Source organism: Lepidochelys kempii, chromosome 4, assembly GCF_965140285.1.
Source record: "Lepidochelys kempii isolate rLepKem1 chromosome 4, rLepKem1.hap1, whole genome shotgun sequence".
Lineage (NCBI taxonomy): Eukaryota > Metazoa > Chordata > Testudines > Cheloniidae > Lepidochelys > Lepidochelys kempii.
The window spans coordinates 122,313,920-122,448,917 of record NC_136383.1 but is presented as its reverse complement, the minus strand read 5'-3'; the positions used below and the strand labels follow the sequence as shown (position 1 = coordinate 122,448,917).

At 41.2% G+C, this 134,998-nt stretch overlaps 1 protein-coding gene across 5 annotated transcripts; it reads left to right on the top strand.

The window, feature by feature from the left end:
- Positions 1-14,189: 14,189 nt before the first annotated feature.
- Positions 14,190-117,951, top strand: FAM193A (family with sequence similarity 193 member A). 5 transcript variants are annotated; one of them, XR_012158742.2, is made up of 23 exons: positions 14,190-14,697; positions 46,866-46,931; positions 51,944-52,189; positions 62,717-62,883; positions 63,132-63,299; positions 65,824-66,058; positions 69,721-69,845; positions 74,039-74,183; positions 79,171-79,248; positions 79,915-80,027; positions 80,209-80,451; positions 89,980-90,133; positions 90,239-90,418; positions 91,581-91,832; positions 96,760-96,958; positions 98,582-98,854; positions 99,557-99,839; positions 102,102-102,288; positions 103,785-104,015; positions 106,574-107,420; positions 113,384-113,465; positions 115,404-116,344; positions 117,600-117,938. XR_012158742.2 is itself a non-coding variant. In XM_073342713.2 (22 exons), exons 1-22 carry the CDS (start codon positions 14,419-14,421, stop codon positions 115,495-115,497), a joined length of 4,647 nt encoding a protein of 1,548 aa, XP_073198814.1. In that variant the 5' UTR covers positions 14,190-14,418; the 3' UTR covers positions 115,498-117,951. The 5 variants fall into 5 exon arrangements, 4 of the variants coding, with proteins under 4 accessions (XP_073198814.1, XP_078708718.1, XP_078708719.1 ...); XM_073342713.2 differs by having other exon boundaries at positions 115,404-117,951; XM_078852592.1 differs by having other exon boundaries at positions 14,193-14,697; positions 98,792-98,854; positions 115,404-117,947.
- Positions 117,952-134,998: the final 17,047 nt, after the last annotated feature.

Genomic DNA, 134,998 nt, shown 5'->3' with positions numbered 1-134,998 from the left:
TCAATCACACTTGACTCTGTGCTTACTCACCATTTTGGGGCTCCCGTGGTGTATGTGTGCTCGCTTTGGGATGGGCAAATTATGCTATTGTGTAGACTCTGCTTGCCCTTAAGTACAGAGGAATCATTGCTCTGTCTTGTGTGAACAATGCTGCCTCTGTTAAGTGCTGCATTTTTGCCTTTACAGATGCAACCTTGAGATCTCAGCCATCCATGTTATCACTGGTTGAGAGGCTGTAAAGAATCAGGAGGCCACGAAGAAGCAAAGAGGACATGCTGCATAAAGTCATGAGGCACTCCCTTAATGAAAATTAAAAAGTGCAGGAGTGGCGGGAGAGTGAAAGGAGGGTCTGCCAGCAGAATGTGGGTCGCTAGCATCAAAGCACAGAGCGGCTGATAAGCATCATGGAGTGCCAAGCGGACTCGATCCAGGAGCTCGTAGCCATGCAGGTGGAGCACTATCGTGTTTCCCAAGCAGTTGTGTTTCTTTTCATTAAATGGATTTTTTTTTGCTTTGAAAATGTTCTTTATTATTGCATAATGTAAAAGATACCTTGGCCTAGGAAAGCAACAGGCACTGCAAGTCAGTGTATCATACGTAGCAAACACAGATTCCTACTAACATTGGAACCACTACACTACACTTCACTCCCGTGCAGGGCACCAGACATTACTGGTGGCTTTCAGCCTCAAATTGCTCCCTCAAGGCATCCCTAATCCTTGCAGCCCCGTGCTGAGCCCCTGTAATAACCCTGCTCTCTGGCTGTTCAAATTTAGCCTCCTGGTGTTGAACCTCCGAGTTCCATGCCTGAGTGAATCTTTCACCCTTCCCTTCACAAATGTTATGGAGGGTACAGCACATGGATATAACCGCGGGGATGCTGTTATTGGCCAGGTCCAGCTTTCCATACAGAGAATGCCAGCGGCCCTTTAAATGGCCCAAAGCACACTCCACAGTCATTCTGCACCGGCTCAGCCTGTTGTTGAACCGGTCCTTGCTGCTGTCAAGGCTCCCTGTGTAGGGTTTCATGAGCCACCGCATTAAAGGGTAAGCGGGATCTCCAAGGATCACAATAGGCATTTCGATTTCCCTACGGCGATCTTCTGGTTTGGGGAAAAAAGTCCCGGCTTGCAGCTTCCTTGCAGTGTTCCGAAAGATGCATGCGTCATGCACCTTTCCAGACCAGCCTGCATTAATGTCAATGAAACGCCCACGGTGATCCACAAGCTCCTGGAGAACCATAGAGAAATACCCCTTCCGATTAACGTACTCAGAGGCGAGGTGGGCTGGTGCCAGAATTGGAATATGCGTTCCATCTATCACCCCTCCGCAGTTAAGGAAACCCATTTGTGCAAAGCCGGCCACAATGTCATGCACGTTACCCGGAGTCACGGTTCTTCTGAGCAGGATGCGATTAATAGCCCTGCAAACTTGCATCAACACAATTCCAATGGTCAACTTCCCCCCCTCCAAACTGGTTAGCAACCGATCGGTAGCTGTCTGGAGTTCCCAGCTTCCAGATTGCAATAGCCACCCGCTTTTCCACCATCAGGGCAGCTCTTAATCTCGTGTCCTTACACCACAGGGTGGGGGCGAGCTCTTCACACAGTCCTGTGAAAGTGGCTTTTCTCATCCGAAAGTTCTGCAGCCACTGCTCGTCATCCCAGACTTCCATGATGATGTGATCCCACCACTCAGTACTTGTTTCCCAAGCCCAAAAGTGCCGTTCCACGGTGGTGAGCAGGTCCATGAATGCCACAAGCAATCTCGTGTCGTATGCGTTACTCGTGTCGATATCATTGGAGTCCTCACTGTCACTTTGGATCTTAAGGAGTAACTCGACTGACAAATGTGATGTGCTGGCGAGACTTGTCAGCATATTCCTCAGCAGTTTGAGCTCCATTCCTGCGGACCCAAAGGGAAGACAGCGCGCGCAATACAAAAAACGTTGAAAGATGGCGCCAATTGTGGACGGAAGCAGAGGGATTGCTGGGATGCAAACCGATGTATCACAGGGCATTGGAACAGGACCCAGAATGTCCCATTACCCTTGCATCCTCCCCACAAGCCACAGTGCCAGAATGGGAAGAGGTGCTCTGTGGAATAGCTGCCCACAATGCACCGCTCCCAATGCCACTGCAAGTGCTGCAAATGTGGACATGCCAGTGCGCTTGCAGCTGTCAGTGTGGACAGACTGCAGCGCTTTCCCTACTGCGCTCTACGAAGGCTGGTTTAACTCAAAGCGCTCTACATTCTCAAGTGGAGACATGCCCTGAGTAAGTGACTTGCCCAAAATCACACAGAAGACTGTGGCAAAGCAGGGACTTCAAACCAGGTCTAACAAATCCTTGGCTAGCATGCTAACAACTGAAGCATCCTTCCTCTCTATTCTAGGTTTCCTCTGTTAGGGAATGGAATTCTCAGTGGAGGAACAGAATGAGTTTCCTGCATGAGATCAGCCACCAGGCTTAATAGCTTTCCTAGCAAAGTGTGCATTAACTGAGGTCCATCTGGCATCCACTTCCCGATTTCTGAGTTGTACACTATGGTTTTTATCAGTGGTGCACCCAACTGCCCAAGCAATAATGTAGATTATTAAAAATGCCTCTCTTTTTCTAAATGTGATTGCTTGGTTTGTACACTTGGAGCCATTGATTCCCACTTTGACAAGAAAAGTGGCATTTTCATGTAAATGTTCAGTGTACTGTATTTCACATAGTAGCAAGTTACATTATTGAAGCACATTTTATGGTATACATTGCAAACAGTGTGTACATCTGCAGTGATTTAATGACATGCCATTTATTTAAAATGAGGTGGGAACAATTCGTTGCCATAGAATAAATGAATGTTGAAGATAACACATTTTCTTTTCTGGTAAATCTGCACTGCAGACTTAAGTTTTGAAGGAGAACACAAAAATCACTTCAATAGATATATCATAAATTATAAAGGGAAGGGTAAACACCTTTAAAATCCCTCCTGGCCAGAGGAAAAACCCTTTCACGTGTAAAGGGTTAAGAAGCTAGGATAACGTCGCTGGCATCTGACCAAAATGACCAATGAGGAGACAAGATACTTTCAAAAGCTGGGGGGAGGGAGAAACAAAGCCTCTCTCTCTGTCTGTGTGATGCCTTTGCTGGGGACAGAACAGGAATGGGGTCTTAGAACTTAGTAAATAATCTAGCTAGAGATGTGTTAGATTCTGTTTGTTTAAATGGCTGAGGAAATAAGCTGTGCTGAATGGAATGGATATTCCTGTTTTTGTGTCTTTTTGTAACTTAAGGTTTTGCCTAGAGGGATTCTCTATATTTTGAATCTAATTACCCTCTAAGGTATTGACCGTCCTGATTTTACAGAGGTGATTCTTTTTACTTTTTCTTCTATTAAAATTCTTCTTTTAAGAAACTGAATGCTTTTGCATTGTTCTTAAGATCCAAGGGTTTGGGTCTGTCTTCACCTATGCAAATTGGTGAGGATTTTTGTCAAACCTTCCCCAGGAAAGGGGGTGTAAGATTTGGGGGGGAGAGCCGTTTCCAAACCGACTCTTTCCTAATAATATAATACCGGTTAGACATTTGATGGTGGCAGTGAAAGTCCAAGGGCAAAAGGTAAAATAGTTTGTACCTTGGGGAAGTTTTAACCTAAGCTGGTAAAAATAAGTTTTGGAGGTTTTCATGCAGGTTCCCACATCTGTACGCTAGAGTTCAGAGTGGGGAAGGAACCCTGACAAGATACAAAGGTAACATGGTTATAGTTCAGTGTGAAAAACTGTAATGTAATACAGTATTATTCTTAGAGAGAGAAATGAAAAGTGTCCATTAACTTACTGGGCCAAATCCATCCAGCCTTCGGTTCTGTTGACTTCAGCAGGGCTGCATTTGCCACAACAGTGTCATTGCTGCTTTTTTTTTTTTTTTTCTTCAGGGGCGGGGAGGTGATGATGTTTATTTCAGAGAATTATTAGAGCAGCTTTTTAAAATCAAGTAAATGATCTTCCCTTTTTTTCAATTAACCTTGACAAACTGCTGGGCTTCAAGTCGTGCTGTGAAATCTCTTCATTGAAGTAGGAAACACAATTTGGGATTATTTCTTAAATTTCCACAGTGCCTGACTGCTGTTCAAAGGCGCTCAGATACCATGATGGTAAGTACAGTGAGAAGTCTAAGATATGAGAACTGAGAAAGTCAGGAGTCCTTGTCCTAAGGAGCTTCCAATCTGACGGCCAGATCCTTCAAACGCTTAAACAGGTGAGCAGTTACTCGATGGGTAGACCCACTCAAATCAATGGAGCTATTTACATGAGTAGAGTGACTCGTAACTATGTACAGGATCATGTCCTAGGTGCTCAAATATTGTATTTGTTAATATACTGTACAAATTTTGCCACATGTTGCATTTCTCTCTCACACACCCACCATCCTTTCCAATCAAAGAGCTACTCAGCTGGATGGGTATGTTGGCTCTATGATATTCTGATTTTTAAAAACAAACTACACCCCACAACGGTGCCATGATTTCTCTGTGGGGTTTTGCCAATGGTATATTTGACGGTGGGTGCTAAATATGACCAGAGGGATTAAGCTCCTTTTTATCTATACAAGCAAACAGTGCAGTGCACATGGTGTTTTGCTACTTAAAAAAAAAAAAAAAAAAAAAAAAAAGCAGCCCTCTACACAGGAACTGCCTGGATTAATTAGCCTGCCTCTGCCAATGCTCTTGATACTGCTGTTGCAAGTGAAGACTCAGACACTGAAGCTACTCAGGAAATGTCTCTGCCTGCTTCATTAATGCACAGACTGCCTTCTTGCCATTCTATAACTGCCTCTTAAAAGCACACAGTGTGCCAGCATGTCGGTGTTTGTTCAGCCTGCACCTGAGGTGCTGAGCAACCTCAACTCATGTGTAAGCCAAGGAGGTTGATGCTCAGCACCATGCAGGATCAAGCCTCTTACTTTTAAATAATGCTACGTTCTCCTCCTTCATAAGACAAGTCACACATAAAAAGGCAGTCTCACATTCTTGGATTTGTGCCAGTCTCTGCCAAATGTGACCTGGCCTAAGGGGGATTCCCTTGAATGTTTTCTACCGTGGGAATAAGAGAAGCGCTAAGCTATGCTCCCCTGTATCAATACACTGAAACTCAGAGTTGGCTATAATGTAACTTTTAACTGACTATAAATGTGCCAAAAAAATCCCACTTCACAACTGACATTAAGCAAGCAGGACTCTGAGCGGCTTTTAAAGTATTTTGGGCATGATCAGGAGAGTGCTTAAGTCCTACCACCCCTATTATGAAATTTGGGATGTACAATATCTCCCAGGAGTGTATCATTACAAACTAAACCATGCCAAAGTTCTCTGAGGATTATCCAAATAAAATTAAAATATGCTCTGGATTTTAGGAGACATTATAAAAATGGTTCTACACTCTAGTCCATTCAATATCAATAATCTCATCAAATAAGCTAAATATTTAACTAGATGCAAAAAGACTTATCTAGTGGGGAGTTTCCATCTGGGTCTGAAATTCACAGCTGTCTCATTGCTCTGGCTTGGGCCTGGACCAAAACCCAGCTCCAAACAACCTAAAATGTTGGGAAAGTTCACATCATAGTCCAGTCTTGGCCCATCTTTACAAAGCAAAGTCAATATCATTGGTTTGTAGGAATAAGCTTCTCTCACTCCAACTGGCAGTTTCTTTGTAATACATTATGAAGTCCTAATTCAAGGTGTGTCCAAGAACTTCACTCCACTCGTTGGGACTTGCATCTTGCCTGGTTATATTTATCAACAATTTAGAAGGTGAATTGAAAGGGGCTACTTCCCAACCTCTTCTGCGCAGGGGGAAGATAAAAAGGGAGAAAAGCAGATTCCAGAAAAATCAGAGAAGAGGAAGAATATTAAAATACCCAGGGTTAAATCCTGGCTCTGTTGAGGTCCAGAACAAAATTCTCATTGACTTTAATGGAGCCAGGATGTCCCCAAAGTAAAGGATTGTTACAGCCATGTCAGTCAGAACTTCCTTACAGAACATATGACTCCAGAGGAAGTTACCAACTCACAGGTCTCTAGTTGCATCTCATCCAGCTAGGGGGCTAGTTGTTGAAATTTGAAATGGAGGAAGAACACATACTGGCCAGATGTGAAATGGGCACTGAGGCCCAGATCCTCAAAGGTATTTTAGACACCTAACTCCCACAAACCAAGAACAATAGGTATTCAGCTGCCCAAGTGGCATGCTGGGGTCCAGGCTGTAGATGGTCTTTGAAAACATCTACAGCATCCGGCCCCTCAGGCAAGTTCGCACAAAACAGCCAGTGGGGAGGAGGATACCCTCCCTCATGATATTTAGCCTAGTCGTTAGGGAACTCACCTGGGATGTGAGAGACCCCTCAAGTCCTTTCTCCTCCTGATATTAACATTAGTGAGACCTCATAGTGAAAACATGAGACTAAGGCTATGTCTAAACTACAGAGTTAAGTCGACTTTAGTTACACCACCATTCATCTGCTGCTGTAATTAAACCACATTTGCATGTCCACACAACATGCCTTGTGACGGCAGAGTGCATCCACAGTCGGTGCTCATGCATCGACAGAGAGAGCAGTGCACTGTGGACAGCTATTCCCCTGTGCAACTCACCCCCTCCCCCCATCTGCCACTGGTGTTGTGGGAAGGGATTGCAGTCCCTCACGGGGGTGGGCTCAATGTCCCAGTTTTCTCCATCGGATCATTCCATGGGCTTCCAACAACGTTTCATGCTGCTTTTCAACAGCCTCTGTAACCTGTTCACCCGCCATCTCTGTCTGAAAGCATGGATCCTGCACTGCTCTCCAGTCTTGTGATAAGCATTATGAACACAACCAGGCTGATCTTGTGGTATTTCATGAGCTGACAATCTGATAATGACATCATGGTGTCTGCCCTGCTGTGTGCCATGGACAGAAACAATTCAAGATTGCTGTTGACATTCACGGAGCAGCTGCCCATGGTGGACTGTCATTACTGGGCTCGGGAAACAAGCACTGTGTGGTGGGATGACATCATGCTGCAGGTATAGGATGATGAGCAGTGGCTGCAGAACTTTCCTGGGACTGTGTGAGGAGCTTGCCCTTGCACTCCAGCTCAAGAACACCAAAATGAGAGCTGCCATAACAGTGGAGAAGCAAGTGGCAAATGCTGTATGGAAGCTGGCAATTCCAGACTGCTACCGATTGATCCTGCAGTGGAGCAATAGATGGCATGCATATCCCCGTTTTGGCCCCAGACCACTTTGTGATGGAGTACATCAACAGAAAGGACTACTTTTCTATGGTATTGCAAGCTCTGGTGGAGCACCAGGGTTGTTTCACTGACATCAACACAGGGTGGTCTGGGAAGGTACATGATGCATGCATCTTCAGGAACACTGCCCTATACAGAAAGTTGCAAGCAGGGACTTTCTCTCCAGACCAGAAGATTCCAATTGGGGATGTGGAAATGCCAATAGGGATCCTTGGAGACCCAGCCTACCCCTTGCTCCCATGGCTCATGAAGCCTTATACAGGCAACTTTAACTGCAGCAAGGAGCACTTCAACAACAGCCTGAGCAGGTGCAGAATGATTTTTAAATGTGCCTTTAGATGCTTAAAGGGTTGCTGGCACTGCCTTTTTGCAGGTTAGATCTCAATGAGGAAAATATTCCCATGGTCATAGCAGACTGCTGTGCTCTGCATAACATTTGTGAATCTGAGGGGGAGAAGTTTCCACAGGGGTGAAGCATTGAGGTGGATCAGCTGGCTGCTGCCTTTGAGCAGCCAGATACCAGGGCTGTTAGAGGGGCTTAACAGGTTGTTATTCAAATCAGGGAGACTTTAAAGGAGTATTTTGACAATGAGCCCCAGTAATATGGGTTTATGTAATTAATTGAGCCCGGCATTGTTTTCTTGCACTGTAGTATAAACCTTGTAATGATTGCTGTCTGTGCTTTAATTTTACAATGTAAATGTCCCCATTGCCATTGTGTATGTATGTCAGCAGCAACCACTGTATGTAGGGGACAAATAAAGATTCCTTCTCTTTCTATAAGTACATTTTTATTCAACATTGCTGCAAACATTTGTGTGTTCTGCAAGAAACATTTAAACTATGAGCAGATTTTCAAATGAGGCTCTCACAGCTGGGTGTATGTCCAGCTGTCGTGAAATATATCCCTCAGGGTGGAGTGCCTGGGCTACTATTACACAAGGCTCCCACCACCTGCTGCTCCCTGTATCCCTCCTCTCCTCCTTTCCCCACCCCGAAATCCCCCACTGCTCACCCTCTCAGCATCCCTCCTCTCTTCTATCCCCCTCCATGCGGGGGCGTAGAGGTGAGGAGCGACGCAGCAAGTGGTGGGTGAGGGGTCTCACGGGGGTCGGGGGGGTGAAGAGGGATGCAGCGAACGGCAGGCGACCTTGCAGGGGGGAAGGGACACGGTGGGCAGGCAGGGTCTTGTGGAGACGGGGGTGGAGGAGAGGAGGGACGCAGCAAGTGGTGGGGACCTCCATAGACGGGGGCTGGAGTGGAGGAGAGGAGGGACTCGCCTGGCAGCAGCGGGCTATGCGGGCCTCGGGAAGGGGCAGAACAGGGAGGGGAAGAGGCAGAGCGCAGGTGGGGCCACTACAGCCCAGCTGTCTGGCAGTGGGGTGGCAGCGGCTGCACCGGGGCAGGCTTAGCCTTCTCTGCCCTGTTATAGGAAAAGACCCCATATTTTCAATGAGACCCTTAAACCTATCTGCTAGGCAAGGGGAAAAGAAAAACAGAGCCCAGAAATAACTTGGGAAATATAAATAAAGCCATTACATAATGTACAAAAAAGTGGAGAAAAAATTACAGCTTTAAAATCCCATCAAGATGCCTCTGTTGCTCTACACAGCTGTGAACTCTTGGACATCGGAGTAGTCCCATTGACTTCAATGGAAATACTTCTGCCTGTGTTTGCAGGACTGGGCTGAAGGGCGGGATCCAAAGCCCACTGCATTCAAATCTCACTGGGGCAGATGCTGTACTGTAACAGACTCACACAGCTGCTACTCTGAAACCTGTAACTTCTATATATCTGTACAGCACCTAGCACACTTTGGGTTGCTATGGACCAATTATTTATTATTAATTATGTAGATATTAAGATCTTTGGGGGCAGAAACTGTCTTTTTGTTCAGTGTTTGACTGATGCCTAGCCCAACTGGATCATGATCTATGGCTAGGGTACCTAAGAGCTACAATAATACATGATTGATTAATAACAATAAGCAGTAGGAGATCTCTCTTTACTTTTTGTGATGGACACATTGAGTGGTACATTTCTACAGATCATTGTCAGATGCATGACAGGACACTGCCACAAACCTTCCAGTTAAACTGTAAAAGCTACATTGTGCTTTCCTGTGCTCATGTGAATTTTGAAGACCGAATCTGACCCTAATTGAGCCCTGTGGAACTCTGCACACAGCTTTTTATAGACCATATGCCTCAAAGACTAAGCTACAATACTGTGGAAGACTGACCTGTTCAGGTGGCAAAACATTGGAATGCACGACAATAGTCTTACAAACATTCGGTTCATCAGTCCTACTGTTTGTGACCATTTTGGGTGCCAGTCTGAGCAGTTTTGAAATTATTAGCAGTCTAAATAATATCATTTTGCACACTAATTCAAAGTGTGAGGCTCTGGCGAAAAGAAAGAGTGAGGCAAATTAAAGTAAATTCTCTCAAATGTTTTAGCGGAATGGTTTTATTTTCTTAGTGATGACGAGGAGCACTACACTTGAGCTGATTCAAGTAAGGGCAAGAAACGAAGGTGTAGGTCTTTTGAGCAGTCACAGCCACATGAGTTTGGTCACATCATCTCCCCACCCCCTTCCACGCTATACATATTTCAAATTTGCCATTAAACTGGCAAAGTGATTTCTAAAACAACCCAGGCCTGCAGCAGCTAAGATTGGACTGCAAGTTAAAAATGAGGTATAGCGGCAGAGCTGTGTAGGAAACCACACAAGTCTCTCATTTTCGTGGGCAGTAAATTCACTCAGATTTTCAAAAAACCCAAAACCACAGCTCTGCTTTTCACAGTTTATAAATATTCACAACCCCATTCAGGCATGGGACCTGTTTTTAATTTTGAAAACTGAATTAAAAAAGATGACTTGCTGGTCCTTTATGGTCTGAAGAGTAAAAACAACATGGTGATGCTTCTGTAACAAGGTAAACATGTAAACATGGTGAGAACAGAGTATTATTACTCTTATTGCTGCAGTGTTGACTGCTTTTTATTATAATAGTTCCCAGATTAATGCATCTTATCTGCAACACGTGGGGAATATACAAACTGGCAGAGCTGTAATAATTTCTTTTGAAAGCCCAGGGTTGGGTGAATGGGCACAAGTGTAAATAAAATAACTCGGAAAAAATAAAGCTGGCTCTGGATCAGACTTAAATAATAGCATGCCAAAACATCAAATGAAAGATAGGAGCTCTCTACATTAAAAATAATACCCTACGTAAAAATGATGCTTTATGAAGTAAAATCAGAATTTCTGCTATTATGCATATTTTTTGCTTGAAATAAAATGCTGTTTGTGAAGGTAGGACAAGGTGGATGAGGTAATATCTTTTATTGGACCAACTTCTGTTGGTGAGAGAGACATGCTTTCGAACTTACACAGAGCTCTTCCTCAGGTTTGTGAGGGTGTGCATTTTGTATAACACTTATTTGTTTGTATAACACTAACATTCCACTAGGACAGGGTGAGCAAACTATGGGCTGTGGGCTAGATCCGGCCTGCTAGCCCTTTTAAGACGGTCCTTGAGCTCCTGGAGCTTGCCCCCCTGCAGCGCTGCGGCGCTCCAGCCGGGAAGCAGGGTCAGGTGCTGCTCCACGTGGCTCCCGGAAGCCGCAGCATGATCCCCCATCTCCAGGGTCAAGCAGGGTCATGGCCACGCAACGCAGCTCCTAGAAGCCGCGGCATGGTCCCCCTCCAGCTCCTACGTGTTCCAATGGCCCTGCTCCAATGGCCCCCTCCGGCTCTCCAATGGGAGCTGCAGGGGTGGTGCCTGTGGACAGGGCAGCTTGGAGAGCCGCCCGGCCGTGCCTCCACGTAGGAGCCAGAGAAGGGACATGCTGCTGCTTCCGGGAGCCGGAGAAGGGACGTGCTGCTGTTTGAGGTAAGCGCTGCCCAGAGCCTGCATCTCTGAGTCTCCCCCCGCACCCCAACCCCCTGCCCCAGCCATGATCCCTCTCCCACCCTCTGAACCCCTCGATCCCAGCCCGGAGCACCTTCCTACACCCCAAACCCCTCAGCCCCACCTGAGCCCACACGCTCAGCCGGAGCCCTCACCCCCCCCCTGCACCCCACTTCCCAGCCCAGAGACCCCTCCCACACCCTGAACTCCTCATTTCTGGCCCCAGCCCAGAGCCCGCACCTCCAATCAGAGCCCTCACTCCCTCCTGCACCCCAACCCCAATTTTGTGAGCATTCATGGCCCACCATACAATTTCTATTCTCAGATGTGGTCCTTGGGCCAAAAAGTTTGCCCACCCCTGCACTAGGAGCATAACCGGCAGATATGAAGACAAAGGCCAAGCTCCAAAGAACTCACAATCTAACCCGCCATCGTACAGAACAAGGTGGGAAGGGGATATGATCAGCAGTGAGATTCAAGGGTGAAGTAAAGCACATGTCTTTCTACTTCCATAATTGCATGTGTGTACATAGAAATATCTTTTTCAGTCGACTGAGAAAGACTAGTCATAGAATAATTTCACTGTAGGCAGAAGGTTTGCTAGAACGGAAACACCACTTTGCTCATTACAAGACAATGAAACAACTGTGCACTTTCAATCCACAGCACTGTAACCTAGAGTTGCCCTTTTTGTGAGTAGGAGAGGCCCAGTGTAGTCATTGTGCCAGTGGGGTCAAAAATATTAGTAAACTATGTTGCAAGATTGCTTAGAGTGAAAAACAATCTGCTTTCAACACTCATCTTCATACTATCATATATTGTCATCTTGAATTGCATCAAAATATAATGCTACGGTAATCTGCCACTGGCTACAATAAAATATGATAAAGCATCAATATATCGTCTGGTCCTATCGATCTATTTGCATGCTGCAATGCTACTTCATCATATTGTGTCAACATACAGTGATGCAGTGTCACATGATTCATGGGCCTTTGTCATGCCAAAAACATAGCTAATCCCAGAAAATTATGCCAACCTACTAAGTGGTTCCTGATTTAGAAATCCACTGATAGAGTATTAGATAGAGGGATGGGTTTGTGGCGTGTGTACCACTGCCCTCTACTGGATGGAATTAGAACTTCTCAACTGTGTGTAATAACTTTGGATGGGCTATTACCAGCAGGAGAGTGAGTTTGTGGGGGGGGCGGAGGGTGAGAAAACCTGGATTTGTGCTGGAAATGGCCCAACTTGATGATCACTTTAGATAAGCTATTACCAGCAGGACAGTGGGGTGGGAGGAGGTATTGTTTCATGATCTCTGTGTGTATATAATGTCTGCTGCAGTTTCCATGGTATGCATCTGATGAAGTGAGCTGTAGCTCACGAAAGCTCATGCTCAAATAAATTGGTTAGTCGCTAAGGTGCCACAAGTACTCCTTTTCTTTTTGCGAAGACAGACTAACACGGCTGTTACTCTGAAACCTGTAATAAACCTGTTACTACAAAGAATTAATGGAGATTTTCCACTAGCACAAGTGCTACGGGCCTGTACTTTTGGATCAGGAACCAGCCGGAATTTACCCTTGTGTTAGAAAAAGTGTAGAAAGTCAGTGTTGGAAGCACAGTGATGAGTAGGGAGACCCAGATCCACAAAGGTACTTAGACGGCTGAGTCCAAATTTTAGGCTTCACTGCCATCCACAAAATTCCTTCTTGGCTGCCACCTAACCCTGTAGGTGCCTAAACTTATTTGGCACCTGAATTCCTCCCTCTGGGCATGTGCACTGCTGCCTCATATGCTCAGACACCTATGTCCTGCCTAAGTCCCAGACGGGGGAAAATAGGTGTTTGCCTGCCTATCCAGTAGGCAGCCTCTGAGCACTCCTACAGGATCAGGTCCCATTCAAAATCTGGCAAAGGGAGGAGGTGGCACTGGTGCCCACCTTGTAACTGTGAAGATGCTGTAATAAAAAGTAACTATTGAAATGGTTTGCTATTGTGTACTTAACAGTTTAAAATACTTAATTTAAAAAAATTGTTTGTTTTGTATTATACAATGTATTTGCAGGAGGCTCCTAGTAGTGTGTTTGAGATACTGATACAAAACTGATACATGCAGTTTCACTGAAAGACTCTACCTGTGTAAGTTCCAAAGGGTCAGACCTCAAGTTAATAAATATATATTTCTGGAAAACAAGCCCTATATTTAAAGGTGTAACAAATCCAGGACAACTGTGATGAGGTTAAAAGCTGTCATCATCCAATGGATGTTTGATGGGCCATATTTGCGATGACTGTGGTTGGTTTTAGCTCCCCTATTCCAAACTCACCACTGTGCTTTGCACTAATTGGAAGACTCAGTAGAGGTCAAAACCTGCACGGACCATGGAGACTGAACTACATTGAACCGAGATGCATTCCAATCATGTTCCCTGCATGGGGGTTCCACTCTGGTGAAAAACACTGCTGCAGCTCAGCTACCTCAGACTTCACATCTGGAAATTGCAGTGCCATTAGACCCCCCTGTATTCGGTGCACAGCTGGGAAACGACATTGCACCTAATAAAGTAGCTACACTGTATTCTACACAGGACTGTCCTGACATACCCTCTTTCTGTGCAATGGACTCTTGGAGGGCTGCCTAAGGACTCTACCCCTTTAAAAGCTCCTGTAGCCAACAATCACGCGGTGCTGTTAGACTCCTCCACCGCTACTCCTTCTTTGCGGCTCTGTAGTCCCCTGACAAGGGTGGCAACGTTGGTCAACCAGGCTAACGGCTGCGAAGAAAACTACAAATCCCATCGAAAGCTGCGAAACGAGATGACATAACCGACCGCTCCCGGCTGGGCCGCGCAATGCACGCCGGGAGTTGTAGTCCTATCCCCTCCTGCTGATAGGATGCGGTGCCGAAGTGGCGGCGGATTACGACTGCATTTCCCGGTGTGCTGCGCGGCGCGGGTTCCCGTCAGCGCAAGGGGGAGCCCCCCGACGTAAAGGGGGATCACTTTCCCCTTGTGTCCGCCATATTGGACGGTAACTCTGGTCAGCGGCGCTGGGGCCAAGGGAGTCCCCGTTACAGTGACAGTTCGTGCCCCCCTGCTCCTCGGTGCCCGGGGCGGCCTGTGCCCCGCCCTTACCCGCTCCCCCCTCCGGGCGCTGACGGCGGCTCCGACCTCCTCGCTGCCCCCTCGCTGCCCGGGTGTCAGACACGATGAGTCCGGCCGACGCCAAGCGAGGAGCCAAGCGCAGAAAGAACAAGCGGGGCGGCGGCCTCGGCAGTACCGGCGGCCCCGGACCCGGCGGCGGCGGCGGGGCGGGAGGCCTGAGCAAGAGCGGGGCCGCCTCGGCATCGGCCGCCCTGCGGGCTCCAGCCCAGGCGGTGGCTGCCACGCCGAGCGTGGTGGGCGGCCTGCTGACAGCGCCGGCAACGGCCACCGGCAACGGAGCCCTGAGCGGCGGCGCTGGAGGGGCCGGGGCGGGACATGGCGAGGTGAGGGGGGGGGGCGCGCTGCGTGGGGAGGCCTGGCCGCACCCACCCCCTCTCCGGGAGCAGGGGCCGCCGCCCCTGGGTGGGGAGGCGGGGAGCCTGTAGCGGGGTCCGCTCTGCGGCCGCAGTGACAGGCGTCCCGCGGCAGCGGAGCCCCGCGCACGCCCGCCCGCCCGCGGGAGGAAGCCTGGGGGAGCTGGGCAGTCATCCGCGGTGGCGGGGAGAGCCCCCTTTTGGCCCGTTCGCAGCCCCCCAGCAGCAGGGAGGCCCGGGGTGTTGCCTGCCCCCCCACCCTTGCAGCGGGGATGCAGGGCTGGGCACTGTTCCCCCCCCTTCCCCCCACAGGGGCAGGGCGCTGCAGCCTGATCCAGGCAGCGTGGTGGTGGGGAGTCTCGGGGAGCATCCCGTGCCAGGCATCCCATCTTTCTGCGCCCCCAGGGCTTGTGCTGAACCTTGTGGGAGGAGGAGTGAAAGAAGAGGTTTGAGCCTTTGACCCCTAGGGCACAGGCTCTCTCCTTAAAGTGACGTTCCCTTTTCTCCGAAAATATTTTCATTGAAAAGTTGCATGTTTGTTAGTAGTGGGTTTGCAGGCTTGTCTGTTGAGCTGTTGAAACCGTTTGGGCATGTTTGCTCAGTTTTACTAGTTGCACTTCAGTGAGGTTTATGGTAAGCATCTCATATTGTGCAGTGATACTTGTCTTAGGTGACTGACTGAGGTTCAAGCAAAAATCAGTTACAGTATTGATTTTTTTTTTTTTAGAGATGCTCTGTTGTCATAACTAGCAAGACAGCAACTGAGGTTGACCTTTTTTCACCACTTTTTCTTTAAAGGTTGAACAGATTTTTGTTGAGAAGTGCACTAAGGTTAGATTTAGGTGCTCCACTTACAGGGTGGTTAACTGTTGGCAATGTCCTTACTTGCAAGTTTCAGTGTATACCTCATTTGGCACCTTCATCTTCCTTCTCCATAAGGAAATTGTCAGATACCTGGGGGAAGAAAGAAGAAATGGTTTCTGTGGTGTGAGAGGGATCCAAAATACTTAATGATGTAACCAACTGGATTTTAGTTCTGTGTGTGGTCTTATCTCCTGTTTGTTTTGCTAGGGCAATGAGAATTCATCAGTGATAAATATAAACTTGTTTTATTTATAAATACAGTAACCTGGCCTTCCCTCCTCAAAGCCCCCCACCCAGCATCAGCTGCAACTTAGTTATGACAACCACGAAGCTATCCTGCTAATGCAGTATTTATGTCAAACATAATTTCCATTTGGGACAATAGGTGCTAACATAACTTGTTAGTCTCTAAGGTGCCACAAGTACTCCTTTTTTTTTTTTAAACATAACTTGTGAATATCTAGAAGAGGTATGGATTTTACTGCTACATTGGGAGGAGGCCGTAAAACTCTACTGTTATCCCAGAAAATATCTAGTGAGAGGCTGAAGTTCAAGTTAAAAATCTGTATAACACTTTAATAGAATGCAGGTGCTTTGGGGACAGGGTCTGCCTACTACAATGTCTAGTGCAATGGCGCCCCAATGTTGGTTGATTCCTAAGCACTGTGGTAATACATGTGATTGACATGCCAGGGGAAAATGGAGCGAACATAATACACAATATGGTAGATGGAAGTGATTCAGCCAGTGAAGGGGTTTACTGTCCCTGATAACTTGGGTTGTCTATAGATTGTGTGTCCGCGATAAGCAGAGTCCAGAAAAATATTCTGCGAGTGGCTTTCTTAAGATGGTTACTGACTAGCAGATCTCTTGCAAAAGCTCATCCACGAGGACAGAATGGGCTGGTAAACATTCCACTTAAGCGCTGCCTTTAGATTTTAGACTTAGCAGTTGTCATTTATCTGTCTCACTTCTAAGATAGACCACCATCTCTTTGAAATTTATACAGTATTTAAATAATTGTGAAAACACTTTCAGGTGTTACTGTTTGCCCTTGTTCATAGTAGAGAACTTAAAAAAAAATTTTCTGCCCTTAAATGAGAGAGTACTGTATTATACAAGTCATTATTTTGTAAGTCAGTTCCACATATAACAATTTATTTTACTTTTATACTTTTAAATATACTCACAGGTTATCAACTGTTTCCATGTTTTCACAACATTTGATGAACAGTATGTTACGAACGATTCTGCAAGCTGGTTGGCAAATATCAATTGGACCAACTAGTTAAGTTGGAAGTAAATTCATGAGACTGGATTTATATATACAAGGTAGCAAACATTACAATTGGTTTTATAATGGGAGTAAACAGATAATCCACTATGCCATGTTACTGAAAGCCACATATACTTAATACTACATTTGAACACTGATAGATGTGGATTGGCTCACTTGCCTCATGTCATATACACTGATGTTTTTCTTGACACGATAAATATTTTTTGATTGTGGTAATGCAACAAAATTGCCAATACTTTGTCATTTAATGCCACAGTTGTTTCAAGCATATAAGCTCAAATAATTTGTCATTTTCTAAATGTTGCTTGTGCTCCAGAATGTAATACTCTAAATAGTTAACCACTCTGACAGTCAATAGTACAGGTTCAAGACAAGATTTGTGATCTTCATTCACTGGGGTGATGGCTTACCATGTGTTTGCTTTCCTTCTCCTCACAACCCAGAAGCTCTGTGTACTTTTCACGAATGACCTGTAAAAATCAGGTGCATTATTTATGTTGGCTGCATGAAAAGAAAATGGCATGCTAGTATCTCTACTGTCATAATCAGATTTGCGTTACTTTCATCTTGTACAAAATGTTGCTAAGTGTCTGTGAGGTGGTATGAAAAATCAAAAGCCATTGTTCTAATTTACAAACTTTAATGGCTTCTGATCGCTCATAATATATATTTTAAAATCCTGTTACTGTTGACTGCTTAGCTGGGACTGCACCCCAGAATATAATGTAGTCAAGTTGCTAGCCCACTAATACTGCTCTGTGTCAGTTGTATCCCCCTCATGTTGGAAAGACTGTTTTTATGTTGCTGAACTATGGCACTCCCTCCCATTAGAGTTCTATTAGCGTGAACTCCCATTAGAACACATCATTAAATTTAACCTACACTTTAGAAATTTTTTTTAAGGAATGACCTCTTGTATCCTACATATTTGTTACGTGCAAATCAGTTGCTAATTATCTGGTGATATATTGATAAAAGATGTTTTATAAGCAAAGTTGGATTGAGTTTTAAAATACATAAAATTTTATACTTCCAATTAAAAAGCCCTTTTCTTAATTTTCAAATTCTAGCTATGATTTTCATAGCTAATGAACATCATAATTAAATTGAGATTTTTATGGTTCTTAGCCTAAGATTCTCATTTCCCTGAGTTTCTGCATTAAATATATGCTAAATCTTGTCCTGTGATGCAAGCAATTCTTTTTTAAAAAAAGATCATGTTGGAGGTTACTCTTTTGGCCCTATGTACGTACTTGAAAACATCAGAATTCCTGTTTTACAAATAATATTGTGCAAGTGTTCTACAGAAACTAAAGATGCTTTCCTTGGTGTTCCTCTAGTAAGGAAACTTGTTGGTGACACTAGTTTAACTGGAATTGGAAGCTACACAATTTAGGCTTGTGGGGTAGGATCATAAGACTTTACATATATCTTTGTAATGATAAAATAATGGCTACTGGGAATAGTGTTGTGGGATGGAGAATCAAGTGTCACATTAAAAATAGAATAATTTATGATCTGAAGTTTGAGCATATAGACCAGACATTTTTAAATTAAATATCTCATTTATCAGTGAAAAGAAAAGTGAGCGTTTTTAAAAAAGTGTGATTATACTGTGTTCTGTGATGATGAAATATTAAGATTTCGATTAATGGTTGAAATTTTGATTGAATCTGTGGGATATATTTGGAGTTGCTTTTTATTGTTCACTGCATAATACAGGATTCTGTGGTGCAGAAAAAAGTTGTAAAGTTGGCTTTGTGTGATAGCTTGCCTAGGTAGTTGGGTGTGAAGAACTGCTTGTCTATGACTGACCTGTTCCAGTAGACCTTACTACAGGTCTGAGTGAATTTGTGTGCTTTAACTAGAATGAACAATTTAGTAAGCCAAAGAGGGGAGAAATTGCTATCTATCTTAGAATTATTGTCTGTAGATAACGTGTACTAATGTGATCAATCTTTGTACAATTAAAAACCTTCTGACACAGACTAACTTAAAATATTTTACCAAAACTCTGTTAGATGTACTTCATTTACCTTTCTCTCATTATCAAAGGTATTGATGGATCCCCCTCCAGAATAGGCTGGTTCCTCTAATTTGATTCATTCAGCAACTGCAATCCAGTGCCCATGACATGATTACTTTCATGGTAGTGATATTGCATGCATTGGATTGTGGCATTACTGAATGATTCAAACAGGCAGAGGAAACTGATTACAGAAGAGGCAGTTTCTATTCTTATTGAAATCTAAATTTTAGCTAACACTTTTCCTTTTGTTCTGTCACTTTTTTCTTTTCTTTGTGTAAGGGTATATATTATTTTTGACCAACTTTATCTCGTATAAAGTAGACACTTTCCTATTAAAACATATAAGTATATTGGGTATTGAGACACTTCTGTAGTAGTTCACTTGTGCGCTTAACTGCAGGCACTACATTTTTATTTTGTTATTTAAATGCAGACTGTCCCTGCCCTAAAGATCTGACAGTCTGATAATAGTAGATACATTAAACAGAGTGGAATCATTAGAGTGGGTTTTTATAGCTTACATAGTTAAATAGACTTGTGAAGTTAGAAACAAAATCCGCTGTAGTTTAAATTATTTTTAACTCTCCGATCACTTAAAATTTCAAAACAAACTTAATGTCCCCTTTATACTGACATAAGAACAAAGACCAAAGGTCCATCTAGCCCAGTATCATGTCTTCCAACAGTGGTCAATGTCAGGTGCCCCAGAGGGAATGAACAGAACAGGTAATCATCAAGTGATCCATTCCCTGTCTGTCGTTCCCAGCTTCTGGCAAAAGTAGCTTTTGCTTTATTTGTTCCTTGGGCTAATTGAGATACACTCTTCCCGTGTCTCAGATTTATCTGATAAAAGGGTATGTATATATGACGTTGATGGATCTCAAATCCAGGTCTGTTGGCTGCATTTTTTCCTATTATACATGTGTTAATGTGAGCAGATATCCAGAGTAATCAGACTTGAACTGCTACATTAAACATCCAAACAGCTTGTCTAGAACAAATATTAATACGGTTGAAGTTTCACATGCGTCAGATTCTGGCTTAGCTATATCATCAGATATTTCATATAACTAAGGTATCCTATGGCTTGAAACATACAGTCAGAGGGAACATTTGTCTTTCCTTGTTGGACTTAAAAATTTTGAGAGAAAACTTAAAAACCTAATTTTAGCTACCTTCAAATATACAATGCAGCTGCCCCCAAAACTCCATTGTTTGCAAAAACTTAAATCCTATTGTAGGTCACTACATAATGATTAGATGCAAATTCACGTGAAAAAATAGTTTCTGAAAAATGAATGGGTGCAGATAGAGAGCAAGGTAAGGTATTATCCAAATCTCAGTCTAATCACAGTATAAACTAATAAGGTTGAATTTTGAACCTTTATTTTTGTTTGTGATTTTTTTTTTTGATTGATGCACTCTTTTACCTTTCCTTTGGTAACTTGGAGGAGGAATTGGGCCCTCTTATCTTTTCAATCTACAGGTAGAAGCAACCCATAGCAGTTTACAAGGAAAATGTTGGGTCCCTAAGGTAGGGGTTCTCAAACTTCATTGCACCACAACCCCCTTCTGACAACAAAAGTTACTACACGACCCCAGGAGCGGGGACCGAAGCCTGAGCTAATTTGATTCATTCCGAAGATAGTTTTAAGAGAAATGGCTTAAAAAGTTTGTTTCTACCTCATTAGAAAGACTGAAATGTAACAGAATGGGCATTTCCACACTATCATGAGGCCCAATTCAATACAGAACACTAGTGCTTTTATTTTTTAAAAAACATTGGTCCCTAAATTAGTGGTCAGTCTAAAGTAATATTCGTATCAGTTTCAGAGTAACAGCTGTGTTAGTCTGTATTCACAAAAAGAAAAGGAGTACTTGTGGCACCTTAGAGACTAACCAATTTATTAGAGCATAAGCTTTCGTGAGCTACAGCTCACTTCCTCAGATGCCTGATGACTGATAGAATAATGTTTTGAATTTTATGTATCTCGTTTACTCTAAATATTTAACCAATTTCAGACTCAGTATATTGGTCAAATATATATGTAACAGGACTGTTTGTCCTGTACTGAAACTTAGTGCGTTCTTTTTTGGTTGAAGAGAAATCAGGATCCTGAGACTCCCAGTGCCCAAGGCAAATGGGAAGAGGCCAATGCTCCAAGTCAGCAAGATTGACAGGCAGGCAGGCCAGTGGGGGAGTCGAGCCCGGGACCCATCCCCCATGTGAGCTGGGACTGCCAGTGGCAAAGTAGAGCAGAGCTAAGGAGAGTTAAGCAGCCAGAGTTGAGCTGGGGGCAAAGCAGCAACAGTAGCACTGAGGCAGAGCTGGAGCAGCACAGATCAGTTGCTCCGATGGTGAGCCAGGGTTGAGCTACAGCAGGGAGATGCAGGGCCAGAGCAGGGGAGCAGATGCCAGCTATGCCACAAGTAACACTGGAGTGAAGCACAGTGAGTGGCAGGAGGGAGCGAGGTGGGGCCTTTATCAGAGAGGGCTGAGCAGAGGGAGACCTGTCAGACATGAGGGCCTTGCAGACTGGACTGGGGGACGGGACATGAAACTGACAGCAGGGCCAATACTGGGGAGAAGGGTCCTGCCACCTGGAGCCTCAGGGCGTGCCGCCACCACCAGAGCCAGTACCGGGTTTACAATGGCACTGGGACCACACTGAAAAGGGGTCCCAGTGGGTCAACAGTGTGTCATGTGAGTCAACAGTATGCCTTGTTGCCAAGAAGGCTAACGGCATTTTGGGGTGTAAAAGTAGGAGCATTGCCAGCAGATGGAGCGATGTGATCGTTCCCCTCTATTCGGCATTGGTGGGGCCTCCTCTGGAGTGCTGTGTCCAGTTTGGGACCCCACCCTACAAGAAGGATATGGAAAGTTTGAAAAGTTGCGGAGGGCAACAAAAATGATTAGGGGGCTGGAGCACATGATTTATGAGGAGAGGCTGAGGGAACTGGGATTGTTTAGCCTGCAGAAGAGAAAAATGAGGGGCTGCTTTCAACTACCTGAAAGGGGGTTCCAAAGAGGATGGATCTAGACTGTTCTCAGTGGTAGCAGATGACAGAACGAGGAGTAATGGTCTCAAGTTGCAGTGGGGGAGGTTTAGGTTGGATATTAGGAAAAATTTTTCACTAGGAGGGTGGTGAAACACTGGAATGCATTACCTAGGGAGGTGGTGGAATCTCCTTCCTTAGATATTTTTAAGGTCAGGCTTGACAAAGCCCTGGCTGGGATGATTTAGTTGGGGATTGGTCTTTCGTCAACTTATCCAAAAAGTGTACTCATGGCATCTTTGTAAGACATGTAGCATGCATTTGTTTTTTGTTTTTTTTTTAAAGTGGAGAATGATAATTCTGGGTCCACTTTAAAACTAAAATTCCATTGATATCTTTTTTAAAATTTTGAAATAAAAAGTTTGCTAACTTAGTTCACTCCTTGTAAAAAGCCTCCAATTTTACTCTATTTTTCTGAAGTTAAGTTATGATAGTACAATCATGGGCACTTCCATGAAATCTTGCTGTTGCTAAAATCTTTTTCCTGAAGCCAGTGAAATAAGATGGGGAGGGAGTATAGATGAAGAGGTAACATGGAGTATGATTGAACTTCAAGAACTGTCTTCAAGTGCAGTATTCTGCACAATAGAGGTCCTTTAATATATAATGATCCATTGAACTAAGCTGTGATAGCTTTGTAAAACAGTTAATTTTAAAATACTTCAGAATAGTAAAGAACAAAGAAAACAAACATTTGTTAGATAATTCTATTCATTCACAAGGTACGAAATTCATAGTATTTCAGAACTGAGATCTTTGTTCTTCATTACATTTCAGATCCCTTTGGAGGGAAGGAAGGGGCATTACTCGTCTAAATTATTGAAATGTTAAATAAATAACTTGTTGCTTGTCACAGTGTGTCAGTTTTGTTCAGTTTTTCATTTTTAGAATCAATAACCATTATTTTTCACTGGAGATTAGTACTGAAATTCATATTCTTCTAAGAAGTGTACCTGATTTAGAAGGATGAAGTAAACTATTCATTACAAGTACTTTAAGCTGACTTATCTGAACAGCCCTTGTCTACAGAAAGTGAAATTTTGTCTTTTTCTGCTAGATTAATGAGATCTAATGGCCGGACCTGCAGAAGCTAGAGAAAGTCACAGTAGAAATAAGTGTCAGGTTTTTTTAAAAGTGAGGATAATAACCATTAGTATAAAGTTTTCCTGGGTCATCGCTTCTGCAGAATCAGTGTTTTTATATATATATACACACACACACACACTATCAGCAGCATGGGATGTTAAAATTAAATATTATATATACATATTAAATACACATACCCTTAATACTGTATGATTGCTAAATGTGACTAGAATGTAAATGGATCCAATTGTGGTCTGCCAGAGTTTGCAGACAGATGGCTCTAGTGTTGTGGTAGCTGGCGGTAGCTTTCCAAGCTATAACAGACTGAGAACTGACACAATTGTTTTCACTGCTTCTCTTGAAAACCCTGGGGTGGCTGCCTTTAAATTAGTTCTAAGTCAACTCAGATTTTTGGAAAATCTGTAAGCAACAGCAGATGCGAGCACACTGAAACTGTTCATTGGAAAGCATAACTCACAAACAGGTTGGGGAAAGGATTGAATGTTGGGCACATCACTCCACAGCATCCATAAGTGGGTTGTGGAGGGGGGTATTGTAGCAGAAACCCCACTCACAGTTGCAATACATAGGAGACTTCACGGAGGGGGGAACACAGAATGCTCTTGTGTTCTGGCAACCCGGGGTAGTGGGAGGGGCTTCAAAGGCAAGATGGAGCCACTGATCAGGTTCCAGGGACAGCACCCTGGCAGGAATTAATTGTAACAGAGTCCCTTTTCCCAGCAGCTGATTACTTTTCCCTGGATGAATGGGGCAGGGGGAGAGGTTACATCTTCTGTATATTATGTTTGATTTAGTCTCCTGGCTGTTTGGAGTCCGGTAAAATTTCCAAGCCCCGTCTGAGGGACTGTGTAGGTGACTGAGTATGGGGGTGGAATGGGCAGGTGAGGAAGGAGTGATGGACTAAATTGAAGAGACTCTGGGGGCAGACTAAATAGGCTATGTACCTTGATGTAGGGAGAGAGATAATTGGAGAGGGGGATGAGAATGAAAAGAGGAAACACTAACAAACCAGGAAAAGATGGATAATAATCAAAGATGATGAGATGATAGAGAGTTGATGAAACAGGAAGGGAAAGAATCTAAACAAAAGTAAAGTTTTTTTAAAAAAAATTTATATTGAAATGTGACTGACAGTATTATACAGTTAAATACTTGATTCCTTTATTACTGGGGATATGACCTGAGGGACAAGGGTGCATGTGTCATGGCATTACAGGTATTCTTTTACCTTGGCTAGTAAGATTAGCCTTTGGGTTCATAGGTGTTAAATGTTTTAAACCCTGTTATTATCTACCTCTCAGTGCCTCTGTATTATAACTAATCACAGCCATTCACTTGATAAAACTAATACAGATCCAAAATGGGTGGACGGAGTCTATTATATCATAGTCTCTGAAGAATTTTCTTTTAGTGTGAATTATGAGTTTTCATAATCTGTGCATTTCATTATTGGGATTTAGCATTCCATTACAAATAACTATTTTTTTATTTATTTGAAAATATTCAGTGTTAATGTGACATTCTGCAAAGTGTTCTGAGTCTACATTGACTTATGTTCCATTTAAAACCTCATCCTGTCAGAATGCATCTATGGCAGCACAGTGCAAATGAGAAGAGGTGGCATTGCCAGCTTTGGAATGCATACTGTCTTCAACCACTTGTTATCTTTGATGCTTTTTTGAGGCGAGGAAACTGGTGTCAAGTAGCTTTATGCTGAGGTGGTTTCTGAGCCAATAAATAAACTATAGCTGTTGTGAACTTTCACTTCTCTTACACATCAAGAACTAAGTGTTATTGCACTTAAATGGGGCACTAGTTTTTATTTGAAAATTAGATCTGCTTCATTTCCTACTTAACCAGTATGCAGAAGTAGTAGTTTTAACTCCCAAAGGTAAGCACATAAAAAGCTCTGAGGATGGCGCTAGAATCAGACAGTTGTGTGAAAACATAAACTATTTAAAAACTATCGTTTTTCTCCAGTTTTTAATTATCTTGATCCAAAAAATTAAGTGTGGATAGCCCCACCTGACTAAAATGCTTTGAGTAAATGATCTTTTTTGAGCATTTTTTATGCCTTTTATGGCTGTTAAGACAAAATATGGAAACAGAATTTTGGCACAGTAGTGTAGGTATTTAAATACTAAACTGAACAATTTAAATGACTCAAACTTTTTAGAGCTGGGGTTAGAAGGATGTGTGAAGCTTTGTGATTTTAATTAGAATGCTACCATTAAGTGTGAATTTCTGGACTTCTGTCACTGATGGAAAATTGTTATACTTAATTTTCTTTAAGAATGTATTATCATGGCATGCGTATGTGTGTAGTACATACTCTTCTGTATTCATGTAAATTTTCATTTTTGGGGTAGGAAATCACTGAAATAAAATACATTTGAGTTCTTATTAAGCAAAGGTTATGAAGTGGCTACCTGAAGCTAATGTAGTTCCTTGCTAGTCTTGCTCATTCAGTTTCATTTGTAGTATTTAGCAGCCTTTGGAAACAGAATACTTGCCTTATACAACATCCATCTTGCCACCAGCTTTTTAACCATGTCTGGACTACCATACTGCTTTGTCAGCCTTTAGTATTTATAACTTCTGTAAAGTTCGCATCCAAGTGATTGCTTAGCTTTTCTGAACTGAACTACTCCAGGCTGTTGATCCTCAGTAAGCTGCTGCCACATCAGGTCATAAGTTAATGGTTTTGTTTGGAGTTCATTGTAAGTGCTCCATGATCTTGTTGTAAGATAGCAGCGACTTGTGTAGATATAGGTAGATTGCTGCAGAAGAAAGATGTCTCATGGTGGAAGCACAAGTCTTCTTCAATTTGACTTACTGTAATATAAATCAGTTTTGAAGTTTTATTGTGTGGATGTGTGGGAAATAAAGGACTTCTTCACTTCTGAATGGGTGACGGGATGGATCACTTAATGATTCCCTGTTCTGTTCATTCCCTATGGGGCATCTGGCATTGGCCACTGTTGGAAGACAGGATACTGGGCAGATGGACCTTTGGTCTGACCTAGTATGGTCGTTCTTATGTTCTTAGAAGCTTAGGCGCCGATTCCTTGGGTGCTCTGGGGCTGGATCACCTGTGGGGAAAATTTAGTGAGCGCTCTGCACCCACAGTCAGCCAATCTCCCCTCCCCTCACCGCCGCCCTCTCCTCCCCTGAGCATGCCGTGTCCCCTCTCCTCCGCTTACCTCCCAGCGCTTCCCACCCGGCTGCCACCAGACAGTTGTTTGGCAGCTCTGGGATGGGGTGGAAGAGAAGCAGGAACATGGCGTGCTCAGGGTGGGGATTTGGGGAAGGGGTTGGAATGGGGGCAGGGCTTCATGGAAGGAGTGGAGTCAGGGCGGGGCTGGGGGCAGATGGGGTTGAGCACCCACTGGTGGGAGCAGAAGGTGGTGTCTATGCTTAGAAGATGCATTCTCTCTTCCCAGTCCCCAAGATTCTCCTTGTTGCTGCGGTTGTATGTGTGGTTGTCTTTATTCTGTGTTCTCCTCTCCCCTGGGCTGTTGTGCAGGTTTATCTCCATTACCCTATCCCTTTCCCTAACTTCAGTTTGAGGAGTCCTCTTAGTGAAGTAGCATTCATGTCTTCCTCTACTTCTGCTCATAACTATTCCAAGCAAGAGTAGAGGGAAACGGACTGATTTTTGTCGGTTTCATTGTTATCCACAGGGTTTTGAATAGCTGTGGTGAAAATGAACCTACTGATTATTACCCTACTGATACTCAAAACTTTCCCAAGTTATATTAGGCACTGGAGCTGTCTGCAGACTTAGGAAAACAAAAATATATCAGGTATACTTAGCTTTCCAAATGTGAACCATCAGCACAATCATAAGAGTTGGAAATTTTTAAAAAATGAAAACTTAGATTCTGCAGAAGTTGGTGACACTCTCAAGGAGACGTATCACTTTTTTGGGGGTAGAGAGGGTTTTTTCAAACCATGAATTTTGATTCAGTATTGAGAACTGGCTACCATACTTATTTCAAGTTCATGACTACAGAATATTATAAACTTTCTGTGGTGCAACTGTTACACCTCTTTCTCCCCCTGCCCCCAGGTAACCTAGTCCCAAAAGAATAGGTAACATAAACAAAGATGAGTTATCTATTGTATTACATATTTATATTTTGGGGGACACAGTTTCATTGGTTGCATAGTTCAGAGTTTTGTGATCCGCTGAGATGATAAACAGTAATATTCCAGGATTTCAAAATTCTAACCTTTTACTTTAGTGACAACTATGGAATAGGTTTTTAGGTCTCTTCCATCTTATCACGACTTTTTAACATGGCTGAAATTGCCTCATAGCAGTAGTGAATAGGAGCGTTCTTGGTTTATGCTTCCAGACCTATTTCTTTTTCGTCAGAGGAAAATATTAGATCACCTGTTCTTCAGCAGCTTGTTGAAACACAACTGGTAACCACCCAGTGAAGATGTGTTCCTGAAATACCTCTGGGTGCAGGTTCCCAAGAAGAAGGGGAAAAAATAAAACCCCGCATTTTTTAAAAAAGCGGTTGTCACAATTACAAGAAATCTACCCCTACCCCACCCAAAAGACTCACAACTCAGAGTGATTGGTTTGGCAATGTTCATGCTTCATCACGTGAAGCAGCCACATTTACATTCATGTAACTTCTGATTCAGTGGAGATCCACTGTCTTAGACGGCAGAGTCACATGTTAGAGACTTCAAATTCAGTAGCACAAAGCCTTAAACATCCAAAAATTGAGAGCTAAAATTATTTTGCAGCTAGACTGAGTAGATCTGTGGAGAAGGGAAAAGGAGAGGGAAGTAGAGCTGCCCAGTGAGATGTCTTGCTGCTGATCCCAGTTTCCCAATCCAATGTCTAGCCTGCTTGCCTCATTCCTTTTCCTGTGTTCACTAACAATTAAGCCTTTGTTTGGGAACAAGGAACTGGGATATGTAATTGGCGTGGGAACGACAACGTAGTGGGGGGCCATGGAGACAGCAGCGATTCTACTGCCCAGACCTGTTTCCTCCTTTGCCCTTCCTGACATAGATTAGAATGAACCCATGGCCCCCAGCTCCCTGCCCATTTCTCTCTCTCTAATATTGATAATGTCAGTGTGGTTAAATATCTGCTTTGACACCTATTTAGTAAAAACCTAGAAAATTCTCCTGCAAGATGTCACTAATTTGTACTATAGTATATTTACCTGACAGTAAATTTGACTCGTAACTGCACATTCTTTAGTGCAGTCACCAGAACTGCCAGTTCTGTCAACATTCACAACTACACTAATCTCAACTTGCATACCTTGCTATTTGAACCACATAATAGCCAAGCAGTCAAACTCAATTGTAGTCTAAAATAACCACCCACAAGCAGAATTCGCCACAATTACATTTAAATGCCCAACCTTAACTCTGGCCTTGGATAGAGTAAGATAGAGATGTTGTGGTAAAAACTTAATATTCTCTGTACATAAACGTCTATTCTGAGGTTTCACTGATTCATAGCTTAAGGTCAAACGGGACAATCATGTCTGACTTGTGTATCATAGGCCATTAATTTTCACTCTTTTCCCCTGGTATTATAGCATCATAGAAATGCAGGGCTGGAAGGGATCTCATCTAGTCTCATTCTCCCCTGCCTCCCAATGCTGAGGCAGGATAAAGTATACCTAGACCATTCCTGATGTGGGTTTGTCTAACCCAGGGCTCCCCGTCTGCCCTGGCCCTGTGCCCCGCCTCTCCTGGAAGCAGCTGCAACATGTCCCTGCGACCCCTGGGGGAGGGAGGCAGAGGGCTCCATGCACTGCCCTTGCCTGTGGGTACCTCCCCCGAACCTCCCATTGGCCACGGTTCCCTGTTCCCAGCCAATTGGGACTGAGGGGGGGCAGAGCCTGCAGGCAAGGGCAGCGCACGGAGCCCTCTGTCCCACCTCTCCCCCAGGGGCTGCAGGGATGTGGTGCTGGCTGCTTCTGGGAGTGGCGCGGGGCCGATGGTGCCATTGGGGGTGGCAATCCCATGGGCCAGATCCAAAGCCCTGTTGGGCTGGATCCGGCCCTTGGGTCGTAATTTGCCCACCCCTGGTCTAACCTGGTCTTAACTTTCAGTGATGGGGATTCCACAGCCGCCTTTGCAAGTTTATTCCAGTACTATAGCTAGATTTTCGGGGAAAAAATTTAATCTAAATCTCGCTTGCTGCAGATTAAGCCCATTACTACTTTTCCTACCTTCAGTAGACCTGGAGAGCAGTTGATCACTGTCCTCTTTATAAGAGCCCTTAACATACCTGAAGACTTATCAGATCTCCCCTTCAGTCTACTTTTTCAAGACTAAACATGCCCAGTTTTAAGCTTTCCTCATACCTCTGGGTTTCTTAACCTTTTGTCATATTGGTTGCTTTTCTCTGGACTCTCTCCAATTTGTCCACATCTTTTTAAGTATTATGCCCAGAACTGGACACAGTACTCCAGCGGAGGCCTCACCAGTGCATAGCAGAGAGAGACAGTTCTCTCCCATGTCTTATATATGATGTTCCTATTAAAACACCCTACAATATTATTTTTGCAGCTGCTTCACCTTGTAGATGTAATCAACTTATGATTAACTATAACCCCCAGCTCCTTTTCTACAGTACTACCACCTAGCCAGTTATTCCCCATTTTGTAGTTGTGCTTTTGATTTTTTTCCCTCTTCCTAATTGTAGTACATTGCACTTTACTGAATTTCATTTTGTTGATTTCAGACCAATTATCCAATTTGTCAGTCATTTTGAAGGTAATCATTTTGACTGGTAATCCCGTCTTCCAGAGTGCTTGCAACCCCTCTTAACTTGATGTAATCACAGATTTTATAACCACACTCTTCACTCCTATTATCCAAGTGATTGATTAAAACATTGAATGGTACTGGTCCCAGGACAGACTCCTGTGTGATCTGACTAGATACATCATCCCAATTTGACAGCAAACCATTGATACCTTTTCTTTGAATATGGTCTTTTAACTGGTTGTGCATCCACTTTGGAGTAATTTCATCTAGTCTGTATCTCCATAGTTTGCTTTTGAGAATGTCATGTGGGACTGGATCAAAAGGCTTTCTAAAATCAAGATCACATCTCCTGCTTTCCCCAGCCACTAGGCCAGTAACTCTGTCAAAGAAAGAAATTGGGTTGGTCTGGCATGATTTGTTTTTGACAAATAAATGTTTACTATGCCTTATAACGCTATTATTCTCTAGACTGTGGTAAATTGTTTATAATTTGTTCCAGTATCTTTCCAGATATCAAAGTTAGACAGACTGGTCTGTAATTCCCCAGGTCTTCTTTGTTCCCATTTTTAAAGATAGATGCTATGTTTGCCCTTCTTCATGTGTTCTTGAAAATAATCTCAGATGGTTCAGAGATCGCTTCTGCTAGTTTAAGTACCCTAGGATGAATTTTATTAGGCCCGTCTTGCTTGATTGCATCTAACTTGTCTAAATATTCTTTAACCTGTTCTTTTCCTATTCTGGCTTGTATTCCTTCCCCCTTGTCATTAATAGTAATTAGTGAAGACTGAAACAAAGTAGACATTGAACATCTCAGCCTTATTAATGTCATTTGCGGTTACCTCACATTACCCAATAAGTAGTGAATCTACACTTTTCTTTGTCTTTTGCTGATAATGTATTTATGGAACCTCTTCTGTACATAGGGGTTTCCCTATGTACATAACCAAAGTGCTCTCCATACCTCCCTCCATCCCCGCCTAACCCATGAATGAATGAAAAGCAGATGCCAGCTCTACCTCTGTTTGTTTGTAGCTGTAATTCTTCTTATACCAGTAAAACAATGAACTAGATACCTTTGTCTTGTTAAATTGGGGGTGGGTCAGGTGCCGTCTCTAAACGTTGTAAAGGAAAATGCATGCAGAAACGTACTTAAGTTCCCTTCCCCTTCATCAGGCTCATCTGCACTCGTTTGGCAGGACTGGCTAGACACTGGTGGAGTCTCAATCACGTCCTGGCTCATAGCCTGGCTAGAGTCCCCTGGTGCACTCCTTGCATGCACCTTCCCCCGCCATTTCCTTGTCACTGTTCATGGCAAGGGTCTCTGTCTTGGGCTCCTCCAAGATGTCCACATTGGTCTGTGGGTTGCTGGTGGGATCTTCGTCAACTATGGCAGAGCGGCACCAGATCTATTATTGACCTCCTTCATGCAGTACTGATTCCCATCATATCTCTTTGCCTGCATGCCTCCTGTGCAATTTTCTTGTAGATGCTGATTTTTCTACAGCTGGTCTGTAGCTGTGGTTGCACAGCCTGTCCTGTGCCTGTGGGGAAAGAGATCCAGTATATCCTGTCTCCTCCAGGCAGGAGTATGTCTAGTGCATGAAGCCAGCATGGTCAGTTGCTCACAACATGGGTGAGCTGCTAGATGTGGTTGCCAAGATGGACAATCAGGAAAAGGCATTTCAAAAAACATGTGAAGAGCTTCAAAAGGGGTGGTGGCTTCCAGTCTCTGTAACCCCTGGGTGGTGAAGTTTAAAACTGACCAGAGTGGTCACAATTGCAGGGAGTGTGGGGCCTTGTGGGACTGCTGCTGGAGGACTGTTGATACACAGGTCAACATGCAATCCAAGTGTCTACGCATGCCGTCCAAGTGTCTATACTTGGACTGTATAAACCTCAGTAGGTCGACCATGATTCTGTGCCATTTGGAGAGGTGCTTTTACTGCGTAGCTATAACGGGGAGTCTTACGTCAGCTGGAGACAAACTTAGGTGTGGATACACATACACAAATAAGTCAATGCAAGGTGATTTGTGGGACCTAACTTTGTAGGGTAGTCCCTTAAATTGTCATTGGGCATCTGAGTTGACATCTTAGAGCTATTTTTAGGCTTGCCGCAGACTTGCATAGACAACTGTACATCAGTTACTCTGTGCTCCCATTTTTTTTAGGTTTTCTTCAAACTGCTAGAGACTTCCTTTCTTTGTGGATGGTTTTTATTGTTTATTATTTTTTATTTTTTTATTTAAATGAAAGCATGCTGGCTTTTCCAAGGTAACAAATCAGTTTAGCCAGCCAATAGATTAAAGAAACAGAAAAGCACTTTCATTCTCAAGGAACATATCTCAACCCTCCCTGAAAACTCTTATCAAACACATAAAATAATTAACTTGATTACTTACTGATCTGTCTACTTTTGTAAGTAAAATACCTCCTTCTGTTTTTATGGCTTCATAATTTTAACTCCTGGTTCCACTTTGGGAGACCTCAGACATGTAGCTTCTTATTTCATATGTCTCACCATAACTTCTGGCAAAAATCTTCTTTTCTTGGAAGAGGGACTTAGGGATCTGCCTTAGTCTGAGATCCCTTAGTCAGAGAGTTTTCAATTACCCCATTCTCTAATAACTGTAGCCTACATTTTCTCCTACCTCAGCATCTGAAAATTAGGCAGAATGGAATACTTTCCTTTTGTCTTGCCTTATACTCTGTTACACAAGTCCTTTACGTGCTCTTCAAGTCTTGGTGGGAACTTTGTGATTTGGATGGGTTTTTTTATATTCAGGCAACTCAAGTTACAATCCAACGCACTTATCTCCCTAGTGGTTAAAATGGTTTGGCGGGCAGGGTCTTTTCTGCAGCTTATTATAATTAATATTTGGAGTTCTGTCTCAGTAGTTTAAAAAGTCTGTTTTGAGCTGTCTTATCTGGCTTTGTCTAAGGTGGGTAAGTGGGTCAATATATTTAGTTGGAGTAGGCCTTTTTTTTTTTTTTAAACTAGTGGATTTCTCTTATTACAGGGATGTTATGTATGTGTACAAGCTATTAAATTGAGAATAGTACAGTTCCATAGTTAAGTATTTGAGTCAGAAAGTGATACTTTAAAGTTGTATACATAATTTTTCTTCCTCTTATGCTGCATATGCATTGTTAATTCATATAATTTTTTCTTCTAGTGGAGATACCTAGTATCTTGTAACTTCATTTTTGCTCACTTACGTTATTTTCATTGTAAGTACAGTAGAATCTCAAAGATATGAACACCAGAGTTACGGACTGACCGATCAACTGGACACCTGGTAAAACTGGAAGTAACCAATCAGCCATAGCAGAGCCAAAATTTAAAAAAAAAAAAAGCAAATACTGTACTGTGCCTACATTGCATCTTAAAAGTAGGCACGTCTGGGCTGCTTGTCCCCACCCACTGACTAGGGAGCTTAGATGCTACTGAAGCCTGGCCTGGAGTGTCAGCTGCTGGCTCTGGAGCCTGAACTGCACTTTGTTTAGAGTTACAAACATTTCAGAGTTATGGACAACCTCCATTCCCGAGGTGTCCGTAACTGAGGTTCTACTGTACATCTGACAGACTTTGTATAGAAGTCACCTTCTTTAATGAATGTATTTTTATAATTTTAGTCCCTTGGTCTGTAAAACACATAGGAAAATATTTAAAGCACATGCCTGAATAGGGACACTTACCTGAACTGGATGTCTGTTAGCAGCCATGTAACATTTACTTACTTTTTCCTGGCAGTGCAGTCTGTCTTCACTCTTAGCCACAAGTTAAGGAAGCCTATATGCTATAAGATTTAAATTATTCTATTACTCTATGTATTATCAAATCAGTATAAGTGTAGGTCAGTATTTCATACACATGACTGTTGTGCAGTAATGCACAGTACTATAAGATGCGGCAGATGTGTTTAAGGTTGTGTGTGTGGGAAAGGGGGGAATATTGAATTGCTTAGCTAGACCAATGCATGTTCACAAGAAGGCATAATTAAGGTTGTTTAGTTAACTTTCTAACTCAGTTAGTTCTTGGCTTTTGAATTCTTTTTTAAGCTTTCCTCACTCTCTTAATGTAGTTTAATGTGATTTCCTAGACTTAAAAAATACCCTTAGAAGCTGTCCACCTGTGCTGTTTATAATATTTTACATAATCTATTCTCGGAATGATTTTTAGTTTTGCTAAACTATACTGGTACAATTTTTCGTATTTATTTAAAATTCAGCCTGAACTGAAAACATTAACAAAAATCATCTTCATCTGCATCTAATGTGCAGACACTAACAAGGCTCCCGTTCCCCAACCCACAAAGCATTAATTTCACAGGTTAGTGAAGTTTTCAAATGGCATTGCTGCAGCAGTGGTAGTGAGAGAATAAAATGTTGCAGGATGAAGTGTTTCAATCATTACAAAAATTAAACAGTAAATTTGGAATCAAAATTTCATTTAAAGTTCATGAAGTCTTAATTTATACAGGATTAAAAAACTTTCAGTAACTTTCTAAATATGATTAGACTACTGGTGTAACAGCTCTGAAGCAGTTTTGTTAGAGAACTAGCAAGGTTGGGAGCACACTAATGAGATGGTTTGGGGTCTTTTTGTAACCGACATACTTGTTTAAATATCTCTGGGGAAATATCTGTTTTTTTAACTAGATGTAAAATCTGCCCCAGTGAAGGTAAAAATGTGATCTGTAAATGTATTAGTGGCTACATACTGCTAATAGACTGCTGCTAGGTGACATCTGACTACTTCCCAAAGGGCTTAAGTGAGTTACCTCCTCAGCACTCCCAGGCCCCACCACCTCATATCTGTGTAACTGAGAGGCTCTCTCTCCCTGGCATTTTCCTTCTTTTACTTTCAGGTTAGGTAATCCTTCATTGCCTGGTGCCAGAGTTTGCGTTTTCTTGAGGCAACATTTCCTCTGTCACCAATGAACATGTATTTCCTGCAGGCTAAACATGCTGGAGAGAGTATGGCCATGTATACTGTTTACACTACAATAGATGGAGTGTGCACTGGCATGACAGCCCTGATCCTGGCATATTCAAATACGTCACACAAGGTATACATTTATATAGTAGCCGTGTCAGCATCTTGCTACAGTTACCGTAGTTGTTTCACTGGATGGTCCAGTGGTAAGAACACTAGCCTGAGCCCTGTGAGATCTGGATTCAATTCCTGGTCTCCCACAAACATCCTGTGAGACCTGGGGAAAGTCACACTGGATGTTTGAGGCAGAGCAGGAATTGCATATGACTCCATTCCCCATCTGTAAAATAGATATAATGGAACTTCCTGACCTTACGGGGTTGGTATGAGGATAAGTACATTAAAGATTGTAGAGCACTCAGATGCTATTGTGAGGGGGTGGCCATAAAAGCACCATCGATAGCTATCCTAGATGTAGAAAATAACTGCTGTATATTGGTTATCATTGTGATAACCAAAAGTGAATTTTTAGTGGCAATTGATGGAGCCATGTTTAACACTTTTTCTGACATCCAGAAGTGCGATTAAATTCTTCACTAATTTTCATTTGTCCCTTTCACCCACTGAACTTCCTTTCGTTATTTCAAACAAAGTCAGATTGGCTGCTTTTGAAAGTAATGTAGTTGTGGATGATGATGGTTTGGCTGGTAGGTGGTTAAGATAGACTTTCCACTGGTCTTCTCTAGATACAAGGGTATAATTTCCCGACAAGAGCCCTCATCTTTCCTGAACTCTGTGCTGCCTTTTTTTTAGCAAAGAATTAGAGAGCTGCTGTTGTTTCAGATCACTCTCCATAGGATAGGTCGTCTCTTTTTGTTCAGGCTTTATATTTTCATTTTCTCTGTTCAGAAGCTTAGGGTTTCGTGTATGTGATTGTTTTTTTTTAAATTGTTGGAACTTTCTCTTTCCACACACCATATGGAGTAGGTGGGTCATTACAAAACCTAAACTTAATTTCCCCAATACTAATTTCTCCCTACTGTTGTTCTCACTTTCTTGTCAACTGTCTGTAATGGGCCACTCTCTTATCACTTCAAAAGAGATTTCTCCTCCCTTGGTATCCTGCTGTTAATTGATTTAGCTCATTAGACTGACCTAACACTTGGTAAAGCAACCCATATCCTTTCATGTATTTATACCTGCTCCTGTATCTTTTACTCCATACATCTGATGAAGTGGGTTCTAGCTCATGAAAGCTTATGCCCAAATAAATTTGTTACTCTCTCTAAGGTGCCACAAGGACTCCTCGTTTTTTTGCTGATACAGACTAACACAGCTACCACTGAAACCTTTATCAATTTTTGCTGCTCAGGCTATTGAGCTAATGACCTAAATTATTTCCTTGAATCATAGTTGTGGGAACCTGGGAGGCAGTGACCATGAGATGGTCGAGTTCAGGATCCTGACACAAGGAAGAAAGGAGAGCAGCAGAATACAGACCCTGGACTTCAGAAAAGCAGACTTTGACAAACTCAGGGAACTGATGGGCAGGATCCCCTGGGAGAATAACATGAGGGGGAAAGGAGTCCAGGAGAGCTGGCTGTATTTTAAAGAATCCTTATGGAGGTTACAGGGACAAACCATCCCGATGTGTAGAAAGAATAGTAAATATGGCAGGCGACCAGCTTGGCTTAACAGTGAAATCCTTGCTGATCTTAAACACAAAAAAGAAGCTTACAAGAAGTGGAAGATTAGACAAATGACCAGGGATGAGTATAAAAATATTGCTCGGGCATGCAGGAGTGAAATCAGGAAGGCCAAATCACACCTGGAGTTGCAGCTAGCAAGAGATGTTAAGAGTAACAAGAAGGGTTTCTTCAGGTATGTTAGCAAGAAGAAGAAAGTCAAGGAAAATGTGGGCCCCTTACTAAATGAGGGAAGCAACCTAGTGACAGAGGATGTGGAAAAAGCTAATGTACTCAATGCTTTTTTTGCCTCTGTCTTCACGAACAAGGTCAGCTCCCAGACTACTGCACTGGACAGCACAGCATGGGGAGGAGGTGGCCAGCCCTCTGTGGAGAAAGAAGTTGTTTGGGACTATTTAGAAAAGCTGGACGACCACAAGTCCATGGGGCCGGATGTGCTGCATTGGAGAGTGCTAAAGGAATTGGCAGATGTGATTGCAGAGTTATTGGCCATTATCTTTGAAAACTCATGGCGATCTGGGGAGGTCCTGGATGACTGGAAAAAGGCTAATGTAGTGCCCATCTTTAAAAAAGGGAAGGAGGATGATCCTGGGAACTACAGGCCAGTCAGCCTCCCGTCAGTCCCTGGAAAAAGTCATGAAGCAGGTCCTCAAGGAATCAATTCTGAAGCACTTAGAGGAGAGGAAAGTGATCAGGAAAAGTCAGCATGGATTCACCAAGGGAAAGTCATGCCTGACTAATCTAATTGCCTTCTATGACGAGATAACTGGCTCTATGGATGAGGGGAAAGCAGTGGACGTGGTGTTCCTTGACTTTAGCAAAGCTTTTGACACAGTCTCCCACAGTATTCTTGCCAGCAAGTTATGGAAGTATGGGCTGGATGAATGGACGATAAGGTGGATAGGAAGCTGGCTAGATTGTCAGGCTCAATGGGTAGTGATCAATGGCTCCATGTCTAGTTGGCAGCCGGTATCAAGTGGAGTGCCCCAAGGGTCGGTCCTGGGGCCGCTTTTGTTCAATATCTTCATAAATGATATGGAGGATGGTGTGGATTGCACCCTCAGCAAGTTTTGCAGATGACACTAAACAGGGAGGAGAGGTAGATACGCTGGAGGGTAGGGATAGGATACAGAGGGCCCTAGACAAATTGGACGATTGGGCCAAAAGAAATCGGAGGTTAAACAAGGACAAGTGCAGGGTCCTGCACTTAGGATGGAAGAATCCCATGCACCGCTACAGACTAGGGACCGAATGGCTAGGCAGCAGTTCTGCAGAAAAGGACCTAGGGGTTACAATGGGCGAGAAGCTGGATATGAGTCAACAGTGTGCCGTTGTTGCCAAGAAGGCCAATGGCATTTTGGGGTGTATAACTAGGGGCATTGTCAGCAGATCGAGGGACATGATCATTCCCCTCTCTTCGACATTGGTGAGGCTTCATCTGGAGTACTGTGTCCAGTTTTGGGCCCCACACTACAAGAAGGATGTGGAAAAATTGGAAAATGTCCAGCAGAGGGCAACAAAAATGATTAGGGGACTGGAACACGTGAGTTATGAGGAGAGGCAGAGGGAACTGGGATTGTTTAGTCTGTGGAAAAGAAGAATGAGGGAGGATTTGGTAGCTGCTTTCAACTACCTGAAAGGGGGGTTCCAAAGAAGATGGATCTAGACTGTTCTCAGTGGTAGCAGATGACAGAATGAGGAGTAATGGTCTCAAGTTGCAGTGGGGGAGGTTTAGGTTGGATATTAAGAAAACCTTTTTCACTAGGAGGGTGGTGAAACACTGGAATGCGTTAACTAGGGAGGTCGTGGAATCTCCTTCCTTAGAGGTTTTTAAAGTCAGGCTTGACCAAGCCCTGGCTGGGATGATTTAGTTGGGGATCGGCCCTGTTTTGAGCAGGGGGTTGGACTAGATGACCTCCTGAGGTCCCTTCCAACCCTGATATTCTGTGATGGTTTAGATAATACTTAGTCCTGCCTTGAGTGCAGGGGACTGGACTAAAAGACCTCTGGAGGTCCATTCCAGTTCTATGATTCTAAGATATAAGGAATTGTTGACTTCCCTGAAAAGCATGGTTTCTTCACAAGAGATGGTCCTTAAACAGATTTGTCTCTTTCACAGCTTAATTCTTGTGGATTGATTGTTAACATTAATGCTTGGAATGAAACCTAGTCACCCTGGCACACTTCAAAATAATTAATAAATAAATTGACACTTCTTGCAATTTATATTGCTTTAAGTTTCTGCTGAAATCTTAGTGTTTTGTTTTGTAGCAGATTTCACTGACTCTTAGGAACTCTGAAATCCCTTATATAGATCAAGGAACTTTGTCATTTTATGAGATGCCTTTAGCACTCTGTCTTTTGATTGACTGTAGTCATACTTATAACATTAGCAACCAGTAAATATTCTTTTTGGGGTTTTTTTGTTTTGTTTTGCTAGTTTCTACGCTATAGTAGTGAGACACTGACGAGTATGTGTTAGCAGAAATAACTCTGCCTTCTGTTCATCGCCATCTGAGGTGAGCAATTATCACCCAGAAATGCACACCTATAGTGTCGCCTTTCTTAATTAAAACATCTACTAGTTCTCAGTCTGTTTTTTGTGGACACTTTTTTTTTACCAATAACCTACAAACAGTTTTCCAGAGCTCTTTATTTAAATATGAAGGACAAAGACCATTATTGCAACAACCAAGTATTATTGCACTACTTTGTCAACAAACTATGATAATACATGGGAGAGCTGAAGCTCTAGTTTTGATTGCCACTGCTGAAAAATTTATTTTGGGATGTTGGCCCTTCAAGGGATGCAGTCTTAAATGGGCCCCAAATTTAAATGTTCTAAAGACTTCTATATTACTGAAGAGCAAAAGAAATGTACTCACTAAAATCAAAATAAAAGACAAAGTTAAATGTTTTTAAAACTGGTTTAAGTGGTTAGAAACTATGAACCTGGCTTCACTGATTTTTTTCATTGTGCAAGCTGAGAGAACTATAAAAAAACAATGTTGTGACAAACTGGATTTCTTAGGCCTTGCACCTTTCATAATATAGGGTGTAATTGTAAAGAGATCTTCCTGTGTTCTTAACATGATTTTTTTAATATGCATCCCTACAGTTGGGCAGTTTTATGGCAGCAGTACCTCTATAAGACTTAAAAGCTTTCAGGAGCATTGCATATTAAATAATTAAATAACTGCTTATCTAACCTGAGGGCTTTAATCTGTCAACCCTCTTTTAACGCGTATGTGACATCATTAGGGGTAATGGGTGACATGAGGAGTTGTCCCTCCAGAACACAGATTAATCAACGCCTTTTTTATGTAACCTGGTTTATGCATATAGCTCACTGTCTTGTTGGGATTGTGGCATTTTCATGGGTGATTTTTAAAACAAGTATGATGCTGAATTCTTGAAAAAACTGACTTGCCCAATGAGCAGGAAGCTTTCCCAGACTGTTTTCTGCGGAGTCTAAACATTCATTTAAAACCTTCATATTTGTTATGGAATTTGGAACATTATTTTTAGAATGCCCAGCATGTGAGCCAGTGCTATGTCCTAAGTCTTCCAAGTCATAGATTTCAAGGCAAGAAGGAACCAGTATGATCATCTAGTCCAGTGGTGGGCAGCCTGAGGCTGGTGGGCCATGAGACAGTTTGTTTACATTGACTGTCCGCAGGCGTGGCCGCAGTTTGCCGCTCTCGGCTAATGGGAACTTTGGGACGCAGTGGCCAGCACGTCCCTGCAGCCTGCACCACTTCCCACAGCTCCCATTGGCTGGGAATGGCAAACCAGGGCCACTGTATAGCTTCAGCCCAGAGTTTGTTTGCATGGATACTATTGAGAACCCTGAAAGCAGAAGTGAAATCTATTCAGTTCCATTCTACTTGTGCTTCAGAATACTGAGTTGCAGCAGAGTTAGGCACTAGAGCTAGTAGCTGGGGAGAAACACTAAAAAAATAAAGCCTAGAGAAAGGGTAGAATATTGGTGCTGATTTCCTGTAAGCATTGTAACGTCCAGGGCCGTCATTACCCATATGTAAAGAACGCAGCTGTATAGGGCACCAGCAAATTTGGGTCACCAAATTTCGTGGTGCCCTGCGCAGCTCTGTGTTGCTCCAGCCCCTGCTCCGGATCTTCCCCAAAGCCCGTGCCTCTGCCCCACCCCAGCCCTGTCTCCACTCCCCTGAAGATTGCAGCCAGGCCCGACCCTGCACTCATCGCATGGTAAGTGGAGGGACCTGGCCCCAGCCTGCTCCACTCCCCTGGCTCCCAGCCATGCCACCGGCAAGTGCTGGGGGGCGGTTTGCCCCCTCCCCCTGAGCCGGGGAGCAGAGCAGCCTGAGGCCCCAGGCCTCTGTGGTCATGAGCCGGGGGGTGGGGGGGGAGGGAACTGGCCTCAGGCCTCCGTGTTGGGGCATGTTGGGCCCCAGGCCTCCGTGGGGGGGAGCAGGGAGGGGCTGGCCCCAGGTGTCCGTGGGGGACGGGGGCTGGCCACTTCCTGCAGGAAGTGGAGTGACCCAGCCCCAGCCTGCTCTGCTCCCTTGGCTCCCAGGCTTCGGGGGAGGGGGGAACTGCCCCCCAGCACTCGCCAGCAGTGTAGCTGGGAGTCGGGAGCTAGGGATGGTCCTGGTAACATCTGTGATGCTTTAAGCTGCATCTGTGGAAGATCAGATGTACAGCAGAGTACCTGTGGCATATTATTGGTACCAGAGTCCACAAGGTGACTTTACTACTTCTGGTGGTCTCAAGTGGATACTGAAGGTGGCTGTAAGTAGATGAAGAGAATCGATTGGGGACAGGGTGGAACCTTGTTACTTGGTAGGTAGGGACCCTTACTGAAGAGTAGTAGTTCAGACTAGTGCTGTCCTATGGATTCTGTTGGAAAAAGATGATTGAAGGTAATATACTGTTATCATATTTAATTAGTAACACAGCACTCATGGTGGAACAGTGTGAGCACTGAGAGCAGGCCTCTGGTTGTCAGGACTTCCTTTTTGCGCTTTTTCAGGGATATTTACTAGGCTTGCTACTCTGAAAGGAGACATTGAGTTGTTATGGTAGTGGACACAGTTGTTCAGTGTTGTCTCATCCATCCAAGAGGATGCATGGGTTTGTTGTAGGTTTTGTCTTAAATTTTCCTGAGAGGTTTTCAGGACCTCTGAAACCATGTGTGACTTGTGCTAATCTTCAGTCAGGCTGGTAAATGTCAACAGGACCAGTTGTAGATAGTGAAGTCCCTGTAGATAAAAACCCAATAAATTTCTTATTTCTAATCCAAAAATTTAAATTTCTGTTTGTACCATTCTGCAAAGTGTTAGTTAGAACTGAAGATTTAGTTCTGAAAGAAGGTTAGAGTGGAGAGAGCTCAGCCTCAAAGTAGAACTCTAATACGGTTGGTTTAAAAAGCATAGGTGGTGTAGCAAGTGGCATAAATAAAACATTCTGATTAATGGGTTCATCCGATATCTGATTTAAATCTTGTCTTTATCACAGAAAGAGGGAAAGACTCCTCTATTGTCTTAACATTTTTTTAAAAAGCTTGCTGGATATTGGTTTTACTACTTTAGTCAGAGGGAAAACAACTTTGAAATCTATTAATCCTGTGTGATATTTAGAATATCAAAATAAGCCCATATGTGGTAGTCTTACGTAATTTTCACCAGCCTGAATTTACACTTGATAGCATAACCTTTCCTCAGGGTGTGCTACCTGTCCTAATGCTATTTGATGGCAACATACTCAACTCTAACTTTTATAACTTTCTTATATCAGAACATTCATTGATTGAATAGCACACATTTTCCTCTTTTCCCAATATAGTACTCACCTCAGCACAGTGTTCGTTCATAAAGAATATATGCACTCTTAGCTACTTAAGAGTGAAATAGGCTGTTCTGATACGACTAACAGATAGGAGTCCAGTGGCCCCGCATAGTTTTTGTGGATACAGACTAACACAGCTACCCCTCTGATATGACTAACTCTGCTATTTGGCTACTGTCGCCTTAAACACTCTTTCCATAAATAGTTTTGCATTTTTTGTAATAATGTAGTACTGTTAATATTTGTAAAAAAGCTTTGCTCCAACTTTCTTAAATGTCTGTCTTCCATTGAAAAGATTTTGGAAATTGAAAGATTAACTTACAATTTTCATACAGCAGTAGACAAATGTGTAAGTTACAAAACCAAACTCTTCTATAGAACTGTTCTGGAGCTTAGTAATGAGAATGTCAGATTAAGAAGGCCTGTCTGCAAGTTTTCTATTCTCCTGTACTTCCACCAAACATGGATAAGTCACTCACTTTTCATTTTCTGGCACATCTATTTGATTCAGCATTGTTTTATCATTTTAAAATGAGCTAAGATAGAATTTCAGAATCTGTAACTTGGTGGTCAACTCACTGAAGCTCTGATAAAATCACCCGTTCATTATCGTTGATAGCAGTCAGCAAATTATGACCCATGTCTAACCTTGTATGTGCAGAATTTACTTCCCCCACAGATTTCTTTGCTTCCCTGCAGAAAAATGACTGACGGGAAAGCAAAGAGAAGCCACAAGAGCGGTCATGCGACCCTTTCCAGCGGTATGTTTTGGGGGCCCAGGGCAGCCAGCAGAGATGTAAATCACTGTGGGGCAAGAGGCAGAACTAGGGAAGACCCAGCTGATGGTTCCTACCCTGCACTGGGCTCAGCTGCTAGTCCGGGCCGACCAAAGACCCACCCGCAAATTTCTACCTCGGCTGAACGAAGCTCTGCAAAATCCCTTCTCCCCCTCACCCCAGCTTCTTGCACCTGTCGCTCCTGAGCTGCAGGGGGAGGGATCCCTATAGAGGGAGCTGTTCCCCCATCTGCCCAACCCCTCTGCATCCAGATCCCCTCATACCCAGACCCTGCCACTGAGCCTCACCTCCCACACTCAGAAACACGCCCCCTTTCCGATGAGTTCCACTCCCCATGTACCTGGACCACCCCAACAAGCCCCACTGAGCCCCAACCAGCTGCATCTGGACTCTCCACTGACACCCTACACCCATACCCCCCTGCCAAGTTCTCTCTCCCACACCCAACCCCTGCCACTGAGCTCCAACCACCTTCACCTGGACCCCCCTAGAGTCCCATTACTGTTGCACCCAGAGCTCCCCAACAAGCACCTGTGCATCCAGATCCCACCCAGCACCCAGATCCCCCACTGAGCTGCTCACACCCAGATTGCCCCACACAGAAGCCTCTTAACCTACACCTGGACCCCACACTTGAATCGTGCCTTGCTGAGCCTGCCTGCCCACACATGGTGCACCTGTCACAGAGGGGCTAGGCCCTGGTGTGTTTCTGGGGGAGACTCCGTTCTTGCACTGTGTCAGGGTTGGTTGCAGCCTCACTACTGAGTCCATGTCCCCGGAGGAGCTGCACAGTGGTCTCCTACCTTTGTGCAGTCAGTGGCCTGTGCTCCCCAATGCCGTGCTGGAGCCTCCACATTTATTTGTCAAATAAAATTCACAGAATTTTAAAATTTTGTGTGCAGAATTTTTATTATTATTTTTTTTGGCACAGAATGCCCTCAGGAGTAATGTATGTATAAATGCCAATTACCGAGTTAGTGTTCTCCAAATCCTGCAAGCTAGATTGTTACAAGCACATTGGTTGTAGTAGGGACTATCATTCTTTTATGTTCTATGTATATTGAGATTATACTATTGAATAGTTTATCCCATAACTGTGCTCTAGAAGCTAAATTTTAACAAGAAAAAGGTTAAAAGAATGCCCACTTAATCATGCTACTAAACTTGTTACAGATAGCATTAACTAATGGAAAAAGGGAAATTGTCTTTATTCCTATTTTGTACTTTTGATAGCACTTCCTGTGCACTTCGTTTCACTCTTTCCCCTCTTGTTGGGGAGTGCCTCTGTGGGCAGGCTGGCAGTACTGCCTAGTGATGGATGTCCAGGGCCGCTTTGCCTAGCTGCTGCAGTTCGTGAGAGTGTGTCCCAGCAGCCAGAGTCAAGGGCCACTCTGCCTAGCGGCTACAGTCCCCAGAGGGGGGGTAGGAAACCCAGGTCCATCCTACTCCACTGGGTTCCGACCCAGGGCCCTTCAAAGCAGTAGGACGTATACATGGCCTAAAATCCATTACCCTTACTCCCTCTCCGTGGATCACTTCTTCTTACCTGTTTCCTGTACCTCCGTTGATGTCACAGTTCAGTCTTCCTACCTTCTTCCTAGGTTCATCTCTGGAGCTCCTTCCCCTGGCAACAGCAAGTCGTTGCCCTCTGCTCCAGAAGATTGGCTAGATAGACTCAGTCCCAGCAGCTTCTTGGCAGGAGGCTGCTGCACCCAACTGCTCTCCTCCTCAGTCAGCTCAGACTGAGCTGACCTGCTCCCTTTTGAATGCTCCTGCCCCTGGGAGCATGCCAAGCAGAGACGAGGGGGTGTGGCTTCCTGTGTCTAGAGCAGCTCCTTAACCTTCGCCTCACCAGTGCAGGATTGTGACAGGGTGTATTACCTCCTCATGTGAATCTTTCTCACAACAGAGAAGAATTTTCAAATAGGTAAATCTGATTGAAAAACTAGTGAGGGACTCCTCCTTCACCAATGTAAAACCCTGCTGGGCTTTTGATATTTCAGAGGGGATGCAGAGCTTTCTTCCCCCTCCTTTTTTGGGCAAGCAACCACCTGAATGCCAAAAACTTAAGCTACCACACCTTCATGGGTGTCAAGCTTCACTTGCTCCGATTCAGCTGTTAGAGCCTCCAGATTTCCTGAGACAACTAATGCAGTTCTTCATTGTAAATACAAAAATCAGCAATACACTGAAAAAAATAAAATTTTTGACCTTGTCCAATTAAACTTCATGTCAAAATAGAGATTGCCTGTCCCCCGCTACTGTTTGAATTGGACTAGGGGACGGACAGTGCTGAATAATTTAAGTCTGTTAAGCCATATGGTCGTTGGGCCTTGTCAGTGTCACTAATAGCCTGTAACAGTAGAGTTTAACATTATCAGGGTATTGTGAAATCACTAACCTTTGCAGCATCTCTTGTGAGTAAGGCATTGAGCCACTTTTTTTACTGGTAGGAGGGAGAAGAGTTAGTAGAAATCTTTATTCAAGGCCATCCAGTGAGTAGGCATCATTGGTCAGAAATTCCTAGTTCTGTTGATGTGCAGGAATAATAGACTCTAGCTCATACTGTAAGTCCATGGTCTCTGTGGCTAGCAGGAGTAAAAGAATATTCTGTTCACTTAAGTGACCAGATCTGATACAAATACATGCTTCTCTTAAGTAAGAGGTGTCGTATTTAGTTAGCTCCTTATCATACTAATCTCACTTAATGTTACATAGTGCAGTGAGGGAAACAAAAAGGGATAAACAGAAATGGGAAAAGGGGACAGGGGGCTGATGAAAATAAAGTGAAGACCTGTCTGAAATCTCAGAGGGTGGGCAATACCCAAACAAAGAGAAGGGAATGGGGATAAGTCTCCTTCCTCTCCCCCAGTAAAAACCCACTGAAAAGAATTGACATTTGAAAGTTCCCCTCTCACCCTCCCTGCAGTGCACTTTGTTTCTCTCACAAATGAATTGAAATCTTGTTCTTAGATAATTTCATAACCAGATCATCCTCTTTCTTGAGTGTTGTCATTGACTTGTTGTGTCCTATTTTCACTTTATTTGGGTTTGGTGACATATAGTGTCACTTGTGGCTTATCAGGCAATGCTTAGTTCAGTGTGTATGGAGAGGAGGGTGGAAAATAACTTCTGGTTAAACTTGAGACTACGGGCTTAATGCAGGTATTACTGGATGAAATTCTGTGGCCTGTGTTATGCAGATTGGCCTAGATGATCCAAGTAGTTCCTTCTGCCCTTAAAATATATTATCTAATTTCAAAATGTTTTTCTGAGGGGAAGAATTTTGCTTAGCTAATATGTGAAAACCTATTTTTCTAAGCTATATTATGCAGAACCTCCAAAAAGGTGAAACTTTTGTAAATTAAGATGATAAAAATACAAAAACGAGAACAGTTAATGAAAGGCCTACATGAACCCAGAAACTTGAGCAAACAGGCAATCATATTTTTGGTCCTTATATCCATTTCACTGGGTGACTTTGCTCTATATTTGGGGTTTGAATTGCATTTGTAATAGATCCATTCAGTTCCTACTCATACTGCTGTACTTTGAAATGTCCACATTATTAACTCCTGTATCTGGAGAATTTTATCACAAGGGGAAGAAATGTCTCTGTCAAGTCCTCTCGAAAAAGGCTTGTAATGCTATAGATATAGGCTCAATTGTGGTGGTAGCAAGTGCCATTCTCTCTAAGATGCAGTAAAAAACAAAAAATACTTAGCTGTTATAATCAGTCTACTCTTGTTGTTTTCTAGGTTTCATTAAATGGTACCCAGTTTACAGTCAGTTCCGTTGGATCAGAGTTCACAGGTGTTTCTCAGGTAGGTACAGTCAAGTTTGGTTGGTCAATAGTCATTGAACGATTTATTTATGGAAGAAGTACTGAAGTGCAAATATGCGGCGGAGACCTCATTAATATAGGTTTTAGGGCTTGACTCTGTTCGCTGAAGTCCATGGTAGCCCTGGTCTACCCTAAAAAGTTATACCGACCAAGCTCCCGTTGTAGACAGTGCTATGTTGAGGGGAGGGTTCTGTCCCCTCTTGGGGAGATGGAGTACCTACGTCAACAGGAGAAGCTCTCCTGTTAGCATAGGTAGCGTCTTCACCAAGCACTACAGCGGTGCAGCTGCACTAGTGCAGCACTGTAAGGATAAACTACCTTGATGCTGAATCAAATACTAAAGTATTACAAACCCTAACAGAATTTTTATTTTCATGAAACAATGTAAAAAAATTCCTGGAAGATTTATATCCCAAATAGCAATGTGCTTATGAAACTCACTAAATGGTTTTGTTGTGCAAGCTAACAAAGTACAAAAATGACAGTATGAATGTTGAAAAGTAAACTAGATTTTAAAACAATTATTGAGCTAATAATCTTTGAGGTGGAAACATGGATAGGGAAAACTTTAAATTATTATCTCGACTTTAGCGTCATGTTAATTTTGTTCTGAAGACAAAAAGAGAATTCTTGGAAACAAACTTAAATAGATATTCCATTTAAGTAATGCTGACATTTCTGTTCTTCCAAATTTGTTAACAAATAAAATTATAAGCAAACTTCTATGGACATCAGATACTCTTCCTCATTGAAGGCTATGGCAGGTTTTGAAATTTGATTAGCAAAGTGCAAACTTTTTCCCCCCCAAGTGTACACTTTTTACCTCGAAAATGTGAAATGTACAGGTGTATGGATCTAGATTAAAGTTCATGTAATTGAAAAAGAGCTCAACTGTTATTGTGGATGCTTTCACATACAAGTATGCATGCACTCTCCACCTTTTGGGCTGCGAGAAAGCATGAGAGATTTCAGCCTCATGTTTCTGAGAAAGTTGCAAAGATATGAAAGTAGGGGTTTAGAATTGATTGATTTGCTTCAAGATATGTTTGAGACTAGTTGCAATTTTACTGTGGCAGAAGTAACAGGAAGTTGGCATCTCGGATTGCCCATAGTCAAGATGGTAAAGGTTAATTTTGTTAGAATACAAAATAGTTTAGAAACTACCACTGCGTATAATTCGCCCCACCTCTCTTTCTGAATATCAAGTGATGTTTCTTGTTTTATGAACCAAATGTTTGTAGTTCAACGTTTAAAACTGTGCTGTAAATATAAACAAAGGGAATCTTCTAGATGGCCAGCCTTTGAAATCATTGTTCCTGCTGTTTGTGGTGGTGGTTCTCCTTTAAATAGTACTGACTAGTTTTATTTTTCCTTGTACTACAATGCAACAATCTAGACTGAATCTACAAATCCTTGTATAGGAAGGTTGGAGGCCAGCTTCCCTGACATTAACCTATTTAAAAGGTTGAAGGTCAGGATGTGTTGATACATACCTTTTAATTATTGTTTGAGATCATTACACTTCTGTCTTCCTTTCTGGGGGCAAGAAACCCTGCTGCTGCTGCTGTCCATAAGGATCTACTGGTAAATAGCTCTACACAGATCCTCATGGCAGCAGCAGGGAGACAGCCTGACTTCTGAAAAAAATAATCTTGAACAAGGAGATGAGCAGCCAGGCCACCTGCTGCAAGCTTTTCAGACTGGTTCCAAGTATCCGCAAGACCCAACTGTTGCATGAAGGGGTGGGTCCAGGAACAGCCCTCCTAGAAAGAGTGTCTGACTAACTTTGCTGCGTTTGAAATCTGTTGTTTGACTGCGCAGAGCCAATGAAGGGACAAGCCAAGCCTAGCTCATAAGGAGACACAAAGGGGGCCTCTTCACTCTCAAAAGTCCCTCCAGTGGGAGTTTGCATGAGAACAATGCTTTTCTCCTTTTCCCCTAATGCAACTTACTATGGCAGGAAGTGGTGAGGTGTCTGCAGCTTGCAGGTAGGATCAAGAGGAGTCAGATGACCTTGTGGACAATTTCACAGGTAGTGAAAAAAGCTGGCTGAACACCTTAGGACAGTGGTGGGTAACCTGTGGGCCACATGTGGCCCATCAGGGTAATCTGATTGCAGGCCACAAGACATTTTGCTGACGTTGACCGTCTGCAGGCATGGCCCCCCGCAACTCCCAGTGGCCGCAGTTTGCTGTTCCTGCAATCAGATTACCCTGATGGCCCACAGGTTGCCCACCACAGGTTGCCCACCACAGGTTGCCCACCACAGGTTGCCCTTAGGACCTTCTACTTCCTGGAGAAAGTTTGTGGGTAGGTGGAGAGGATTGATGGAACATGACTATCTGAAATCACTGTGTTCTTATGAAGGTTTGGGCTTGTTAAGTCTTCCTTCACACCCACCTTCCAGAATGGCTTTAGGAAGCTTTTGATGCTAGTCTCAGCTCTGTGAATCTTCTGTTCCTGGCATTTGGGCTGCCTGATGCTGCAGTGAGGAAAATACAGGCAGATTCTCTTCAGATGGCAGCATTGGGGATGGAGGTTGTTGCTGCAGTGAGGAAGAGAGTAGGGTTAGTGGAACACAAATAAGATTGGACTACATCTTGATATGATCCTCTTGTTGTGCCGAAGTGAGTGTCAGAGATCCAGCTGTACTCTAATGTTGCAAACTTTCAACATGTTTCCAAAACAGTACTGGCTATTTGTTAATGCTGAAGTGTTGTATTTGGCGATGTGTGTTTTTTTTTAAAAAATACAAACACCTAAGGGCATTGGGAATCCCTAGTGCTTCCATGCTTTGAAGAAAGGCTTTGAAATTTGGTAGGGGATGGCCTTTATGTCAGAGATGTGCCCCTTGATCTTCCCTGGAAACACCACCCAAATCTCATTCAGTTATAAGCTTTTGAAAAATCTGAAATTACACGAGCTCAGTAGTGACTTGTTACAGTTTGGCAGCTGAATTCTTTGAAGATTTTATCTGCACCAACCCAGGGCTGCAGGGGATGAGCAGGACTATCCCTGTAGTTGTTACACTCAATGTCGCAGGCTGCTGTGGTGCCAGGAACTAGAACTGAAAGCAGGGAATGTCTGTCTCTCTCTCTCTCTCTCTCTCCAGTACTATGGGTGCCAGAGAGAGTAGATTTAGCCAAGCCGTTTGCGGGGAGACTGAGACTGGAAGCAGTGGTGCTGGGACTGATTATGAAGACTGGGAGGCGGGCAGAAACCAGCTGCTAGGGGGAGACTAAGATCAGACAGATAGCCAGTGAGGGAAGACTGGGTTTGGCTGGGCAAAGAGTGGGGAAGAGGAAGATAGACTGGGAGCTTAAGATGGGGGTGGTGCAGGGAAATGGGAGCAAGTGGGAAAATGGCAGTTGGATGAGGAGACTGGGACTGGGTGCTGGGGAGAATGGATGGCTGAGAGTCAGTGGGGTAGGAAAGGAAGACTAGCACGGACTCGATGGGCAGAAGAAGTCAGGCTTGTGAGGAAACAGGGCCTGAAGGGTGTGTGACCGCTAGAGAACACTCCCTTCCATAATCTTGACTAGAACCCAAAATTCCTGAGTGTCCTTATTCCTCCACTGTCATGAGTTCTCAGTGTGAGGCTGTGTCCAAAAGGGCTAATGTGATCCTTGGTTGCATAAACTGGAATCTTGAGTGGGAGTAGGGAGGTTTTACCTCTGTATTTGGCATTGATGTGCCTGCTGCTAAAATACTGTCTCCAGTTCTGGTGTCCACAATCCAAAAAAGGATGTTGACTAATAGGAGAGGATTCAGAGAACCACCATGAGAATGATCAAAGGATTAGAAAACATGTCTTATAGTGACACTCTAGGAATTCAATCTATTTAGTTTTATAGAGAGCAAGTTAAGGAATGACTTGATCACAGTCTGAGTATCTAGATGGGGAACAAATACTAAGCTCTTCAATCTAGCAGAGACCGGTATAATAAGATCTAATGGCTGGAAGTTTAAGCTCAACAAATTCAAAATTGAAATAAGGCACACATTTTGAACAGTCAGGGTAACTAATCAGTAGAACAGTTTTTGCCAGGGGTCCTAGTGGATTCTCCATCACTGATTTTTTTTTTTTTTTTGATCAAGATTGGATGTTTTTTCTAAAAGATACGCTCTAGGAATTTATTTTAGGAAAGTTCTATGGCCTGTGTTGTATAGGAGGTCAGGTTAGATTATCACAATGGCCCCTTCTGATCTTGGAATCTATGACCAGATAGGTAAGGGAATTGATGCTTGACTCTATAGACTGCAGCTTTGAACAATCAGTGCTCAATTTATTGGGCCTTTCTGATACTGACACATTATATACACCATTTTTGGATAGTGCACAGTAAGCATTTTATTGCTGGAAACTTGTTCCTTTTTACATCCACTGTCCAGAGGAGGGTCTGGAGGAAAGGAATAGCTTTAAAATGCTAAGATGACTTCATTCCAAAGCAGTTTGGGGCCCTCTTGTAAGCCACTTCAGATTTGCAAAAGCTAAATCCAGTCTTTATAGCCAAGTTAGTTAAGTGTTTGGGCCACAGCTGATGCTGAAGGAGCAGCTGGGCCTGTAGCAGACAGAAGGGAAGGAAGTCTAAGGAGCCATTCTATTTTCCTAATTTCTTTCCCTTTTAATACAAAAAACAATAAACATTGAAACTAGTGAAAGGAGTTCAATTTTTCCCTTCTATTTTAACTTCTACTTTGAATCATTTAATAGTAGAAAGCTATAGTGCATTCCTCCAAAAGTAAATTTTTATTTAAATGAAATGTGTAATTATGAAGCCTTATTCATAATAGCAATAAGACCTTCCAGGTTCTATGTTAATAGGATATTCAGCATTGGGGTTTCAATGCACCCAAAGCATGCATCAAGTATTAACACAGACTTTGTTGCTCCTACTGAATACTTTGTAGAATAAGAAATGTAAAGATGACTTTTTTTGTCCGTTAAGCATGGAAGTAACCAGATGTGTCTATTCAAATATTTGTTTGTAGACTCCATTTACTTTTGGCTTGGGTCAAAGGGCACCATATACAACAGGCGAGCATTGTCTTCTTTGTAGAAGTGAACGGAAAGACACCTTGCTTTCAGAGAGCGGGATTAAAAATTCTAGCAAAACAGCACTTTCTACATCTCCAAAAGCAAATAGTATGCTGCATCTTCCACTGTGGGTGTGTCCAGACTGTCGACGAACAGTCGAGAAGGAGGAGAGGCATGCCACGCTAGAGCAATCTCTTGTGGTAAGTTTCAGTGTATGAGTTGACTAAATTGAGATGATACCATGATGGACTACACGCTTGCTTTTTTTTTTTTTTAAATCCCTATAATGTATTCATTTGCCAGGGAGTTTTTTTCTAGAAATGAAACTGAATGTGTCACATGGTTCCCTAGCTTTGAAAATGAGTCTCTTAAGAACGTTTTGGGCCATAAGATAGAATTCAGTCTTGGATCCTTTTAATTGATTTTTGTTAAGCCCTTTCAACTTTTCTTTTCTACTCTTTGCCTTTTCCCTCAATTTTATTCTTTTTACCTTCTTCCATTCCTTTTTGTATGATCCTTTCCCCCAACTCTTACCTTGTTTTGTCCACTTATGCTGATCTTTGACTGTTTTGCCACCCATCTGTTCTTCAGGCTTCTCCTTTCTTTCTTCCTCTCAGGTTACTATCTTTCATTGCTACTTTTCTTCGGGTCTCTGTTTTTATCCATTCTGCTCACTTTAGAGAGGCTATTAAACATATGCCTCTTTGTAGGGTATGCAGCCAACGAACACTTGTGCCATCTGCAGACTCTCAAATTCAGTATACTAATTTGAGACTCAAGTTTGAATTCTTAAATTTTAACAACTTTTAAATTGAATTTTCCTTTTTTAAATGGTAGCTCATGTACACCAAGTAATACAGAAACAATGCATATATACCATGGAGAAAATATACTAGGACAGAGGCTTTCAATCTGTGGTCCATGGATCCCCGACGGTCCACAGACTATCTTAAGATTTCCAAAATGGGTCTGGACCTCCATTTGGCATTTTTTTTAAGGGTCTGTAAATGAAAAGAGGACGAAAAAGCATTCTGAGCAAAATTCTGCTAGATCATAGAATAGAGTTTTTATTAAAGTCCCATATTTTAGATTAGGATGGAATTCTGTAACACTTCCAACTAGCTTGATATTGAAGGACCAAGGGGCATCTATTGATAAATCAACAAGCCAGTTTTAGAACGGTGATCTGTTTTATACAAAAGGAATCTAATTCAGCTATAATGTGAGTTTTAAGTTAATAAGCTAGGCATAAGCATATTTTACCCATATTAACCATAAACAATGTTTGATGTACTTCTCATCTCATTAGCCAACTTTTAATGATAATTACCATAGACAGGCCATCTTCAGAGAGGAGGTAGCTTAATTCTAGACCTCTCCTAAAAGTTGCAGAAAACAGTGGGTTCAAAGGACAGTCTTGGCCAAGTCACAAGGCCTAGGCATTTCTTCTAAATTCAGCTTGGAAAGGAATGAGGAAGAACAAACAGTGAGCCAGACACCAGGAACACCAAATTTTGAAGAATGATAACAAAGAAGTTGAAAGCAATTGTATCAAACTACAAGTAAGTCAGGTGAAACAAAAATATATAAGCCCCTAGATTTAGCAACCATTACACTTGTCATGCTGTCTGCAGTGGCTCATAACTGTGAGTGCCACCTTCAGGGTAGAATGTCAAAAAGCTGGGGAGAAACCTCAAACTGGTTGAATTTTCTATAATTAGCTGTTACTGACTTGGTGACAAGTGTGTGAACTCCTAAAGCACTATAACAGTTTTACCATGGAGTCACAGAGAGTCCCCTTGGGCATTCCAGTCCATCTTGCAAACCAGGCAAGCTGGACGATGTGATAAATGGTCATGTTACACCCAAAATCCCAATAATATTCAGGTTACTTCCAATCCCAAAGGACCAGTCACTTACCCCAAGTCAATTGTACTCAGACCTCAAACCAAAGACAATGCCTGTAGCCAATACTGTAATAAACTAGCTAAAGATTTATTAACAAAGGAAGGAAATGAGTTATTTGCAAGGTTAGAACAGGAAACACACACACAAATGAAGTCCAGTGGCACTTCAAAGACTAACAGATTTATTTGGGCATAAGCATTCATGGGTAAAAAAAACCCACTTCTTCAGATGCATGGAGTGAAAATTACAGATACAGGCATAAATATACTGACACATGAAGAGAAGGGAGTTACCTTACAAGTGGAGAACCAGTGTTGACAAGGCTAATTCAGTCAGGGTGGATGTGGTCCACTCCCAATAATGAATGAGGAGGTGTCAATACCAAGAGAGGGAAAACTGCTTTTGTAGTGAGCCAGCCACTCCCAGTCCCTATTTGAGCTCAAATTAATGGTGTTAAATTTGCAAATGAATTTTAGCTCTGCAGTTTCTCTTTGAAGTTTGTGTTTGACGTTTTTGTTGTTGAAGTATGGCTACTTTTAAATCCGTTATTGACTGTCCAGGCAGACTGAAGTGTTCTCCTACTGGCTTTTGTATGTTACCATTTCTGATGTCTGATTTGTGTCCATTCATTCTTTTACGTAGAGACTGTCCGGTTTGGCCAATGTACGTGGCAGAGGGGCATTGCTGGCACATGATGGCATGTTTCACATTCGTAGATGTGCAAGTGAATGAGCCCCGGATGGTGTGGCTGATTGGGCCGGGTCCCGTGATGGTGTCACTAGAGTAGATATGGGGATAGAGTAGGCAATAGGGTTTGTTCCAGAAATTGGTTCCTGGGTTGGTGTGGTGTGTAATTGCTGGTGAGTATTTGCTTCAGGTTGGGGGGCTGTCTGTAAGCGAGGACTGGCCTGCCTCCCAAGGTCTGCGAGAGTGAGGGATTGTTTTCCAGGATAGATTGTAGTTCGTTGATGATATGCTTGAGAGGTTTTAACTGGGGGCTGTAGGTGATGGCCAGTGGTGTTCTGTTACTTTCCTTGTTGGGCCTGTCCTCTAGTAGGTGACTTCTGGGTACCCGTCTTGTTGTCGGTCTGTTTCCTTATTTCCCCGGGTGGGTATTGTAGTTTTAAGAATGCTTGATGAAGATCTTGTAGGTGTTTGTCTCTGTCAAGGTTCCTCCCCCACTCTGAACTCTAGGGTACAGATGTGGGGACCTGCATGAAAACCTCCTAAGCTTACTTTGACCAGCTTAGGTTAAAACTTCCCCAAGGTCCAAATTAATTTTATCCTTTGTCCTTGGAATAACCACTGCCACCCCCAAACTCTAACTGGGTTTACTGGGAAATGTAGTTTGGACACGTCTTTCCCCCAAAAATCCTCCCAACCCTTGCACCCCACTTCGTGGGAGAGGTTTGGTAAAAATCCTCACCAATTTGCATAGGTGACCACAGACCCAAACCCTTGGATCTGAGAACAATGAAAAAGCATTCAGTTTTCTTACAAGAAGACTTTTAATAGAAATAGAAGTAAATAGAAGTAAAGGAATCACCCCTGTAAAATCAGGATGGTAGGTACCTTACAGGGTAATTAGATTCAAAACATAGAGAATCCCTCTAGGCAAAACCTTAAGTTACAAAAAAGACACACAGACAGAAATAGTCATTCTATTCAGCACAGTTCTTTTCTCAGCCATTTAAAGAAATCATAATCTAACACATACCTAGCTAGATTACTTACTAAAAGTTCTAAGACTCCATTCCTGGTCTATCCCCGACAAAAGCAGCATACGAACAGACACACAGACCCTTTGTTTCTCTCCCTCCTCCCAGCTTTTGAAAGTATCTTGTCTCCTCATTGGTCGTTTTGGTCAGGTGCCAGCGAGGTTACCTTTAGCTTCTTAACCCTTTACAGGTGAGAGGATTTTTCCTCTGGCCAGGAGGGATTTTAAAGGGGTTTACCCTTCCCTTTATATTTATGACAGTCTCTGAGGGATTGGAGCAAATGCGGTTGTATCTTAGGGCTTGGCTGTAGACAATGGATCGTGTGATGTGTCCTGGATGGAAGCTGGAGACATGTAGGTAAGTATAGCGGTCAGTAAGTTTCTGGTGTAGTGTGGTGTTTGTGACCATCGCTTATTAGCACTGTAGTGTCTAGGAAGTGGATCTTTTGTGGGGACTGGTCCAGGCTGAGGTTGATGGTGGGGTAGAAATTGTTGAAGTCCAGGTGGAATTCTTCAAGGGCCTCCTTCCCGTGGGTCCATATGATGAAGATGTCATCAATGTAGCGCAAGTAGAGGAGGGGTGTTAGGGGACGACAGCTGTGGATACAGACTAACACGGCTACCCCTCTGATACTTGACACACAAATGAGTTAGTCTTAGATATAAAAGGTAATATAAGCTTCCATAATAAACAGCTCTATACTTCCTATAGGGCTGACCCATGCCAAGCATCACGGGGATCTCTTGCTTATGTTCAGGAATCTTTGCTCCTCAGAGTCTAGGCAGCATGAAGAGACCAGTTTCTCCTTGTCAGGATTTTTATGCTCCCCTCACCACAAAATCCAATCTGATTGGATGAGTTCATGTGTCGGTCCCTCTTTCCTGGAGGGGATCAGGAATACAATCACCAAAGTCTCTGTCCACTGATTTGCCTTCAGTGGGCCTTTTTGTGTGCATGGTGAATACTTTACCTTAATTAATACCTGCTGAATACCTGCTTTTCCTGTTTGGTGAGTTACACAATTATAGAGATTTACAATGCAAACACTCAATATAACTTTGTATCATGAGATACAGATACTATAAACGGGAGTAATATATGTAGCATTGTACAAGCATTCCATAAAGCATAAATACAAACACATTCTTATAACACTATCTATTTTAACTATACTAACCCCACACATAAGCCAGACTGGTTTCCAACTGCATTTATCAGTGTTCAGTGAGGCTCTGGGCCTTTGTGCCTGCCAGCATCACAGCAATGTTAAAAATGCATTTTAAAGGTAAGTGATTAAAGGAGCGTCTCAGAGTTGTCTGAATTTAACTTGAATTGATAACTTTTTAATTGAGTTTTTCATCAAACAAACTGTAGAAGGTGGCTAACAACTCCAGACTTAGGGTACTTCTACAGTACGAAATTATTTCAAAATTATTCTATTCTAATTTTCGGAAGCTATTTTATACATTCGGTCTTCTGTGTCCCCACTAAAGCACGTGAATTCAGTGGATTGCGTCCACAGTACCAAGGCTAGCATCGACTGTCTGAGTGGTGCACTGTGGGTAGCTATCCCACAGTTCCTGTAGTCCCCACCGCCCACTGGAATTCTGGGTTAAGCTTCCAGTGCAAGATGTGGCAAAAACATTCTCGTGGGTGTTTCTGGGTGTGTGTCGTCAGAAAGCTATGGCAGACAATCATTTCGCGCCTCTTTGGCATGCAGACGCCATACTGCTTTCGGCAGACTGTGCACCGCTGCTCTCCTGCTACTATGAATCCACCTCTCATTTCCTCTCATCTTCCTATGTAATCTGTACTATCTACTTTTTCTCTTCCTCATTGAACGCTTCCGCTGCCAACTCTGCTCGGCCATCGTGAACTGAGCAGCACAGCTTCCGCCGCCAACTCTGCTCTCCCGCTATTGCCACACTTCCGAGCTTCTCCATGTTGTCTGTCCTGGGCTCCCACCTCCGTGAAAGCCACAGAATTCAACCATTTTCAGCCTTAGTTCGGCTACTGTGAACCAAACAGCACAGCTTCTGCTGCCACTCTGCTGTCCTACGTTTTGCGCCCTTTTTCCAGAATTACCCATGCAGGCACCATAGCCATGGAGCCTGATCAGATCTCCGCTGCAGTTTTGACCATTGGAAATACCTCGCGCATTATCCAGCAGTATGTGCAGTACCTGCAAAACCGGGCGAGGAAGTGACGACAGCGCGATTACGATAGTGATGAGGACACGGACGGCACGGCATATGGCGATTGGGAGATCATGGTGGTATTGGGCCAGGTTGATGCTGTGCAACGCCGATTCTGGGCCCGGGAAACAAGCACAGATTGGTGGGACCACACAGTGTTGCAGGTATGGGATGATTCCCAGTGGCTGAGAAACTTTCGTGTGCGTAGGGCCACTTTCGTGGAACTTGGATTTGCTGTCCCCTGCCCTGAAGCACAAAGACACCAAAATGAGAGCAGCCCTCACAGTTGAGAAGCGAGTGGCCATAGCTCTGTGGAAGCTTGCAACGCCCAACAGCCACCGGTCAGTCAGGAATCAGTTTGGAGTGGGGAAATGGACTGTCGGGGCTGCTGTGCTGCAACTCAATCATTGACCAGCTGCTATCAAGGGTAGTGACTTTGGGAAATATGGAGACCATTGAGGATGGCTTTAATGCGCTGGGGTTCCCTAACTGCGGCGGGGCAATAGACGGAACGCATATCCCTATCTTGGCTCCGGAACACCGGAGCGGCCAGTACATAAACCGCAAGGGGTACTTTTCCATGGTGCTGCAAGCACTGGTGGATCGCAAGGGACATTTCACCGACATCAACGTGGGATGGCCAGGAAAGGTGCATGATGCTTGCTTCTTCAGGAGCTCTGGTCTGTTTGAACACGTGCAGGAAGGGACTTACTTCCCAGACCAGAAAATTACTGTTGGGGATGTTGAAATGCCTATAGTTATCCTCGGGGACCCAGCCTACCCCTTAATGCCATGGCTCATGAAGCCGTACACAGGCACCCTGGACAGTAGTAAGGAGCAGTTCAACTCTATGCTGAGCAAATGCAGAATGGTGGTTGAATGTGGCTTTGGGCGTTTGAAAGCGCGCTGGTGCAGTTTACTGACTCGGTTAGATCTCAGCACAACCAGTATTCCAATTGTAATTGCTGCTTGTTGTGTGCTCCCCAATATCTGCGAGAGTTAGGGGGAGACATTTATGGCGGGGTGGGAGGTTGAAGCAACTCTCCTGGTGGCCAGTTTTGCACAGCCAGACAACAGGGATATTAGAAGAGCAAAGCAGGGCCTGCTGCCCATCAGAGAAGCTTTGAAAGCCAGTTTCATGAGAGTTGTGTGTTTCTCTTAGTTACCCGTCCCCTCTATATATATGTGTGTGTGTATGTATATGTATATATGTATATGTGTGTATATATATATGGAAATAAAGTCACAATTGTTTAAAAAAAGTTCTTCATTATTTGTTGCACAAAACCTTGAGAGAAATAAGAAGCTAGACGGGGGGAGAGGGGGGTATTGGGTTAGGGGGGTGGAGGAGGAGGGAAGGAGAAATCCAGAAATCAAATAAAAATTTACGATATGCCAGTTTTCTACTACTTGTGCAGTCCTCTGGGGTTGACTGCGTGGGTCCCCGTAGCCTCTGTCCCCCCTCCCCCCACGTGTTCTTGGGCGTCTGGGTGAGGAGGCTGTGGAACTTGGGGAGGAGGGAGGGCAGTTATTCAGGGCCTGCAGTGGCAGTCTGTGGTCTTGCTGTCTTTCCCACATTAGATCCACCATACAGCAGAGCATGTCAGTTTGCTCCCCCATGAGCTTGACCATAGCATCCTGCCTGTTCTCATTGCGCATGTCCCTCATGTAACGCTTTACGCGACTCCACAATTGTTTCCCTCCATGCATTCAACTGGGCCCTATCAGTGCAGGAGGACTGCATGAGCTCGGCAAACATGTCGTCCCGAGTTTTTTTTCTGCTTTCTAATCTGGACCAGCCTCTGGGACAGAGTAGATAGGGGCTGCGCTGAAACATTTGCACCTGCTGCAGGAGGAGAAAAAGGGAAGGTAGTATTTTAAGATACATTTTTAGAGAACAAAGGGGAAACTGTTTCTCAGTGAAACAGGCAATTCATAGTATACAGCACATGTTCTTTCTGTACAAGGTCGCATTTTGCCTCTTCTACTGAAGTGCCTGCCACTTTGGTGTGAGTAAGCCATCACATGTGGCCAGGCAACAGAATTCAGCTTTCAGGCAGCCTGTGGGCACTCTGGGATGGTCGCTTCGCACAACAACCTGCCCCCCACACACCCACCCATTGTGGGGCTCCGATGAGGCTCTGAGCAGGGATGCGCCCTTTAAACTAAACGCAGACAGCCCAGCGTGGCTGGGTTTCCCCCCAACATGTGGCTCCAATCAAGCTCTCACTCACCAGAAGTGCCTTCTCCAGGGTCATGGTCCAGGAGCATGCCTTGGGAGTGGGGGGAAGCTATTGGCTGCAGCGTTCAGAATAGTTCCTGGCTAGGGGGGAAAACTGATTCCTCACTTACCGCCTGTGCACTGTCCTCTTCGTCCTCCAAAAACTCATCCTCCTCGCTCGGTGCTACCTCTTCCTTGCAGGTGTCCACGGACAGTGGTGGGCTAGTGGTGTCGTCACCCCCCCATATTGCATGCAGCTCACAGTAGAAGCAACACGTATGGTGCTGTGACCCAGAGCACCCGTTCACCTCCCTGGTTTTTTGGTATGCTTGCCTGAGCTTCTTGATTTTTATACAACACTGTTCTGTGTCCGTGGAGTAGCCTCTTTCCGTCATGGCACTGGAGACTTTAGCGTACGTATTTGCGTTCCTTTTTTTTGGGGGGGGGAATGTAGTTCTGCCATAACACATTCGTCTCCCCAACATGCGATGAGATCCAGTACCTCCCGTTCGGACCATGCTGGAGCTCGTCTGCAAATCCGGGACTGCATGGTCTCTTGAGATGGGGGACTCAGCATGGTTGTCTGTGATGATGGACTGTGCTGATGGTGACCAAAGAGGAAATTCAAAAGTTCCCGGGGCTTTTACTGCCTACCTGGCTAGTGCATCAGAGTTGAGTGTTGTCCAGAGCAATCACTATTGGCCTCTGGGAGCTATCCCAGAATGCTCCCTTTTGTTGAATTGCGTCCACAGTACCTGTAACCCGGAACTGCGATCTTGATTTTAGCGCTACTCCACTTTCTGAGGTGGAGTACAGAAATTGGAGTAAAGAGCCCTTTAAATCGGAAAAACTCGTTTGGACGGAACCAGTTTTATTTCGAGGTAACTTGGCTAATTCTGAAATAACCGCATACTGTAGACCAGGCCTTAGATATATCAGTCAGCGTGGGCTGGAATGTAGATGACCTCTTACAGCAGGCCCATGGTCACACTACTAACTGTTATTACCAAGCACCCGAAAACAGCATCTTTCCAACAGCACTGTCTGTAGAGTAACATCTAGTTATTGGAAACAGCAACATTTTATGCATTTAGCTAGGTTATCAAACTATAGAAAATGAGCTACAAGCTGTCAAATCCAAACCATAGATTAAATAGGTTACATGATTAATTCCAAAACACATTCTAATTAAATTTCTATCTAGCACTTTACATAAAAACCTAAGTGGCCATACTGGGTCAGACCAAAGGTTCATCTAGCCCAGTATCCTGTCTGCCAACAGTGGCCAATGCCAGATGCTCCAGAGGGAATGAACAGAACAGGTAATCGTCAAGTGATCCATGCCCTGTCTTCCATTCCCAGCTTCTGGCAAACAGGCTAGGGACATTATCCCTGCCCATCCTGGCTAATACCCATTGATGGACCTATCCTCCATGAATTTATCTAGTTCTTTTTTTAACCCTGTTCTAGTCTTGGCCTTCACAACATTCTCTGGCAAGGAGTTCCACAGGTTGACTGTGCGTTTTGTGAAAAAATATTTCTTTTTGTTTGTTTTAAACCTGAGGCCTATTAATTTCATTTGGTGGCCCCTAGTCCTTGTGTAATGAGAGTAAATAACACTTATTTATTTTTTTCTCGACACCAGTCATGATTTTATAGACATCTATCATATCCCCCCTTAGTCATCTCTTTTCCCAGCTGAAAAGTCACAGTTTTATTAAGCTCTCCTCATATGACAGCCGTTCCATACCCCTAATAATATTTGTTACCCTTTTCTGAACCTTTTCCAATTCTAATATATATTTTTTGAGGTGGGGCAACCACATCTGCATGCAGTATTCAAGATGTGCGCATACCATGGATTTATACAGAGGCAATATATTTTCTGTCTTATTATCTGTCCCTTAATGATTTCCAACACGCTGTTCGCTTTTTCGACTGCCGCTGCACGTTGAGTGGATGTTTTCAGAGAACTATCCACAATGACTCCTAGATCTTTCTTGAGTGGTCACAGCTAATTTAGACCCCATCATTTTATATGTATAGTTGGGATTATGTTTTCCAATGTGCATTACTTTGCATTTACAGCTTGTTGTAAAATATTATTTATATTCATGAGGATGTTAATAATCAACATATTTTAGGGTTAGTAGAAAAGAAATTGTTATTCCCACCTCTGGATTTCCTTGTTTGTCAATTCTTGTGCTTGTTTCTTAAACCATAAGCTCTTCAAGAAAGGGAGTGCCTTTAGTTTTGTGTTGTACAGTGTCAGCACTAAGGACTTGTCTACGCTTATAGTGCTGCAGTTGTGCTGCTGTAGTGCTTAGTGAAGATGCTACTTATGCTGATATGAGATCTTCTCCCGTTAGCATAGGTACTTCACCTCCCCGAGAGATGGTAGCTGTGTCGATGGGAGAAACTCTTCTGTTGACATAGTACTGTCTACACCGTGAGTTCAGTTGGCATATCTGTGTTGCTCAGGAGGGCTGGATATCCACACCCAAGAGCAACGTAGTTATACCAACATAAGTTTGTAGTTTAGAACAGGGCTGTATAAATAAGCTTTGAAGTAAAGTTAATTCTAGTTATTAAAGCTTTGCCTGCTTGTCTAAGGTTCATGTTTGTCTGTTTTGTAAGGTACGTTTTTTGTTTTTTTTTTTTTTTTTTTTTTTTTTTTTTAAACAGAGCCAAGATTTCCTTTTGCACATGCCTCTTGGAAACAGTGGATCACAGCAGGAATCTGTAGGAGGAGGGAGAATAACTGTTGGAGCACAGACAGTACCCTCTGCAGATCTCAGTAATTCCTCTCCTTCTGACGTAGCGTGTAACTGTGAGGCCTGTAATGAGCGCAGGTGAGGCTTGCTGCAAACTTGAGGCTGCAATCAGTAAACTTGGTAATATTGCAACTTATTCTGCTCTCATTTTGCTTATTTAAATAATTTTTGTAATTCAGTGGTAATTCTACTTTTTAATTGGTTTTCTAATCTAATTTAGTTGGTGGATAGGCACTCTGTTTTTACTGAAGTGCATCTTTGAAATAATGTGGTGGTACAATAACCTTAGTTTGTATGCTATGTTAACCTTTCTCGCATTGTTGCAGAGAAATTTCAGCAGAGACTGAACGTGAATCTCAGCAGCTTCAAAATTACTGGTCAGAAGTAAGATACATGGTCCGATGTGTATATCGCCAAGCTGGGACCCCATTGGCAGATGATCAAGACCAATCCCTGGTACCAGATAAAGAGGGAATGAAGGAGTTGGTAGATAGGTATAAAAAATTTTTATAGAATTTTCTTATGTAGATTAGAATTGTTCCTCCAGTTTAAAGGGTCTTTATTATGAAGCTGCAAATAATTCAGAATCACTGATTTCTTTAGTAGAAGTGTATTTACCCCCACTTAATCTGTGGCCATACTTGTTAAAATCATGAATCTCTTACGTGTCCAAATATTCAGAATTTGTCATTAGAATGAGGAATCAGAGCAATTTTAACCAAAACTCCTGCATAAATATGTTGAACATTGGCTTGAATGTATCATGAAATTATTAAACTCTGACATACTAGTCGGTAAGAGGGCTATTGATGCATAAATTATGCATATCTCCTAAAAATTCATCTCTTCAAAAGAATATGAGAAGTTAATATTAAGTGCTGACGTACTACTCTCAGATGACATTTCCATACATTAGACTTTGTCCTTATTTAGTGCATTGGATTAGAACGAACAGTGGTGGATTCTTATAACCCTGATGACAGCTAAAATATTACATAATTAAAAAAAAAAAGAAATTAGTACATACCAGTGGATTATTACAGTAGGAAAATTGAGATTTGTAGACACTTAAAAATTAGTTGCATATTTGGAATGGGAATCCTTTTAGTATGATGTAGAGAAGATTAGCTTAATGTGATCACTGAATATTCATGCTATTGAAGATAATATAACAATCTGAATGTCTTTAAACTTCCCCAGTATATTGGGTAACTATCTTAATTTCTTAACCTCGCTGGAAATGCGAATCCAAGAATAGCCTACTAGTGTCCTGAACGTTTAAAATAATAGTGGGTCAGCTCTCCTGGTACCTGGATGACAATAGCACTATGAGTAAGAGCTTCTGGCTGGAACTAAGGGCTTGTCTTCACTACTGCTGCAATCAATGCAGCAGGAATCGATTTAGCGGGTCTAGTGAAGACCCGCTAAATCAACAGTAGAGCGCTCTCCGGTCAACCCCAGTACTCCAGCTCTCTGAGAAGAGTAAGCGAAGTCGATCGGAGAGCATCTCCTGTTGATACAGCACAGTGAAGACACTGCGGTAGGTCGACCTACTGATGTCGACTCAAGCTATGTTCACGTAGCTGGAGTAGCGTAATTTAGGTTGACTTACCCCGGTAGTGAAGACAACGCCTAAATTCTGGCAAGATAAGTGTGATGGTGGGTAGAGAGAAATGTTTTGAAGGACTTTATCATCAATTGATACCATCCTGGGAGTGTTCAAATATCATGCAGTCTGTCTCATTCTGGAATCATAATTGCTCTGGGATTCCCAAATGATCTTTGACTATAATTGGCTGGTCAAGAGACTTCGGCTTTTACTGTTAGTTATAGCTTGCCATGATGATCCACTTGCTCATCATTCTTAATCTGTCAGTGTTTTGTTGTATCAGACTTGCTGTCAAACAATGGATTGCTGTTTCAATATCTGCTTCTATTGTGTGAGCCTATCCACTGGGTTTGAACACATTTTGTTCAATTATATTGCAAGAAAATACCACTATTAGTCTTGACTTGTTTGTCAAATACTTAATAAAAACATACATTTCAGATTTTAAACTAGAGAATGTGAAAGGTGGTGTAGTTGTGACTCACTATTTTTTTCTTTGATTAAATATGCATTATATGTGTGTTTATATAAATTTTCTTTTTAGCAGAGGACATTTAGGAATTTCAGGATGTACTATGTGACATTTCTAATGTAACTGCAGATGTTACTTCCATAAGTTTATTTTACATTTGAGGCATAGGGGTGGGGAACTAGTATTTAAAGTGGAATTATGGTTCTCAATCTGAAAGAGTTGGAAACCACTGTTCAAAACTATGATGATGCCCTAGAACTACATTATCTATATTCCCCTCTTTTTGGGACTGCTCTTAACCTTTGGCAGTGTGAGAGACAGAAGATGAGACTCAAATCTCAGGTTTTCCATAAGCCAAGTATATTGTAGTGTGAGCCCAGTAATAATCTTTTTATAGCACTGTACAAAAGCTAACTATTCAAAATGTTCGACAACATATTAGATGTAGGTATGGTAGGTAAGCATATTACCCCACTTTGTAAACACAGGAGAGGGTAGCTAAATTGCCAGAGTCCATGCAATGAGCTGAGTAGAGCCAGATTTAGGATTCAGGAATTCCTGTCTCATTGCTGCATGCTCAATCTGAGAGACCAGGATGCTGCTTAGCTAGATCTGCCTATCTTGAATACATGTATAGCCCCAATTACCATAGTTTCTGAGTACCTCATAATGTAGTTATCCTCACAAGTTAGAGAAGTACTGTTATCTTTTATCCATTTGAGGCACAGAGAGACTAAGTGGCTTGCCCAAGGTTACACAAGAAATCTGTTGCAGAGCAGGGAATCTGGACCCAGGTCTCAAAGTCCTAGGTTAGTTCCCTAACCCCTCGACCATCCTTCCTCTAGAATAATGCTCACGGTCTCCTAAATATTCCTAGGAGAGTAAACACTATTTTGATTGTCAATTTTTGGTCACAATTATTATTCCAAACATGCAGGCTTTGTGAAAGAGATCCTTATCAGCTTTATCAACGGTTGGAACAGCAAGCTAGAGAATATGTGCTTGAAATGAAGGTTCGTCTACTCAGGCACTTGTCGCTGGGATCTAAAGTTGCATCAACATTATCAATACCAGGCCCACCGCAGGCACATCAGTTCATCTCACTCCTTCTTGAGGAATACAGTGCACTCTGTCAGGCAGCATGCACAATCAGCACCTTTCTTGTCACTCTGGTAAGATACAAAAAATATTCCTGTGTGCTGTTGATCTATAGAGATAATACAAATTTGTTAAAAATATGTGCTGTGAGTTCTTTCACAGTTCTTTTGCAGATTGCAGAGTATACGCTTTTGTGTGTTTGGATGGGAGAGTGGGGAATACACTTAACTGTTTTGTTAAGGATGTCCCAGGCTAGATTTCAAAATGAGGACATAGAAGTTAAGTCACAAATGGGTGAAATTGCCAAAACTGTCCATTTGCGAGGGGCAGGGTAAGCTGCTACATCATCTGAATGATCAAGAGGAAGCTATTAAACAAGTACTGCAAATGGTTAATGGGACTGACTAGTTTCAAAACAAAACTTTTGAGTCGTCTGTTCAATATTGAAATATTTGGTGTTGCCATATTTTGAATTATTTTATTTTACGCAGCCCCATATCTAGGATGGGTAGAATATTACACTAGTCAGCTTCAGTGATGTCTTAAGAAAAGTATTATGAAAGCTTTAATGCCCTTTCAGCTACATTAATTCAGATATTCTGATTCTACATATTTTCTTTTCTCTTCCCTGATCATCAAAGATGCTTGCTTGAGAAGACTATCTCTTGCATAGGAATTAATCTGCTCCTGTTACTTATTACAACCAAAGTCGTCATCCTCTTCGATATAATCCTTTGCTACTAACCAATTCTGTTGTCACACTTCAGGTTATGTTGACAGGTAGAGAGCAAGCAGCAGGCAAAGGTCTACCAGAAGAGAAGAGAAATACAGAAAATATAAGTAGTAGAAACAGTTATTTCTAATGTTTTTTCACTTTGCTTTGCTTTGAGGACTTCAGTCTTTACAGCCTTTTTGTTATGCTGTACTCCCTTATTTCTTTTCATACTATGTACATGCTGAAGACTGCAACGGGAATATTGACAGAGTAAAGTTTGGTTTTGCTGTAGATGGGCTGGAGAGGTGTGGGACAGAGTTGTAGAAAGGAATGAAATGGGCAGTAAGTAGTGGTAGACAAAAGGGAAGAAATATAGAAGGGGATGGTGTTCAGACCTCTTGGGTGATTTTAAAAAAAAATGGTGGTGAAGAAAAGTTTCTCAAAGAGAAAAGGAGATGCATAGAATTAAATATTCAAAGAAACACAATTTATTGGTGTTCAGATATACAAAAGTATATGATAGTTGACTGTTTCCTACCCTCCTTGGTCTGAGCTCGCTATTTTCTCATCTTCTTTCCCTACCCTTAGACATGATGCACTTTTATTAGAAATAATTCATTACCTCCCATTCATTAGCATATTCCTGTAGTAAAGTCTTAAAATTTCTCTCTTGAGAGGATGGTTCTTAAGGTTACTGAGTTGCTTTACTGTTTAGAAACATACTTGACTTCAGAACAGATTTATTGCAGTATGAAAATTAAATTGATGCAACTGAAACTAGACAGTTTTTATTTTCCTCTCTGAGAATCCACTAATTTTGTACACTTTGTTGTCAAGAAGATATAGCTAATCATAAATTTGTTTTCATGTTTAGCCACTCCTTTCCTCCTTTTTCTGGTCTCTACTGTGGACCAGTAGTAGTGAAGTCGACATGTGTAAGAGATCAAATTGACAGGAAATGCTTAGCATGGACTTGAACTCTCCAACATAGCAGTTTTTGCCCTACTTAAGTGGAAAGGGTACCCCATTCTCCAAAGAGTTTGAGTGGATATGGTATTTCTATACTAACCCCTTCCTTATGTGTGATTGGTTCAGCAGTTCAGTCAGTATTGAGAACAGCCATTGTTCCGCTAATAGGCTTCAGCATTCAGAAATTGAACTAAAGCTGTAGTAGGAACATAGGATATTGTTCCTGTGGTGGCTTTTTATATAGATTTCTTGGATTGCTACATGGCCTTTTCCTTAAGCACGCTAATATTTAGAGCTTGGAAACTAAGATTTAACTGCAGAGAAAAAGCGTAAGGAAGTGGTCTCATTTAGCATTTTCAGTGCACGTGAATGCATTTTGTTAAGACTCTACTGCACTGTTTGAGATCAAGAGAAATCCTTTTAGCCTCAAACACACACGAGTGGCTAGATCATCATACTGTAAACTTTGTAATTCAGTCTTCCACTTGGCTAAGGTCCAACCTTTGTGTGTAGCCTGCAGTATGATGGCAGGAAGAGCCTTGAACCTCCATCCATGTGCACTTAATTTCTTAGTGAAATTATGACTGATTTTCCTTCCTTTCAAAGGAGTCCAGCTCTTTGGAGAGGTTCAAGAACAAGCATTAAAGCCTTTTTGCCCCACCAGGGGATGAGACACCATACCAAGATCAAGATGGAGAGACTGTGGTCAGTACAGAAAAGTCCCTCAATCCCCAATTTAGCAGTCTAAAAGAAAAACTTGCCTGATACTTTTTGTAGGCAGTACAGAACCTGATCAACTGAACTAGGGATGTAAGCCTTCTAAAGAAGTTTTCAGTTTTGTTCTTCTCAGACCTATGGAACCTACCAGAAGGCTCACTTGTTTTCAGGATAATCGGGCTAAACTTTAAGTTTTATTAGTAATGTGTAGGAACTAAAATCTTTTAAATCATTCATCATCCAAAGCAAGGGAGTACATTGCTTCATTGCACACCTCAGGAGTGGAGAGGCTATAATTATGTACAGATGAGTGTTTTCCATTGTTTTCTTCGAGCAGTGCTAGCCGGACTAGAAGTGCTTGATACTGAGGTCTGACTTGGAATACATAACTCCTATCAAAGTTTGAGATCTATAAAATAAGATGACTCTCTCCCATGTGATGCTTGTATTACTGATTACTCAGAGTCATAGTGCAGGGGATTCACTTGCTGGTGTGACAGCCAGAATGCCTTTGTTTAATTTTGCTGAGTGTGGGGTCTGATGACAAAAAACAGACACTCGTGTTTGTTCCATAAATTAAACACTTGCTGAATTGATAGTTAGGGGATCTCTCATAGGTGGTCCGTTGTTCAGCTGTCAAAACTGAATTACTATAACCATAGATGTTAACTCTTCTGTTTTAGAAGTACCTCAAGGTTGGAAATGGGTACATGGTTGATAATCCAGAAACCAAGATGCACATTTAGTATGCTAGCCAGATGAGTAAATAGATTATTGCTTGTTTGAAGAAGAACATTTCTGAGTAACCATACTTAGAAAGGACAACTTTTTCAGTTTTTTAGTTAAACTGTGTGGGAAAAGCAGAACGCTCTAGGAGAGAGGTATTGCCTGCTATACATGGTAAAGAAGAATCTAACATTGATCAGGGATGATAGCCAGAAACTTTCCAGGGGTTTTGATGTGCTAAGATGATACACTTGATGTCTATTGAGAGAGAAATTGAACTGTGAATTTGTGGAAGGCCTTTCAACAAGATAGTACCTTCTTCTGATTTCCCAACCTCCCCCCCCCCCCCCCCCGGACTATTCAGAAAGCTGAGAAAAGAAGCTAGAGTGACTTTCAGAAGTCAGTGAAGGTCCTGATTCATAGATCAGTGGCAAAATAATATATTTTATGATTGTTAATGTTAAAACTTGCTAAGGTCTAAGCTGAATAACCCATCTTCTGGGCTGGTGGGTTTAAAAGGTTACTAGCTAAAGAAATTTTCTTTCTGGCATCTGAAGAGTTCTTTTAGAAATATGTTAGATTTATAGAAAATTTAAATATTTTTAATAGGAAAATGAACACTTGAAGAAATTTCAGGTGACTTGGGAATTGCACAATAAGCATCTATTTGAAAATCTGGTATTTTCTGAGCCACTTCTGCAGAACAGCTTGCCAACACTGGTGTCACAGCTAAGGTAAAGTGTCTTTCAATATATCTGTATACACACACATTAAGTAAAGAGAATAATAGATTACATAGTATCTGTAACAAAATAGTTAGATACTTTTGATAAGACTAATGGTAAAACTATTCATTCCTTTTTTTTTTTTAAAGGATTAGATTCTGATTTATTTTTTTTCACTAAGCAAACCACTGAAATACCTCTTCACATTCCTCACAAACTACTTTAAGATGAGGTGTGATGAAAACATCTGTTCAGTTGGTGCACTTGTATGTAAATTGGGTTTTTCTTTTAATTACTGCATGTTTGTTTAGAATCTTTAGCTGGTCTGCTACTGTAGGTACACTGAAAAACACAAACCTTACAAATGTAGAGCTCAATCCTGCAAAGGTTCACCCCTGAGGATGGTACATATTACCATGATTGGATCCAAGAGTGGCTTCACAGTATATCCCTGGTGGTAAGTGTTAGCAGAATTAGGCTCTCATAAGCAACCCTCAGATAATATCTTTAGCAGTGGCCTACATGCCACTATCCTAAACACACACCAAAAAACATAAAACAAATTAATGGTCATAATATATTATTAAACAAAAGCAATCAAATGGACAAAACCCTATTAAACACAGGTTTTTAAAACATTGCTGCTGCTCCTCTGAGTTTTGCTTTCATAGAGACCTTTAAAAATGAGTTACTTTCTTAGTCTGTGCACCTGTTGTTTGTATGTGAAATTGCTGGTGCACTATAGGAAATGCAGTAGCGCGTTTGAATAATAGTTTTGATAGATTTGTAAACGGATCATGTGTTTTGACCCAAATAAGTTAGGAATATTTGCGATCTGTCTTGGATCCCATACAATTGAAAGATTAAACTCTCTCTATTTAGTAACTGTTGCCCTACATTTGTCTTAAACAAATAAATTTGTTGTAAATGTGTAAATGCCAAGTATTTTATTTCAGAGTAGCAGCCGTGTTAGTCTGTATCTGCTGAAAGAAAAGGAGGACTTGTGGCACCTTAGAGACTAACAAATTTATTCGAGCATAAGCTTTCGTGAGCTACAGCCGATGAAGTGAGCTGTAGCTCACGAAAGCTTATGCTCAAAATAAATTTGTTAGTCTCTAAGGTGCCACAAGTCCTCCTTTTCTTTTTAAGTATTTTATTATAACTTCTGATTTTATACAGGTATAAATACTGCAGTATTGCCAACGGAAAATGTTAGATCATGAGTTGGCTTCAGAAATGGAAATTTTGAAAAAATGTGTTTTGAGAGTTTTATTTGCCTTTTGGTTTTTGAACCAGTGTAGGGTTCATTGGGGTTAAATTATCATGTTCTTCTCTATAGTCGTGAAGGCTAGAAACTTGCTATTTTGTATAAGAAGGGTAACGTTGTCCAGAGTTGTCATTACTTCAGGAGCGAGGGCATTAAGAAAAAAAATTAATTTTGTGAGTCTCATGATAAAATCATGAGAATTGGCAACACTGATTGCTGGTAGAATTTTAAGCACCATTGAGCATTCCATGTAGTTAACTTATATTCTTAATGCATTTTTATGTTTTCATGATTTTTGGTATGTAGAAAGTATTGTCCTAAAAAAGCTGTAGCTGAGGTTTCCATAAAAAATAAACAACTTGAGATCTTGGGTGAAATGGAGTTAGTGGCTTTTGTTTAACAGTGGGCAATAGTTGTCTGCATTCACTTTGTTCTTAGTTATTTTAGGTTCCATTGCTGCCAGATGGTGGTAGGCAGTATTGCATAGCAGTTAGAATAGAGAACTAGGTATGAAGTCCTGGCCCCATTAAAGTCAATGGCAAAACTCTGTGAACCTGATTGTGACCAGGATTTCATCTTATGAGATGAGATGCCTGGTTCTGACAATAACTTTTTGAGAAGCTCTCGGCAAGTCACTTAACCTCTTTGCCTTAGTTCACCAATTGGTAAAATGGGGATAATACTTGACTGAGTGGCATGGCTTGGTTTATATTTGGAGGAACTCAAAGACCTTTGTAATGAAATGCACGTTAGAAGTGTGTAACGTACTATAATCTCTACCTTACTTGGTTCTGAGACCAAGGTTCAGGATGCTGACTTGGTAGTTTGCGGATGCTTGCACTGATGTTTTATGGCAGACCTCAAAGAAACAAGCAGTATAAAACTGCTGATTCCACAGTAGTAGGGGATCAGGAAAGCCTCTGTCTTCCATTCCTGAAAATTCCTCTTTTGAGGGAGAAGTCTCTTTTAACCTACCAGTCTGAGAACAAATGCTGCCTCTAGTGGGTAGGATGTGAGTTTACTCATGAGGGAATTCTGTGCCAAAAAAAAAAAAATCTGCACACACTATTTTAAAATTCTCCAAAATTCTGCAAATTTTATTTGTCAATAAATAAATGCAGAGGCTCCAGCATGGCAGTGGGGAGCACAGGCCACTGACTGCACAGAGGTGGGAGATCACCCTGCAGGCCTCCCCCCTCTCTCCCTGGACATGGACTCAGCAGTGAAGCTGCACCTGATCCTGACACAGCGCAAGGGCCAGGCCAGCCCCAGAAACACCCGGGGCCTTGCCCCTTTATGCCAAGTACACTAGATGTAGGGAGGCAGGTTCAGCCCAGCAGGATCCAAGTGTGGAGCAACTTAATGTGGAGAGATCCAGATGTGGGGTAATTGCCCCACACAGAACCCAATCTGTGTTTGGGCAGCTTTGTGGGGGGATCTGGATGAACAGGGGCTCATGGGTGGTGTGGGGGAGAGGTTCTGGATGCAGAGACAATGGGACTATGCGGGGAGGTGGGGGTCCAGGTGAAGGTAGTTGGAGTTCTGCAGGGGGGTCTGGGTGTGGAGGGCTCAACTGGAGGGGGCAGTCCAGGTTCTGGCTTTGTGTGTTGCAGATCTGGGTGCTTGCTTGGTGGTGCTCAGTGGGATGGGGATCTGGGTTTGTGGGGGCTTGTCAGTGTGGTCCAGGTGGAGGGGGGTGAGTGGAGGAGGGTAGTTTGGGTGAAGGGGTGGGGTCCGGATGCAGAGGATGAGGCTTGTTAGGGTGTGGGTTCAGGGTTCTGGGTTTAGGGCGTGAGGTTTGGTGGGGTGATCTGGGTATGAGGCAGGTCTGGATGCACAGGGGTTGGGTGGACGAGGGAAGCAGCTACCTGTAGAGTTAACCCTCCCGTATGGCTGAGGAGCGAAGGGAGCAGTGGTGCAGAGCTTCTGTAGCCGGAGAGGTTTCTGGGGGTGAGTCTGACACAGCCCTGGCCGCTCCTTGTACAGGAGAAGCAAGTCCCATCCTCCCCAGCCCAGCTGGGACAAGCAAGGTAGGAGCCAGTGGCTGAGGCATCCCCAGCCCTGCCGCACCTTCCCCCAGTGATTTACCTCTCCACTAGCTGCTCCGGGCACCTGAGACAAAGCACGTGTGCCGCTGGGGAGCGGCAGCATGACTTCTTGTGGCTTCCCTTTGCTTCCCAGTCAGAAAGTCATTTTGCTGTGGGGAAGCAAAAAAGTCGCGGGGGACATGAATTCTATCATGTGCAGTGGCACAAAATTCCCCCAGGGGTACGAGTTACTGTGTGTAACCTAGTTATGCAATAGCTTGATTTCATGTCTGTTTCCCCAAATGGAGGCCCAACAGCCCTAGCTATTAAATAATTAGTGTCATCCTTAATCATTATGCTGATTAACGCTTCACCAGACCAGGGTTTGTCTTTGCTATCCAGCCCTTTGGTAGATGGTCATCTCTACTTAACACGTATGTGGTTCAGGAAGATAAGTATATCAAGCAATAAAGCTGGGTGAATAAGTATGGCTCAGTTGCGATGACCCTAGGTTTGCTTCTTTCTTACTCACAATTATTGCTTACACGGGTTACAGAACATAAAGAGTGAGCTGTTGTCAGACCTTTATGCTTAAAAATACAAATAAACACGTTTTGGGGAACTAGTGGCCAAATAGCTTCTGTGTCAGTTACTGTAGTTACATTAAACGCCTAAAGCCATTTTTTTGGATCCTAAAACTATTTTAAGATTTAGTTGGGGTTGGCCCTGCTTTGAGCAGGGGTTTGGACTAGAAGACCTCCTGAGGTGTCTTTCAACCATAACCTTCTGTGATTCTAAGTGGTGGTGTATATCAGAAAGGTTAGTGGACATCAGTGAATCATTTTGATTATTAGGTGGATGCCTCTGCTTCTATTTCATACTCTAATAATTGCTATTTAAACTTTTAGGCTTGGAACAACACATGATTCCTGTAGTGAAGATATGTATAGTACCTTGCTACAAAGGTATCATCAATTGGAACAGGAGATGTGTCAAGTGGCTGAAGCCTGGCTTGAATGCCAGAAAAAAATAGATGATTATGTAGATGAACAGGTAAGGACCGTGTAAGCTATTGCCTGCCTTGCAGTAAATGTAAAACATACAAAGTTATATATTGCATACATATTAATTCTTAGATGTACTCCAAAAATTATGACCTTTAGTCAAGGTGGTATAACAGGTGCTGATAAAAATGAATTATTACTTAGTCTGAATTCCTATAGCATGCACCGATGTATCGTGTATTTTAATTACTACTTTTGGATAAGAAACCATAGTCTTTAAGATGAGTTTTGTTAATTAAAAACTTAATCCCCATGTTTTATGTACATTGTCAATAAAGTTACTCATTTCTGCTTAGTTAACAACTACTACAATCCACTTTGGGATGTTGCAAGTAAGTCTGTTAGCAGTCTTTGTTAATGTCTTGCATAAAATCTTTGAGGATAGCTTCAAAGTATCTGAAGAACATTCTTGTTGCCAAACTCTGCCACCTGTATAGCCTGCATGCTCTAATCCTAGGTATACTAAAAGTGAAAAATCACCATAAAGAAATCACTTTTCTTTGTTAAAGAAAAGTAGGCACAGCAAATAATGAACATTTGCTATTGTTTATAAGAATCAGACAGAAGTAACGGCTGCTACTCTGAAACCTGTCTTCACAGTAGTTGTCTATCTGATTTTACCTTATTTGAATTTCCTTGTAATATTCATGTACTAACAATGAATACAAATGGTTAAAGGCTGTGTTGCATCTTTGCTTTACAAAGTATAATTATAGGCATCACAAGAGAAGCTCTTGAGGGGGAACAGTGAAACCCATTTTTGCATATGTAAATGACAGTGTCTCTTCTAAAATTTACAGTCTTTCTGGGGCTTGAGAGGTGTAGGTCTTTGCAGGCTCAATTTGTAAGCAGGAAATAAGCACATGTTATAGTAGCCATCATCTGATATAAAGTGTTGAGCATGTGTCTGAGTGCAGACTTTGACCAGTCTCCTGCTACAGAGAAAATGCTACAGAGTTACACTGTAGTTTTGGGAACTATCCAATAGGTTGTGTAATGGAAACAGGAAGCATTCTGGACTCCAGATTTTTTCGGGGGGGCGGGGGGGAGGACCACCAATAGATGAGCCTCCTAGGAAAGAGTGGATTTTTTTCTTCTTTAAAAGAGCAGTTTATAAACAAGCCATTGCCTGCTTCAAATGGTCCTGCCATTGGGAGCATGAGTGAATGATGAGAAGATCAGTACACTGACATCACAGTCAGAGAGAACTTTGCTAACACAAGAGGCTGAGACAACGAAACTGCTGAATTGCCACCAATTATTTAGCTGTATAAAAGGAGCAAGAACCAAAAGAGAACTCCAGTAAGTGAAAACAAGCCCTTTCTTAGGGTAAAATGAGCTCTTTTTAAAATAAAAAGCTGTGATTGGGCAGAAGCTATTCTATGCTTTTATAGTTTTTGAATATATGGCGTGTTCAGAGTCCATATGTAAGGAATATCTGAGGGGAGAGGCATCACTGAGATGGTCTCTGGGAGGCAAGGCAGAAGAAATTTTGTCAATAAGGCCATTGCTCCTGTTGAAGATGCACAGAGCGCAAAAAAAAAATTTTTTTAAATCAAGAAATCTTACAAAAATTTTTCTATGCTGCAACTAGACTTTGCACCGTTGTCATCTTGGATACGTTGGTGAGAATGGTCAGAAATAGAGTTAAAGGTTTGAAACAGTCTCCCTGTAGCATGTGTACAACTTTTTTAAAATAACACTAGGAAAAATAAGAAATGTGCGTTGCCGTTGAGAAATTTAAACTGAACCAAAGTATCTAAAATCCACACTGGAGAGACAAATGCTACCTACTGTTAAGGCCTCATAGAATTTGTAGGCATGAGAAAAGCTCGGCAAACTCTTTATACAACATCTTCCAATATCTTTGTGAACAAAAACCTCTTGACAGATGTACTCAGGGTATTATACAAGCAAAGTACAATACAGGTAAAGAGTCACTAGTTAAATAATGTGAAATCAAAATAGTTTAAAAAAACCAAACAGATCTCATGTAAATAAAAGAATGTAGGGGAAACAGTGATTAAAGTAGGAGACAATTTAATTAAAAAAAAAAAAGTGGGGTGGCAGATGCAGAGAACAAGTTCCTGACACCCTAGGCGTCACTACAGCAAAAATATCCATCACCTTCTGACTTAAAGTGCAGCATTGGAAAAGTGGGCCTGTCAAAGCAGTTACTCCTTAGGAAAATGCTAACATAGACCATCTCAAATATGTCCAGGTTTCTTCCCACAAATGGATTTTAAGATGATCCTGTTGACTTCTAAAGTTAATCTGTTATGCTATCAGCAGCTAGTATAAAGAATATTTAAAAGTCCTAAAAAGGAATTACAGCCTGTGATCCACATTTATTTAATGAAGTAACATTATTCTGGAAGCGGAGCTTCTTTTTCTTTAATGATTAAATTCTCACAGAAACACTAAAAATCAGGCTATTATGGTATGAATAATTTGCATAATGAAGCCACTGAAGTATTCAAAGGCTAATGACTCTGAAGTAGCCTTTATGCCATTGCTTCAATAACATGAATATGAGAATGTCTGGTAGTACTAGTGCTAATGTGCATTTGTCATACTTTGCAGTCTTTATACATTTGAAAGATCATATTAGTTTGTGAGAGTTCCCATACTTAAAGGCCTAGATTTTGTCTTTAAGACCACAGCCCTTGTGTAGAGAGGAGTACGGAATCTAATCATGCCAGGAATAACACTGGAGAAATTATACCTGCCTGAGGCACAATCACACTGAGGCTTCTGCTTGCATATGAGGTCGTGTTGGTCTGCTCAATTCTGTATGCCAGCCCTGCTCCACAGGCTGGTGCAAAGTGAAGGGGACAGAATAATGACCGCACTCCCTTCCCACCCGTCTTCACTAGCTTGCTCCCATGGAGAGGAAAAATATAGCAATTGTTGTGAGATGCACGGGTGAGTAGGGAAGGCTTCTTGCTTGTCCCTCCACTCCTGTGTGCCTAAGTGAGGGCATCACTGTTTTGGGAAAAACTGAGAATACGGTATAAGTGAAATTACCTCTCAAATTAGTAGAGATTAAATGCATCCACTATGGTGGTGTGGTTGCTGTGTAGATCAACCATTCACATTTGTACAGTGCTTTACACCCACATTTGTACAGTGCTTTACAAGGTAGGTGAATAAATATTTTTTTAGGTGCCTAGATTTAGCAGTGATAGGCGCTACTTGAAGGGATGGATAAGTAGGTAGAATAACTGATACAGAAATTAAGTGACTGCCCATGTCCTCAAAACAGTCAGTAGCAGAGCCAGGAATAGCTCTTGAGCATTCTGTATTGCCATAAATCAGGAACATTTTAATCCCTCTGAGAAGTGGTACAAAGGAGGGTCCATAAGTGTTCATGCTTACTATTACTTTTAACCATTTAAAAACATTACGTGACTTACAGTATTGCTTTTAGTGTAAATTAACATAATTCCCTTGCTGTGAAGGGAATTCAAAATTGAATAGTAGTAATCCAAATTACATTTGATTTTTCTGATTCAGCATTAGAGAGCAAAATCATGCCAAGTAACATTCAAATTCAAGTCTTGAGGTGTAGTGGGTATAGTTCAACATAGTATTTCCAGAGTGAAACAATATTCCTATTGTAAGTGGTAATCTTTTAAACTCATGTTCATGTTTGAATTCTATGTTCATTCCTTGAAATATGAATTTAAGGTAGTACTACAAACTGAGGGTTACAACATGAGCTAATCCTAGTAAGTTCTGGCTCATTTGCTGCAAATTTTGTTCCATAAATATATAACCTCTGAAAGGTTTTGAATTTCTAGTACTTATATGCTAAATAACTAGGTAAGTGTTGAAAGAAACCTGGATAGGTGCTTTCCCTTACCTGTTGAACCAGTTCTTTCAAAATGATTTGGGAAACAGATGGAGAAACTCCATTTTTGTACTTCAATGTTAAAAAAAAATTTACTGAATGTAGTATTGTATGCGCGCTGGTCTCAGGATACTACAGAGAAGGTGTGTGAAGTATTAGTCAGATAAAAGAGAACTTCTGTTGCTGAGAGACAAGCTTTCAAGTGTACAGAGAGCTCTTCTTCAGGTCTGGGCACTCTCTCACCAACAGAAGGTGGTCCAGTAAAAGATGATATCTCACCCACCTTGTGTCTCAAAAATTTACAGATTTTTCTTTTTTTGTTTTATGTTTGTAGCATTGTTTGTTAACTCTAAAAAGTGTACTCTTCAAAGACAAAATGTAATCTGATTTTAATAGTGCTTTTCCAGTAACGTGCCCCATGGTGCTCTATAATTAAAAAGAAGTATCTTGCTGAGTTAGCTAAACCATAGGCAAGAAATACATTTTAACCTCAATCTTAAACACTAACAATCTAGACCATTACATTTGAATGGTTATAATTTTAAACTTGATCTTTTCTTTTTATATAATCTTACAAAAAAGAACAGTCCAGCTTCAGTAACCAATGTTCTTCTATGATTGAACGAAGAGCTCTAGGTCTGTGGAACACCACAAGACTTGCTCTTGACCTTGAGCGTGTATCTGAGACTTGCCATAAGTCCTGTATTGCGAGATCTTCACATTGATCAGGAGATGAGATATTGGGTATCTGATGCAGAACACTTTAAATTTTATCAACACTTTGTATATAGTATACAGTTGAACTTAATGTCAGTGTAAAGACTTAACTGTGGTGGGGAGGGTACAAGGGGGGGAAGATTGCCAAATGATTTTACATTTGCTTTAGAGTTTAAATACAGTGGCCTTGCTAATGAAATAAGAACAGCACTTGGATAAGATAAATTCTGTCTTTTTAATATAACTTGAATAACTTAACTTTGTTTTTAATTACACAAAATTCTTGTGAGTTTTTTCTGAAATAAACATGGACAGGATAAATAAAATAAAATGTGACGGTGGCATAACAAATACAGTGTAGTGTTTTCATGTTTAAACCAATGAATCTCCCTGTATTCTATTTTAGATGGCAATGAAAACAAAACAGCGCATGCTAAAAGAAGACTGGGAATTTTTTAAACAGAGGCGTTTTATTGAAGAGCAGGTAGGATTATGGTGTTTTAGCAATTTATATTAGGTAGTTTGAATATTTTCTGTATGCTATGAGAGACAGACACTTGCAGCTGAAAGAGTAATCTGTATATTATACTAACCATATGTGTTCTAATTCTTCAACCCTATGCTTAGAGCACACTTGGATAAATGGGAGTTAAGCACAGATCAGCTACAGAATTGGGCCCCCATGTTTTTTCTAAACTTTAAGGGTAATTGAGTTTGTTCCTACATGTTAGTCCCTTTGTGTATATCCATAAAAGGCGTGTAACTGCTGAAGTGAGAGAACTGTGTTGTGATCTAATAAAAATAATATACAAAACTCCAGTTATAACTGGATTAGAGAGATTGACTTAGCCTTGTGATTTCTTTAATATGGAAATACATTGTCTTTGAGCTAATGTATTTTGAATGCCAGGTGTTTACTGCTTCTAACTTTAAACTTTTGTAGGTATAAATGTTTTTGACTTTGGGTATTGTGATAGATGATCAAAAGGATACTTTTATCAAGTTATTACTTGCATTATAATTGTCTTTTTAAGTTGAGCATTATAAAAGGAAAGGATATTTTTTTGCCATTAGTTATGCTATAAACTGGTTAAAATTTTAGTGAACATATACTTGCAATACTAAACCACTGCCTTACAATTTACTTTAGTTAAATAACAAGAAAGCACTAGCTGGTGAGAACAACTTCACAGACACAATGAGGCATATGTTGTCGTCACGTTTGAGCATGCCTGACTGTCCCAACTGTAATTATAGAAGAAGGTGAGCTGATGTTTTTAATGAGTTCATAATAAAACATTAATCTCTTGGGTTAGAGAAAAGAGGATATCAAATATTGTAACTGGCACAGTGCATTTAATAAAATTGAATGCAACTTCAAACGATACCTTTTTAGAAATCTGTGACACTGATAAGTTTTATTACTATCTTAATTCTTGAGCAGATGTACTTGTGATGACTGCAGCCTTTCACACATTTTAACATGTGGCATCATGGATTCACCAATAACAGATGACATCCATATTAACCAGTTACCACTACAAATTGATTCTGCTCCGGATTATCTGTCTGAGATCCGCCCACCTAGTATGTCTTCAGCAAGCTCAGAATCAGGTTCCAGTTCTCCTATCACAATTCAGCAGCACCCAAGACTCATCCTTACAGATAATGGCTCTGCACCAACTTTGTGAGTGCTGTTTTTATTGCAAATTTTGGAATCCTAATGAAATTGAGAGAACTATGGAAGACAAGTTACGGAAAGTTTGATAGTCATTTAAAGTGAAACTGTCATTGTTTAAAGATTTAACACTTATATTTGCAGTAGTACTTAGCCACATTGGGGAACTTACTCCGAGAGGTATCAACTGCCTGAATTCATTACAATGAAGTGGTAATTCTTGAATATATGTCTTAATTTTATGCCTCCAAATGGCTGTACATTCAGGAGTTCAGGGAGACATCCACCACAGAACCCTGCATACACGTTTAGCCACTGGCAGTGGTAAGGATAAACTTTCTGGATGGTGACCTGCTAGCTAGATGACTTCCTGTTGTTCCACACATTTTTTTCACATCATCTGAGATCTTGCTTTAGACATCTACCCTAAGTGAAATCAGGGTGGATTGATTTGAATCACTGATTTTGATCATCATGTAAATCAGCAAGCAGGAAATCTTGGTTTAAATCATTGTTTTAAATCTTGTTTTGCATTTGTACTTTTTAGGTATTTTTCCAAAGAAAATTTGAATGAGTGGTTGGTAACCATTAAAACGCGTTGGTTTGCCTTTATGCTGTATATCTTGCTGCTTTTGCATACCAAAAGGTTATGCTGTGTCTATACACATTACTTTCATTGAGATTCTTAATTTTATATGAGGATGTGAGGGAGATTCCCAAACCTGAGCCAGTCTTTTTAGGTGACAAATCTGAGGAACTGTCCCAGATTGAGATGTCATTAGAGGAGGTTTTGGAACGAATTGATGAACTAAACAGTAATAAGTCACTAATGTGACGCCAATTTCTAAAAAGGGCTCCAGAGGTGACCCTGGCAATTACAGGCCAGTAAACCTGACTTCAGTGCTGGGTAAACTGGTTGAAACTATAGTAAAGAACAAAATTGTTAGACACATAGATGAACATAATTTGTTGGGGGAAGAGTCAACATGGTTTTTGTAAAGGGAAATCATGCTTCACCAATCTACTAGAATTCTTTGAGGGTCAACAAGCATGTGGACGAGGGATCTAGTGGATATACTGTATTTAGATTTTCAGAAAGCCTTTGACAAGGTTCTTCACCAAAGGCTCTGAAGCAAAGTAAGCAGTCATGGGATAAGAGGGAAGGTTCTCTCATGGATTGGTAACTGGTTAAAAGATAGGAAACAAAGGGTAGGAAAAAAATACAGTTTTCAGAACGGAGAGAGGTAAATAGTGGTGTCCCCCAGGGGTCTGTACTGAGTCCAGTCCTATTCAACATATTCATAAATGATTTGGAAAAAGAAGTAAACCGTGAGGTTGCAAATTTTGCCGATGATACAAAACTATTCAAGATAGTTAAGTCCCAGGCAGACTGCCAAGAGCTACAAAAAGTTCTCTCAAAACTGGGTGACTGGGCAACAAAATGGCAGGTGAAATTTCATGTTGATCAATGCAAAGTAATGTACATTGGAAAACATAGTCCCAACTATACGTATAAAATGATGGGGTCTAAATTAGCTGTGACCACTCAAGAAAGAGATCTTGGAGTCACTGTGGATTGTTCTCTGAAAACATCCACTCAGTGTGCAGCGGCAGTCAAAAAAGCGAACAGAATGTTGGGAAACATTAGGAAAGGGATAGCTAATAAGAAAATATCATCATATTGCTTCTATATAAATCCATGGCACACCACATCCTGAATACTGCTTGCAGATGTGGTCATCCCATCTCAAAAAAGATGTATTGGTATTGGAAAAGGTTCAGAAACGGGCAACAGAAATGATTAGGGGTATGGAATGGCTGCCATATGAGTAGAGATTAATAAGACTTGGACTTTTCATCTTAGAAAAGACACGACTAAGGGGGGATATGATTGAGGTCTATAAAACCATGAGAAAAGGAAGTATTTTTTCACACAGCGCAGTCAACCTGTGGAACTCCTTGCCAGAGAATGTTGTGAAGGCCAAGACTATAACAGGGTTCAAAAAAGAACTAGGTAAATTCATGGAGGATAGGTCCATCAATGGCTATTAGCCAGGTTGGGCAGGGATGGTGTTTGCCAGAAGCTGGGAATGGGCAACAGGGGATGGATCATTTGATGATTTTCTGTTCTGTTGATTCCCTCTGGGGCACCTGGCATTGGCCACCTGTTGGAAGACAGGATACTGGGCTAGATGGATCTTTGGTCTGACCCAGTATGGCCATTCTTATGTTCTGTATGTTATGTTAAAAATGGTGAGTAATGTATTATTTATGAGATAAAATATTTACTTGTGATTTGTGCCAAGGTTGAGTGGGAATTCAGATGTAATAAAAAATGTACAAAAGCAGCATTTAAAGGTTGGTTTTTAATTAATCTACCTTAAAATCTGTGTGATATATAAGAAAACTTATAAAAACAGGTTTTGAGTTTTAAAACTAACTGATTATTAAACAAAGGGAGTATTATCTGTAGTTAGTGAATTAAACCGATTGTTCCTGGTCACCATGTCCTTCAAGATTTTAGAAGTAGCAGACCTCGTCCTCCTACATCTACTTTTTGTTCCTAGGTTGGAAGAGGAAAACAAGCTTTCCTGCTTTTTTCAACTCTCAGTTGACTTGTTAACTTTGATCTAGTCATTGAACTGAATTAGTTAAATAAACTGAAATGAAGAAAATATTCTCTTTGCACCTACAGAAGAAGCTAGTGCTCTCAAAAGGTGGCTTAGCATTTCAACAATGTCTGGTTCCAGGTGCTTCACCAGTTCAGTGATTTGACTTCCTTTAAAACTTTGGCAGGAAACATGTATTGCGTAGTGTTTTGGGTGTGGGTTATTTTTTTTGTTTTTGTTTTTTACTTATTCTAATCTATTAAAATGATTTAGATTAAGACCTTAACATAAACTATCATAAATTCAAATTTAACTTTAAATATAAAAATCTGATTTAAACTAGAAAAATCTGATTTTTAAAGTTTTCTTTTAAAATTGGTTTTAATCCTCTGTGAATGAAATATTGTTACACGTGCACCACATGTCTAAGGAATACAACCTTACCTGTCACGTACTAACCAGAGATGACTCAGACAATCATAACTGGTGTTTTTCTGGTTTGCCTTACAAAGAATCATAGAATCCTAGAATATCAGAGTTGGAAGGGACCTCTGGAGGTCATCTAGTCCAACCCCCTGCCAAGAGCAGAACCAATCCCAATTAAATCATCCCACCCAGGGCTTTGTCAAGCCTGACCTTAAAAGCTTCTAAGGAAGGGGATTCCACCACCTCTCTAGGTAACGCATTCCAGTGTTTCACCACCCTCCTAGTGAAAAAGTTTTTTTCCTAATATCCAACCTAAATCTCCCCCACTGCAACTTGAGACCATTATTCCTTGTCCTGTCATCTGCTGTCACTGAGAATAATCTAGATCCATCCTCTTTGGATCCACCTTTCAGGTAGTTAAAAGCAGCTATCAAATCCCCCCTCATTCTTCTCTTCCATAGACTAAACAATCCCAGTTCCCTCAGCCTCTCCTCATAAGTAATGTGTTCCAGACCCCTAATCATTTTTGTTGCCCTTCACTGGATTCTCTCCAATTTTTCCACATCCTTCTTGTAGTGTGGGGCCCAAAACTGGACACAGTACTCCAGATGAGGCCTCACCAATGTCGAATAGAGGGGAACGATCACGTCCCTCATTCTGCTGGCAATGCCCCTAGTTATACACCCCAAAATGCCATTGGCCTTCTTGGCAACAAGGGCACACTGTTGACTCATATCCAGCTTCTCATCCAGTGTAATCCCTAGGTCCTTCTCTGCAGAACTGCTGCCTAGCCACTCGGTCCCTAGTCTGTAACGGTGCATTGGATTCTTCCGTCCTAAGTGCAGGACTCTGCCCTTGTCCTTGTTGAACCTCATCAGATTTCTTTTGGCCCAATCCTCTAATTTGTCTAGGGCCCTTTGTATCCTATCCCTACCCTCCAGCGTATCTACCACTCCTCCCAGTTCAGTGTCATCCACAAACTTGCTGAGGGTGCAATCCACACCATCCTCCAGATCATTAATGAAGATATTGAACAAAACCGGCCCCAGGACCGACCCTTGGGGCACTCCGCTAGATACCGGCTGCCAACTAGACATGGAGCCATTGATCACTACCCGTTGAGCCCGACAATCTAGCCAACTTTCTACCCACCTTGTAGTGCATCCATCCAGCCCATACTTCTTTAACTTGCTGGCAAGAATACTGTGAGAGATCATGTCAAAAGTTTTGCTAAAGTCAAGGAATAACACGTCCACTGCTTTCCCTTCATCCACAGAACCAGTTATCTCATCATAGAAGGCAATTAGATTAGTCAAGCATGACTTTCCCTTGGTGAATCCATGCTGACTGTTCCTGATCACTTTCCTCTCCTCTAAGTGCTTCAGAATTGATTCCTTGAGGACATGCTCCATGATTTTTCCGGGGACTGAGGGGAGGCTGACTGGCCTATAGTTCTCAGGATCTTCCTTCTTCCCTTTTTTTAAAGATGGGCACTACATTAGCCTTTTTCCAGTCGTCCAGGACCTCCCCCGATCGCCATGAGTTTTCAAAGATAATGGCCAATGGCTCTGCAATCACATCTGCCAATTCCTTTAGCACTCTCCGATGTAATGCATCCAGCCCCATGGATTTGTGCACGTCCAGTTTTTCTAAATAGTCCCGAACCACTTCTTCCTTCACAGAGGGCTGGCCACCTCCTCCCCATGCTGTGCTGCCCAGCGCAGCAGTCTGGGAGCTGACCTTGTTCGTGAAGACAAAGGCAAAAAAAGCATTGAGTACATTAGCTTTTTCCACATCCTCTGTCACTAGGTTGCCTCCCTCATTCAGTAAGGGGCCCACACTTTCCTTGACTTTCTTCTTGTTGCCAACATACCTGAAGAAACCCTTCTTGTTACTCTTAACATCTCTTGCTAGCTGCAACTCCAGGTGTGATTTTAGCCTTCCTGATTTCACTCCTGCATGCCCGAGCAATATTTTTATAGTCTTCCCTGGTCATTTGTCCGATCTTCCACTTCTTGTAAGTCTCTTTTTTGTGTTTAAGATCAGCAAGGATTTCACTGTTAAGCCAAGCTGGTCGCCTGCCATATTTACTATTCTTTCTACACGTCGGGATGGTTTGTCCCTGTAACCTCAATAAGGATTCTTTAAAATACAGCCAGCTCTCCTGGACTCCTTTCCCCCTCATGTTATTCTCCCAGGGGATCCTGCCCATCAGTTCCCGGAGGGAGTCAAAGTCTGCTTTTCTGAAGTCCAGGTCCGTATTCTGCTGCTCTCCTTTCTTCCCAGTGTCAGGATCCTGAACTCGACCATCTCATGGTCACTGCCTCCCAGGTTCCCATCCACTTTTGCTTCCCCTAGTAATTCTTCTTGTGAGCAGCAGGTCAAGAAGAGCTCTGCCCCAGTTGGTTCCTCCAGCACTTGCACCAGGAAATTGAACCCCTACACTTTCCAAAAACTTCCTGGATCGTCTGTGCACCGCTGTATTGCTCTCCCAGCAGATATCATGATGATTGAAGTCGCCCATGAGAAACAGGGCGTGCGATCTAGTAGCTTCTGGTAGTTGGCAGAAGAAAGCCTCGTCCACTTCATCCCCCTGGTCCGGTGGTCAACAGCAGACTCCCACCACGACATCACCCTTGTTGCTCACGCTTCTAAACTTAATCCAGAGACTCTCGGGTTTTTCTGTAGTTTCATATTTGAGCTCTGAGCAGTCATACTGCTCCCTTACATACAGTGCAACTCCCCCACCTTTTCTGACCTCCCTGTCCTTTCTGAACAGTTTATACCCATCCATGACAGTATTCCAGTCATGTGAGTTATCCCACCAAGTCTCTGTTATTCCAATCACATTATAATTCCCTGACTTTGCCAGGACCTCCAGTTCTCCCTGCTTGTTTCCCAGGCTTTGTGCATTTGTATATAGGCACTTGAGAGAACCTGCTGATCGCTCCTCATTCTCAGTATGAGGCAGGAGCCCTCCCCCTCACACGCTCCTGCTTGTGCTTCCTCCCAGTATCCCGCTTCCCCACCTGCCTCAGGGCTTTGGTCTCCTTCCCCCACTGAACCTAGTTTAAAGCCCTCCTCACTAGGTTAGCCAGCCTGCTCGCGAAGATGCTCTCTTCGTTAAGTGGAGCCCGTCTCTGCCTAGCACTCCTCCTTCTTGGAACACCTTCTCAGGGTCAAAGAATCCAAAGCCTTCTCTCCTACAGCACCTGCGTAGCCATTCATTGACTTCCACAATTCAATGATCCCTACCCCGGCCTTTTCCTTCCACGGGGAAGATGGACGAGAACACCACTTGCGCCTCATACTCCTTTAACCTCCTTCCCAGAGCCACGTAGTCTGCAGTGATCTGCTCAAGGTCATTCTTGGCAGTATCATTGGTTCCCACGTGGAAAAGCAGGAACGGGTAGCGGTCCGAGGGCTTGATGAGTCTCGGCAGTCTCTCCGTCACATCGCGAATCTTAGCCCCTGGCAAGCAGCAGGCTTCTCTGTTTTTTCCTGGTCAGGACGGCAGGTAGATGACTCAGTCCCCCTGAGGAGAGAGTCCCCAACCACCACCACCCGTCTCCTTTTCTTGGGAGTGGTGGTCGTGGGACCCCCAACCTCAGGACAGTGCATCTCATGCCTTTCAACTGGCGGAGTCGTCTTCTGCTCCCTTCTCCCAGACGTATCATCTGGGCCACTCCCCGCAATGGTACCTGGGGAGAGAACATGAAAACGGTTACTTACTTGTCTCTGCGTTGCTGGTACATGGACGTTCCCCCTTCTTCTGGAGGTCACATGTTGCCAAATTTCTTCACCGTCCTTCTGTCCCCGCTGCGCAGCCTGCTCTGAATCTTCAGAACCTTGTGCCCGTAGAAGCATATCCTGACATCTGTCCAGGAAATCTTCAGATTCTCTTATGCAACACAGGGTCGATATCTGTTGCTCCAGACCTTGAACCTTCTCTTCCAGTATGGAGACCAGCTTGCACTTTGTACACACAAAGTCGCTTCTGTCCTGTGGAAGAAAGACAAACATGGCACATCCAGTGCAGGTCACAACAGCTGAACACTCCCCATCCATATTACCGTCCTACTACGAGCTTCCTCAGGAGATGCAGTAATTACTCAGAGAAGCTGTCAGGGTGCAAGCCTCAGTGGGCTTACCCCAGGCGAACTCCCAGGCAAACTCCTGCTGTTTGCTGCTCTGCTGTTCCCCACTGCTCAGCTGGTTAGCGGAGCGCTGGCTTTTTTAGACAGCCAGGCTCACCTGAAACAAAACACTCCCAACTCCCGCCCTTTTCAGCCAACCGATCAAGCACTCGCTCAAACTTTCAAGCAATGATTGAGCAACGATAAACCTGAATATAAGAACTGCTTAATGATATTTTTTTTTGGCTATCTAGTGTGAGAACAGGACACTTTTTTTGAAAGGTTAGTCACCTGATTACAAGTAACTGACTTCTGAAATCTTCTATCAAGACTGTTGAGTTGACATTAATTAAGACTCCTAGCAAAGATTCATGTGCAGTGAAAAAAGTTCTTCTCTCATCTCCTTCTAATAATCATAGTGATTTTAGAAACTGAGGCATTTGATATTGCTTCCTGACCCTTCCCCAAAACCAGAAAGGGGTAGAAATGATTTTAAAATTGTGGGAGTGGATTGAATTTTTTATTCCCGACCCATCAAGCCTTCTTAGCAACTATCTAACTACTACACCCTGTTACAGTATGTGGCACATCAACAACAGTGAAGAACATTTAAGTTGATTCTGCTATGGTGATCAGTAGTGAAATAGCTAACCTCGGTATTTTAGGGAGTTGTCATTAAGATTCAACGTTAACATTTTATTGAAGTGAATGGGAATAGCACAAATATGTCAGTTATTGTTTCAAGCTAATATCACTTCATTGATTTCTACCTGGGTCTCATTTCAAATTTTCTCTTTGCATTTATTATTGCTAGACTTACTGCTTTATGTTCAAGAATCTATGCTTTCATTATAATCTTGTGCAAAGTTTATTGAAAAGGGCATTTATATGGCCATTTATGCAGTGGCGCAGTTGCATTATACTCAGTGTTTCTGATCACTGTAATTATTTTTCTGTTTGAAGCAGTTAAAGTGCCGTTCAGCTTGTTTGTTTATTTTGACACACATTTAAATCAGCATGTTTCCAAAACAACTAGCATTGTGCAAGTATTTCAATTTTCCTATCTACTTAAATACTAGCATCTATATCTCTCTCTGTTTGCTGTGTTGATACTAGCCTAATGCCTAAATGAGACCAAAACAGTTGTTTGGGTAGTTCTATGATGTTGCACTGTGGTGTTATGAAAAACATCAGTAGGTTTTCTTCTCCTGTATTTAAATTATCTGTCTTCTAGTTCTTCATCTTCGTAAAATTTTCAAAGATGAGGGTGGGCTTTTGTAATATTATGGATCTGCTTTTGCCAATATTTTACTATATTATCTCAGAAGTTCTTAAGCTAACTTCAGTTCTCCAAGAATGAAGATCAATAATATTAACTGTCTTCTGAGATACTAATTTAAACCGCACTTACTGAAGGCAGTATTATCTACAGACAGACACTAGTTCACTCTTCCTTCAGGGGAGGATCATTCTGTTTCTCAAATTAGGGCCTAAATAATCTCTTAGGTATTTCTATCCCTGTGGCACATGTGACGTATGCCTAATGGTACTGTACTGTAATTAAATCTCAGCAAAAGTCTTACTGGAATGCAAAAGGACATAATAATACACTTAAAGAGCTCTTTATATGTTTGAGTGCTATACAGATATTACTGCAACACCCTCGTGAGGTAGGTAACTAAGCTTGCATACTTTGTTCAGTTGTGGCAGGAAAAATTTCTAGTCCCCTATTCAGGAATTGTATGAATAGGCACTATAAAAAGGCCTGAAGGATGAATGCTTTTTTTTTTATTTTTTAAACATAGCTAAGCTAATATAGTGTGGTATCCAAGAATGCGTTATTAGGGGGAAATTTTAAAATGAATGATCATTAATCAAAAAATGAGATTGTTATACTTAGTAATTCATGTAGGGAATTCTGGCTTAACATGTCAGTGCTTGAAATATTTTAAACTTTTACAGTTCATACATTTTCTACCAATAAACTCATTGAAATAAGGCTTTTGTCTCATCAGAGCAAAGCTGGATTTACCCTTCATTGTGTTTTGGCATGGTGGAGTTACTGGATTTCTTGATGGCACAGTATTAGGGAAAAATTACACATAAAAATACTAGAAAATCTTTTTAGCCCAGGCTTTCTGGTGAGGAGTTAAGCTAGTACCTTAAACAGGCTAGATGGTAGGTAGTTAGCAAGTCTGTTTTAAAAAACAGCTATCTTTTAACTATTTCGAAGCAGATCAATTTAAATTGAAATACAAATTATGTATCTAAATTTTATTTCATTCCAATGTTTTGTAACTGCTTTCACAGTGGCTTAGGTTACTAATCATCATCATCATCATTTATGTAAACCTCTCTTTCCGCAGTGGTAGTGATGATGAAGATGTTGCACCATTATCAGCAAAATTTACTGATATCTATCCATTGAATAACTATGATGATGCAGAGGTCGTAGCCAACATGAATGGAATCCATAGCGAATTAAATGGTGGAGGGGAAAACATGGCATTGAAAGATGAGGTATATGGCACTTTACATAAATTTTGTCTTTAATCTGTCAAATGAAATAATCATTGGAGACTAGTTTCTTTCTTTTTTTTTTTTTTTTAAACTATGGATTTTCAGTCTCCTCAGGTGAGCAGTACTAGCAGCAGTTCTTCAGAAGCAGATGATGAAGAAGCAGATGGGGAAAGCAGTGGTGAACCACCAGGGACTCAGAAGGAGGAAATAAGTCTAGGAAAAAGAACATTAAGGAAAGATGAGGCCAAAATGGATAGTCCACCCCCATCTTATCCGAGTCAGCAGGTATAGCTCACTGAAGTCTTATATCCATTGTAAGTTACCTTTAAAATCTTGACTATTTGAGAATGAGTGAAAATAGTTTAATTAGAAGGTAAGTTGCAGATATAGGGAATCTTTTGATCTCTTAAGCTGTCATTATGAGACTTAAATTATTTTCACAACTGAATATATAACCGTTAGAAATCTAGTGTTGGCTGGCCTTCTTGAAACTGAAATCTGAGACCTTTTGTAAGGAGTTGTACTCTTTGCTGCTGCTGTCTTAAAAAGACTGCTTCCTGGTTGAAATAGTACTTCAGTCAGCATGAACTTAAACTGTTGAACTTATAACAGAAATCCAGGATGAACTTACTGTTCTGAGCTTGAATGGTGAAAAACTTTTAGTTAAGTGATGGACAGTGATTTTTTCCCCATTGTTGAAGTAATTAATGAATATTTCAATAATTGATCTAAAACTGATTTGCAAATGTAGGGGAGTCTAGGATAGTTCAGTGCTTCATACTTTCTTTATATAGATGTCTTGCATGTAGATCTGTTGTGACTCAATATTTTATTGGATTGCTGATCTGTTTACTAAAAATTCCCAAATATCATACTTGGCTCTCTGCTCAGTGTGTATTAGTTTCTATTTTAATGAGTAAATAAAAAAAATTAGTCAGTTATGTGTGAGCTAATTTTTTTAAAAGACAGTTGCTACAAATCCAAGGGAACCTGTATGTACTATTGATTAAAAACAACCATTATACTTTATTATAAATCTGCTTGCTTGCATTCATAATGCCATATTCTGACTGGATCATTTCCAGACTGGTAATCAAGCTTTTTAATAGCTTGATTGTGGAACAAAATCAGTTGCCTTCGTTAATTCCTTCCAAGCAAGAACCAAACCGCGCTCATGCTTTTGTAGCCCTGACCACAGGAACCACCATAAAAATGCTTTGAATAGCTTTACGTTGCCTTTGCTACAACTCTGGACCTGTGAACCCTGATGAATATTAACTTTGGTTTTAAACCTGTATAAATGTGTAAATTGCTCCTTACCCATTCTCCTTCATTATACAAGACTAAACAATATTTAGACTTGCTGTTTTATGACATTTAAAAGAAATAAAACTATCTGAATTCCTTGTCTGACAAAATGAGGAGAGCAACTTTTCATTCCTTACAGGCTGACCAAGGTCCAAATACTTGTGAATGCCATGTTTGCAAACAGGAAGCTTCAGGTCTGACTGCTTCAGCGCTCGCAGCCGGACGCCTTCCTGCTGGCCATCAGTTTGTGAACCCAGAAAAACCTGCACATCCTGCACTTCACCTTTACCCCCATATACATGGACATGTACCATTGCATACTATTCCTCATCTGCCTCGTCCACTTATCCACCCTACCTTATATACAGCTTCCCCCTTTACACACAATAAGGTAAGTGTGACTAAAAAAATGCTTTCTAATTTCAGGAAAACAATTGTAAATTTGTGTGCATTACAGTAATTTAACTTAAGGCCTTATTGGCACATTACATTTACTTTTTTCCTAATTTATAAAGGTAATCTACTCATACATTCTGTAAAAGGGAAATCTGAAGTTGAGAATACCCCAGTTTTGATGGAATTTGGCCATCACTGGATTAGCAGTTGCTATCGTAAGGCTAATCTTGGTAAAGATTTTGTCAGTTTCTTATCAATTGGAGTAGATGTAGGGACAAGAAAAAAGTCTTTAAAAGATCAGTGTTACATTTAGTGTAATATGGCTGTGCTAAATTTTAAATTTGTATATATTTGAGGTCAAAAGTTAATAGAAGAAAGGCAGCTGTTGTTCCTTTTCAACATTACTGTCCTGGATTTGGGTCAAAATGGTAATACTGTGAATAAGGTCAAGTGTAGAGGACTACTTGTTCAAGGTTTTTGTGCTTTTAGGAGAGAGTAAATTCAGCAAAGCACTTCTGCAAAAGAGCATGGTTAACTAGCAAGATAAGGCTATTATAATCCATGTTCATCTGGAGATGTTCAGGCACTCTGACACTTCAGTGAGTGGGGCCAGATAATTGCCTGGTTAGTTTTTCAGAAGTTGCTCTGATTTAAATTTTTGAGGGTTTTTTTGCACTTAATGAAGACTGTCAGATAAGACTGAAACAAAAATGTGATTCACCTTTGCAGTACAGGTCTGCTCTGAAAAGGGATTCTAAAAATTAGCTCTGTGGAGTTCCACATCATTTTATTCAAAATCAATTAGTTAATTTTTCATGTATAAAGTATTCTAATCAGCCCCATAAACTCAGTCTGAGCTTTGAGTGGTGCCAAACAGGGCTGGGTGGGGCAGGGAGGGAAGATTCCTTGTGCTCTCATGCATAATTACCTCTGAAATGAAAGGTTAGTGGGATTGTGTAAGTAGTGTGGAAGGCTGAACTTAGCCTGTGTCATGCTGTCTGGAGTGGCTCACAATTGTGACTGTCTATCTCAGGGCACACTGTCAGAAAACAGGGCAGACACCCCATGCTGGTGTTGTGTTCTATAATTAGATTTCACAAAGGCAATAACAAATGTGAACTTCTGAATCACTATACTAGTCTTACCATATTAGGTCACAGATAGTCCCCTTAGGCCCTCCAGTCTACCTTGCCACCTAGACAAACTGGACTTTGTGATTAAACCAAAAATCACAATACACTCAAGTTGCTTCCAATGCCAAGAGACCAGTCACTTACTCCCAATCAATTGGTATTCTAGATCTGACACCAAAGACCACTCTGGTAGCCAATTGTATAGTAAACTAACTAACGGTTTATTAGCTAAGAGAAGGAAGTGAGAGTTATTGAGAGATTAAAGCATGAGTCAGTTTGTAATTCCAAATGGTGGTAGTGATGATATAACTTGCCAGTTTCCCCAAAGTCTTTTCAGCATTCTTAAATTGTCTCTGGGGAGCTCCGTGTTGCATCTGATACACTTCCCTGTAAGAGGTCAAAACAGTCCAAACATACAGGATCTTTGCCCGAATCCATACTTATAGCTTCTTTCACAGAAAACAAGCTGACTTTGTTACTACCCACGTAGGCTTTTCATTTGATGACCAATAGTGAGGAATGCATTTTGAGTCTTTGACCGCCGATCATCTCACACAATAACCACTTGCTTTGAAATTAGCACTTTTCTGTTAAAATTCATCATTACCATTCCACAAGGCTTCTTTCTCGTTTGATTGATTATTTAGTTATAGGAGCATACACAATGTAAATGTTGGGTACTATATTATAACAGATACAAATAAGTGAAAACAATGCATGTAACATCCCATTAGTTTTCATGAAGTTTAAACACCAAATACACTCTTGTACATCTAAGAATCACTTTGATCTATATTAATATACAAATGAATTGGCCTGGGTCTCTGGCATGAGCTGGCACCTGGTCTGCCAGCGTAACAAGCTGAATCGCTTTTACTGTCAGTTATATGTGAGAGGGGGGGAAAAACACCGCTTCAGTTTCAATTTCCAAGTTGTATATGCAGAGCTGGCAATTGGAAAACTACAAATCTTTATTTGAAAATGGAGCAGACTTTATATGGAGTCAGTGACTCAGAAAATTTGGGACCCTGCAGTGCTACTTTTAGAGTGTAACTCTCCAGATTAGAGGAAACTTGCACTCACATATCTTAGTCTGATTCAGATGGAGGCTTTAATGTCTGGTCCAAAGTGAATTAAATGTGTATTTCTGTGATGAAAACAAAGATAGTTGGAATGCAAAATCTTAGTGTATCGTACAAAAAAGATCACAGAACACATCAATTGGTGTATATATTCAGATGAAAGCAAACTATACTGGTAACATCTGTAAAAGAGGTGTGAAGTGAGTATATAAAAGCTTCAGGGATAAGAAGTAAGGAAAATAAGTCAGAGTAAGGTTTAATTGGTTTTGGACTTTTTGACAGTAGGTTAGGCAGAAAGGGGGTTCTAAAATAGGGTTTTAGTATTGAGAAGGAGCTGAATAGGCACAGAGGAAAAGCTATTGCAGATAGTGGGGATGCATAAAGGAGTTTGTATTAGTCATTGGAGAGACAGCAGGAAGAGAGGGAGTAGGATGGGAAATAAGTCAGTGGAACAGGAAGTCTGAGCTGGTCGTCGTCATGGGGAGATCGACGCTGCTGCAATCGATGCAGCAGGGGTCAATGTAGCAGATCTAGTGAAGACCTGCGAAATCTACAGTAGAGCACTCTCCGGTCAAGCCTGGTACTCCACCTCTCTGAGAGGAGTAAGGGAAGTCAACCGGAGAGCGTCTCCCATCGATGCAATGCAGTGAAGACACAAGGGTAAATCGACCTAAGCTACATCATAGGTGGAGTAGCGTAATTTAGGTCTACTTATCCCGGTAGTGAAGACACAGCCCCCTGAGAGAAACTTTGGAGATTGTACAGGAAACTTTTGTGACTGGCTTTCTCTTTACTTTTGAAAGCGTTAAAGATTTGAGGAGAGGATATGGTGTGTGACCAGATACAAGTAAGCCTTTGTATAAACTGGAAGATATGAAATTAACAAAGATTATAGGAAAGAGGTTATTTCTCAAAAGAGAGAGATGATCTTTTGGTTAAGGCACTGCACTGAAGATAAGGTTTGGGTTAAATTCCCAGCTTTGATACATTTCTTATGTGAACCTGGGCAAGTTGTTAAATCTGCCACATTTCTGCATCTGTGTTTAGAAAAAAGATGGGGGGCAGGAGGAATAATAATAAAAGGGGGAGAGGCAGTAAAACTTCCCTACTTTACAGGGTTGTTGTGAGACTAAATTCATGAACGATTGTCGTGCTTATGATAATGAGACACACATTGGTATGTGTGGGTTTTGGGGAGATTACATTTGTATTACAGTAGTTCTACAGGCGTCATCCACGTCACATCCCTTTGGGAAGTGCTCACCAGGCACAGTAAATCAGAGCTTGTAATCTTTAATTCAGAGGTTTAAGAGGTTGGTGAAACTGGAGGAGAAGCGGGAACAGTGAAAAGTGTATGAACATGTCTTTTCATAGGCTAACTTTGTGCCTAGTTAGTAGGTGAGAGGTTTTTTGTTCCTGCAGACAAGTAGATCTGTAGAAGTGATCTGATCTTGCCAACTTCCTAGTCATCATCAGCTGATAGTGTTCTGTAACCATCCCAGTAAAAATGAGTTGGAAAGAGGACAGGATAGTGCTTTGTGGTTTTTTTTGTTTTGTGTTCTGTTTTGTTTTGTTTTGTTTTTGAAGGAGTCTATTCATACACAAGGTGTGGCATGAAAGAAAGCATGCTGGGTGCCTGTGGAATAAGTGGGCTTAGTTGGCTAGCATCTTTGCCAAAGAAGTGGGGAGTTGCAGATGCAGTACTGAGAGCATATTAAAAAGGGGGGCTAAATTGTGAAGACCCTTCTCAACTATGAGTGGTATTTACCTTAGCTGTTAGAAAAGTTATTGGACACGGCCAGTGATTTCAGTGTTAATATGCAGATTTCCAGTTGTATATATCTTTCCATCCCATTAATTTTGGAAGAATAAAACTGAAACACTTTTTCTAGGCTTGCTTAAAGGCCATGGTACTCAGAGGGCTTGTACAACACACTCAAACTTCATCCCTAATATTGAAAACTGAAATTACAAAATTTAAACCAGAAGAAATCCAGAACCTACTTCCATGCAACTAAAGGAGGATGCTATGTGCTTTTGACTTAATAATTCTAGGAACAAAATAGTTTACACATTTCATAGATTCCAGTTGTTAAAAAAATACTGTTAAAACTCCTGTTGAGATGACAAGAGTAGAAGATTTAGAGTACTAGAGAGAATCTATTTAGAAACACATCTGTTTAGACTAGAATATATACTTTATTTCTCTTTCTCCTGTGCTTATTTACCAACTGATATTTTCATAATCCCCTGATCCCCTGTTGTGGTAATGATTATATTGTCACAGAGGATTGTTTTCTGGTGGATAATAGGTAGTTAAAAATAATGAGTCCTTAAAGGTTCAGCTTTTATGCAAATATAATTTTTAATAAAAAGTTAAGACCAACAGAAACTCAATATGCACACAACTTTTTACAAGAGGAAAATTTTTCTGTCAGCTGGTTGTTCAAGAGCTGTATATAAGTGTGTGTATGTATGTATGTGTATATAGATATAGCAGTTAAGGTACGACCCACATATATTCCTATATAAATATAAACAAACCTGCCATAATTGTTACTTCAGGAGCAAACTTCTATTAGTTTTTAGTTTACATAATTTCTTACAGGATCATAACACTTTATTATAATGACTTGAATATTGCTGTTGGAATAACTGTGTAGGCAGACAGATTATTAATTAGAAAATACTCTTATAATTTTTGTAGGCATTACCGCCAGCACCGGTTCAGAATCATACAAACAAGCATCAGGTATTCAATGCATCGCTCCAAGATCATATTTATCCAAGCTGTTTTGGGAGCACTCCCGACTGGAATAGCTCGAAATTTATAAGTCTTTGGGAAACAGAAATGATGAATGACAAGAACTGGAATCCAGCTACATTTTTGCCTGACACACTTCCTGGTGAGGGTTTGTTATAATTTCGCACTGGATAGCGATGAAAACTACATTATGAAACTGAATATGGCACTTTCTGGCAGTGGTACATTTCATTGTCATTTTTGAGAGAGCAGTTCTGGTAAAGATTTGCATAGACAGGGAGTCATGGTAGCTATAATGGCTGAAAACATGAAAGTAAAAACTCTTTAATCTCATTGCAGGGGCAAAAGCAAAAAGAAACTGCTTCTCTTGGCCTCTGGTATAGAGAGAGATTTATAGAGATGCTTGTATCTTCAGATTCGTGCAGCTACAGAAAGATGTGGGTTTAGAGAGATACTTATAAGGAAGGGATAAGAAGTAAAAATCCTGAGTCTCCTGTCACAAGATCTTGATCTTGTTTCATAAAATTATAGGAGCACTGCTAGACTAACGCCACCACAACTGCCACAGATTCCTTCCTCTTGCCACTGTGATGGGAGAAAAGCTAGAAGAACCCAGAGTGGATGACTTAGATGCAAAACAAGCTTCAGAATATTTTCATGTTACATTATGTTGTAGAATTACTTCCTTAGATCTGTGAATTTATTTGACTTATCATACAAAGGAACAATTTATAGATCAGTTGCCACTATAGGATCAGGTATTTAGGGGCTTGTCCAAATTTGAATGTGTATAGGTATGTTTCATGTGAGTTCAGTATGTCTTGCTTCATTAAACTAGTAAGTCTGAGGGAATTCTAATTGGCATTTGGATACCGAAAAGTCTGTGCTGCTTTGCAGCAACATTCTTGAAATCTAAAATACTGTTAAGGTGAGAGAGAACAGCGGAAACTCAACCAGTAAAATAGTACCTTATAGTATACTAAAATAGTACAGTATACATGTACCTTACTTCTCTTGTTTTCATTACAAATATTGCATTTTTTTGCAAGACTTCCTTCTGTTGTAAAACATGACTCACTGAAAAACTGTCTTGTTCTGAGACTTTATTTTGCTTTTTGTTCTGATTGTCTCTTGTCTGGCCTGTTTCTAATTTGTACCCAGCTACTATAGTAGCATTAAAAAACTAACAAAATACTCCATCCAGGTCACTAGTGGAAAACAAGTGAGAGTAATCTCCGTTATGGAAAGTCACACCCCAAAAAACACCAGCACAAACTGGCACTTGGAGTCGCCAATAACTAAGTAAGCATTAAGGCTACATTTTCTTCTCACTCTGATTGAGGTGGTATGCTGTCAGTGCCTGTTGTGTTATATGGCTAAACTGGGCATTAGACTCCAGAGCTGTCAATCTTACACATTTCACAAGTGTAAATTCACTTAAAAAAATTAAAAGGTTGAACAGATATGTACAGTAATGCAGTATGCTGCTTATTACCTCTACTGATCTTTAAGAACACTTTTCAAATTTTAGTTTATATGACAAATTGGCCTGAGAATTTAAATTTAGTTACACTTACATAGACTAACATTCAGTGAGAACATATTTACTTCAGTAGTCCTACCAGGCCAGTAATAACATACATAGCTAGATATAGAAGTAAACATCAGAGTTCAGCAAATTAGAACATGCTTAAATCTGGCCAAGTGCCATAAACACAATTCTTGTAATTCTAGAAGTCTTAATTTCTGTATGTTTCACTTGAAGGGAGTGATCTATTAGCACCAGCACTCTCAGAAATAAGACCTGAAGCACTTCCTACTACATCTAGCAGTGAAGCAACAGCAGTTACAGATAGCAAAGACAAAAAAAACGCTGCAAAGAAGAAATGTCTGTACAATTTCCAGGATGCCTTTATGGAAGCTAATAAAGTTGTCATGGCAACCTCTTCTGCCACTTCTTCTGTCTCTTGCACAGCTACTACAGTGCAGTCAAGCAGCAACCAGTTTAAAGTATCATCTAAGAGACCTTCATCAATAGGTAAGAACTATAATGCATGCGAAGTAACTTGAAGTCAGTTCCTAAATTAATGAGCCACAAAGGTTTTAAGGTATTATTATTCATATTATGTATTTAAATGGTTTAAACAGCTTCTTTTACTCAAAACTGAGCTATTACTCTGGAACTATATTTTTTCTGTACTCTCTTAATTTTAGGACTCTTAAGTCCTTTTGGGTTAGGGTTGGTTTGGCCAAAATGTTGGTGTGTAAAAAGGGAAAATACATTTTAAAAATATATTCTTTAAATATGCTTGAATATCTTAATTGCTTAGTTTGTGACTAAAAAGATCACTTACCTTATTTTTAAAGGTTTCGGAGTAGCAGCCATGTTAGTCTGTATCCACAAAAAGAAAAGGAGTACTTGTGGCACCTGAGAGGCTAACAAATTTATCTGAGCATAAGCTTTCGTGAGCTACAGCTCACTTCATCGGATGCATACTGTGGAGGTGTATTTTCCACTGCCTGCATCCAGTGAAGTGAGCTGTAGCTCACGAAAGCTTATGCTCAGATAAATTTGTTAGCCTCTAAGGTGCCACAAGTACTCCTTTTCTTTTTGCTGATTTTTAAAGAGCTAGAAGTCAAGAATAGCTGGTTCAAGCTAGTGGAGATTTGTTACTTCATTTTTTGAAGGAAATTAACCTTTTCTTTTTTTTTTCTTTTTTTTCTTTTTTTCCAAATTTAGGAGAAGTCTTCCACAATATCAATAAAGAGGACCATAGACATTCTGCACCAGTTGCACCACGAAATAGCCCTACTAGTTTAGCATCCCTTCCTTCACTCTCTCCTGCTGCACTGTCTCCAGCCGCTACACCCCATATCCCAAATCTTGCTGCTCCATCTTTCCCCAAAACTGCTGCAACAGCCCCTGGATTTGTGGATCCACATTCAGGTCTTTGTCCCTCCACAGTTGCACCCCCAACTTCAACCACAAACAGCTCCGTAAGTGCGCCACCAAGTGTCTGCAGGTGAGTTTACTTTGTTCATACTTAAATTGGCATTAAAAATAGTAACAAACATGCAAAATAAATGTTCACTGTTGCAGCACCACTTTGTACACCATTATAACGTGAGAGGGAGTCTTGTCCATTTGATAGATGAGCAGGACACCTGAGTTCTGTTCCCTGGTTTGCCACTCACTAGCCGTGTGACTTTGCACAAGTCACATCAAGTGTGGTGTTACTCTCAGGAAAGTGTGGCCATGGTGTTTCTGGGGTTGCATTTTTTTTGTCACATGCAGAATCACACTTGTTCAGCTTATAAGTAAAAAGACATGTTTTCTCACTGTGTGCGCTAAAATGGGATGGAAAAGTCAAACTGTGCTTTCTGGTTCATTCATCATTCAAGTGACAACATACTTTTTGTTAGTTTAGTCAGCAGACTTCATAGATTCATAGATATTAAGGTCAGAAGGGACCATTATGATCATCTAGTCTGACCTCCTGCACAATGCAAGCCACTGAATCTTACCTACCCGCTCCTGCAATAAACCTCTCACCTATGTCTGAGTTATTGAAGTCCTCAAATCATGGTTTAAAGACTTGACTTGGAGACCATACAAGGAGCATACTTCATGTGAAAGCTACCATATTTAAACAGTGTTTTGACCATAACTGTGCTTGCAACTTCTCTGAGTATCAGTTCCCCATTTGTAAAATGAATGTAATAACTAACCTTTTTTGTGATACTTAAAATTTTAAAGATCTTTGAAAGCATTGGATGAATTGAGTACAGGACGTTATGGCAGAGTGATTTCATAGTGACACTGATTCTCTAGTGTCTGAAGAGCAGGAATGTCCTAAAGGCAAAGCAGCTGACTCATTCTTCTGAGTACTCTGACTTGTAGTACTGTGTTGATGGTTGCTATGGAGGAGATGGGAGGCCACAGCCGTAGTTATGATGGGGGATCTTGAGAACCAAGCAGAGTGATAGCTATCCACTTGAATTACTTTTCAAAAAGTTAGCTTTGTAACATCTGGCTAGCTTTGTATTACTGCTGTTTGAACTAGAGGAAATTATTGAAATATAAAAATGATTCTTTGCAATAAAAAGAGAAATGTTTCTTTGAGCGTAGGTTACCTAGTCTAGTGCAATAGAACCCAAATTTCTGTTAGCACCACTAGGTGCTGCTGCAATGCGAATAATATTAGGATGTGTAGGAAATGGGATGGAGAAAAAGACAGAAAATATCATGCTGTTATGTGAATCAATTGTACATCCTCACTGGAAAAACTTTGTTCAGTTCCGTTATCCTGTCTAAAAAGGATATAGTTCAAGTAGAGGGGGTTCAGAGACAGGTGAAGAGAATGGGGAGAGACATGGGAAAAATTCAGTATGAAGAGATAGTGAAAAGACTGGCACTGTTCACCTTGTGAAGAGATAAATAAACATAGAACATGTAGAACATGCACTACATTTTACAGTTTCTCATAATGAGACATTAATTATAAGTACTTTTTTCACACTATGCATGGTTACCTTATGGGACTGACTTTTGCTATCTTTGGGGACAATAGCTTAGCAGAAATCAAAAAGGATTGGGCACTTACATGAATTACGTGCATGTGCAAAGTTATAAGCATGAAGGTTATTTTAAATATGTAAGGATATAAATCAACCTGTGTTTCTTGGTGAATAAACTTTCCCTGGGCTAAACTATTTTATAACTGCCTCCTGCAGAACTTTACACCTTCCTCTGAGGCACCTGATACTGGACTAGTTGGATCACTGTCTGCTCCTTGTTTTCAGATGATCTTGAGAGTCTTGTTTGTAGTAAAGAGTTTGGACATCTGTAGAAGCAAGGGGGGAAACAAGGAGGAGAGCAAATACTGTGTGACCAACCAGCTCTACTGACCACCAGTGATCCATAGATCACAGTTTGTAAATCACTTTGTTTTAACAAATGAAAATAACTGGTTTCCAGATTCTGAATACAAGTATACCTTTTAGACCAGGATGGATTTCTCTAAACAGTGATTCTCCCATTTACTCATTCAGTGGACCGCTTCATGAGCATTTCATGGAGCCATCTTCCCTTTAAAATACCCTAGTCTCATTGCTTGGTTTTGAACATACAGGTCTGCAGACTGCTAGAATAGGTTTTGAGGTGATGCACGTCCCACAGTTTGAGAACTGCTGCTTCTGATTCACATACATATCTCTCTATATATACATATAATATGTTTCTTTTTTGTTATATTGTAATAAACCCTCTGTTTTCTTTAATACAGTGATCCTGACTGTGAGGGCCATCGCTGTGAGAACAGTAATACGTATGATCATCAACAGTATGATGGAGAGGAGAGCCAAGATGAAGACAGCTGTTCAGAGCATAGCTCTAGTACCTCAACATCCACAAATCAGAAAGAAGGAAAATACTGTGACTGTTGCTACTGTGAGTTCTTCGGTCATGGAGGTGTAAGTTTTGTTTAATTATTTTAATAAGAGTAACTGTTTTCAAGTGTGCCATCATCTGCTGCTTGTTATGTTATCTAATTGGCTGTAACTGTTTAGTGGCAGAAATAGTAAAAATAAATGACTGTAAATTCCTTTTTTCATTTTTAACTGTAAATTTTAATCTGGTATCTTATAATAAGCTTACTGCAAAGATAGGAGTTTTGTAGATAGAAAATGCATTCTAAAGCCTTTTCTAAGAAGCACTAAAAATAAGCTAGTGACAATAAAACTATTTCACAGCTAGATTTCCAGCACTGTGTGATCTTAGGCAAATTATTTAACCTCTGTTATATTTGTGAAATAGGGTGATTGTACTCTAGCCACCTTTGTAGTACACTAAGAACAGAGAAATAATAGAAAGGGATGGAGCTAGAGAGATCAATATAAGAGTAGAAAATAAAACGTAAACTGGGAAATTTGTGTATCTAGTATGAGCAAAGCTTAAAACCCCGTGTTTTTAAATTAAATTTAAAAAGTTTCCTAATTCTTAGTATTACAAATATACTTACAATTCTGAAAAATAATTCACTAATAAGAAAAGTACACTGAAACAGTGACTTGACCAACTTAAAAGGCGTTTTGTAGTCATAACAAAGCTTTAATACTTATTAATTGGCTATGGGATCTCTCCTTTTGTCTGCTTTTCTTCAGTGCTGAGGATTTGACTCAAGCCTGTTTAAGTCAATGGGAATCTGAAGACTTAAGTGCATACTCCTTGCATAAGCAGCAAATATGAACATTTTAAATGTTCTGTTTAATTGCAGTTTTTATAAATTGAAATAGATACTTTTTATGTGGCAATCTATTTTAGGGTTTTACACAGCCATCCATTACCATAGTAGCTAATGATCTTCCATGTAAAATCTGTAATAATAAAGCACCTAGTAGACTTCATGGAGTCTCTGGCGCTTTTCCCATTTTGGGGTAAAAACTGTGCTTATGGGGATTAAAATAAAATCAGCCAATACTACCTACATTGTATAGCAGTAAAGACAATTCAAAGTGACAACCAACCTAGCTGACTGGATTGGGCTACAGTTTTAGCCCAAAGTCAAACAAACAACTGCATGAAAGTCGTGGTGGCTTATTTTTTTTCCCTGCCACTAAATATTTACATGGAAAACAGTGGCAGCAACTCCTTACTCCTTTTTCAACTTACATTTGATAAACTGTCAACAACCATAACTAAGTCCTGACCTACCACTGGAAACTCCTCTGCTGGCATTTGGTCTCCCTCTACCGCCCCACCCACCTGCAAGATGAAAATAAACAGCTCTGGCTAATGAGACAGCCAAAAATCTGTTGTGATACTGTTGTCTGTTGCATACGTATTGCATGTGCACACAACTGGCATTGGGGGTCGGTATTTTTTATGCACTATCTGAAACTTCATATTGCAAAATTCTAAGCAGCACTGTGAAACTTTCAAGCCATTTTTTTTCTCTTATGGCCATTAGCCACCAGCTGCACCAACCAGTAGAAATTATGCAGAAATGAGGGAAAAACTTCGCTTACGTTTGACAAAGAGGAAAGAGGAGCAGCCGAAGAAACCAGACCAGATTTCTGAAAGAGAGAGTGTAGTTGACCATCGAAAAGTGGAAGACTTGCTACAATTCATAAACAGCTCTGAGACCAAACCAGTAAGCAGCTCTCGGGCAGCCAAGCGAGCGAGACATAAGCAAAGAAAGGTAAGAAACAGACCCATATTTGTCACAAATTATCTAACTTGAATTTATAAAGGCATTGTGTGTCTAGGTATTTGTGTGAAATTTTCCATAGGCATCATTTTAAATGGCACACTACTGATTGAATGTGCATTACTGATTTTAAACTGGCATTGATGTACTCTGTAGCATACAGGTATATAACACAGCTGGTTTAGTCTGGTGAGTATATTCATGGTGCTGTTTTGAAAGCTACCTGAGATTTTTTGCTCTCAGAGGATTTACCAGTATATCATAGCCCTTTTTTTTTTTTTTTTTTTTTTGTGGCAAGTAAATTACATATTAGAACTGCACATCATCAAAGGGGGTATTTCTTAGTGTCAGAATTTCAGGATCTTTAATGCACTCCAGGGTGGTTACCCAAAGTGACACAGTAATAATGGGTGGATGTCAAAATCTAGCATTCTTCACCAGGACATCAGTCAGCTCCATTAAAATGTTCCTTCAACCATGTAGCATAGGAGCAGTATGTCTGTGCTGATGTGGAGGAGAGTCAAGGTTTGTAAGTTATTTGGTCTCTACTGTGGTCTAAGTGGAATAAAAGACAGGTTGAGTGAAGAGCCATGGTCTCCCTGGTTGGCTGGAGGGTAAATATTCATAGAATCATAGAATATCAGGGTTGGAAGAGACCTCAGGAGGTCATCTAGTCCAACCCTCTGCTCAAAGCAGGACCAACCCCAACTAATTCATCAACTAAATAAATATTGGGTCAGGGAGAAGTGGCAAGTTGCAGTATGACGTCTGAACTTAACTAGCTTTCAAATGTCAGTTGGCAAAAAAAGAGAAAATATATGGAATTATGTCCTTCAAAAATTGTGACGATTTGGTTGTGAGGGGATGCAGGAAAATAGTTAAATTTTTGTCTTTTGTTGAGCTGATATCTTCACACACCAACTTCAGGATATACAGGAAAAGGTTCAAAATAAGGCTTAAGTTACTGTGTGTGTTTGAAATCTGGAAAATAAATTTTATAAGCTCCCTAAGTATTCCACATTTTAGGTGATACTTTACTTTGCACATTTGGATTTTTGTAGTTTGGGGTATTTTGTGGGGGGGCCAAAGTTGTGTTTTAACATAGGCCATACTAATGAAAAACAGACTATTTTTTTCGCAAAAAGAAAAGGAATACTTGTGGCACCTTAGAGACTAACAAATTTATTTGAGCATAAGCTTTCGTGAGCTACAGCTCACTTCATCGGATGTTCACGAAAGCTTATGCTCAGATAAATTTGTTAGTCTCTAAGGTACCACAAATACTCCTTTTCTTTTTGCAGATACAGACTAACGTGGCTGCTACTCTGAAAACTATTTTTTTCGTAAGTCCCAAAGTTAACAAGTAGTTTTTCTTTAAACTGCATGTTTTTAACATTGTCCATTAATTCATTTTAAAAACACAAATTATGCAAATACAGTGCTGTGTACTCAGAAGAAAAGAATTGGAAGATTTTATAGGATTTTTTTTTAAGAACCCTCCCCCACCCCCCCAAAACTTGCTAATCTCTTAAAAGGAATGGGTCACATATAAGCGCTTCCAAAAATTCACAAAATTTTTGCGAGATCTGGCTGTCAACTAGCAAATGGCATTGCGCAAAAAGCTACTGCTCGTAATTTAATTAAGAGGGGTAAGCAAACTTAGCACAATAAAACCTTGATTATTTTCAGTTATAACTGGGAAAACCCATTGTGAATTAGTAATCAAGTAAACCATTTTTAAAAATTAATAATGAATGACTTTCCTTTTATTTTTTACAACTTTAGTGTTCATTTGTTTCATAATGTACAAGTAAAAAGGACTGTGATTCTCATATAGTGTTACTGGATAACATTATTTTTACTGGTGGTTGTTAAAATTTAAACTACTGTGGAATTTTCCAATGAAGAGCATATTTTCCTATCAATTTGTCAAATGTTCAGTAGAATACTAGACTTTTAATATTGTAAAAACAATACTGAAAAAAGGGTGTGATCAACTTTAGTTATATGCCTAATACCTTTATCTGGGTGCATTCATTGGATTTTCAGAATAAGGGCCTGTTTGTGGTCAGGAATAACACTGTCATGTTTCTTGTATCATATTTACACCTATTAGTACTATATATGAACACCCAGCCTTTATCCACCCCAGCGACCTATTCTTGCTTGTGATAATATTCTGAAGGATATACAGTTGTGCACTCAGTTAAATATTGCCTCTTTAATGTTACAAAAATGGGCTGAAAAATGCTTTTTTCCTGCTTTCTATTGAGCACAATACAAGTTATTGTAAATGGAAAATGTGCTATAGCTTCATGGACAATATCTGTAGGTAGCTGCTAAGTGTGTTCGTTTTAAATTGCTTACCCATTCTAATACTATTCTTGAGGGGTACATTTATGTTTCATACTGTGACTTCTAAAATACCTTAACACATCCTTGTAACATGGAATGTTTAGGAATTAGCTACTGAGATGAAGATCTTTTCCCAAATGTCTAGTTCTTAGAATCTTTGTCATCCTTTATTTAATAAACTGCTGCTTTTGTAGCTAGAAGAAAAGGCTCGTCTTGAAGCAGAAGCCAAAGAGAGGGAGCATCATCAGTTGATTGAAGAGCAGAGACGGCGGGAAGAGGAGGAGGAAGAAAGACTAAAACAGGAGCTGCAACGACTTCAAGAACTTCAGCAGTTACAGGCTGTAAAGAAAAAGAAAAAAGACAGAACAAGTAAAGACTGTGAGAAGATGGAAATGCTTACTCGAGACTGCCAGGCAGTGAAGGAATCAATCCCAAAAACACCCGAAGACATTCAGAATGGCATATTTGAGCAATCAGAAAAGGTAGAAACCTCATCTAGTTCACTGTCTAGGCATGTAAATCATGTGGCACAGAGGCCAATTCCTGAGATGATCTGTGAACTATCTGATCCCACAAACACTAGAGACTCAAAGTTGCTTTTCCAGAAAGAGATGAATGTGAAACAGCATGAGCCCCTGTCTTTTCTCTTTGATATAATGCATCATCATAAAGAAGGTAATAGTAAACAAAAACTAAAGCAAATAAACAAACCCTGTGCTGAACAAGTGAAAAAGCCTGCTGAATCCCCCAAAGCAACAGAGATTCAATCTAAGACCAGAAACCAAATAGAATCCAAAGTGAAAGAAGCAGAGCTCCCACAGCTTGCAGAGCCGAAAAAAGAGGAGAAAAAAACAAGCAGTAATAATAACAAAAAGCAGCTGAATCACGTAAAGGAAGAGAAAACACCTGTAGTGAGTGAATCCCCTTCTCCAAGTGAGCAGCAACAAAACAATAAACTGATACTCGCAGAATCTCCTCAGCCAAAAGGCAAGAACAAGAAAAACAAGAAGAAGAAGGGAGACAAAGTCAACAATTCCATAGGTAAGTGCATAACTAAGAATTTTTCATATAGATTCGTTTCAAAATTTTGGGACAGCTCTCCAATCACCCATATCCGTGTAAATTGGGAGTAACTCACTGATGTTAAACGTGTGAGAGGAGAATCAGATCTCCTTCATCTGTTGAGTCAATCACTAAAATGACATTTTTAGTTAATTCTGCTATTTTTCTGTGCTCTTAGCATTGATGTTTAATCTGATGTTCAGTATTAATAATAGAGATGCAAATAGCTAACCAGTATGGAATATTAATAAGTATGGAAAAACATGTAAGAGAACATTACAACTAGTAGTGTTTTGTATCCTTTCCATACACTTTGAGTCAGCTAAACAATAAGATACAGGTAGCATCTCTTTCATAAGGCCTATATGAAGTGACAGACTTGAAATATAATTACTTGATATTTTGATGACAAAACCCATTTTGGAGAAACTCTTTAACTAGTTTTCAAAGCATGTTTTTAAAATTAATCTCTATTGTGATAGTAGGATTGAATCAGTAGGAATATAGAGTCTAAAATGCGTCACTCTCACATCACATGGTAAATCAAAGAGCACAGGATTTTGCAGACAGTGAAGAGTTATACATATATAGATTGTTTTTAACTAAAATCATTCTCCATAGAACATCTTCTCTGTACAGGAAAGGTGATTACAAAGCAAATTCAGTATTTCATTTTATTCCACTACAAACAGTTTCACTATGCATTCACAATGAGTAAATATACTGTGAAGTAACATAATTGAATGTGAAAGTTTGCCATCCAAATAACACACATCAGATAAGAATTGCTTCATACAGTTATTTTATGCATTTTTCCATGCTAAGAAGTTATTAATAGTAAGGCATGTCTCTATATTTCTCACACAAGGTGGAAAGATGTAGAATTCTTTTCATAAAGTGATTTTAGCACTTCTGAAAATGCACAGATTAACCAGGTTACTTTAATTTCCCTTTCTCACCTCAGAACAGGCATATCATGAGCAGGTGCAGTCCAGGCTTCCCCACAGTGCCCTGCCAACATGCTACCCTGAATACCACCTCCACGTGCTAGCATAGTTCAGAATGTGTCTATTTAGCCATTGATGAGACTACGAATTTAGTGATATGGACACTTGTCGACTTGGACTGAGAATATCAACTAATTTTCCATAAATCACCAAATAGCTGTGTGATAGCAGTGCTTGAACGAAGCCTCTATGGCATAATGGCACTTAATTTTAGTATTTTGTATTTCATCCCTGCAGCTCCCTTTAGTATTCTGCAGATTTAGAATTGAGAACCTTGGAGGGTGGTGTGGGCTATGTTCCAGCACTTTTACAAAACTGAATTATTGTAAGTTTCATTACCAGAGCACAGAACAAATGCATGGTGGTCATGAGTGCTGGATGGGGAGCCCAGGTTTGTTTTCAGTGGTTTTATGCTGGGATTGAATGAAACTACTTCAGATCTCTCTCAAATTCTTCCCATTCCTTGACCCTTCCCTGCACATCTAGTTGTAGTTTGTTGGGTTTTGTTTTTTCTTCACATTGTCCTCCCTACCCCAACTCCTTTATTTCCCACTCTCCTGTGCATACTATCCTTCTCAATATGCAGAGGAGAATCATAGACCATGGCACCTCTCTTCTTCCTCCTAGTTCCAGATATATTTGGTGGGAATTAATGATCACTACTGGTGAGGAACTGAAAGGTGTGGAAGGTTCTATAATAGAGCTGGGTGAATAAGTGAATTTTTTTGCTTCAGCCAGCCAAGTGAAAAATCAGGAAACATTTGGTTGGTTCCAGAAACGTTTGTGCATGTCCAAGACAAGTGCCCTAACCATTGGACTAAGTTGTGTGTCTGTAAGCTTTAGTCCAGTGGTTAGGGCACTTTCCTGGGACACCCAGCTTTGAATCCCCATCCTGGAGCAGGAATGTCAGCTCAGATATCTCTCCTCCCAGGCAGGCATCCTAACCATTAATCTACAAGGTCTTCTGGGGTGGGCTGTTCTCAGTCTCTCCTCCCTTGAAGCTATTCTACTTTGTGTACTTAAGTATTTATTTGGCCAAAGACAGAGTGACTGTGACTCTGTAGCCTCGTGATAAAGGCTCTGCCCTGGGAGGTAGGAGACATGGATTCAAATCTTCATGCTGCCTAATTGAGCACAGTGGGGTCTGGGTCCGGGTCCTGGTCCTGGACTAGGGCACCTAGGTGCTGTGATCATACAAATAATAAATAAGGAAAGTATCAGAGGGGTAGCTGTGTTAGTCTGTACCCACAAAAACAATGAGAAATCTGGTGGCACCTTAAAGACTAACCGATTTATTTGGACATAAGCTGTCATGGGTAAAAAACCCACTTCTTCAGATGCATGGGATTCTCCAGTTAGCTTTTATACAAACACAGGCTTGTTCAAAGTAGATTTAAAACAGGGACACTTTAATTTTGCACATTTTTGTAGCAGCTTCAAAAGTTGCTCTAAAAAGGAAGAGACTGGAGTAAGTTAACCATGAAAGCCCTTAGGTACCCCAGGATTCTCCAGAGTGCCAAACCCAGTAGCATCTGTAGAGACGAGTTTCATGTAATTTAACTAGCCTTCGAAGTTTACCCTTCTGTGAACCAGAAAGCCCTGTAAATACATAGCATCTCTCCTGTACTCTCATTCTGCGTGGTTTCATCATAAGAAGGAACTATTACATTATCCTACAATAAAATGATGCTTTGTTAAATGAGAAGGGATCCCTCACTGGAAGCAGCACTAGCTTCTTCCCTCAAGTTTGTCTACTGATTTTCATATTCACTTTCTACGACAATGGAGCTTGCCTATCCTTCTTCCAATTATCTCCATTTTAAAATTCACCTTTTAAGTTGAAATTATCTTTTCACCCTTCCTAATTTCATCTCATCTCCATTTTAAGGCCTGAATTGGGAGCATGTGGAATATTACAATTAGTGAACTCTTGCTTGTCTTGCTTGGTGACCACATGTTGTTCCAAATACAGTTTACAGATTTACTATTCAGTAGCTCAGAGCACCTGCTGATTATCATAGAATTATCAAAATGTAGGGCTGGAGGGGACCTCGAGAGGCTGCGTAGTCCAGGCCCCTGCACTGAGGCAGGACCAAATATGCTTTGGCCATCCCTGGCAGGTGTGTGTTTAACCTGTTCTTAAAAACCTCCAGTGACAGTACACCAAGATTTTGTAGGCATCACGACAGAGTTTTAAGGTGGGATTAGAAGGAGGAGGATGAGAGAGCATTCTTCTCAGTCCTTTTGACGGCCAGTTGTCTTGGAAGGTACAGCACAAGGATCTGTGCTAACAAGAAGACTGTAAAGGCGGCTGCTGCTGCTGTTAGTTTTTAGCATATTTACTTAGATTACATGGAGAGAGACTTTTTAGAAAAGCAAAATTAAATTGTAAAATAAAGCCATTGTATATACCCAATTCCTGTAGAAACAACTTTATAGTCAACAACAGTAGTCTCCAATTATGGTTAAGATACAATTAAATCTGGCAGGGTAGACTGGACCAAATTCTTTTAATGCCCTCTAAATCATGTTCTAAGAAAGCATATGCCATAGCATGGTTGTATAAGAAATGAAACATGTTTTTGTCCTAATGAATCTTCTCTCTGGCTGATTCAGAGGAACAATTTGAATTCATATATCCTTTCTCCCTGTTGAATATCTTACTCATTAAGCTGTAGAGTTATTCTCTCTCTAAGGCCCAGTGAATATTTAAATATCTATACAAAGAGAAACTGCTTCAGCAGGAGAGATTGTGGGGAACCCACTCTAGAATAGCTATAGTTAGTATGCTCAGCTGGGAGATCTGAGTTGAAGTCTCTGCTCCATTTGTGTATTCAAACCTGGGTTTCCCATATGCCTTAAGCACTGGGCTAAATGGCACACGTGCACATTCATGACGCTAATTAGGCTAAATTCAGGAAATAGTTTTCAGTTGACCAAAACAGCAGTGTGGTTTTTGCGGGGGGCGGGGGAGGTGAAGTATTCATCTGAAAAATTTTGTGCAGCTCTAGTCTGTACCCTGGGTGGGAAGGGACAGGAAGGGGAGGGCAGCCTCTGCATCGTATTAGCTATTTCTGTTGTTTTTCTCCTTAGATCAAGTACTACTTCCTTTTTAAATGTAAAATCACTTTCAGAAAAAGTAATTGGACATGGGCCCTGTTTTACAAAGCAGTAATTTTATTCTGTAATTATTCTTTGAAGAACCTGGACTAGTGCAGAACAAATGAGGCATCCTTTAATATTATTACAAGTATTCAGAAGCGATACCCTGATGTGCTCTTATTCTGGATTCAGCCATCCATTTCAGCACTATGAATCTCCAATTACTCATGGGCTTTGTTTAGACTGGGAGTTCTTGGTCATGTTGTTCCAAAGTTAATTGATTGCCGATTAACTGGAGTTAACTAATATAGTTTTAGTGCTACACTATGTGTTCCATAAGCACTCGTTCCAGATCATGCTTCAGCAGAGTGTAAACTGAACCATGACCAGGAACAAATGATTGTGGAGTGGGATAGATAATAAGATGGTAACTAACATAATACTGCTGTATAAATCCATGGTAATCCAACACCTTGAATGCTTTGTGCAGTTCTGGTTGTCCCATCTCAAAAAAGATACATTAAAAATGGAAAAGATACAGGGAAGGGCAGCAAAAAATGATTAAGGGTACAGAACAGCTTCCATATGAGAAGATATTAAAAAGATTGGGACTGTTCAGCTTGGAAAAGAAACAACTAAAGGGGGCTATGATAGAGGTCTATAAAATGATGAATGGTGTAGAGAAAGTGGATAAGGAAGTGTTATTTACCACTTCGCATAATACAAGAACCAGCGGTCACCTGATTGAAATTAATAGGCAGCAGGTTTAAAACAAACAAAAGGAAGTACTTCATCACACAACACCTGTGGAACTCATTGCTGGGGGATGATGTGAAGGCCAAAAGTATAACTGGGTTCAAAAAAGGAATTAGATACGTTCATGGAGGATAGGTCCATCAAAGACTATTAGACAGGCTAGTTAGGATGCAGTCCCATGTTCCCTAAGCTTCTGATGACCAGAAGCTGGGATCAGATGTCGGAGATGGATCACTTGATAATTGCCGTATTCTGTTCATTCCCTTTGAAGCATCTGGTATTAGCCACTGTTGGAAGACAGGATACTGAGCTAGATTGATCATTGGTCTGACCCAGTATGGCCATTCTTATGTTTAGATTAGCATTCAAATCACGTTCGTTAACTTGCGTTACAACCTGACCAAAAACTAGTCTAGACAAAGCCGTAATGAATTGTGGTTTTTTAAGCATTCCATCCTGGGCCAGCACTATTCTTTATATATCCTAAATAGGTCCTGAGGTCAGACTATGTTTAAGTATGGATGTTAATCATGGTAAAAGCACAGATGATCACAATCATAGCTATATCATTATTCTGGTTACATTGTGGACAGGGCCAGACACTATGACCCAGGGCCAGTATTATCAGTACTGCAAAAAACCAACTCCAAAAGTATTTTTAAATGCAAACGTGAATTAGGTATTTGCAAAAATTGCCTCTCAGGTGTTTAGATTCATCAGAGGGTGATGAGGCTAGCAAGTTCAGGACAGCCAATTATTGTATATTTTTCACTCCGAGTAACCCTTGCTGGCTGAGCAGCTCTTCAGTTTTCCAGTCTGTTCTGTAACTGAACTCTCTCTTGCATGGGCCAGTCCTGTGGAATGTTTTGTAATCAATATGAAGAGTAAATCTGCTGCTGATTCCTTTGTCTTTACTTTTGGAAATAAATTGTTTAGTTTTTTAAGCCTTCAGTCAAAAGAGGTATACAAAGGCCAAGCAGTCCTCGGAGACCTCACTTCAGTCTGTCCAAATTTTGTTTTTCTTCTAGAGTAAAACAGCCAACTGAAACTCATTTGATGTATCTTTCCATTTTGCAGATGATGTGTTTCTGCCCAAAGACATTGACCTAGACAGTGTAGAAATGGATGAGACAGAACGGGAAGTGGAGTATTTTAAAAGGTAAATAAAAGTGCTGTCAACCCTGCATGTACGCCTGTTGTGTTGCTTAATATATGTGACCAAAATGAAAATAATTAACTCTTTTTGCATAAAAGCATGTGCTTTTACTAGGACTGTCTTAAATCACCAGTCACTGCTGACACAATCTGGTTACACAATGAGCTTCAAAGCTATAGCTTTATGGGTAGAAATTATAGTCATGTGGCCTTAGCACAGAATATGGAGAACCGGACAAGAGCCAATAATATGTATTTGCCATACTGGAACAGACATTTATCCATGTCATCTGCTCTTCTACCTCCATCACTGACATTACTTATTACTTTGGAGGAAGACTAAACTTTCCCACAATGCACTTAGCTATCTGTTCAGTGCTGTCTGTTTAGTTTTTTAAACTGTTGATCACCATGGTATCTGAACACTTCGTACAATTTCTTCTGAACTCTGGCAAGTTGTCTACTTACACCAAGAAGACACATTTAATGGGCTTTATTTTCTATCATTTTTTTTAAAAATTGTTTCAGAGGTTTCCTTCATAGATATAATCAGTCAGAATTCATAGAAAATCCAGTTACAAATATTGTTATACAGTTTGCCAGTACTCTTTACAATTTCTAGCAATGAATTGTACTACAGCAATGAATGGTACAGGCTGACTAGGAGTTGTGTAACTGGTACTTTTTACTGCCTCTGTAATGTAGTTAGTGTCACTTTATCCACATTTTGGAATTTCTCTAGCAAGTTGCCTTTAAATCTCCTCCATTCCAGGTTAAATAAAAGCTTAGTACGTGCAGGGTAACTTTTGCCTTGCCCCTCTCACTCTGTTCCCTCTCTTCCGTGGACTTTAATTCTTAGGCCTGATTTACTCCTAAAACTTCAGTCAACCTAGCTACATCATGCCCTGAGCCCTGTAGTTAAGTAGACCTAATACCCACTGTAGGTTGACCAGGTCAACAGAAAGGTCTTCGGTTGACCTACCTACCACTGCTGAGGGGTGGTATCAACAGAAAACCCCCTTCCATCAATGCAAGAAGCTTCTGTAATATGGTGGTACAGCATCACAGCCATAGCAGTGTAGATGTACTTTTAGTGAAAGCAATTTAGCACACCAAAGAGGAACTAGATACTACTTTTTGTGAGTGTGTTCTCTTGAGGCTTACATGTAACTACCACAGATGCTAAGAATTGCACAATCACACTCAATAGAGAATATAGCTTGCCGTTGATACAGGACACAAATACACGTTAACAATCGTTAGAATACGTGCTTACCTGTTCTATTGAGTTGTTCTTGAAACATTGTCTTATTCATGAACTATATGTCCAATGAAACTAGGTAGATATTTTTTTGTTTTGAACTTTTATCCAGACAAATGGACTATTGTCTTTGTCCTAGTTATAGCCACTTCCTGGATACTTTCTCATGGCATTCATTTGTGTCTGAAACATAGCTTTTAAAAGTACAGATTCACTACAGTCAGGAGAGGACCACTGTATAGGAGTAATGGTGTCCTGAATACAGATGATATGTAAAGCAGAGGCACTGACAACTTAAGTTCATTAATTAGTCTATCCTGGGGGGGTGTTCTATTTTTACCAAAAAAAAAAAGTGTTGGCTCAGTGTCTAGGCAGATTCCAGTTTGGATAATAACATTTTCTTTGCCTTAGTACTTCCTATTCTTTGTTGAATGCAGTAGTCTTCACTATATCTCTTAAACGTTAGTGTTACTGCGGACTGTTAAAATGGTTGGTATATTCCACACCAGGGGTAGTTACATTTCAGTGGTGGGTGAAGTGTTTCCTCTGTGTGTGATTTTTACAGTGTTTTATGGTCCACTGGGATTAAAGATGCTATTTAAATGCAAACTAATATTTGTACCTTTTTGCTGGTAAACAGTGTAACGGTTTCACTTTATCGTTTGCTTGTTTTGTTTACAGATTCTGCTTGGACTCTGCCAGGCAGACAAGGCAGAGACTTTCCATCAACTGGTCCAATTTTAGCTTGAAAAAAACCACCTTTGCTGCTCATTGAAATGACACAGTTTGGGGAGGGAACCCTGCAGGAATCAATGAAAGACAACTCCACTTATCTGTCCTGCTGTGCTGAGAGCTTATCTGGTCTTGAGCCAGTGCTGCCTTGCCTTGTCCCCAGTGCTGTGTGGATCTGCACTGAACCCCTTGGCCTGATAGTTCTTGCAGACTGAGAAATTGCCACTTTCTACCTGAATTTGTTAGCTTGTGTGCTTGTAGTCTGTGAGTGAGACTTACTTGATTGTAGCTGTATGCTGTTGGAGTTGGAACAATAGCTTTTTTTCCAACTCCTTCTGATTGCCTTGGCCTCAGAGACTTTAAACCTGCTTCCTAGGCTTGGGTGGAGGCCAAAATCTTATTTTGCATCATCTGCAGTGGCTCCTGTCACTTCTGCATCTAGCTATGTTTTGTCATTCTGACTCCTGACAAAGGAATGGACCTAGTCAGTTGCGCTTTCATCTGCTCCAGAACTCTCCTGACACGGTTTCATGGAAAAGAGGCTCTCATGGGACAAGCATTTCCTCAGTTCTTTCACAATCTACTGTTAAAGAGTGTACAAGTTACGCTATTTGTGTTTTGATTTTTTCCTGACTTGTAGCCAGCTTGTGTAAGAATACTTGCAGAATGAGAACGTTTAAAAAAGAACAATACTCACACTATCAAATCTGTTATAGAGAGTATAATTGTATTAACACTGAAGCCTAACTGGCTACTTTTTTAACATATTGTTAAGTAATATTAAAATCATGTCTTTCTTTTTGAAAGATGGAATACATTAGTATGGCAGAAGGCTTGTGTCTTGCTTATTTCTGCTTGGGGACAGGGAGTGGAGGAACAGAAAGGGACTGGTGAGTAAGCTCTAGACTCTTCAAAATGTCTGTGAACAATTGTATTGAACCCATCCAATAGCAGTATGCACACTATCTGCTGTAAGTATGGTGTACTCTTGCGAATGCTGGAATTCATACCATGGATTATACTCTGATAAGCACTCTGATACCTCTCTTTCAATAGATATTATGTGAGGAGAGAAACTACATAAAGCTTTAATACCACTGTAGAAAATACGGTACATGGTATGGTTTCCATGCTACCACAATACAAATGTTAAATAACAATAGTACAGGTCACCAATGCCTTTTCTAGCTTGAAGGAATAACTCAAGGTTCTGATTTGATTAAAGATACTGTTATGTAAATTTAGTGCTTATGAAAGTGGCTATGGCATGATAGCTCTAGAGACTGAAATCTTCTCTTTGTCTGTAGATGAGACACAGCACAGATAGAAACAGTACAGGCTTTCCACTCTTGCTCAGCCATTATATCTCACCTTATCCTCGAGGGACTGCTTTATTGAAATGAAGACGCTCCTCATGCACACCCAGTACCTGGTTTCTCTATTAACTCTACAAACAATTCTACTAATTAATGCCAATTATTTTGGATAACTGATGGGCCATGCATGGAAAGTAGAAATCAGACTCAAACAGCAGTCAAATGGGAACAGCTTTTGGTCTGTGCCAGACTGGGCTAAATTTTACCCAGTTATGTAAAAATGAAAGGATTCTTGTCCTCATCAGCTCTTTGTGCTATATAATGCACTAAAGAATACCATTGATTTCAACCCACCATTGTAAAGATTGGCTATCAGTGTGAAATCTAAGCTCTTCAGTACCAAGGTATAACACAGGGTGGCATTGTGGATCACAACTACTTGAAATTTAAGTTTTGAATGATTTATTCAGCAGCGAACTATTAGTGTTAAATGGAATGTCTGCATCCTATCATGTGAACAGGTAATGTTCGAGATTCCAAATACTATGCAATTTTCTTCTCTTCCCTCTTCCCCACCAATAGGTGTGCTTTTAAGGGGGCAAATGTTGGGTTTTCTAAAATCTATTTAAAATACATGTAAGTCACTTCCTACACTTAGAATGTTTTAATAAAAATTACCTTTCCTCCCCATGTATTTAACATGGTGCACTCAATAAGCTGTTTATATAACATGATTTCCTTTTCTCTGTTTTGAAAATATTCATTTTATAAGACTTAACAAAAAGACTTGCCCCACACTTGAATTGTTATATGTAACTTTCATTCTTAGAAGTTGGTACCTCAATGTTCTTCACAGCTGACCAGAATATACAGATAAAGCTTATTCAGTTCCAGCCACTCCATGGAAAGCATGGAAGAATAAGTCTGAATGGATCATCTATTGCTCCTGTCTGATGAGAATTTACAGGCAAGTCGCTCCTCCACCCTACCCCCACTTCATAATTGTTTCAGTAAGGACAATCAGAGGTGTGGACAGGGCTAGGATCCAGGAACCCAGTACTAATCCTTGCTCTAATAGTTAATTTTTCTATGATCTTGGGCAAATCACTTAACCTCTCAGTCTGTTACCCTGTCTGTAAAATGGGTATGATAATACTTTCCAAGCATACAATAAGGCTTCATTTAGGTAATGTTTGAAAAGTTCTGTGAAGATGCAAAGTGGTATCTAAACACTGAGCATTATTATTAAGGTTTGTAAAACACAATATTATTGCCTGAAACATCATTGTCTTTGCTCAGAAATACAAATTTTCTGGCTTGATACATAAATATATTTAGGTCTGTTTTCTTTAACCTAAATGTAACTAATTTAAAAGTTTTCTAACATAATTGCAGTGCATGCAAAATGCAGTTTTGCATCCAGTCTGCTGTGGGGAGGCTCTCTTTTTTTTTAACTGTATTTCTTACATCATTGTCTGTCAGACTCTGTCTGTATTAGGGGTGTTTTTCAAACAATTTCCCGCTGTTGCTCATGCCAGTTCAGTGCTACCAATATTAGCAGCTTTGAAAGCCATAATGTAGACAGGCTTCCAGCTGCCACTGCTGTTCTAAGCACTGCCATCTAGCCTCCTCAGAATGGATCTAACCTGTCGTTCTTGGCCTGTCCACATGATGGCTCTTAGCACTGCTAACAGCAATTATGGTAAATTTATTAACAAGGTTGGGAAATTCTTGAAACGTTTCCCAAGTGCAGACAGGAGTTATGAACAGGGGAGTCCAAACCATAGGGGTACAGAATTGTTCAGGCCTTCATTACTCCCTAGATCCAAATAGGGTTAAATGTGGATGTTCTAAGCCTGCATCCACACTAGCAGTGATCATTAGTGACAGTCAGGGCTGGATTAATGCAGGGGCATTAGGGACTGCAGCCTGGGCCCTTGGATTTTGAGGATACCCCAAAAATATGAATCAATTACTTCATTGTTCTTCAGCTGGCAGCCTGCAGTCCAGTTCTGACTTGTGAGGGGCTTCTGTTTGGCCCACTGCTGGGTATCTGCTCTCCTTTCATGCCTCCTGGGAAGCAGCAGCCAATCACAACTGCTCCACAAGCTGCTGAGCTCAGTCCCCCTTCCCTCAGGAGCTTAGCCTCTACTCTCACAGGAAGGGAGAAGCCGTCCCTCCTCACAGGAGAGGAGGACAAAACAGAAAGAGCCCTGCAGCTCCACACCCTCTTCCCTTCTCCCCTCCAGTGAGCAGGAATGGCTTCTCTCCACTCCCTCCCTCTCTGTTATGCCCAACCTGGGAAGGGAGAAGGGGGGTAAAGAACCCCTGGCGGGGGCCATGCTGCAGCCCAGTAGAAAGCAAAGCCCCTTGGTCCTAGTGATTGCCTTTTGGCCTGCCAAGGTTTGGACATTTACATTTTCTGGAAGGCCAGATAAGGCATTGAATACCACTGCTATAAATGCTATAGGTTATTAGGTAATTAAAGCCATAGCATCACTGTGAATTACTACCAATTATGTGCCTAAATAAAAATGGTTTTATGCATTGTAATTAGGGCTGTCAATTAATCACAGTTAACTCAATTAACAAACAATTAACTCAAAACAAATTTGATTAAAAAAATCACGATTAATCGCAGTTTTAATCGCTCTGTTAAACAATAGAATACCAATTGAAATTTATTATAAATATATTTGGATGGTTTTTTCTACCTTTTTAAATATATTGATTGCAATTACAACACAGAATACAAAGTGTACAGTGCTCACTTTATATTTTTATCACAAATATTTGCACTGTAAAAAGATAAACAAAAGAAATAGTATTTTTCAGTTCACCTCATCCAAATGCAGTCTCTTTATCATGAAAGTTCAACTTACAAATGTATATTTTTTGTTGCATAACTGCACACAAAAACAAAACAATGTAAAACTTTAGAGCCTGCAGGTCCACTCAGTCCTACTTCTTGTTCAGCCAATTGCTAAGACAAACAAGTTTCGTTTACGGGAGATAATGATGACCACTTCTTATTTACAATGTCACCTTAAAGTGAGAACAGGCATTCGCATGGCACTTTTGCAGCAAGCGTTGCAAGTTATTTACGTGCCCGATATCCTAAACATTTGTATGCCCCTTTATGCTTCGACCGTTATTCCAGGGGACATGGTTCCATGCCGATGATGCTTGTTAAAAAAACAAACAAAAAAAAAGTTAATTAAATTTGTGACTCAACTCCTTGAGGCTGAATTGTAGGTCTCCTGCTCTGTGGTTTTAGCTGCATTCTGCCATATATTTTGTGTTCTGGCAGTCTCTGACGACCCAGTACATGTTGTTCAATTTAAGAATACTTTCACTACAGACTTGGCAAAATGAAAAGAAGGTACCAATGGTGAGATTTCTAAGGGCAAATCTACACGATAGCGGTACATTGGCGCAGCTTCACCGATGCAGCTGTGCTGCTGTAGCACGTTTGGTGAAGACACGCTATGCTGACGGGAGAGCACTCTACCATCAGCATAATTACTCCACCTCTGCGAGAGGCAGAAGCTATGTCGGTGGGACAGCGTCACTGTAAGTTGCATCGCTCAAGGGGGTGACTTTTTCACACTGCTGTGTAACGTACATTGACTTAAGCGGTAGTGCAAACCAGCACTTAAAATAGCTACAGCACTCGACCCAAGGTTTAAGAATCTGAAGCGCCGTCCAAAATCTGAGAGGAACTAGATGTGGAACGTGCTGTCAGAAGTCTTAAAAGAGCAACCCTCTGATGCGGAAACTACAGAACCCGAACCACCAAAAAAAGAAAATCAACCTTCTGCTGGTGGCCTCTGACTCAGGTGATGAAAATGAAGGTGCATGAGCCCGCACTGCTTTGGATCATTATTGAGTAGAACCTGGCAGCATGGAAGCATGTCCTCCAGAATGGTGGTCAAAGCGTGAAGGGGCATATGAATATTTAGCATATTTTGCAACACTGGCTACAACAGTGCCATGCGAATACCAGTTCTCACTTTCAGGTGGCATTGTAAATAAAAAGAGGGCAGCATTATCGCCCCTAAATGTAAACGAACTTGTTTGTCTTAACGTTTGGCTGAACAAGAAGTAGGACTGAGTGGGCTTGTAAATTGCACTTTCACGATAGAGATCACACTACAGTGCTTAAAAGAAATAGAATTTTCAATTCACCTCATTCCTTTTTTAGAGTGCAAACATTTGTAATAAATATAAAGTGAGCACTGTACCATTTATATTCTGTGCTGGAATTGAAAATCCGTATATTTGAAAATGTAGAAATTATCCAAAAATATTTAAATAAATAGTATTCTATTATTGTTCAACAGTGCAATTAAACCTGTGATTAATTGTGATTAACTTTTTTAATCATTTGACAGACCTAATTGTAACTCTTTCAGCTTTACAATTGGTATCTCAGATTTAAAATCTGGAACTGAAATAATCAAGGTCATTTAACAATAAAATATTTGACATCAGGCATGCGTGTTGGTAAAATAGTAAAGGGAAGGAACTGAGTATGCAAAGAGGAGGCGGCAAAACTATAACAACTCATCAAACTTAATCCAGCCCTGCTGAACATGGCAATGGTGAAAGCAGTAGTCTAGCCTGGACGCCAAAGATTTTTTTTTTATAACCTATTCAGCAGTGTCTTCAGTACAGCCACCTTTGCTGATAACACCTGTGGTAAACATTTTAGATCTTAAATTTGCTGATGTAAATGAGACCTACCACAGTGAGGACCCAAATCTCAATGTAACCCATTTTGACGACTTTCCAGTTGTAACACCAATCTCTTGTTGTGTTCATTGTTGAAGTTAGCATTATTTGCTCTAATCTGGATAGCGGCTTTATAAAAACACTTCAGTATATCACTATCTGTATTTCAGTGAAGCAAAGACAACCCTCTTTGCATCTTATTAGGTCTTTATTCATTTTAAAGTGGGCTCCTTCATATTAGAATACACAAATTAAACCCTTAAATATTACTAGTATAACTTTTATTTTGGTAGTCTCTTACAATTTCAAATATATCTCAGCACTAATTAAGTTGTGCAATTTGTAATTATAGGAACCCCACACATACAATAAGTACGCACATAATGCACGTCTGAACAGGGTGAGGCAGCATGGAGAGTACAGTATAGCTTTTTTGACTGCCTTATTTTGCATTTACACCTTCAGAAAAATCTAAGTTTAAAGATTAAGTCAATTGATAGGCCTCATACTTTAAAGGGAAACTTTCTATATTAAAAATTGTATTACAAGTAAGTGCTAATGATCGGAATCCCAGTTAGGATTATCTGCAATTCAGGAACATTCCTGTCCTGTCCTGAACATTCCTGTCCATTCTCCCCCTCCCCTCCAAAATCAAATTTTTTTTTTCTAAAATACCAATTTTCCAAATTTTACATGTTTCCAGAGCTGTCAGAATAGATGGCTTGTATTTGTTACCTTTTATCTTAATTCCTTATGTCTTAACACACAAGACTAAAAATGTTAGGTAAATTGATGTCACTATGCTGTGTTTTACTTTGGGTGTATGACTCTCTTTTGGGGGATGAAACTAGACTGGTCAGTTGTAACCTCTTCAACCATTCTCACTTTGGTCTTGTCCACACTTGGTAATAGCCAGCTCACACGTCAGAGATGAGTTATCTGCAGAAATGCACAGGCTCTTAATGTGTAGACAAGGGCATGCAGGATCTTATACCAATTGAATTAGTCCCATTTACTTCAGGAACACTGCTGAATTAGGGTTATTCCGAAGTGTAGACATGTCTCCATTTCTATGGACTACCACAGGTTCTGTTTGTAGTAGGTGGTGATGGTTACGCATTGTTCTGTGCCGATCCCTGTGGTGTCTGGATGCCATTGCATAAACTTGAAAAAACTTCAGTTCCTTCTCAGGAAAGGAATAAAACTCCTCCTCTCCCCACAGGCTAAAGCCAGTTATTTCAGAAGTTTCGCATTTCAGTAGTTTATTTCCTAGAACATGCAGCTAGACCTATTTCACAACTTGTTTCTAGGCGAAGGCAGATGAGCCAGTCCTTGTACCACACCTTAAGAATGACATGACTCAGGCTCAGGCTATCCCCATCTGTGACAAATTCCATAGGTAAGAGCCTCATAAGTGTTTCCATGTCAAATGCCGCTGCTCTGGTGGTGTGTAGTTTCAGAGGTGATCTGATAGCCCCTAGCACATTTAGGGTATGTCTACATTGCAGTGTAAGTCCAGGCTTTGAACTCGGGCTCAAGCCTAACTCCGGCTTCCATCTATACACAAATCATCCTAAGGACCACATGGGGGTGGAGTGTCTGAGGCTAAGTCAAGCTGGAGCCCAGGGTTCAAACCCTATTGCTTTGCAGTGAGTCAGCCCCACTGGACTTATGCTCTGGAAGTCCCCCAAAAATATCCCACAGCCCTATGGGCTGACTTTATTTGTCCTCCGGACAGTCAAGTTTTCCCACACTACACCACGAACAAAGGACTAGAAGGGCCACATTTTGGGATGGCGCTAGGAAGGCTGGGTTATTGGTGGTTGGACTTAAGCCTACATAATTCTGTGTAGATGGTGGAGCCCCAGGTTGGAACCCAGGGTTCAATAATTCATAACTTGGGGGTTACAAATGAGTGTAGATGCTCAAGCCCTAGGTTAACAAACCTGGGGTCAGCTAACTCGAGTTCTACTAACCCTGAGTTTACATAACATTACCTTAGGCTATGTTTACCCTGCAATTAGACCCCTGCAGCTGCTCTGTGCCAGCTGACTTGGGGTCCCGGAGCTTGGGTAAAGGGGCTGTTTAATTGCAGTGTAGCCATTCAGGCAGTTGTGAGACCCTCCAACCTTGCATGGTCCTAGAGCATTTGTGCCAATTTAAATGAACAATGTCAACTTTCATTTTTCTTAAACTGAATAACTTTTTTAAAATATAGTGTTCTGATAGAGCCCCTTTAATAGGATGGTCTGGATTGTTTTGGGGTTGTTTTTCTTAAACCTTCTAAAAAGTTGTGGTTTGTGTCTGTTTTTTTGTTGTCTGTCTTTTCCCTGTTTACCCTACTGTGTGTTAAAACTTTTTGCATGGACCTAAGAACAACATCAACCCTTTTGGGCTCCCTTTTTCTCCATCTTCCTCTTCCCTCTCGTTTCTCTGTACACACCTGCCTATGCCTCTTCATATTTAATTTCAGCTTTGCTGCTGCTTTTACCAATAAACCTCTTCTTGTAGAGTGCACATGTGACCTTCCTGCAGTTCTGTGCCTGAGAGATGGCTTCCTGTTTGGGCACAAGCCAGGAAGCACAGCTAGCATCAATGAAATGGTGACATGGAATCTACCCAAATTGCTGAATAAATGCACCAAGTAAACAAACTGGTAAAAAATTTAAGGCAAAATACACCTTTTCTGCAATCAGATTCCATTGTAATAATTGTATAGGGTTTCTAGTTGCAATAGTAGATACAACATACTTGGGGAAACATAACTTACAGGTTGGCAATCTCCCCTTTTAATCAGTGCTATTTAGAGGATGCGTATACCTTGACTTGCTGCTCTACAGATCACTGGTTTTCCTGGCTGGTTTCATTGACTTCTTTTAATTTAATAAAAATCTTTTTCAATTTGTGGGTTTAAAAAAAAACCACAACTTTTTTGCAGTCTAATTTAGGGTCGGTGCTCCTTGGCACTGCCCCTTTCAACAAGATAGAATTTCAAAGTAGAGCTCATTGTCATACATTCATTTGGCAACGTTGTCTAACCAGTAGGCTATAAATGCAGTAAACACTCCTCAGCCTTTACCCTTCTATTTAAATCTTTATTCTGTTTCCTCAGGTACTACAGAGGTGGGTGTGAGAAACAAAATCTGCACAGATGGATGGATCTATCAATGCAGGCTACTGGGCAATCTTTCCCTGGAGCTGCCAAAAGACTGTAGGCAACTAGTGATAAGAGTTGAAGTTTTCATCAGCTTGTGTTTTCTTAACCAGCATCAATCTCTGTTCTGCTTCCACTAGAAGCATCCAGAGCGAAATTGTTGTATATTTTAAGTCCTACTGTAAATCTAAATAACAAGCTAATTCATTGCTTTTAGTTAGTGGCAGAGACCGATAGAGGAAGGACTGGTCTTATGTACAGCAGTTTTATTTGTGGCCCTGTTTTCATCATCTTGAAAGATAATGTATTTTCTTGCTTGCTTCTTTGCCTCCTTCTCCAGCCCCCATCAGTTGAAAGCTCAAGCTTGTGCCAAACCTTCTCTGAGGAAGGTCTTTAAATTCTTCTTTGGTTATGTCCCCTTTTCTTCCACCCTTGGAATCCTGCCTGCTTTAATGGCTTACACCCTTTGATTTACTGGCCCATGTAATGTATTGCATGCTCAAAGAGTGGTGTCAACTATGAAATCCAAAACTGCCATTGAATTCCATAGGGCCAGGATTTCACCCCTAGTTTCCGCTCACCACATCTAACAAAGTCTAACCTTCATTTCTAGTATCATCCATACATGTGGCTTCCCACCTATGAAAAATGGGAAGTTGTAGGCATACACAATGCCATACGTTTTTCCTCTCCCAGGTCAATGCATTGAACAATAAAACAAAAAATCCACACTAGTGCAGCTTCTACCTTATCTACAGTTTATATCTCTGTAGTTACCTAAGATAAGTATGTTCTCTGAGTCAGGTAGGTCACCCAACCAGTTTACACTGGCTTGATTCTTGGAAGACGTGGGTTCCGTTCTGCACCTCAGTCCTGACTTGCTAGCTCCATTTTGATTTCTGTTAAGCAGAGAGACTGCCAGCTCAAACCAAAGGTGTAATTGTTTTTTGGTGTGTCCAAACAGTGAGGATGAGGCTGTCCAAATTCATTTTCAATTGTGACCAAACAGAATTTGAATCTAGGACTTCAATGTTGAGGCTTGTGTGTCATAATCCACTAAAACACATAAATGGTCGGAAATCTGCTGCTGTTTTAATAGACCTTGTGTTGCAGGCCACCTTTTAGGGCTCTTCTGTTGAAGCTCTCTAACATTCTGGGAATAACCTCATGAGACTGTCCTTGCTTGCCTGACTATAATCTGAGATCATGCCTTCAGTTCTGAGTAAACGAAGGGTAGGATTCTAGGAGTAACAATCTCCCAAGCATGTTTCACTGCCAGAACCTGTTTGACTGGAAGCTTCTCACTGTTAATTGGAAATATGTCAGAAGTATCTTTTACCCCAGGCTCACCCATTTCCAAAAGAAATAGCAAGAGCAAGGTCTGTCAATGCCAGATATTTTGGTCTTCAAACATCTCCACCTGCGCTCTCAATCCTCGTGTCTTTGCAAGGTGTGCGTGTGTGTAACTAAAATGTGTAGATAGGGCTACGGCATAAGAATCAAGTTAATATCTATATCTATCATATTAGAATGCATCCCTAAGAAAATTCTCATTAATTTGATTCACTGAAAGAATCTTATAGTGAAGGGACTTTCAACCTTTCTATATTGCAACCCCGTGTTAATCAGGAAAAAAATATATGGATATTCCCTCTTCCTCCTCCCTTCCCCAATCGAGCCATAAAGAAAAGAAGGGTGATCAGAGCCCCTGAAACATGTTTGAGACCCACCCTCCCAGAACTATGATCCATCAGCTAGAGTATTTGCACTATGCTCCTGGCCCTACTGTCTGTCTGCCTTACAATTTCTAAAAAGAAACACACATTTTCTCTTCTCTGCAGTTCTAGGAAGAGAAAGTTTGAGAATTATTATTTTTGGAAAGCCTTTTCAGTACTGTTGCACAGTGGTGTGATTGTATTGCGTAAAATATGGATGTTACTTTGTTGGCTGCTGTGAAGTTAAAGATTCACTGTGCTCTTTTTTTTTTCCCCCATATCACTTAAAATGATTATTTAAACAATTTAAGTGATTTATATTTTACTGGAAGTTGAGGAGAGGAACTGTTTGAACACCACTTCCTGAAGCATCCTGTCATCTCTGTGATTGCTCTTAATTACTGGGCTTCATGGATGAGGGGCTGTCTTTGTTACTTGCGTAAGGCTGAATGTATTGTCTGCCCTTAAGATATTTTCAGTTTGACCATGTGTATGGTATTCTGGGGTTCTCTCTTTAATCAAAGCTCTCTCTCCCTTTCTCCAGGACATGCAAAATTAAGTAAAGGCTTTAAACTGTAATTCCATGAAGAGCCAACTGTTGAGCGACTGTATCTAGTGTAAAGAGTGGCTATTATGGTGATGGGGCTATAGAAATATCTCAATGGATGAGTGGTCTAAAGATGAGAACCACGAAGGAAAGTAAGAGGTACACGGCATAAGATGTTACCTCATCAAAATTTCACTTTTGTTGCACATTCTCACACTAGACAAGGAAAGGAGGCATTGTTTAATAGTAAGCATGCTAGTCTTTGAACTCAGTACGGTATCCTGTTGCTGAAAGTCCCAATATACCATCTTTCAACCTCTCCGGGCTGTTTACGCATTTGTAAAATGGTAGCAATAAGGGGTGGTAAGAATAATTGGAGGTTAAGTGCTTTGAGCTCCTCTGCTGTATTTGCATTGGGAATTTTTTTGATCCTTATGTGGTTCCAAACGTTGTGGAATCCTGTGTGTTAAACTGCTGCTGAGGAAGTAATGCTGTACTCATGAGTCTGAGTTGTCCTTAGCCTTTAACAGATCTGCAGGAGGAAAGATTAAAGTGAAGCAGAACTACTGACTGGCTGCTCTAAGCAAGTGTACTCTTACCTCATAAGAAATGTTGTTCCTTTCCAAGTGTTGCTCAAGTTCAGTTCATTTGAAGAACCAGAGTTTGGAGTCATAGTGATTGCGTGTTGGGGTTTTTTGGTTTTTTTTTTTTTTTTAAATCCATGATTACTCCAGAAAATTGTGCCATGTTAATCCATGTTAATAACTGGGCAATCCAAACTGGTCATGGATGAGCCATCACAAATGCAGATGTGTTAGTGTGTTGTCCTAAATGGTCTGGTATCTTTCATTTTTGATTGAATTAGTCTTGCTGTGGTGATTCTGATTCATGATCAATTTTGGTATGTTTAGAAGCAAACAAGTGTATTAAAAATAAGTGCCTGTTTAAGACAATTGCACTGCATCATAGGTTTAAGGGGTTTTTCACCTGGAGTGCAGAAGAATTCTTGAGTCTACAGAAATTCTCCAGTATGTCATAGGGAAACGTGTACTGGACCTGTTCTGCTTGATCTAAAAATCTATGTTGGCCATAGAGAGCTAAACTGATCCACTCTGACCTGACTTCTAGCTGATAACAGTTAGGCTGTGAATGCTGAGTTGACAGTGGGAGATGGCACAGAAAGAGTGTTCTGAGTAAGGAAAACATTTTAAAGTAGAAAACAGATCAGGCTGAGAAAGAATTAAGGGACAAAAAGAATGAGTGGTAGATTTCCTGAACAAGGGAAGAAATTAAAGTAAGACCTGTCTAATTTTCCTTCAGGGCAGGAACCAGCTTCTCATTGTGTGTACAGTGCCTAGCACAAATAGCCCTGATGTCCGATGTGGGCCTCTAGGCCAGTGTTTTTCAAAGTTCAGATCACGACCCAGTACTGGATTGCAGCATATAAGGTACTGGGTCGCCTTGCTCAGCACCCAGGGACCCTAGCGGCTCTGGTTAGCACCACTGACCAGGATGTTAAAAGTCCCATCAGCGGTGCTGCCCAGCTAAGGCAGGCTAGTGCCTACCTGCTCTGACACCTGCGCTGGGCCCCAGAAGCAGCCAGCAGCAGGTCCGGCTTCTAGGCAGGGGGGTCACGGAGCTCCGCATGCTGCCCAAGCACCAGTTCTGCACTCTCATTGGTGGGTTCCCTGCTGGTGAGAGCCGCACAGAGCCGCTTGCACACTTCCGCCTAGGAGCCAGACCTGCTGCTGTCTGGTTCCGGGATGCAGCACTTGTCTGTGGCGCCAGGACAGGCAGGAAGCCTGCCTTAGCACCCCTGCTGTGACGCTAACCGGAAGCCACTGGAGGCAAGTCCGTGCCCCAGCCCTAAGCCTCCTCCAAACCTGGAGCCCCTCCTGCACCCCAAATCCCTCATCCCTGGCCCCACCGCAGAGCCTGCACCTCCCAGCCCCAGCCCGCAGCCCACACCCCAATCCTCTGCCCCAGCCCTGAGCCCCTCCTACTCCAAACCCCTCATCCCCAGCTCCGTTGGGTCACAGGCATCAACAATTTTCTTCAACTGGGTCCCCTGGAAAAAAGTTTGAAAACCACTGCTAGGCGCTACCACAATATATATCAATAGAGTGCCCACAGCATTGGAGCTCAGCGATGTGCTTAACGTACTCAATAGGTGTGTAGTGATTTTGCCTATTAAAGACAGCTCAGTATCTTTGAATTTCGCATCTCTCTAATTAGCTCTTGATAGTCTAAAATTACTCAAAAATTTACAGGGAGAAAAGGAAAACTCTTCAATGAAGTTGTTCAGTGTCTTTCAGTGGAGAGTGTGATGTTCTTTCCAGCTGGACACAGGAGTTGCAAATCAAACTTCTGTATTTGTAGCCTGGAAATGGAGAATAGATTTCACAGATGAAGACACCAGCTTATGCATAGCTTATATCTGCTCGTTGCAAACACACTTTGTTGTTGTTGTTGCTTAAATGAGTTTCAAATGCCTTGAGAATTGGGTAGTTCTGAGGTGAAGGAAAACTGGGAGAGGCTGCAAGGTCTGGAGCAAACATCTCCAACAGCTTTGCTGTAAATGGAAGAAAATATCTTATTCTTTTCTTTTTAAGCCTGCTTCATGTCATCTGAAATGCTGTCTTTGCTGTTTATCTTAGCTCTATGCGTGACTGTTGCTTTTTGACACAACACGTCTCTTGCACAGCACTGCATGTTTCTATATGCCTTGCAGTGTGTGAGTGTTAAGGATGGCTGAGCTTGAAAGAAACCTCAGATCAAGACATCCCTGCAGTCTAGACCATAGTTTTCAATCTGCCAAAGGCCCCCCCACACACACTCTTATTCATGCAGGAAATTTAAAAGACAAAACTAAGTGACTCTTCAACTGAAAGAAGTGTCTACAGGGGTTTGTCCTAACTAACTAAACCAGTTTAATTAAACTGCTGAATGTTTTGTGTAGTCAAGACCTGGGAATGCCCTGCTGCCTATTCCCTCCCACTTACACCAAAAGGATGCTTGTGATAACCGCAACTGGTGAGCTACCATATGGGGAAGAGAGGCAGCCTTGCAAGCAGCTGGGACCTAAATATTTAGCTTGCATTCTGCAGACTGTTTATCTTGCTGTGATTCTACTTAATTGCTCAATTCCTTGTAAAAAAAAAAAAAAAAAAAAAATGTGTGTTAAAAAAATTGGGCAATCCTTATGCATACTCCAGATTTGTTTTCAAAACTAGTGCTTTCATTTCCCCCTTTCAGGCACCATAACAATATTTGGTTGTAGATGAGCTAAGAAATTCTGAATGTTACTATAACACTGAGTCACCCAAGCAAAGATTAACCAAATAAGGAAACAATGCAGTGGATTGAGAAATTTTGGAAGCCATCATATTTTGACATTTTTGTTTTAAAAAAAAAAATCTAGAGCTATATTCAGTATAATATGGAATGTGTTGTTTTCTGTCAATACCCACTAATCAATGCAGCATAAACAAAACTGTATAAACAAAAACATGCCCATTACCAAGTTTTAGATCGTAGAATCATATGGACATTATGCTTTAATATGTGCACAGATTTGGATGCCACTTAAAATGCCAATGATCTGAAAATGTGGTTTTTTACCTGTAATGAAATGTGGTATAATTTCCTGTTTCTTTTTTTCCCCCTTTCAGTTGCAATTTTTGATGGAGGCAGTGACCAAAAAAAAAAAAAAATCAATCAATGGAGTCAGTTCCTGTTTATACTCCTTTTTTTGGTTGGTTTTTTTGTTTTTTTTTTAAGTTTTCATTTGTATTCATTTTCATGTTCTCAGAGTAGCAGTGGCAGAGTTTCAAACACTGCGGGGGGTAATATAGGGGATGCTGATTTGTTTCAAAGCTGCTGTCTTTGGATTTTTAATTGTGGAAACGTTTTGTACTAGTCTGAAGTTCTCTAAAATCATGTTTTTACCAACGTATTTTTAAACTTTGAGTCAAATGTAAGTTCACTCTGTGTTCCTTTAAGTTCGTCTGTTATGCCTGAATCAAAATCATGCTATGTTATTCCACTTCAGAAGATGCATTCCAAAAATTAGATTGAGGGGACTGAGTCTGATGCTCAAATTGCCATTTTTTAAATTAGAATGGCATTAAAATGTTGATTTATAAAAGATTTTGCATGAGACTCTTTGGTGCAATGGAAAGGGTTCAGGTGTCTCTTATTTATACAGTATCATAACCATGCCGAACAAATATAACACTGTCCCTGCACAGAGGTACTTGTAGTCTAAATTTGGCTATTAATTGGTGATTATACAAGAAATGATGAAAACTGGAGGAGAACTGGGGCAAATGGAAACAGGGTGGAGGCTTCTAACAGTTTGTTGAGACTTCTGAGTCCAGCTTGTTAGTGTTTTTAACAATTTATTTTATTGTATAAATTTGTAGCAGCTGTTGAAGAAATAAGATTTTTCTACACTCTGAAGTTGCTCCTCAGCCTTACTGAGGAGTATGTTTTACTCCCTTAGTGACTCTGACTTACCAGTTTCTTAATTTCTCACATAATGTGTTGCTTTTTGTTCTCTTTAAAATGTTTCTGGTTCATGCGTGTGGGTGTGCTCTCTTCCCAGTCTCAGGTCTCAGCTCAGCAGTTACTCACTAATAGCAGCATTGTCATAATGAAGCTTGTTAATTATTTATATTATGGTAGCAAGCCCCACACTGATATCAAGGTCCCATTCTAATAGACACTATCCAATTTCTGTCCCAAATCGTTTACAGTCTAAATATATAAGAAAAGAAATATTATCACCCCCATTTTACGGAGGAACCTTGAGGCCCAGAGATTAAGGTCCCAAGGTCACACTGGAAGTCTGAAGCAGAAGTGGGGAATTGAACTCAGATTTCCTGAATCTCAGTCCAATACCTTAAAATCAAGACCAGCCTTCTCTAACATTAATTTATGAATTATTACTGGATGAAAACCGCCAGAGTTCACATGGTGAGTTTCGTTTTGTTTCACAATCATTTTACTCTAACTTCTTCTTTCTGTTTACTCCCACTCCAGTGTCCAAAAAAAATGGAAATATTCTTTTTGTTTTGTGCCAGAGTCCATGCCAAGAATTTTCCAAAAGCACCTGTGTAGCAGATTGGAAATGTAAATAGTAATATTTTCTGAGGCTTCACAACACCAGTAGGGCTTGGGATTTAACTGATTATATTAGAATTTCAAGTATTAAACTATTATCTCAGACCTGTTTTAAACCACCACCACAGCTAGGTGACTTTGGGGCACACTTTGACACTTATGTGGGATAAAGCAGATGAAATGGCCTGTTGCTTGCCACATTCTGTTGTGAGCCCATCAAATCCTGCAAACTGAGCTGGATCAGAACCAAGTAAATCCTAGATGCTGCAGTAAGTAGTCTTAGTTCAGCAGAAGGAGCTCTTTCCTCTGAGACCATTCTAAACTAATGCCCCAGAAGGGTAGGATGCCGTGTGCTGTTACACCTGCAGTCATTCAGATGAACCGTAAAGGTCCTTACCAGGCTGGTCTGTCATGGCAACTTTTTCATAAAGATAGAGGCGTTAACCTCACTGTTGTGGCCAAACTACAATCCAAAACATTAATGCTCTGCAGTTTCCTACGGATGCAGTTCACCTTCACTTCTGCTCATAAATGACTCTGTAATGTTGCTGAGTTGATACTGTCAAACTGCTGCTGCTTTCCATCCCACAGGTGACTGCAGTTCACTGGGGGAGTAGGAAGTGTGAACCTCTGGGGAACGCTTAGTCACCAGTGTTCGGAAAGTAATATGAGAGTCTCGTCCAAAAGGTGCTGTGAATGTGCAGTATTACTGGTAATTATTAAGTGGATAGATGAAAAATTGTAATGTTAACTAAAGTTTGAGATCCGTGTTATGTACCACCTGATGGAGCATCACCAACCTCTGCAAGGAGAGATGATTTGACTGGCCTACAGGCTTTAACTCTTTCAAGAGTGAAAAGACACAGGATTTAATGTGGTTTAGGTTTGACATAAATGTTATCCCCACCACTGATTATCAACTGTATAGAATGACACTCATTTTCACTCACTAGATATGTGACTTCCAGGAAGGCACGTGATTTATTTTATATACCTTAGTGCCTCTGTCAGCTTAGAAACTGAGCATGTCCCGCCGAGGCAGCAGTCTTGTACAGCACCAGTCTGAATGATAAAGAGGCTTTCATTCGTAGCGGGTGTGCTGCTTTGCATGAACCACATTTTTTGCACAATTTCTTTATTTTCCAATGTCCTAACTTTTGGAAATGAGAGGAAAAAAGCATCCCTGGAAGAAGCCTTTGCACTGCCTCCTCTTAATTTTTTTCCTTCTGTAGATAAGTTGTCTTGTTAGTGCCTATCAAAATTTTGCTGTGGTTTCACCTATGCATTCAAATTGCATGCACTTAAAGAACTGACTGTAATACAGTCATGCTGTACCAGATTCCTGCAAGAATGTAATGCTTCTAATTGAGTAAAAATGACTCCTTAAAATCCAGTTGCCTCATTTGCACTGGAGATAAAGATGTGGTGTTTGTCTCCCTGTTTCAGCCCCAGAGAGGACTTGCCAGGATTGCAAGTTGTAATTTTTCCATTAAGGAGACCTGAGAAGGACCAAAGGACCCTACCTAGGCACTTATACACTCGCCTTCAAGGTGTCTAGAGATCATTCACCAGTTTCATTTTTGGACTGAGCCACTAAAATGCCTTTACTCTGGTTCTTGCCATTGGTGACTCTCAAGGCTAGTCTGAAAAGGAAAATGCCTCTCCAGGCTGAGTGTCATCGTCATTGTGGAAGTTCAGGAGGCTTGTGAGGAGGAGGTCCAGCATTTCTACTGGGCCCCGTTTCTACTTTTCTTAATCTCAGCTCTGCTCCTCCACGGCTTCCTATTTATTGCGACATAGCCTATAGAAGAGACAGAATGTTGACTGCCAATGAGTCACAGTGCTGCAGGTCCAGAGGCTCCCTCACAATCAGAAAGCAGCATATGCAACATCCCCTAATTTAAATAGTCTGAGCAGCCCTCCGAGTCATCTATGTGGCCCCTTGCTCCACCACACACCAGCTGGCATCATTCCTTTGAGAAACTCTAACAGGAAACAGATGGATTTACAGATGAATTATCCGCACTAAACTGAACAGCTGCATTTGCCAGAAGAGAAATCTCTATTGTTTTCAGGCCGCCGTTAAGCTGGTATTGCAATCTAGGGCTGTTCAAACCAAACTAAAGGCAACTGACTAGTAACGGAAAAGTGAATTTAAAATCCATTGAATTCCTAAAGCCCTCCGCTACAGAGATTCAGATGGGCAGGAATGAGAGCACAGAGGGAAATGAGTACTGTGTGTGATACATACAAGATGAGGAAGGGTGGAGGTGGAGGAAAGATTTAAAGGTTAATCTTTAATTAAAGATTATGCCATGTGATGAAACATCTAGGGAGTACATCCAACCAAAACTGGCAACCCTAATGGGATCTTATTTCTCATTGGCCCTGTTTAGACAGGAAAATGAGGTGTTTAGCATATGTTAGCTAAAACATATTAGTTAACACGTATATCCCCATTCAGCACCTAGCGTATGCTAAAGGCTAGTCTACGCTGGCTTGTGTGGTCACGGCAGAGCGCTGGGAGAGAGCTTTCCCAGCGCTCTTAAAAAAACAAAAAAAAAAAACCAAAAAAAAAAAACACCCCACCTCCACGAGGGGCATAGCACTGTCTACACTGGCACTTTACAGTGCTGAAACTTGCTGCACTCAGGGGTGTGTGTTTTCACACCCCTGAGCGAGAAAGTTGCAGCGCTGTAAATTGCCAGTGTAGACAAGCCCTAAAATAGGGCTAGTTTAAAAACACCACATTCTCGGAATAGACAAGATCTGAGAGTGTTGCACAATCCCATGAGATTGTTGCCAGCTTGAAGAGGTGGGGGAACTGTTTCCTAGACAACTTTGTAAACACTCAGCATGATGTTTAAAATCATACAATATCCGGGTTGGAAGGGACCTCAGGAGGTCATCTAGTCCAACCCCCTGCTCAAAGCAGGACTAATCCCCAATTTTTG

What these genes read in the sequence shown, in the direction of transcription:
- FAM193A (XM_073342713.2), top strand. Translation starts at nt 14,419, where the DNA reads ATGAGTCCGGCCGACGCCAAGCGAGGAGCCAAGCGCAGAAAGAACAAG. An exon ending in AACTGTAATTATAGAAGAAG is followed by an intron (nt 80,028 to 80,208) that starts GTGAGCTGATGT and finishes ATTCTTGAGCAG; the next exon opens with ATGTACTTGTGATGACTGCA. An exon ending in CAAAGTCAACAATTCCATAG is followed by an intron (nt 107,421 to 113,383) that starts GTAAGTGCATAA and finishes TCCATTTTGCAG; the next exon opens with ATGATGTGTTTCTGCCCAAA.